The sequence below is a fragment of the Spermophilus citellus genome, assembly GCF_964194105.1.
Source record: "Spermophilus citellus genome assembly, chromosome: 5".
NCBI lineage: Eukaryota > Metazoa > Chordata > Mammalia > Rodentia > Sciuridae > Spermophilus > Spermophilus citellus.
In genome coordinates, this window is record NC_138186.1 from 52996276 (window position 1) to 53130753 (window position 134478).

The 134478-nt window shown below is 52.2% G+C and overlaps 2 protein-coding genes across 4 annotated transcripts; both read right to left on the bottom strand.

The window, feature by feature from the left end:
• Nucleotides 1-5889: 5889 nt before the first annotated feature.
• CPNE5 (copine 5) lies at nt 5890-94294 on the bottom strand. Of its 2 annotated transcripts, XM_081295424.1 has the most exons (22): nt 94162-94294; nt 79965-80005; nt 79141-79187; nt 56730-56833; nt 55765-55804; nt 55357-55433; nt 52285-52344; nt 50320-50370; nt 49980-50043; nt 38781-38884; nt 34141-34245; nt 26385-26426; nt 23884-23959; nt 18251-18304; nt 15724-15785; nt 11825-11871; nt 10862-11043; nt 9836-9963; nt 9508-9610; nt 8801-8858; nt 8278-8351; nt 5890-7202 (listed from the first exon to the last, which is right to left on the bottom strand). In XM_081295424.1, the coding sequence occupies exons 1-22, from the start codon at nt 94254-94256 to the stop codon at nt 6984-6986; spliced, it is 1833 nt and encodes a 610-aa protein (XP_081151550.1). In that variant the 5' UTR covers nt 94257-94294; the 3' UTR covers nt 5890-6983. The 2 variants fall into 2 exon arrangements, with proteins under 2 accessions (XP_081151550.1, XP_081151551.1); XM_081295425.1 differs by lacking the exon at nt 50320-50370.
• Nucleotides 94295-109208: 14914 nt separating this feature from the next.
• On the bottom strand, nt 109209-128035 carry PPIL1 (peptidylprolyl isomerase like 1). 2 transcript variants are annotated; one of them, XM_081294427.1, is made up of 4 exons: nt 127747-128035; nt 124500-124654; nt 110956-111024; nt 109209-110377 (listed from the first exon to the last, which is right to left on the bottom strand). In XM_081294427.1, the coding sequence occupies exons 1-4, from the start codon at nt 127800-127802 to the stop codon at nt 110157-110159; spliced, it is 501 nt and encodes a 166-aa protein (XP_081150553.1). In that variant the 5' UTR covers nt 127803-128035; the 3' UTR covers nt 109209-110156. The 2 variants fall into 2 exon arrangements, with proteins under 2 accessions (XP_081150553.1, XP_081150554.1); XM_081294428.1 differs by lacking the exon at nt 127747-128035 and adding an exon at nt 127431-127736.
• Nucleotides 128036-134478: the final 6443 nt, after the last annotated feature.

Genomic DNA, 134478 nt, shown 5'->3' on the forward strand with positions numbered 1-134478 from the left:
GTGTCAGAATTTACAGAGGCCCCTCCAGCCTCTCCTGAGCGGCCGGGAGGTGGGGGCTGTGCAGAACTCAGATGGGCTCTGTGGGGGCACTCCTTCAGGGGACCCCTCAAGCCTGGCTTAGAGCTGCCAAGGGAAGGGCCTCTCCAGTCCCTGGCCCCCAGTGTAGGTGGCAGGGGAGGGAAACTCCCAGGACCCCTCAGCCAGGGCAGAGGAAAGGCTGGGAAATGGCCATTGAGCTAACCGGCAGGATTCTTCCCAGAGAAAGCCGGGTCCTGGCCTGTCTCTGTGCTGGTGGCAGATGATAGTGATAGCCCCCAGATGACTCTAGGATGTGAGTCACAGCCATGTCCTCAGCTTGTGGGACACGGGGTGGGGGTTTGACAGCCTGTGGAACTCCCCCTGTCCCGTCAGGGATCCATCACACAACTTTGGGGCCATGGTCCTCATGCTAGTCTTAGAATCACCTGGGATCCATCAAAAATGCCAAAGCCTGGGGGGTGCTTGGTGGCACACCCCTGTAATCCCAGCTACTCTGGAGGCTGAGGCAGGAGGATCGCAAGTTCAACACCAGCCTCAGCAACTTACCAAGACCCTGTCTCTAAATAAAAAATAGAAAGGGCTGGGGATGGGGCACAGTGGTTAAAGATCCCTGGGTGTAATCCTCAGTTGCAGAAAAACAAAACAAAACAAAAAAAACACCCAAAGCCACCACATCTCTGGAGGTGGGACCCAGGCTTCAGTATTGCTGAAACTCCCAGGTGGGCCTCAATGTGCAGAAGAGCTCGGGGACCACTGGGGGGGCTATGGACCCTCTCACAGCCCTCTCATCAGAACTTCAAGTTAAGCATGCCTTTTCTGCAGGCAGGGCAGGATTTCGTTTTTATAAAAAAATAAAATGTGGGCTGGGGATGTGGCTCAAGCGGTGGCGCGCTCGCCTGGCATGCGTGCGGCCCGGGTTCGATCCTCAGCACCACATACAAACAAAGATGTTGTGTCCACCGAAAACTAAAAAATAAATATTAAAAAAAATTAAAAAAAACTATAAAAAAAATGTGTTTTATTATAAATAATATATTTTAAATATATGATATACAAACATAGTATTTATAAAAATATGTTGTTTAAAAGTAAATTATATATTTCATTATTTGTAATAAAAGATAAATATTATTATGAGACCATGTATACTCCCTGCAAAAATTTTAGGAAGAAATTATTAACAGCAAAATGAATATTACCTGAATCTCAGTCCTTGATGCAGCTATTGTTGGTGTCTGATTTATTTCCTTTTATTATTATTTTTTTGTACTTGTAGATGGACAGCATGGCTTTATTTTATTTATTTTTATGTGGTGCTGAGGGTTGAACCCAGGCCTCACACATGCTAGGGAAGTGCTCTGCCAGTGAGCTACAGCCCAGCCTTCCTTTTATTTTTTAATCAGTTTATTTTATGTGTGTAGTACCAGGGAGGGAACCCAGAGGCACTCAACCACTGAGCCACATCCCCAGCCCTATTTTTGCTTAGGGCCTCCCTAAATTGCTGAGGCTGGCTTTGAACTTGTGATCCTCCTGCCTCAGCCTCCCGAGCCCCTGATCACAGGCTGCGCCACAGCTCTGGGCTTGTTTCATTTCCTCTTTTCTGTACTGTTGAGGAATCCGAGGTAGAGAATCATCCAGGAACCTCCCCCGGGCCAGGGGGGTCAGGGTGTGGCCGGGCGTTGGCAGCTGGACCGTGGGGCAGTGGTGCCAGGGCAGCAGGGGCGGGTCTCTGCAGGGGCGGGCACGCATCTGGGTGCACTGCAGGCAGAGGCTGTGGGAGGAGGAGGCAGGGCAGGCGCAGGGAGGTGGCCCAGGGGTCTGATTTCTACCCTGTTCTTGTGTGCCTGACACAGAATGGAGCCCAACGCCACCTTCCCTGGGGGGCTCCCGGGGGGGCCCCCGCGCGCCTGCTCCGAGCGGCCTTGGCGGGGCTCTGCGGGCTGGTCCTGCTGGCGGGGCTGCCGGCCAACGGCCTCCTGCTGCTGGTGCTGGGCCGGGGCCCGGGCTCCCCGCGCCCGCTGCTGGCCCTGACCAACGGCCTCATGGTGAACGTCGCGCTCTCCGACCTGCTCTTCCTGGGCTGCGTGGTGCCCGTGCTGCTGCTGAGCTTCCTGCGCCACGACTGGTGGCTGGGCCCCACGGTCTGCACGGCCAGCCAGGCCATCAACACGGCCACCATGTTCTGCACCTTCTACAGCATGGTGGCCACGGCCCTTCTGCGCCACGTGGCTGTGGCCTGGCCCGGCGCCCCCCTCCCTGCCGGCCGGGGTGCCCGCCTGCTGCTCTGCGGGGCCATGTGGGTCCTGGGTCTCACCGCATCCCTGCCCAACTGGCTGTTCCAGCGGGTGACCGTGGAGCGACAGGCCTTAGGGGCGCCCGGGGCCCAGGCCTGCCTCCTGCTGCTCAGCCCGGCTCCGGCCTCGTGCTACTTCGCCCTGCTGGGGGCGCTGGCCTTCCTGCCCTGCGCGTGGGGCCTGGGCTGCGCCTTCGGCCACGTGGGCTGGCTCCTGCGGACCCGGCCGCGGGGTCCCCCAGGGGAGAGCGTCCGGGAGCACCGCGAGAACACAGGGCTCGTCCTCCTGGTGCTGCTGGTTTTCCTGCTGATGTGGGGGCCCTGCTCCGTGCTGGGCTATGTGGCGGCCACCGGCCGCCTGCCCGACACACCGGTGACCCTCCTGGCCTACTCCAACTGCGCCCTCCTCTGCTTGTGCCTCTCACGCCCCTTCCGAGCCGGGCTCAGGGATCTTTGCCGCAGGCGTCCCAGGGCCGTGGGAGGGGCTGCTGCAGGGAGGGACAGCACCCAGCCTGGGCGCTCAGAGCCCCGGGAAGCCCAGAGGGATCTCAGCCGAGAGGCTGCTGGGAGGGTTGAGGTTCAGGGGCAATGGGGGGAGCCCAGCTCTTCCATCCACCAGTAGGAAGACGGGTCCACGGGGGGTGGGCAGCCCGCAGCTGGAGCAGTGGCTGAGTTCCAGCTCACATGTGTAGGTGACTAGGGAGATAGGCTGGGACACCCAGACCCCTGACGCCGCTACTTTGGATGAGCTTAGGCGAGGCCTTTCACCCCTCCATGCCTCAGTTTTCTCATGTGTAAAATGTGGCCAGGAGACTGCCTCTTTCACAGTCATGAAGATGAATGAACCACCTTAGTGCATAAGAGTGTGGGTCAGGCCAGGCGCTGTGGGGCACCCTTGAAATCCCAGCAACAGGGGAGGCTGAGGCAGGAGGATCGTGAGTTCAAGGCCAGCCTCAGCAACTTAGTGAAGCCCTGAGCAACTCAGCGAGACCCTGTCTCTAAATAAAATATAAAAGGTGCTGAGGATGTGGCTCAGTGGTAGAGTCCCTGGGTTATATCCCTAGTACCAAAAAAAAAAAGTGTGGGTTATTATTACTATTATGATTTTCCTTCTTTTAACTCAGAGGCATTTGAGATGAATGAATCAGAGGGGTCAGAGGGGCTTCCAAAGGCAGAAAAGCAAAGGGGTGACCTGGGAACCCACAGCCTGGCAGAGTCGGGGCCTGGGGGGGGGTAAGTGGGAGCCAGGGGAGAGCTCAGAGTTGGGGCCCTTCTGTCCCCTCTCCCTTCTCTGCCCTACCCCCAGATCAGTCCCACACATCCCTCGGCTGTAATGGAATGAGAATGCAGTCTGCACGGAGTGGAGCTGGGCTTGTTCCGTGTGGTTCCTCCTCCCAAGGTGGCTTGGCAGGGCTCTTCCCAGGCCACACCTCCCCACCCCTCTGCTACCCCACGTTCCTGCTCTGCGGCCTCCCTCCAGCCTCCTTGGGGCAGGCCTCAGCCTCCTGTTGGCCTGGGAACCTGGAAAGTTGTCTCTACTGAAATTCCCAAGGCGCATGTTTTGCTTGGTAAGAGGGCTGTCAGCTCCACAAGCGCGTGTGTGTACACACACACCCCCACACACACACAACTGGCTTTGTGGTCAAAGGCTTGGGAAATATTGGGTTGAACCAAGTCAAACTTGTCCCTTGGCTGCAGAACTTGTCAGAGCCTTGAATACCCTCCCAGAGAGGCCCAGAGGAGAGGTTTCCCCAACTCCGTGCTGGGGAACCAGAGTTCTGTGGCACATACGTGGAAAGAACCCAGGAGAGGAGCTAGTGTCAGACACAACAGATGCTCCCCACGTCCTGTTTCAGGGCAGCAGCTCTGAACCCCCGTTTCTCTGCTGGGCGGCATCTCCTCTCGATACTTTCCCGTGGTGCCCAGGCTGAAGTACAATGGGCCACCGGTTATGGGAACTTCCTTTCTCCGACGCTGTGACCCCACCCCGTTCCCACTCAAAGCCTAACGCAAGTCACAGGGGCATCTAATTACAGAGACTGCCGTGAATCAGCTCTAATTTACTATAAAATCTTAAGAAGTAAACAAGTCCCAAACTTTTGGTATAATTAGTGCTGAATTCTTCTGATGTGCGGGTTTGGAATGACTGCCCAGAGGGCTGATCTGAGGGCAAACTTGCTGGGAGAAGACAAAAAGTCCCCCTTCCCTGGGACCCTGGTCCCTAATGTCTACTGGGACCAGGAGGAGGACAGCACTTACTGTGTACAGCAGGCCCTGGGCATGTGCACACACACTATGACGTGCCTACCTGTCACTCTGCTTGACCTGACAGTTCTTCAGGGAGGAGAGACAGGCCCCTGCACAGAGTAGCAGGAACTTGTCAGGGGCACGTGGCCTGTGAGTCATCTAGGTTGGGCTGGGAGCTCCCTTTTGGTGCCCCCAGGCCCTGGTCCCTCCCACTGGCCTGGCACCAATGCTCCATGGTGGCACTGATCCCCTCCTCATTTCCCTAGATCAGGGCTTCTTTTGGGGTTATGACTGCATGTGACTCAGTGTCTCTCTCACTGAGCAGGGCCTGGCTCAGTGTTCAGTAAATACCGGTTGAGAGATGAGAGGTCAATTGCAAGAGTCATCCATATGCTTTACAGAATTTGATCACGTACTCACCTCTCATCTCCTCAGTGGTTCTCGGACTCACCAGAATAAATGTCAAAAGCCTTATCATGGACTTCATGACCCTATGCATTCTGGTTTCTTCACCTCTTTGACCTCATCTCCTGCACGTTCCCTTCCTTAGCTCCAACCACATTGGCCTCCTTGTTCTCATTCAAACACACCAAACTCCTACCTCAGGGCCTTTGCACTCGCTATTCCTTTTGCTTGGAACCTTTTTGCCCTAGATATCAGCATGGCTCCCTGTCTCATGGCCTTAGAGCTCATGTCAACTGTCACCTCCTGGTCACCTCATCTAAAATGCTACTCTACCTGGGCATGGTGGTGCACATCTGTAATCCTGATGCTTAGGAGGCTAAGGCAGGAGGATGGAAAGTTTGAGGCCAGCCTCAGCAATTTTGCAAGACCCTGTCTAAAAAAATAAAAAAAGGACTAGGGGTATGGCTCAGTGTTAAAGTGCCCCTGGGATCAATCCCCAATATTGGAAAACTAAATTAATTAAATAAAATGCCACTGTACCACTGTCTATCCTGCCATTCTCTTACTTCTCTTCGTAACCCTTGTCACCGCCCAGAACTGCTCTGTTAACCTGTCTGCTTGTGTGCCATTGTGTTTTTCTTATCTGTGTTGTTGGAGGTCCCCATGGAGACGGCCTCTCTCTGTCCACTGTGGCAGCCCCTATGCCTAGGCCCAGGGCAGTGCTCAGTGAATCCTGGCTGAACTGAGGACAGAGAGAGAGAGGGGAGGTGGGCTGCGACAACCAGCGGCCCTGTGCCACAGAGAACGGCAAACAAGGTCCTACTAAAAGAACCAAATTTACTTCAGTTTAAGGCAAATTCCACACAGACGGCCTCAGAGACAGTACAGGACCAGACGGCAGAACACCACCACCACCACCATGCACGACGAGATGAGAGGGCGGGAGGCCCATGCGGCAGGACGGCATGCGAGACCTGCGCCCCAGGTGGGGGAGGCGGGCGGCGGGGCGGGGAGACCCCTCCCACCTTCCCACAGCAGGGGCAGGAGCCCAAGTCGGAAGGATGGGGTGTACCTGGGGTGACAGAATGGAACAAGGTGACCCTTGAGCCAAGACGGCCTGGGGTAAGGGTCGCGCCGGTGAGGAGTGGGATGGGGAGCTGGACATGGAAGCCACTACAGAGGGAAACCCCGGGACTATCTGGTCAACCCGCTCCCCATAAAGGTGCGGAAACCGGGGCCCTGAAGGCGAAGGGCCTCGGGGTTCCCCCGACAGGCAGGGGCGGCGTGGCTGGAACATAGCATTCCTGCCTCCTGTCCCCAGAGAGAGCAGGGCGAGGGCAGGGGGCCTCGAGTGGACACCCCGGAGGAGCAGGGACACCTGGGGCCGGGCGTCAGCTGTGAAAGTGCCTGCAGCCCGCACCAGGGAGAGGCCTGGGCATTAAGTCTGGACAGCGTCACACGACCTGAGGTCCCAGAAAGGGCTGTTAAAAAGCCTGACCCTGGGCCAGCACAGCCCCGCTCAGGGGGCTGCAGGGCTCCCCGGCACAGGGTGCTCCTGGGAGGGTCACAGGCTCAAGCATTCCTGCAGACCCATCACCTCGGGGTGCACCACAAATAGGGCGTTAATTGGAGGGGGATCCAGGATAGGAGTGGACAGCTCAGGAGGATGGGAGGGCCCTGGACCAGGCCCAGGCTGGGTTTCAGGTGCTAGATGAGCAGAGGGGACTACTGGCAGTGATGGGGGGCGATTACCCCCATTTATACCCTTCTGGCTGGACTACTGGGGAGTATCAGGAAGCAGAGGGCTTGAGCCCAGGACCCCGCGCACCCCTGCGTTGAGGCCAGGGAATTGGGGAGGAGCCTCCGGAGGCCCCTCCCCTGCCAGCCTCCCAGGCACTCCGATGTCCAAAAGGTTGGGTGGGCCAATAGCAAGGGATCTGGGGACTCAGCCTACTGGCCTGGCCCCCCACTCCCGGGGTACCTGCCTGCACAGCCAGGCTCAGATGTGCGTGTGCAGCGGGGAGGCAGGGGGCGTGCGGGCTGGGGACTGCGGCGGCGAGGGCTCGGGCGCTGCGGGCGGGGGGCGCGGGCGGATGCCCTGCGCCTTCATGTAGGACACCAGCTGGTCCGGGATCTCCGCCAGCACGTCGCGGGCCAGGCGGGCCATACTCAGCACGTGGTTGCCTGTGCGATCCACATAGTCCCTGAAGGGCACGAACTGGCAGGCGGGAAGGCAGGGTCAAGGGGTGGCTCCCTGGACCCTGGTCTCCCAAAAATGCAGGACTGGGGTCATGTCCCACCCCCTCCAAGACCCTGCCCACCTCACTCAACTCCCCTAGGTGAATTCCCCCAGGGACCGTCATAGTCACTGTTCTTTCATTCACTTAAAAAATACCCATGGTGTGTCTATCCCATGCCAGGCTCCACGGCTCAGGAACACTCCTCAATCTCTGACTCTGGGCACCGCTGTGAGCCCTTGGAAGGTGCTGACAAAGCACAATCCCCTTTTGGGCCCCAGCCTCCTTCCAACTCTCCAACAGAGCCCTGGCTCCCTGTCCCCCTCTCCTTCTATCTTTGAGGCTAATCTGGTCAACACCATAGTCAGGCTTCTCTCCCTTCCTCCCTGCAGTACCCCCAAGGGCTCACTCCCGCCCCAGGGCCTTTGCTCATGCTGGTCCCTCATCCCAGACCACCTTTACTCTGGGTTCCATCCCTTATCTTTGTTCTCCAGTTTGTAAACCAATGGGTTATGAGAATGTCCATTTTGAGGTTCTGCATTTTGGGGTTCTGCATTGCCTGTGTACTGGGGACATGGTATGCAGGGGATTCAAAGGGACACGTGCTTGCTGAGGATGGCTTCCACAGCCTGGCCAGATGGGAATTCCCTGGGGACAAGGCCATTGCTCTTTCCATTTGTGTCCTGCGTGGCGATGTGAAGACACCAGGTCACTGAACCACACAATGCCCACTCCTGCAGAGGGCTGTGGTGACACTAAGGATAGCACCTCCACCTTGGAGGGTTTGCATGTCACTGGGAGGCCACCAGGCAGGAAACAATAGAAAGTGCATGGCCAGGGAGGCCTGGGGTGCAGGGAGGGCTGGCAGAGCATCTGGGTTGCAGGGGGACATCAGCAATGTTAGGGGAGAGCCCAGCCTCGGGAGAAGTGTGACTGGAGGGACTGACTCTTCCCTTCTGTGATGGCCAGGCCCTTCCCCAGGAGGCCTGCGGAACCCCAGGGGCTCAGAGGGCTGGAGTCTGCATTTCTTTGCAGCAGGCAGGGTCTGGGCTTCACCTGGACAATGTCCCTCTCGGCCAGCTTCCCCCGGGAGGAGATCCGCACGTCATCGCCGTCCAGCTCTACCATGGCTGCGTGGGGAGGAGTGACACGGCGGGGAGGGGTTAGTGGTGGACCTGGGGGATGGGTCTGCAGACTTGTCCTCCAGTCCTGGGCTACACCAGGGCAGAGGCCATCTGCGGGGCCCTCATGTCAGATACGAGGAAGCCAAGGCTGGGAGTCAGGAGGAGGCCAGCCACCGAGCCCAGGGGGATCCCGCCCAGGGCTCCTGCTTCCCACCCTCCCCGGGTTCCAGGGTTGGAGGAGAAAGGAGCGGCTGGGGCCTCCTCCCTGCAGCCTAGGGGTGAGGGCGTGGGGTGCACACCTGGACACACCCCTCTCTGTGCAAACAGACACACCCAGACAGTCACACTCCCAGGCCTCAGCGCTCACTGTCTGGGGCTCACAGGGCACTGGGGCTCTGGGGAACATGGGCGGGGGGGGGGGAAATAGGGAGGACAGAGGGGACCTCGGGACTCACCATCGAACTCTGCCTGGCCCACGCCAATGATGATGATGGACATGGGAAGTTTGGCAGCCTGAGAGACAGCGTGGGGGCGGTCAGACCCAGGGGGCCAGGTGAAAGAAACAAGAGATCGTGGACGGGGCAGGAAGGGGGGGTCCACAGAAAAGAGGCGGGATGATGGACAGACAGGGAGAAGTACAGAGAAGGGGGAGAGAGAGAAGGGAACGGAGGCAGGGCCCAGGGAAGAGGGGTGGGAGGCAGGGGGCAGGGGGAAATGGGTCACGGCCTGCTTCTGTGCCCACTGTCCCCTCTTCTGCCGTGGGCTCCCACCATGTGGGCCCCTCTGTTCTGTGCTTTGGAGGAAGGACTAGGGCAGCTGTGGTGGAAGACCACCGAGCAGAAGGAGCCATGGCTCCCCCCAGGGCCCCCCCTCTACCTGGCCTGGCTGGCTGGGGCCTGGGCAGCAGTCCGAGAGACAGGTGAGGGAGGGAGCCACAGGCCTCGGGAGGGAGGGACCACTGGGTGTGACTAAGAGGTGGGCACAGAGCTCAGTGGCCCAGAGCCCCTTCCATCCACCACCCCCACACCCCACACCCCGGCCCTCCCCGGAGTCCCAGGAGACACGCAGCCAGCAGCCAGGACGCGACGAGGGCGGGGAGAGAACTGGGCCCCACCCAGTGTCCCCCGACTCCTCCCTCTGTGTCTCCACCCTTCTCACTCACGTTGACGATGGCCTCCTTGGTCTGCGCCATGTCCGAGATGACCCCGTCGGTGATGATGAGCAGCACCGAGTACTGGGAGCCGTCCTGCACGGCCGCCGCGCTCCTGGATGGGCGATCGAGGGCTGAGGTCCTGGGGGCCTCTGGCACGAGTCCCCCAACAAGGACCCTGAACTTTGATGGGGACAGATTTTTGGAGAGGAGGGGTCTCTTCAGAGTTGGGGTTCACTGAAAGAGGGTCCGCAGGAAGAGAGATGCGCCATCCAGGGATGGCAGGCCAAGCCAAAGGCCCTGTGGGCTGCGGGAGGGAGCCCAGCGGCCCTGTACTCACCTGGCCACGTGGGTGACCACAGGGGCGAAGTTGGTGGGGCCGTAGAGCTGCACGGTGCGCAGGCTGCGGTGGTAAGCCTCCAGGATGCCATCGATGCCGCAGCACGACGGGTTCTCCTGGTTGCCGTTCTGGGGCACAGGGGATGGAGAGGCTGAGCCCAGGGAGGAAGGAGGGGGCGGGGGGACAGCAGCCTGGGCCCCCAGAGCTGCCCTGAAGGGCCAAACCTGCTCCTTGCCCAGTGCCTGCTCAAAAAGGCCCTGGAGAGCTGGTGCGGTGATGGATCGCAAGTTCAAAGCCAGCCTCAGCCACTTAGCAGGCGCTAAGCAGCTCAGTGAGCCCCTGTCTCCAAATAAAATACAAAATAGGGCTGGGGACGTGGCTCAGTGGGTTAGCACCCGTGGGTTCAATCCCTGGTACCAAAAAAAAAAAAAAAAAAGCCCTGGAGAGCCGGATGCTTCCCTTAGGCACCCTCTGGCAAACCCTCCGAACCCTCATGAGTAACTCAGGAAGGGCCTGTGACTCCTCTGTCCTCAAGCGTCCTGTGCCCAGCATGGCACCTGGCACATCCAGGTGCAGGAGTAAGCTATGAAGACTGACTGTCCCTTGCTCATGGGAGGGAAGGACACAGGAAGGGAAGGTGGTCTGAGTGTCATCTACACAGGGCCAAGGAGCCCCACACGGTGCCAGGTTCTGTCACCAGGGGAACCCACCTCACCCTATCTCAGCACCCCCTTATCTTCTTTTGGGGGCCTGGGGTTAGGTCCCCTCCACCTGTACCTTCTCAGGAAGTGGGAGCCCAGAGCCAGCTGTGGGCAGCCCAGACTTGGAGGAGAGGGACTCATGTGCAGGGAGGGCGGGGGGTGTGTGGCCAGAGGCCTTGACACTGTCCCTAGGCAGAGCAGGTGCCAAGTCCCCCAGAGGCTGTGCCTTAAGTCCCCAGGCCTAGCAGAGCAGCTGACACCCACCTGGGCTTGTCACCACACCCCTGGCCTAGTCTGCACCCAGCCCACTCCTGGGACCTCCTACCAGTGGGAACTCGTGCGACACCCTGCCGTCAGGGGGCAGCTTGGCTCCGAAGCCCAGGGCGGGGAACATCTTGTCGCTGTCGTAGTGCTGGATGATCTCCCCGACCGCAGTCAGCGCCAGCGCGTAGGCGTTCAGCTGGTAGGGACTCATGTAGTGCAGGGACGTGGACTGGGAGGGGTTCCCTGCGACACAGGACACAGGGACATCTGCTGGCCTGGACCCCAGACTCAGCATGCAGAGGGGGTGTGGAAGGGCACCCTAACTTGTCTTCATCCATCCTTGACACCTGTTTCTCAGAATGTGTTCAATCCTTCAGTGTCCCCAGCTGCTGGGCCTTCAAAACGAACCTGGAATCCCACCTCTGCCCCCCACAGGAGCACTGCCCTCTGCAGCCTCCTGATGGGCCTCCCTGCTTCCGTCCACCTTGTGCCTACAACCCCACGCTCAGCTTCCCGGCGGAGTTCAGCGGTTCATTAAGAGGCAGGACAGATGACCAAGGTGCCACTGCTGTCTCTACCTCCTTGTTGTGTGACCTTGTGTAAGTTCCTTAACCTGTCAGCCTCAGTCTCCTCATCAGTAAAATGGGGATAATAGTTCCTACTTCCTAGGATGGCAGAGAATTAAGCAGGTGTTATTAATGTAAGTGTTGTCGCTGTTATTATTACTAAGCCCCCCCCAGTTCAGCTAGCACCCCATGATGCTGGGCCCTGCAACCCTAAGAAGGGTTTCTGACACACGAGAGGAGGGTAAGACCGGGGCATGATGCCCAGGAGCCCAGATGTGCAGTGTCAGTGTCTGGCCGAGGGAGACGGCCGCATCCTGGTTGTGTCTTGGTCCTGCAGGCCTCAGGGCCTCTTTTCTTGGTAAGGAAGTGGCCAGAGAGCGTGGAGGAAGTGGCTCGTGGTCAGGTCAGCCACGGGGGCCCTTGAGAGCTGCTCCTCCCTCTGCCCATCCCCCACTCACCATTGGAGGCTGTGAAGTCAATGGCCACCGTGAAGTTGATCTGGGTCCTACAAGAGGGAGAACAACCAGGGAGTCACCTGGAGAGAGGGAGGGCTGTGGGGAGGGTGGACCTTGCTGGGCAGGGAAGGAAGAAACTGGCTGCCACTCCTCCCAGTTCTGAGGCTGGGACAGTAACACCGGTCAGGCCTCCCCCAAGGGACTGCCGTAAGCAGGAGTCAGGCAGCGCAAAGGCTCTTCGTAGGTGATCTGTTCTGTGTGGGCACATGGCCACCTTCCTCCCTTCCTCCCTGAACCCTGCCCTCTGGGCCCACCTGAGTGGACCAGGTGAGGTCTGGCCTCAATGGGTTTCTAGTCCAAATTGGAGTCTGATTCAGGATTAAAATGAGTGACTAAAAGACAGACATGATACATCTCCTGAGGGAGGGGCGGGATCCCACCCGTGAAGCTGTCTTGCCAAGAAATCTGACTGAGCCAGGTGCAGTGGCACACACCTGTAATCCCAGCAATTTGGGAGGCTGAGGCAGAAGGATCCCAAGTTTGAAGCCAGCCTCAGAAATTTAGCCAGGCCCTAAGCAATTTAGTGAAACCCTGACTCAAAATAAAAAAAATAAAATGGGCTGGGGATGTGGCTCAGCGGTCAAGCACTCTGGGCTCAATCCCCAGTACCAAATAAATAAATAAATACAAGGGAACAGAGCACATGTTTAAATGACACCATGCAGGATGCAGCCAGCAGAATCCAGCCTGGGGAAACCACATGGAGCACAGTGGAGAGAGGTCCATACTGGACAAGATGTCCAGCCGCGTCGGCATCACCTGGGAACCTGGGGGCTCTTGGGTCCCCTCCGGACCTCCTGAGTCAGAATCTCCTGGGGAATGCAGGAATCTATTTTAGCCCTTCATGTGCTTGGGGGAAACAACAGATGAAAAGAGAATTAAGAGAGAAATCCACCAATCAATATATGGATTTGCCTAGATTCCTGACTCAAACAACTTTTTTTAGTACCGGAGATTGACCTCAGGGGCACTCCACCACTGAGCCGCATCCCCCAGCCCTGTTTTTTATTTTATTTAGAGACAGGGTCTCACTGAGTTGCTTAGGGCCTCACTTTTGCTGAGGCTGGCTTTGAACTCCTGCCGCAGCCTCCTGTGAGCCACTGAGATTACAGGCATGAGCCACTGCCCCCAGCTAAAACAAAACATTTTTTAAACACTTTAAGACAACTGGGGACATTTGAATACTGACTAGATATTTGGCACTAAGGAACTGCTTGATTTTTTTTAGTGATTATGGTATTATTACCAATTATGGACTATGGTTTACTTTAGTGATTCTGGTATTATGGCAATGTTTTACAAAGAGTCCTTATATTTTAGGGAGACATCCTGACACCTGAGACCGGCTGAGCTGGTAACTGCTAGAGCCTGATGGGGAGCCCTCGGGATTCACTCTGCCTTCTCTCCACTTTTTCACGTTTAAAATTTTCTATAATAAACTGTCAGTTTGGAGGGTTCAGATCCAGGTTGACACTCTCTGAGGGCTGTGTTCTAAGATTGTGTCTCCAGACACAGAGAGAACAAAGTAGATCAATACCTGGGCCCCTAATGAAGTCCAGTCTTGTGGTTCTCAGACTGTAGAGAGCGTAGAGAGAAGATTCTGGGCTCCAGTCCCGAGATATCAATTTAGCTGGTCAGGAGTAGGGCCCCAGAATCTACCTCCCTAACTAAGATCTAGAGATTCTGAGGAGGGGGTGGTGGGATCACATTTGGGGAAAGTGCTCTGGTGGCCCTGAGTTGGGGCTTCCGGGCATGCGAGGAGGCAGACCTCATCTTGCATTTAGCAAAAGGTCCCTATCAGAACCCACAGCTGACCCTACAGCTCAGCTGCCCTTCATGGGACCCTTGTCCCTGGGAAAGGTCAAGGACATGGTTAACAGGAGACTCAAGTCAGGGTCTGCTGGCCGGAGACAGATGTCCCCCCACAACACGCACTCTTCCCCCTCTTCTGTAGGCTGAGGGTGGAGCATTCCACGGACTCCTGTCTCTAGGGGACAAGGAACCACAAAAGCCTGGAGCCCTGGGTGACTGGTGGACCATCTCCCCACCCAACCCCGTCCCCGGATGAGAACCAAGCATGTATGAATTGAGCCTTGAGGTCTGGGGAACACAACAGAGAAGATGAATAGGGCAGCATTCCATCTGCCTTATTCATCTTCTCTGTTGTGTGTTGTCACCTCTCCGTGGTGCAGCCCCTTCTGTAAGGAATTGTGGCTCGTGGGGCTCAGGTGTCCAGAACTTCCTCCAGGACACGGGAGGATGCATGAGGTGGGCCAGAGACCAGGAGGAGAGGGTCCCCAGACAATGCCTCCAGCGCTTCCTGCCTGGACACGCAGGCCGGGCTCTCACTGCCGAGCCAGTTCTCTTACTCAGGTTCTCCAGGGAGTTTGGAGAGAGCGTGGGGAGGGAGGCTGGCTCTGGGCCAGGGCCAAGGTGTTAGCTTTGCCAGTGGCCTGGCCTGGGAGGGCTCCCTCTCACAAGACCTCACAGCATTCGGCCCTTTCACCCCAGCTCCATCCCACCCAAGTGAGGGGCCTGGCAGGGCCAAGATTAACCACTAAGGGACAAAGGCAGAAAGTTGTGACAGTGGGATCCCAGCCACCATCTAGGTGTGTAAAATGGAGACAAGGTATACACACACACACACACACACACACACACACACACACACCTGCGTTCTGTAAGTGGCAGGCGCTATGCAAATGAGAAGGATAAACAGGGTGGAAATGGTTTGAAAATTACCCGGATGCAGGGGCTGCCAGCTTAATGGGTCAGAGGAGGTAGCAGGTCTGATGGGGGAGGGAGCAAGGCCAGGGAGTGGAGCCGGCTAGGAAGGGCCAGAGGAGGCTTCTGGTGACCGCCGGGAGGGTGTGTCTGTGTGTGTGCTCAGTGGCTAGGACACTTGCAACCTTGAGACTGTGCAAGTTCAAAGCGCAGAGAGTCAAGTCATGGGAAAGTGTGTTTATCATCCAGGGCCCGACCTCTCCCTCTGCCCTGGAGGACCAGGCAGCCAAGTGCCTGCTCGGTGTCGGGGACCAGCCTCTCTGGTAGCTGCCCCGCCTGTCTCCTTTCCAGGCAGGTGCAATCGCTCACCTGCCTGCACCTGTGGGCTCTCAGCTGCCCACGCCCTGGCCTGGCAGGGATCACACCAGACAGGCCCTTTGCTTAGGGTCAGGCTCTTTCCATGAGCTGCTGGCCAGAACCTCCTGGCCTCGCTGTGTGTCTGGGCCTGGATGCCTGCCTCTCTGGTCCTATCTGCCCCTTAAGCTCGTATTTGACCACCTGCTGTCCCTGGGTCCTTCTCTTGCTCATCCCCTAATCCTGCTGCCCCTTACAGATGATCCCTGATAACAGCAAGCCACCGTTGCCCCCGCCCTGACAGATCAGGGGTATGGGATGCACAGAGCTGGAGGGGACCTTGACCTCACATACTCTATATAATCTCTTTGCAGAGGAGGACACTGCTGCCCAGGGAGGGAGAGGGACTTGACCCAAACAGTCCAGCAACTTTACGGCAAAGAGGGGCCTACAGTCGGGGTCTCCTGACTCCTGGTCCAGGGCTTTTCCACTTCCCCAAGCCCCTTGCTTCTTTCTGTCATGGTGTCCCCAATACCTCCAGGCTCCATCTCCACGTGGGGACACAACCCAGGCTGGTCTCCCTAGCTCAGGATCCAGGGGCAGACAGGGCTCTGGAGCGGCTGTGTCCGGTCAGACACTGGGGTGTGCTCAGAGCCCAGTGTCACAGGTTTGGTCCAGGATCTCAAAGAGGCCAGGGTGGGGCCAGAGCCCCAGATGGGTCGGTGTAGGGGCCCCTCCCCCTCCCCAAGGCCAGTTCTCCTCACCCTCCTTTGATGTAGTCTAGGAAGGTGCACTCGGACTCCACGGCAAAGGACAGCAGAGTGACCTTGAAAACAAAAGGGGGCTTGGTTAGTGGGAAGCACGGGGTGGGGAGAAGGTTCATGACACTATGTGACAGCTGACACGGTACAGCATTCAGCATGGGCCACTTTGGCCCACGTCACTGCAGGCCGTGCCCCTAGCAACCCCCTGAAGCCCTATTATTATCTCCATTTTACAACAAGGAAACTGAGGCCCCAAGAGGTGACACAGCACATTAGGAATACTGTCAGGATGTGGCAGGGTGGGATCTGATCCGGGGTCTAATTTCAGAGCCTGCGTTCTTTTTTTTATTTTGGGGTACTGGGGATTGAACCCAGGGGCTTAACCACCGAGCCACATCCCAGCCCTGTTATATTTTATTTAGAATCAGGGTCTCACTTAATTGCTTAGGGCCTTGCTAAGTTGCTGAGGCTGGCCTCAAACTTGCCACCTTCCTGCCTCAGCCTCCAGAGCCACTGGAATTACAGGCGTGAGCCTACACTCTCAATCTTGATGTCAAACTGCATCCCAAAGGGTCCCACCTGTCACTGGAGCCCAGGGGCCCAGGCCAAGGGCACAAGTGTCCTCTGAGTGGGCGCTGGCTCTCCTGCCCTAGGATCCCCAGGGTGGGGTGGGGAGGAGAGAGGCTCTTGCCTGGCACAGGACTAACCACTGCCAACACTAACAAGCTCCGTGCTTCTGTCCACCTCTAGGGACCCCGAGACGGGCCTCTTGATCTGTGCTTATCTTAGACCTCCCTGCTCCTCCTCAGCCCTCCATGTCTCTCAGCCCCCACCCTCAGGCCCAAGACCCTCGGAAGCAGCCAAGACAGGCCGCCACGGGGCAGCTCACGACAGCAGGGGCTTCGGGCCCGGGAGACCATGGAGCTGGGCCTCCTAAGGCAGGAAAGTGAGGCAGGGCCAAGCAGGGCCCTTCTCCCTCAGAAGAGAGCCGGCGTCTCTGGGAGCCTGGACACGACGCCAGCTCACAGGGTGCGCCAGGCCCAGGGCCACAAGACGTATGAGCCTTTACCTGAGCAAAGGGAGGGTCTGCGGGTGCTGAGCTGGGCCCCAGGTGCCCCCATTCACCGTGCTGGGCACCTGGAGGAACAGCTGAGTCTCCTGAGCATGGTGACTCTCAGGAATGGACAATAGCCATGGCTTCGCCCCTGACTGAGTGCCATCAGGCTCCCTGGGGAGCTCTGAGGACGTCCTGCAGCCCAGGTGGGGACCTCCAACCAACTATCAGAGTTTCTGGGACGACAGGGCAGTTCCGGAGACCTTAATTTACCTCTTCACAGGACTCTAACCTGCAGGCTCTGGGACTCTGTGTCTGGAGACACTCAAGAGTCTTTCTGCTCAAAGTGCGGGCGCTGGATAGAAATGCAGACGCTTGGCATTTTAGTGAGATCCCTGGGGGATTCTGCTCCCAGTAAGGAACAAGAAGCACTAAACAGAGCCCTGGCCTGAGCCTGGGCCTCCTAAACAGGACCCCAGGGAACTGGCCCAGGCATCTGTATTTTCACAAGCACCTTGGATCCTGGTGATTTTTTTTTTCTTTATGGTGCAGACTGGGAAATGCTGGGAGTTGGCCATCACAGGCGGTGTGCGCGTGTACATGTCCACGTGCATGTTTCTTCTCTCTGTCCCCCAGCAGAATAGAAGCACCAGGGACCTGGGTCTGTCCTGTGTCCAGCTGTATCTCCTGAGCCTACAGCAATGCCCAGTGGATGGCAGTGCCCAGAAATAGGTCTTAAAAAAATGCACAGATATTCTGAACACCACCCTTCAGAAGCCACTGGACCTGGGTGGCACCCCTGGATGGCCGTGGTCGAGCAGGGGTAGTGCTGCCAGCAGGCGCCAGGCCTAGGGTCCACAGTGGTGTTGGCCGGGCGCAGTGACACACGCTTGTAATCCCAGCGGCTCAGGAGGCAGAGGCAGGAGGATCGTGAGTTCAAAGCCAGCCTCAGCAACTTAATGAGGCCCCAAGCAACTCGGCAAGTCTACTAAAATATATATTTTTTGAAAGGGCTGGGGATGTGGCTCAGTGGTTAAGCACCCCTGGGTTCAATTCCTAGTACCAAGAAAAAAAAGAAAAACAGGTGGTGCTGATGCCATCTCTGTGGCCTTCTGGCTGTGTGACCCTGGCTGAGTCACTTCCCTCTGGCCGCCTTGTTTCCTCTTCATGGCAAGCGGGTGCTCACGTCTGTCTGCCTCGCAGGGAAGCAACCTGTGAAAAGCACCTCACTGGGGGATTCCCCACAAATGCAACTCTCCTCTTCCTGCAGGAAGTCCTGCATGCGGTCTCTCTGTGATCCAATGCCTCTCATCTGGTCTACACGTCCACCCCCAGGCTGCTGCCCTATCTGCCCAGTCTTCCTGGGTCAGATTCCCACACTCTGCAGGTAACCACAGGCACCAGAGCCTCTGTCCCCAGGCCAAGCTTGGGACTCAGAGCGCGGACACCCAGCGGTATCGAGCAGGTACTCACCGTGCCAGAATTCACGTATTTCTTTTTCTTCATTTTCTTTTTTGGGTTGATCACCTGGAGAAACAGACCAGTTATGGGTTCCCAGTGGTCAGGGAGGGGCCCTGAGGGCTCCCACAGACCCTGGGTGTGGCCCAGGCCCCTCCCCGGGCCGGTGTGGGGTGCAAAGACCACAGAGTCCAGGGAGTGGGGCCAAGGGAGGTCCTGCGGGAGACCGGCCTTCAGTGACACAACTGTGCTCCCCGCGAAGACCGGTGTCCACCTCGAACACAGCTGGACTGCTCATCTAACCTTCTCTCCCACCGCTCCCCAGACACGTCCTCCACGCAGGAGAGCCAGAGAGGGCTCCGTGTGGCAAGGCAGTCCTGTCTGTGCCTGCCCTTCGTATCGGCTCAGGTCGCTTCTCACACCCCAGGCCCCCTCCTTTCCCTTGGCCTCGTCCAATCCTCCCTGCTCCTCCGCAGGGCCCAGCCCAAGGGCTGCCGTGGGGGGCCTTTGAGGCTCCCCTCTGGGTCACCACCTCGACCCACAGAGGCTCCTTCACTATCATCATTGGGCTACATCCCCAGCTCTTTTTTACTTATTTATTTTGAGACAGGGTCTCACAAAGTTGCTGAGGCTGGCCTCGAACTGGCTATCCTCCTGCCTCAGCCTCCCAAGTCTCTGGGAGGCAATGTGGCATCCGGCTGTCACTGTAAGCTTTAACTTCCAAAGCCACACCTGTGGCCAGATGCTTTATCACAGGGTTAGGCACACAGTAGGTGCTCAATAAAGGCCCAGTGGGATAACTCAGAAATCCCACCAGGGACAGGTCTGCCCCCAGGAGTCATTTGGTAATGTCTGGAGATGGTTCTGGTGGTCACTGGGGAATGGGTGGGGGCCAGGGACAGCCAGAAGGGACAGCCGGGGACAACAGCCACCACAAAGAATGATCCAGTCCCAAACGTCAGAGTGTGGAGGCTGAGACCCGGGCCACCTTGTCCTGGGGCCTCCTGCCAGACCTGGCTCTTCCCCCCTCATCCTTGCCAGCTCTTTGTTCCTTTTTTTAACAGGGTAAGTCTGGGCACAGCCTTTCCCTGGCGACTTCCACACCTGCTTGGCCACCTGGTGAACCCCACCTTTCCTCTCCCACAGGCCTGTGCTGCCCCCAGGGCCTGCAGCTGCATCTCTGTGATCTTTCCTGTCCAAACGAGTACTGATAGCTACTTCTGGAGATAAGGAAAATGGGGCACAGAGATACCAAGTGATTTGAGTAAGGTCACACAGCCATTTGGATGATAAGGCTGGAAACCAGGCTTCCTGCCCCCAGGCCAAGGGTACAGGAGTGACACCCAGATGCAAAACACAAACATATCCTCTCAACACATGTTCATAGGGCGGGGCGACCACTTCCTCTCCCTTAGAACTGTCACTCTTGTCCGAGAAATAAGATACCTCTTCAAGGCAGTAAGTGACAAGGGACACCACAGAGGGGGAGGAAGAGGAGGAGTTGAGGGAGGAAAGACCATGGGGGGCAGGGGGCAGTGAAGGCTCCTGTGGCAGCAGGTGGCATTGAAGGCAGACCCTGAGGGACAGGAGGCTTTGGGTATGGAGAGGTCGATGTCAGAGGAGATGCTTTGGGAGGAGAAGCCCAGAACTGGGGTCGGGTTTGACTGCAGAGCCCCAGGGTGGAAGAGCCAGCTGGGTGGCTGGACAAGCCAGGAATGCCAGGGACAATGTCTGAATGTCACCCAGCTGCCAGCAGGAAACTCCAAGGACCTCTAGGCTAGTGGAGGACAAGATCACAGCAGGCTCTGGGGTGCTGGGGCCTGGTGGGGGTGAGAGCCAGGGAGGGGGAAGAGGGACATCCAGCGGATGTTTGCCTGGTTCTGCCACCGGATAGCTGTGTGACCTTAGGAGAGTTACTTAACCTCCGTGTGCTTCAGTTTTCCCAGCTGTAAAATGGGCACGGAGAGCACCTACCGCAGGGAAAGGAATGGGGATTAAGGGAGTCAGTGTACGTCAGTGCTCAGAACCAGGTGGACCGTCGTAGGTGCTGTACAGGTGTCAGCTGCTATTCCAATTCCTGCACCACAGGAATACAGGTGACGGGCAGTGAGGACCTTGGGGTGCTGGGACAGGTGTGGCAAGAACAGCACTGTTGAAAGTGGCCAATGGGGCTGGGGCTGTAGCTGGGTGGGGAGGGGCTTGCCTACACCTGTGAGGCCCGGGGCTGGATCCTCAGCACCACATGAAAATAAGTAATGGTAAAATAAAGGCATGCTGCCCACCTAAAACTACCAAAAAAAATTTTTTTAAGTGGCCACACATCTTGGGCCTTGGGGGTGGCTGCAGAGATGAGGGACAGTAGGGATGGGGTGATCCCATAGACAAGAGGAGCTGGATTGGGGCACAGGTAGGACATCAAGTGGGTGACTGGCAAGAAGTGCAATGGAACTGAGGGCCTGGAGAGGAGGCCAGAGTCGCCTTGGAGGGCCCTCTTCAGCCACAGGCACTCGCTGCCCAGGGCTGGGGCACTTCCAGACCCGCTCATGGGGTGGGGCTTAATGAGCAGGTTCTCGGGGAGCCAACGCCTTCCCCGAGGCGCTGGACTGTTAGAACCTAGTGTGTCCCCAGCTTCTGCTGAGTCCAGCCCCATCCTCCCAGCTGAGGGGAGTGGGCGGACTCCACCGGCCCTGGGTGTGTCCCCTTTCTTTGAAGGCTTGTGTGTGGCTGAATGAGCTGCCGTCCACTCTGTAATGCGACTCTTAGGACGTCAGAGCTGTGGTTCATCTCAGATCTTCTGTGAAGTGGGCACTTCTTCAGATCTGTTTACCCACAGGTTTCCTGGGCTCCCCACAGCACACCCTCCCCCAGGGAACCGCCTCTCCAGCCCTGTGGCTGCCACCAGCTCCAGCAGGGCACCAGCGCCCCTAGGGGCCACCCAGGGAACCTCCCCACTCCACTTGGCCTCCTCCTCCTTCCCAGAGGCCACCAGGCCTCCCAGCACAGGTCTGGGGTCTGCCCTCCCGTACACCAGGGTGCCGAATGGCTCTGGCATACAGAAGTGAGACACTGTCCCCCACCACGACTTCATGGCCTTCATGGGGGGGACAGTATGGTGAAGAGGTAATAGTCACAGGGTGCCCAGGAGCACTCTGGGGTGGGATGGGCGTGCCCGACCACAGAGCCACATTCCCAGCCCTTGTTAATATTTTATTTTGAGACAGGGCCCCACTAAGTCGCTCTCCTAGAACTTGTCCTCCTGCGTGTGCCACCCTACCTGCCCTAGACAGGAAGGGGAGTCTGCGGTCAGACTACCACTCACGTGCCCACTTCAAAGATCTGCTTCAACACTAAACAGTCACCTTTGAGTGGCAACGTGGAAGATGTGCTTGTGGTCAGGACTTCGGGCCACCCCCAGAGCTCTTTAGGTGCCTGTCATGAAGACCCACCCAGGGGATGATAAAGATGGTGCTGGAAGACTGAGACAGAGGATCCGATGTCAGGACGTTCAGGTGGCAGAGAGTAATGTTCAGTGGTGGATGAGATGTGGGATGGGGGGTGTTCTGGATGACTCCCAGCCTGTGCTAGGCAGTGGGAGATGCAGCCAGCTGGCCAGGGGCTGGGCAGAGCTGAGGGAGGCTTACCCATGAGTCAGTTCTGGAAGGCTGAGCGCAGGAAGGGGTCAGCAGACAGCGAGGCCCAGGAGCCTGACTCCCGGGGCAGCGCCAAGGACCCAGGGTGGGGTCTTAACTGGTGGGCAGCCTCCTCCTTCTTTGGGCAGTTCTGACTATAGCAAGGTCTTCCTGGGCCCACCCCGGCCTCCCAGTGACACCCCCACACAGCCGGCCCTTGGGGCTGCCAATGTGGAGTTCCTCTTCCACTTAGTTCTCACACGACCACGTCTCTTGCTGATTGTAAAGAAGCAGAAATCAACAACAGAGAAGCAAGGTCATTCCAAGGCTTCTGCTTTGGGCCCAAGAGAGCATGGCCTCTTTTGAGCACCTTTGGAAGCCAAACTCTAATAGGAGACCTGACCTCTCCACCTCCTCAAAGAAGGTCCCAGCTGGGCGCAGTGGTGCCCGCCTGTAATCCTAGCAGCTCCAGAGGCTGAGTCAGGAGGCTCGCGAGTTCAAAAGCCAGCCTCAGCAACTTAGTGAGGCTCTGAGCAGCTCAGTGAGACCCTGTCTCTAAATAAAATATAAAACGGGCTAAGGATGTGGCTTGGTGGTTAAATGCCCCTGGATTCAATCTCTGGTGCCCCCCCCCAAAAAAAGAAGGCTCCAAAAGGGTGGAGTCTGCCCCTCTGCTTGGGTAGGGGTTGGGGGACACAGACAGCCCCTCCCTTTGTCAATGCAGAAAGCAAAGCAGTTTCCAGTGTCAGCTCTTCAGAGAAACCCAGCCAGCCTCGCCTTCACAGTTAACAGCCTGTGAGCACGTGGCACGCACCTCATGGGTGCCCAGCAGTGCCAGGGGGCCGAGGGGCAGCAACAGAGAGGGCTGTCACCTCGCTGTTCTTGGGAAGTCTAGCTGGAACACAAGACCTGCCCGCTTGGAACAGGGACCCGGTGAGGGCATGAAAGGGACTGAAAATTTGGAGGGACTAAAGGATTCGGGTTCCGCCAAGGGATCCAAGCCAGCACATGAAGCTCACTAGCAGAATGCTGAGAGCCTGGGGAAGCGCCATGACAGTAGAATGGCTTGAAACGCCAAGCTCCCGGCACACAGGCGCCCAGCAAATGACATCGGAAGCCTGCGCAGGCAGACCTCTGGGCCGGGCGCTGTTCCATCAACTTATTTAATTCTCAGTTTGCATGGAACCACACCAGGGGCCTGGGAGCTCAGCCAAGGTCACGGGGCTAGAAAGTGGCAGAGTCAGGACACAGACCTCAGCAGTTATTGGGGTTGTAAGGACCTGTGTGGCTTGGCTTGAACTGTGACAGCTGTGGGGGTCCAGGACAGGGAGGAAGCACAGAGTGGCTGGAAGGAACTGGAGGGTCGCTCAGAGGAGTAGAGCCTGAGCCAGGTAGGAAGGAGGGGAGGGTGTCCCTGTGGGGACAGCACACAAGCAAAGGTTCAGCAGCAGAAATGTCCTGTGAGGGCAAATACCATCTTCTCCAGAGAGATCGGGGCCTTCTCCAAGCCCCCAGCTCCAGCCCCAAGGAAGGTCTCCTGACTCTTTCTGGAAAACGTAAGATGCCCCACAGGCTCCGAAGCTGTTACACCTTGAACTAAGATCTCGGGTCTCAGGTCCAGCACCTTTTTAAAAAAATATTTGTTCTGGAAGAACCCAAGACCTGCACATGCTAAGCATGGGCTCCGCCACTAAGCTCCACCCCCAGCCTGCCAGAAACTTCTGTGCTGCCCCCCACCGCCCTGCTCCTGTGGAAAGACCGTAGGGAGGCTCAGGAACTCAGGGATGTGGAGTCACAACAGTTGTTTGCCCTTTGAATCGGCTACTTCATGGAACCATGTGACTGGTAAGTGAGAACTCTCCTCTGTGACTCTGACTCCTCAACTATAGAATGAGACTCACCAACACCTCCCAGGAGAGCACACGAGGTCCCCAGCCAGCCCAGAGCTCACTGTGGCCCTCACCATGACAGCTGCAAGCCACCCATCCCCAGAACAACCCCAGGCCCCAGGCGCCTCACCTCATAGATGTTGAACTGGCTCTGCCCACGGGCCAGCTCGCGGTAGCTGGTGGTGAATTCCCCAATGAAGTCGTGGCTGCAAGGCAAGATGGCTGCTGAGACGGAGGCCCAGGCCGCAGGCAGCCTCCGCCCATCCCCAGCCTCTCAGGTATCCCTCCCCTGGCTCCCGACTCCCCTGGGCCTCCACTCCAGGGGCACATGCCACTAGGGAAGCTAGGTGCCTGGGGAGAGAGAGCCCAGTGTCACTCATGGAGCAAGAAAACCCAAGGGTCACCTAGCAAAGAACAGGATCCCCGAGGAATGAGACCCACTTCTACTTGGATTCTTGGTTGAATAAGCCAACAATAAAAGATATTTTGGCGGACAATTGTGGGACATTTGAATATGAAATGAATATTAGATGGCATTCAAAAATTATTGTTCAATGTGTCAGGTGTGACAATGGCATTTGAAGTTATGTGGGAAAATGTCCTTGCTTTTTTAGACATTCCCAATGAAATATTTAAAGGCAAAATGTCATGATACGATTTACTTTAAACTACATTAAAGCAGATATGGTGAAATTTAACCATTGTCAAATTCAAATGATGGGCTTAAAGGTGTTCATTAAAGTTTTCTCTCTGTTCTTCTGGGTAGTTGTAGTTGGACACAATACCTTTATTTTATTTATTTATTTTATATGGTGCTGAGGATCAAACCCAGGGCCTTGCACGTGCTAGGCGAGTGCTCTACCACTGAGCCACAACCCCAGCCCCTTTTCAATAACATTTTTATGCCTTTTTTTTTTTTTTTTTTTTTTTTTTGAGGCAGGGTCTCCTTCTGTTGCCCAGGTCCCTGAACTGCTGGGCTCTAGCGATCCTCCTGCCTCAGCCTCCTGAGCAGCTGGGATTAGAGGTGTGCACAACAAAACTCAGCTTTTCTGTTTGTTTCCTTCCCTTTTGATGCTGGGGGTGAAGCCCAGGGCTTCAAACATGCAGGCAAGTGCTCTACTACTGAGCTCCAGCTCCCACCATCTCTTCACAGTTTTTAAGTAGACAATTAAAGCCATATCCCGCCAGGCAGCTGGGAGAACTTTCTGTAGCGTCCACATCTTCTAGATGTGGATAGCAGAATGTAACAAAAGCTTGTACAAAACAGACCCCCACCTTGCTCCCAGGGGCTCCCTCTCATCTCATCTCACTGCCCCTGCTGGAAGGCACTGGTGAATGTGCCATGTGGGGGTGTCCTGGGGCCTTGCCCTGCCTGCAGCCCACATGGCAGTTGTGTGTGTGTATTTGTTCTCTTTAGACATCCACGGCAGCCGAGTGTACTCTGACACATTACACATGCGTGGAGTCTCACTGACTACGTGTGTACGGTCCTCAGCCTGCTGACCCAGTGCCACCTGGTGGCTGCTCCCCAGTTGACATGGAATATTCCAGGTCAAGGAGAAGCATGGGGAATGCCAGGGTAAGATGAGGCAAGTCACGGTCCCGGCATGGAGCTGGTCCGTCTGGCAGTGAGGCCGATGGAGGGGGACAGGAGGTGGGAGGAGAGGAGGGGACAGCACTGCAGTGGCTCATGGCAAGAGCCCAGGTCTCACCTGCAGCTGCATCTGCCTAGCTCTTAAACAAGACGAGGCACTGCCCTACGACCACGTCACAGACCCCGAAGGCCCCGACTGTGATCATGGGGCTGTGAAGGCTCAGGGACACCCCTGGGTATCACTACAGCAGGGACAGGTCAAAAAGTCAGGATGACATGTTTGGCTGTGACTCAAGGGACAAGCAGGAGCCAGTGAGGATTCTGGACTGGAGCTTCCCGGGGCCGTTCCTAAACTGTCTGCTGATTCCTAGCCACACTGGCTCCTGGGCACTGCCATCTAAGAGGGGAAGGCGCTGGCTGCCTCCAGACCCTGTGGGACCCGCCCTCCCACCCGCCAGCCACAGCCTCATGGCTCTGAGTCCGATGATGAGCATCCAGCTAGCTGCAGCCTGCCCCTCCGCCCTCCTCTCCACAAACAGCTCCTCAGATGAGCCTAGGGTCACACCTGCGTGACCAGCCTCCCCCAAGACTACAGGGAGCCCAAGGGCTAAGCGCATCTTCTGCACCTCGTTTACCCCACAACACCCAGTCCAGGGCCTCATGGGGAGAACATGTGCATGAACCCCGAGGGGGGCCACTGCTACTGCACCTAGAACATGCAGACTTCACAAAATCCAAAATTCTCTCCACCATGGGAATTGCAGGCACAGGCTGGCCACTGGCAGCTATTTTGGGGAAAAGGGGCCTCTCTGCTCCGGCACCATCTCTTACAGGACAGAGGTCCTCTAGTGCCTCAACAGAACACAGATGGAGACAAGTCAGCAATCCTCCCTACAGGTGACCTTCCCTCACCACCAGAGCTGCCTTGGGTGGGGCCTTGGGCACAGTCTCCCCATATGAGGGCAGGGCCAGTCCTCCTCCCCCATAGACTCCCCTCCCCACTCCCCTTCCCTCCTCCTGTCCTCCAGTGCACTTACCTGCCATCTCGATCCCAGTCATACACCTCCACCTTGATGGTCCTGAAAGACAAAAGAGCCCTTGGGGGGACGGGCCTGCGCCTGCACCCATGTGGTCCTGAGGGCGGGCCCTCCTCATCCCCAGGACCAGCAGGACCGAGGGCTCCCTGCAGGCTCCAGGGTGTTGGGTGGGGGGTAGCAGCCCCAGAGACAAGGAGTGATCTTGAGACCTTTCTGCAAAGATCTGGGGGACAGAGCCAGGTAGGGGACTTCCAGGATTTCGAGGAGGATGTGGACAAAACAGCCCAGGCTTCTGTTCACCCCACTTTCTTCCTGGCCCCCCAGATGGGAGCTGCAATATGAGGCCACACTGTGTGTTTTGCTGGTGGTGGAGCTGTGACAGCGGTGACGTGGCCTGAGCTCAGGCCTCTGGGGAGGGGTAGTGAGGCTCTTGGTGGGACCCTGGGCTGGAGGGGCTGCATGGTGAGGAGCCAGCCCCGGGATGGCCCAGGGGCCTGACTTGGAGGAGGCCTGCTGCGCTTTCCATCCCCAGACTGGCTGCTGGGTGAGGGTGTGATTATCTTCACATTTTAGCCTGGCTGCTTTAATTAGTTTGTTTTGACTCCTATGCATGGGGCTGGGCTTGGAGAGCCCATTTTATTTTTAGCCACGTTCCCATGGCAACAGGCTAGGACCACAGGCAGTTGGAGGGAGGTGGAGGGTTGCGGGTTAACCCTTGGTGCTGGTTGCTCTGTCCTCAGGATGCCCAGGGACCTGGGAGCAACCAGGGTCCCCAAACAGGGTCTGGCTTGAGAGACAGGAGCCACCATTATCTCAAAACAGGCAGGAGAGGAGCAGGAAGCCAGGGGCCTTCAGCCCTCAGCTTCAAATGGGGCGCCACTGGGAAGCTTTAATTAGCTCTTCTATTAACATCCCAAGGCCCATCCTTGGGTCTGCCAGGAGCCGGCCTTGGGATCCGTGGTCTCCAGAAGGAGGCGCTATGTCCCTTCGGATGAGCCTCCTGGGTGGGGAGGGGGGCAGGATACAGAGACTGTTCCAGGGTGAGCCAAGGCCTGTAAAGCAGGACCCTAGTAAAATGGGGCAGACACAGAGGTCACCATTTAAAGAAATCCTTTAAATTCATGTTTAAAAAAAAAAAAAAACCCTCTCTCTGGGGTGGATTACTGAGAAAAGGAAAAATAAAATAAAAGCTAAGCCCTGAGGGTGGGCTGGGAAGCCGGAAAGAGTGGGAGGAGGCTGGGATGTGCATTCAGAGGACCCCGGCTGTGGGACCTGGAGATGTCACTTTACCTCCCTGAGCCACAAAACCTCGTGTGCAGTAGGGATAAGGAAGGTCCTGCAGGGGAGCAGAGCGAGTCGGTGGAACCCTTCTGCCCCGGGAGGCCCTCCATGAAAGCACCTCTCTTCTCTCCCGTGGATCACGTAACCTCGCCTGGCTAGGTTTTCCACATGAAATTTACTTAAATCAGGGGACACTTGAGCCTGGGTACCTGGGCTCTGCCACTTTCAGTTCCTGGAACTGACTTCAGTGGCATCTGAGCCTGCTGAGCCCAGCCACTCGGCGGCACCCCCAGGGACAGGCGGCATCTCACAGCTGCTGCACTGAAGGGCCCCGGGAACGGGTTCTGAAGGCCTCCCTAGTGACAGAGCTGTCATGCTCTGGAGCAATGTCCTCTGCCCCCTCATTTCAGATGGCATAGCTGAACCCCTGAGAGCCCCAGGTTGATACCCAGAGTCACATAACCGGTGACAGTTGGAACCAGGACAAAACCAGTCTGGGGCTCTGGCCACTGCCCCATGAGGCTAACATGAGTCTCCCTGCCCTTGCCTCGGTGCCCCAAGTTCTCCCCTCCAGGTCCCCAGCAAGGGACGAGGTCAGTGACAGCAACATGCCCAGAGGCTAAAGGATATTGTCCCCAATCATGGCGACAAGCTCTGGATATCGACAAAAACTACTGGGCAGGTTGTTTGGAATCCCAGGACCAGAGGAGAGGGCCTGATTTAATCCATCTGTAGAGAACCAAGGCCTGAGTCGCTCATGCGTTTCGCAGGTTTTTTGTCTGGGTTTTGCCTTGAGTAGGATTGAACTCTGGGCAGGTGCCCTGGCCCTGAGCTCCGCCCCAGCCCAAGCAGTCCTGAAGAGTTCCCCAAGTGGTTCTGATGTGCAGCCGGAGCCACTGACCTTCTCCAGAGTACAGCTCCAGTTTTCAAACTTGGATGCGGTTTGGGTCCCTGAGGGACTTCAGAAATACTGATGTGGATGCTTCACCCCAGAGAGTCACTTAGCTCAGGGTGCAGCTTGGGCAAGGGGGTTGTTAAAAGTTCAACAAAGCAGGGGGCCGGGACATAGCTCAGTTGGTAGAGTGTTTGTCTCACATGCACAGGGTGCTGGGGATTGCCAGCACCACAAAAAGAAGAAAAAAAAAGTTCATAAAGGATCTGAACTTGCAGTCAAGGCTGAGACTAGAGCGAGAGATTCCTGAGCAAAAGCCCAGCGCAGGTCATGCAGACCCCGGGAGAGATACAGCCTGAGGGCCTGAGGTCTGGGGGCTCTGAGGCTGAGACCCCCTGAGGGGAAGGGGGTGAGAGAAATGGTGCCCAGAGACAGGGAAGGCCACAGGAAAAGCCAGACATGACTTTGGCGACTCTTAGTTCTCCCACTGTCCAGCTGTGGCTGAGCTGTCCCAGGTCACTGCAGGTGCCACTGGTGGCCGGCAGGCATTGGCTCCCAGCCCCTCAGCCCAGGCCTGTTATTTCTGAGGATAGCACCCATGAGATGTCCTCCTGCATGGGGGACAACACAATCGGCCTCTGCAGACCACATAATGAACATCCGTTTGGCATAAAGAGGCTCTGAACAGGGGGGCAGGGAGGTGGTCAGGGAGGAGCTGTCCTGGGGCCAGCGCCTGGGCAGCTCTAGCTCCTTTGGGGACTAGGGTGTGGCCCCGAGCAGCTAGCTAATCCCTGGGACACTCCATCTGGTCCTCTGTAAGAACGATCGTCTCACCATCACCGAGGAAAGAAATGATAGAAGTCACACGGTCAGCCTTTGACACGTTCCTCTGTTCCTGCTGGACATGCTCAGTGTCTCCAAACAACTCCTGTCGGCCATCAGAACATCCCCCCCCCCCCTAGCCAGAGACTGCTGTTTGATTTGCTTCTGGCAGCAGCCCCTGTTCTAGAATGGTACCCTGCATACACAAGGTGCTCCATAAACACTGACTGGCTGGCCTGAGGTTTCCACTCTGCAGTGGGCCACGCAGGTGACAATACCCGTGTTCTACAAAACACAGAAGGAGGTCCAGAGGACGCAGCTTCCCATAAGCTGGCCGGTGTCAAGGCCAGGAGCTGTGTCCCGGGCCTCTACGGTCCCAGTTCTGGGATGACAGAGCCAGGTGTCAGCCTCACAGACCAGCAGGGACGAGGGAAGCTGGCAGAGACGCCAGGTCCCCCCTGCACGTCAGTCAGCTCTAACTAGAGTTGCCTCTGAGCCCAGAGCTGCAAGGTCTTCTTCCTAATGAGCTTCTCCCAGGCAAGGAAAAGGACATTTCCTTGCTGCTTCCAAGTCCCTGGGGCTGACAGGCCCTGAGGGGTTTGTTCTGAACTGAGTCAGTCCATGCTCTGAGAGGCTTCGGCGAGGACAAGCGCCCGGCCTCCCCACCGCCCCCCCCCCCCGCTGGGGTGGGGGGCAGGCAGAGACAGTGGCATTGGGGGCTTCCAGCCCCCTAACCCTTCAGCTTCTGCACAGGCAGACGGGGAATGCTGCGACACCTATCATTGAGATCAACTGTGAAGTGCCTGGTACTGTGCCTGGTCCTTCCTGAGTGCTCAGCATGTGGCGGGAGGCCAAGGAGAAGCAACGGGTGCATCCAGGGAGCTGGAAGGCAGTGTTAGAGCCCCCACCACGCCTGTCTACCGAGGACCCCTCTCCCCACTTCAGAAGGACCCGGTACCCTCAGCACACTCTCTGAAAGTCCACTCATTCAACGTTACGCGATGACAGCAACCTGCTCAGACAAATCTGGGTTAACAGGGACAAATTCTCAAGTCACAGAATGTTTAAGAAGGGAGGAGGCCAAATTATGGGAAGATAGGGGAAGTGCTTCTTGTCATCACTCCATTTTATCCCACCAGAGAGGTGGGTGGGCTCTGAGCCTGACACATTTACTCTGATTCCAGCTCTGTTCAGCTGGCTTGTCAGGTTTGGCCTTGCATGGAACGGCAAGGCGGGGGATCCCAAACCAGCCCAGAGGTGCCCCCTGCAGAAAGGACAGGTACCTCTCGCTCTGGCATGTTACATAACCTCTCGTCCTCCATCTCCCCATCTGTAAAATGGGCACATCGCGAGTGAACACCTACCTCCTAAGATTACTCACACAGTAATGCATTCAAAACAATTAGGACACAGCCTGACCCACGTCCTTAACACCCAGCAACTTCAACCATGTAAACTGTCTCCTCCCCCATCATTCCCACGAAATTGCCCTTTCCGGTCCTCACCCTCCTGGACGCCTTTCTCACAAGGGTCCTTTGTCTTCTTCCTGCTGCCCATCCTGGGAACTCCCAGACCTCTGTCCCCTGCCCTCGTAGCTGTGCCTGGCTCACAGTGGCCCACGGTCCTCAGGACGGAAGCCAGGCTCCCCGTTCTTTCCCCCTCCACAGCAGCCTCTCATTTCTGAACAGCAAGCCCAGTCTTCATAATCTAGGAACGCTGATGCTTTGTGAACGGGTTGCACACAGGCCGTGAAAGGAAACCCCGTAACGCGTCCTGTGACAGTAAGGATCTGGCTCTGGTCACACTTCCCCTTTTTGTCTGGGACATTGCCAAGCTTTGTCTGTATCTCACTTGTTGCCGTTCCCTTCTCCTCTCCTCTCTGAATCACTTGGAGTTCGAGTCTAAAGGACCCTTAATGCTTTCAGGACTAAGACTACCTCCAAGCTGCTCCCTCACCTCCAGCCCCAAAGGTGACCTGTCCTTGACCTCTGAGCAAGGTGCTTCTAGAGCCTCTTCCAGAAGCACCCAGTCACGGCCCTGTCACACCACATCTTGGCCGTCTGGCAGCAAGGCACAGGAATTAAGAGCACAGATTCTAAGCCATGCGCAGTGGCACAGGCCTGTAATCCCGGCTGCTCAGGAGGCTGAGGCGGAGGATGGCGAGTTCAAAGCCAGCCTCAGCAACTTGGCGAGACCCTGTCTCTAAATAAAATACAAAAAGGGGCTGGAGATGTGGCTTAGTGGCTGAGCATCGTTGGATTCAATCCTTGGTACAAAAAAAAAAAAACCCACCACAGATCCAGAGCCAGCCTGGCCAGTCCTGCTCTCCCGTTGGCTGGCAGCGAGATGCTCGGCAAGCGACTTAACCTCTCTGGCCTCAGTCTCCTGGCCTGTGTGGACAGCACTGGCAGCTTCTCCCAGGGAGCTGCTCCCTGATGGGAAGATTAACTTAGTTCACAGGCGTAAGCGCTTAGAACAGGGCCTGCCCAAGGTTAAGTGCCACTGGAGCCTTTGCTATGACTGTGGCCGCTGTCTCCCCACCGGCCTGCCAACCTAAGAGGGAGCGTGGGCCCGAGAGCCCAGCGTGCCCCCAAAGCACGCTGCCAGCTTCTGGATCCTGGCTGGCTTGGGAAGCTGCTGCTGGGTTACACTGAGCGAGTTCTGTGAGGCTCCAGGGGGCCTCAGCAGGGGAGGGACAGTGGCTTCATTTTCCTGCACCAGGCCCTGTCTCCTGCCTGGGGGGGGCTCCCGACGCAGCCTCCTGAGTGGCTCCGAGTGTGTGGGCTACCCTAGGCTGGGGCTCACAGGGCTGGGGAGACATGCCTGGCCCTGGACATTAACACCGCTGTCAGTCATGTCACAGTCAATTTGTGCCCAGCCATAGAGAAGGGCATGAGCTCGGCTGTCCGGTGGGGGGTGAGGCTGGGCTAGGCTTGGGAGGGGAGGTGGGAACCTGCCTGGCCTTCCTCCCCAGGGTCCCCTGTCACCCACTCAGAAGCCTCAGGACCCAGCCAGAAGGCAATAGGCCTTGTTTGGCTGGAATGCCTGCTCACCAGAGCCCCCAGTGGTTAGACCAGAAGCTTCCAGAAGAGGGGAACACAGCTGAGTGTCCCCCAAAATTACACAGAGGCCAGTACTGGGCATCTAGTAGGTGCTCAGGATCTCCTGGGGAACAGATTGTCGCTTTTCTATTCCGGCCAAGACGCAGAGAAGGAGCCACCTCAGCCTTGGCTGGGCAGCCTGAGGTCTCCTGAGATGGAAATGGGGGTGTTGGAGGCCACCTACCCACTCACCAACCCCACCACACACACTTGGTGGCCATTGTGAGCAGGGTCTTGGGGCACACCAAGGTGTCTGTTCTGATGCACCATGTCCCCGTGGGGTGAGCTAGGGAAGGTCCAGTTCCTCAAGGCTGCTGGCCAGCCCTGCTGATGATCCCTGGCCAGCTTGCTCAGCTGAGCTGCAGCCATTGCCAGGGAACTGGAAGGTTCTCACAACTTAACCCAGGCCTACACAATCTCTGCGTGTGCACAGTGTTGGGGACTGAACCCAGGGCCTTGCATGGGCCAGGAAGCTCTCTACAGCTCAATACACTCCCAGCCCTCTTTATTTTAAGACAGGGTCTCACTAAATTACCCAGGCTGGCCTCAAACTTGGGGTCCTCCTGCCTCAGCCTCCTGAATAGGTGGGATTATAGGTGTGCATCACCGTGCCCGGGGAACGTATGCATCTTATAGCTTCCGTCTGACATGACCCCCACGCTCTCCAGCACTTACTGCAACGGCTAATGATATGTTTGTGTGATTATTGGATTAATGTCTGCCTCCCCCACTAGCAGTTAAACCCACGAGGCTGGGAGAGGGGTGGAGATCGTGCTTTGCCCCCGCTGATTTCCCAGTGTCTGGTAGGGCCACAATACATTTGTGAACAAAATGTTGGATTTGGTATTTCACGCACACAGGTCCTCCCTGAATAGGCTGTGCTACACGAACTTCAAAGCGGCCCAGGGAGTAGGCAGATGTTCTCACACCTACTTTGCAGAAAAGAAACTGAGGGTCAAAGATCACCCAGGTTGACAGAGCTTTTTACTCACAGAGTCAAGGCTGGAAAGGAGGTATCTGGTCTCTACCCTGGAGAATCACACTGAGTGATTAAGATGAGATGACAGCTGACATGTCATGTGAGTAGGCCACATGGAACCAAAATACCTAGCAAGCTCCCATCCCTGCTCCCTCGCCCCTCATTTATGGCAACTTGGCTGGCAGGGAGTGTCCCTAGATTCTGACTCCAGAGTCCCCCGGCCAGAGGCTAAGGCTGCTGGGGAGCAGCTGCCCCTGTCTTCTTCTACCTCCTCATCTCCATCCTGCCACCATAGGCCTTCCCTGCGGAACAATGAAGACGAGCCACCGAGTTCCAGACCAGGGTACCAGGGGCGCCCATCTGGTGCCACCCGTCTAGGTCTCCCTGGAGCCCCAGGCACTCCACTCCCATCCTCCCACACTTTGGAGCTTCCCACCAATACAGAGGCCAGACAAGGAGGAAGTGGGGGGCAGGAGCTGCGAGACCATGGGGAGGCCGACCTGCTGGGAACTGGCGGGAGGGGGAGGCCACCGAGCCCCACCCTGTGCGGACACGGAGGTGCAGCCCAGAGGCCCGTGCATATTGAGGAGGCCAACGGCGGCGCAGCTGCGGGTAGACCCCCCTCGTGTTGGAGAAGGCCCAGGGGTGGAGGAACAGGGAAGGGCTGCCTTCCCGTCTCACCGGTCATAGTCCCCGTTGCAGAGGGCCCTCACAGGGATGGAGAAGGTCTGCCACACGGGGTTGAGCGTGTTCTTCATGACCTCCGTCTTGTGGCAAATGGTGAACCTGGTGAAGAAGGGAGAGGAAGGTCGTCAGGCCTGAAGCCAAGAGCGGCAGGATCCAGGTTGGCAGGGGGTCAGCGGGCCATGTCTGCCGCTGCCAGACATGGAAACTGGGGCTCCTGGGTGAGCTGCCCATCACTGGCAGCGGCCTGGCTGGAACTGGACGGCCACTGGCTGAGATGCTGCAGACCTGCACCAGGTGGGGACCCAGCCTGGAAGGAGACAAGTCCTGTGGGGGCAGGAGACCTGGTCCTAACAGTCCCTGCTTGGGGCCAACTCACCGTGTGACCTTGACCAAACTTGCCCCTCTCCGGGCCTCCACTTCCTCGCCTGACTCGAAACCCTGCGAAGCTGGCCTCTATCTTCATCCTCTGAGACCCATGAAAGGATCAGTCTCAATGGACCTTCGTGGCCTGTGAGTCCCTAAAATTGTATCTAGAATTGGGTGTCGGGTCGCGGGTGTCTGCTCTTCTCCCACCCTGGGACGTTCCCCCCAACTTCCATCTTCCCTGCTCCCCGCCACACTATCTTAGGTCAGAGGTCATCTCCATGAAGTCCCCCCTGATGACCATGTCCAAAGTGTACAGCCTCCTGGCCTTTGATTCCGACATCCCCTGGCTCCTTCCATATTTCTTTTCCTATGTGTCACCATTTAACATTGTGATATTGCCTGTTTTCCCCTTATTTATTCTGTTTACCATCTGACACTAAGATTAACCTCCATCAGAATAAAGAGTTTTTCTCTTGATCCACTGATGTAACCCTAGTGCCTAGAACAAGGCCTGGCACTTAGTAGGTATTCAAGAACTTTTTTTTTTTTTTTAAGGAGCCAGAGGAACTTTCCAAAGCTTCCACCTGCATTTCAATTCAATGAAATCAAAGCCCCTGGGATGATCTGGATCGTCTCTAAGACCCCTTCTGCTTTTCCAGACCAAATTCAAAAAAACCTGCTTTGCAAACTGAAAGTTCAGAGCTGCTCACCCACACGGCCCCCTCCCATGCCACGCCTGGCTGGCCTGCCACCTGGATGGGCGGCCAGGAGCGACCTCCCAGGCATCCGCCCCAGCACCATCCCAGCTTAGAAAGGTCACCTGGGTAAGTGCCGGGCTCCGCCCAAGCCCACACAGCCTGTGCCATTTCTTCTGTGGCAATTTTCAAGTCAAAATGTCATCCCTGTCACTGTGGCTCTGAGTTTCTCTTCAGCTCGTCCTCGCCCACCCACTGGAGTGTGGAGATGCACGTGGGAGACCTCCCTGCACACCCAGAGCTGGGGGCGAGGACGGGGATGGGGATGGGCAGCCGGGGCGGGTGGGCAGGCAGGGGGGGCAGGGAGGAAGGGGGGCGGTGGAGGGAGGGAGGGAGGGAGGGGCAATCATGCCATACAGAAGCCACCCTGGCTCCCCTGACTGTCACAGGTGCCTTCTGTGGACCCTCCCCAGCACCCCCATCTCTTGAACCCCCGAGTAGTTCTCTCCTTTCCCTTAATAGCCAGCCTCCAGGAGCAGCCCTTCTATGAGCCCAGTCTCTTCCCCACTCATCCCTTCCTGGGCCCTGGGCCCTGTGGTGTCGCCTCTGACTCTTGCCTGAAGCTGTTTTCTTTCTGCCCTCCCTGGTCCCTCATCACCAAGCCACACCTTCCCCACCCCCAGCAGGCAGGCCCTCCAGTGAAGCGGTTCCTATGGCCCTCCCACCCCTTGACTCACTTTCATTTGGACACACACTGGGAGCATCAGTGGGAGAGTGCTACCCAACAGAGTAAGACAGATGGGAGTCCCAGTCCCAGACCCACCATCCGCCAGCTGTGCATCCCTGAGCATATGTCTTTCCCTCTCTGACTTTCCCCTCTCATTGCAAAGTGGGAATAAGAACATTCACTAACACTTCCAGGCCTTTTTCATTTCTTTGTGTGTGTGTATGTGTGCTCTACCGTGGAGCTACTTCGCCACCCCTTTTTAATTTTTATTTTGAGGGTTTTGCCAAGTGGCTGAGGCTGGCTTCAAATTTGTGATCCTCCTGCTTCAGCCTTCTGAGTTTCTGGGATTACAGACTGTGCACCACCACACCAGGCTTACCAGGCCTTCTTCTTTTCTTTTTTAAATACTTTTTAGATGTTTATGGACCTTTATTTTATTTATTTATTTATATGTAGTGCTAAGAATTGAACCAAATGCCTCACACATGCCAGGCAAGCGCTCTACCACTGAGCCACAACCCCACCGCAGCCCCTACCAGGCCTTTTTCTAATGATAATATACTAACTCATCCCATCCTCAAAGCACCCCTGAGAGGGAGGTGCCAGTTGTCCCCAGTGTACATACAACAGATTATGTAGGTACGTTGTACTGTCCAAAATGGCAGCCATGTGACTAAGTTAAATTAATTAAAATGAAATTAAGTGAAAAATGTATCAGTTGCACTAACCCCAATTTAGGTGCTCAGTAACTATATGTGGGTGGTGGTGACCATGCTAGACAACATTCCAGAAGGTTCTATTGGGTTAGTCTTGCCTACATCTACTCAGCTGGTAACTAACTGGTTGTGCCAGGCTGGGGCCACTGGCCCTTCCCTGACACCTGGAAGGCCGGTAGAGGAGTTACTAACATGGAACCAGATGAGGTGGGGGGATCTCGGGGAGGATGGCGGCCAGGTTGGCAGGACACTTCCCTCCCCTGATTTCCCTGGCTGACCTTCCTCCTGCCCTCCTCATGACTGGTATCTCCCCAAACTTCACATTCCTCTGTCCTCCCACCCCGGGAGATCACCCCATCCTTCCCTGCTCAGCCTCTGCCGGGCCTGGGGGCCTGCATTCTGGCCCAGCCCTCAGCAGCCCCTGGATGGTTTCTACAGGTCTGGGGGGGGTCCCCTGGGAGGGCAGCGACCCTCCTGGAGAGCTCCAGCCCCGACCTCCAGTGAAACTTGCCCGGAAATAAACTCTCGTGGTCTCCCCCATGGGACCAGCTTCTTTGCCATTTCCCACATTCGGGGACCTGGGGCTCCACGGCCAGGTAAGGGGCTACACCTTCGGTCCCCACTGCTCCACGGAGTCCTCTGGCCCCTTGCTCCCAGCCCGCTCCCGCTGCAGCCCGCACCCTGCACCCGCTCAGCCCCGCGCCTCGCCACCTCCCACCTGCTGTGGTGTCAGTCACGAGCCTCTCCTCTCCCCGCCCCTCCCCAGCAGCCCACGCACCGCTGCAGAATGTCACTCAGACACCTCGGCGGCCCCTCCCGCTCCACATCCCCCGCCAGGTCCTGGTCAGGAGCAGCTGGACAGGCCCAGGCCACCTGGGCTCTGCCTCTCCCCAGGGGACTGTGTGTGGACACCCAGGCCTCCTCCTCCCCCACCCGGAGCCAAGTCCAAGTCAACAAGAATTATTCAAAGAAACCCTGCTGGGAGTCCTTCCCGAGACAAAGGATCCTTTTGTCATGCAAATGATCACACCTAATCTCCCCGTTTTGTAGCTCAGGTTTAAAAATCAGTTTTCCCAGCAACTGAAACACACCTCCTCCCTGAGACTCCTGCCCCCCAACACACACACACACACACACACACACACACACACACTCATATACACACAAGCACTCAGACTCTCCCTCTCACGCACACACTCCCGCGCATTTCAGAATCAGGGGCTGAGGAGGCGGCTCTGCCCTCGGGCACTGTGGTTGCTCCCTGCCCCCCACCCCGTGCACCCACATTATTCCTCTCCTTCAAAGGCTGTTTCCAGCCCCTTCTTCAGCAGTGTCTCTAATTAACCTCCTGGGCCCGTCCTTCCTCCTCTGCAGAAGCCCAGCAGTAAGTGTCCCCCGGTCCCCCAGAACTGCACTGCTTAAAGAGACCATGGGGGCCACCTAATCCCATGTTTCATTTATGGATGAGAAATCAGGCCCAGAGAGGGGACACAGCTTGCCCCAGGGTCACTCAGCAGGTGTGGGTGTGGACCTAGGTCCCCAGATGCCGAAACCCAAAGTCCTTCCATGTATACTGCTGACCTACAGCTGCCCAAGCGTTAAATTTCCATTGCACCGAGGAGGGCCTCTACCTGTGGGAGAGGAGGAGGGAGCCCAGAGGCCCTGAATTCCGAGTGAAGCCCTTGGTAACTCTGGGGCCAGGTGGAGGAAGGGGGCCAGCTTTGCCATGCTGAGGGTTCAGAGGGAGGGGACCTGATGGGGGACATTCAGAGGGCTGTGGATAGAGGGGACCGGGCTTGGAGATGGGGACTGCTTTGTGTAGAACAAGGAAGAGACTATCAGAGGGGTGTCATGGAGGACTGGGGCCCCTTATTCTGGCCTCAACCCTGTTTTTGCCTGCCCCCAATACACTCAGCACCTGTCATTGTGGGGACCTTCAGCTTAGAGGCCATCCTCACTCCTCACTGACCCCATCTATATGTCAGGAACTCCTCTGCAGAGCCAGGCCCTGGGAGGGCCATGGAAGGAGCAGGACCCCAGCCCCTGACAGCCAGTTGCCACTTGTCCATCCCTGACCCGAGGCTGAGCCCAGTGGTGACAGCGCAGTACCTAGTGCTGCCCGAGACTCACGTGCCGTCCTCGTTGCTCCGGTAGAACACCAGGAAGGGGTCGGATTTCCCAAAGAAGTCCTTCTTGTCCAGCTTGTTGGCACAGAACTGCATGGTGGCCACATCCTGTGGAGGGAGGGCACAGAGTGCGTGAGGCAGAGGAGTGGGAAAACAGCTCAAGACCCTAACAAGCAAGAGGATCCAGCCCCAGCCCCAGCCGGGCTCCATGCCAGGCCCGGCTGGCACACCCGGGCTCACTCCACCTTGGCAGCAGCAGGTCTGGAGGCCCAGGTACAGAAGCAGGAGGATTCTGCATCGGCCCAGGTTTGAGTCTTAGCTCTGTCACCTTCTAGCTGTGTGACCTTGGGCAAGGTAGGTAACAGAGCCTCGGTGCAGAGCTTCAGTCTCCCCCTGAAACCTGGGGACCCCAGGAGATTGGGGACAAGGTGAGATGGGGTGTGAGGTGCTCAACAGGGCATAGGTTATCAGTCCCCCATGAGCGCGAGCCCCTGGGACTCCATTCCCATTTCCCTGAGCAGCTCAGAAAGGGGAACTGACCAACCCAAGGTGCCCCTGAGTGTAATCTGCGGGCCCAGAAGCCTCCACTCTGCTCTGTCTCTGATGCTTCTTTCCTGCCTGCATCTGCCTGGCTCCAGCGGAAGCTGCAGTGTGAGCATCCTGTCTATCCACACTCCCTAAGTCTCCAGAGGCCCACACAGTGCTCTAAAGTGGATGTGGCAGGGACAGTGGCCTGTGTAACAGCTAAGACGCCAAAGGCTCAGAGCAGGAAACTTCCCCGAGCTCGCCAAGCAGAGCCAGTTCACCTGAACCCACCGTGCTACAGAGGGGTTCCTGAGCACCTCAGGGACCTCCCTGAATGTGGCCCCCACTCACTTTGCCTGAGCAGCCCCCCTCCTTAGCAGTTCTGCATCCTAAGGGTCACGCCAGCTATCAGACTCTGTCCTGCAGACCCTGGGCCTGCCCTGCTCAGGCCAGCTCCTGGCACACCCCTTTCCTCTCTGCAGGGGGCATGTCTTGAGGTGAATGACCCACTGCCCAGAGAGGACCAAATGGTGGTCACAGAGATGAAGATGTAAACCAGGTGCAGTGGCACATGCCTGTAATCCCAGTGGCTCCAGAGGCGGAGACAGGAGGATCTCGAGTTCAAAGCCAGCCTCAGCATTTAGTGAGGCTCTAAGCAACTCAGTGTGACTCTGCCTCTAAACAAAATGCAAGAAACAGCTGGGGGTGTGGCTCAGTGGTTAAGTGCCCCGAGTTCAATCCCTGGTACCAAAAAAAAAAAAAAAAGGAAAGAAAGAAAGAAAAGAAAGAAAATGAAGATGTGCTATAACCTCCCTTGAGGTTGAAGGACACAGTCAAGAGGCTGAGCAGTGGGACTGGAAGTATAATGGTCAGGCCTATGATGGCTGCAGCCAGGCTATCTGCTTCAGCTCATTCCTCACTAGCTTTGGGACCTAAGGTAAATTAATCACCCTCTCTGTGCTCTGTGCTCCTGTAAAATAGGAGGAGTGGGCAGGGCCTACCTCACAGGCTCATGGGGATAAAATGAGTTAATTGTACAACGCTGAGCACTGCGGCTAGCACGCATTAAGGGCTGTGTGCGTGAGTGTTGTCGTCATCATCATTATTCTTAGAACACTTCTCCCCCCAGTGTGTGTGGCCGCTCCCTGCCCCCCCCCACATGCCTTCCCACAAGGACATCCATCCAGTGACAGCAAACTCAGCATCCCTCCACTGGCTCTCACTCAGGAGCATTCATTAGACATCCTCTGTGACATTCCTTAACATATTTAGTCTTCAAAACAGTCCTCTGTTCGCTTTTTATGAATGAGGAAGCCGGGTCGAAGAAGTGAGGTAACCGGCTGGTAACTAACTGGTAGAAGGGAAATTCAAACCTGTGTAAACTGATTGCAAAGTTCTGTTTCTCAGCACACCACTCCCCCCACCCCAGGGCAGGAAGTGCCTCTGAATACCCCTGAGGATGGGCGGCTTGTCTCGTGCCTCCCAGAGTCACGGGCCAGAGTAAGAGAACTTACTGAGCACTTACTAGATGCCAGGTGGCACCTTCACACTTGACACAAGTCCCAGTCATTTCTCTAGCTTCTGCCTTCTCCAGAGGAGGAAACAGGTTAAACCATACACCCCAAGTCCACGGTGAGTAACCCAGGCCGTTCGTCAGACTTGAGTTTTCACTGTTATCCATCCAGAACATTCTCTTTCTTTCTGTGGTGCTGGGGATTGAACCCAGGGCCCTGTGCATGCGAAACAAGCACTCTACCAACTGAGCTATATCCCCAGTCCCCCATCCAGAACATTCTCTAGGCTTCTAAGGCATACAGCAGACACGCTCTGGAGAGTTCCACTCCATTCCGAGCTGGTGGACAGAGCATTTTCCTCCCTCCCTCCCTTCCATGCTGGGGATTGAACCCAGGGTCTCCAGCATGTGAGGCGTCCACTCTACCAGCTGAGCTCTGTCCCCAGCCCTGGAGGGAGCATTTTAATGCCTTCCTGTGGAGCCACATCCTGTAGCCTGGAAAGGAAGAAGGCCTGGGACCTGGTGGCTCCTCCCAGAACCCCTGATATAAACTGTGGGGACCAGTGTAAAGGGAAATGTGGAGGCTTTGAGAAGAGTTCAGCGATTTCAAGGTGGTGACAGCAGAGATTAAGCCAAGCGCATGTCCCTGTGTGACCACACAAGGGGCCATGAAGTGGGCCTGGTCCTTCCCACAGAGGCAGCCTGCAGTGGCACCAGACAGTCAAGGCAGAGAACCTGGAGGGGAGCAAGGAAGTCAGAGGCCCGAGGTCCAGTCCTAGCCCTACAACTTCAGCAAGTCCCTCAAGCCCCCTAAGCCCTCAGTTTCCTCATCCGTGAAGTCACGTGCCGGGCAGGAAGACCACCCCAGTCCCTTTAAGCCTGGCAGATTAGAGTCAGTGTCGATGCCACATGAACACTGGAGTGGGCCAGCAGCTGGGGACACTCAGTAGCCAGTCCTGGGGGAGCACTGGCACTCAGGTGACAGTGTGGGAATCCAAGGTCCCTGCAGCCTCCCTGGATCACAGTTTGGTGGTTATGACAATGACTTTTCACATCTGGAATTCCCCCGAGTGATAGTCTCACCTGAATGAACACAGGTGAGCCCCACAGGACTGCCCGACCTACACAGGTGACTAAACCACCTGCACACCCTGGAAAGAGCCCCAATAGATGCCACAAAATCCAGACAAGCTAGAGGGGTTTTTGTTGTTGTTGTTTTGTTTTGCCTCAAAGGAGAACTCCTCAGGGCCCTGCAAGATCAGAAAGCTGGTAGAAATATCAGATAAAAAGCAAACGTAGGGCTGGGGCTGTGGCTCAGCGATAGAGCACTCACTTGCCTAGCACGGGCGGGACCTGAGTTCCATCCTCAGCACCACATAAAAATAAAGGCATTGTGCTGTGTCCATCTACACTTAAAAAATAAATGTTAAAAAAAAAAAAAAGAAAAGAAAAGGTAACTGGGTGGGGCCACACATGCCTGTAATTCCCAGGGACTCAGGAGGCTGAGGCAGGAGGATCACAGGTTCAAGGCCAGCCTCAGCACTTAGCAATACCCTGTCTCAAAAAAATAGAAAGGACTTGGGATGTAGCTCAGCACCTCTAGGTGTTCAAACCTAGTTAAAAAAAAAAAAAGACCTTGATAAACTGTAACCTCCAGGGTCAGTCAATGTCCCAACACAGCACCTGACAGACGGCTCCGAGGAGCCAAGGACCACCAGGTTGGAATCCCAGCTCTGCTACTGGTTGCTCAGGAGGCTGGGGGCACACAACTCCCCCTCTCTGCGGTTCGGTACAATGGAATGCTAATACCCCGGTGTGAGCCCGTCAGGAAGACCAGGGGCGTGACGTGTCAGTTCCCAGTCATGGTGGCCAACATGGGGCAGCTGTAAGAACAGGGGCTGCCACTCGCTGGGTGCCACCTGCTACAAGGCACCCAGAACTGCCAGTAGCCAACCGTTGGTTATGAAGATGACACTAGAAGAGGCTCTAGTACGTGCCAGCCACTATTTCTATGTATTTAATCCACTTCATCCTCTCAACAACCCTGTGAAGTAGGTGCTTTCATTTTAAAGACAAGGAAATTGAGGCACAGAAAGGTTAAGGCCCTTGCAGGAAGCCACACAGCCAGAAAGAGGAGCTGGGACTGGGACCAGACAGCCTGGCTCCCAAGACCAATAACTGAGATTCTAATGATGACTCCGCAGCATCCAGATAAGCTTAATTATGTTCCCCGACCTCAGTTGGAGAAGTCAGGGAGTGTGAAATCCATTTGGAAAGGCCTCCGTGAAACTAGTTAAAATTAAAAAAGAAAGACAGAAAAGGTTGGCTCTGAAATTCAGCTAACTGGAAAAATCCGCCTGTGGGCCCAGCGTCCTGCTGGTGGTAGATAGGTGGGTGCTGTGGGGGCAGGGGGCTGCCTCCTGGATCCTGAGCTGCCCTACGGGCATAAGCTCTGCCCAGGTACTTTTGCCTAAAGCCCAGTATGATTGTGGCACCCTTGAGGATCCGCTGGGAACAGACAGACCTTCAGAGAGGTTTCTGACACCAAGGCAAGCTTCCCTCCAGGTGAAGGCCCACCCCTGGGGAAGTCCTTGAGACAGGAATGTGTCATTGTCTGGGACCATTGTTTTTCTTTCTCTCTCTTTTTTTTTTTTTTTGCAGTGCAGGGAGTGAACCTCCCAGGGCCTTGTGCAAGAACACGCTGGGTGAGCGAGCACACTGCCCTGGCCACCCCAGGCCCTGCTTGTGCATGTGTGGGGGGTACTGGGGACTGAACTCCAGGGCGCTCTACCACAGAGCTCATTCCCAGCCCTTTTCCTTTCTGAGGCAGGGTCTCACTAAGTAGCCAGGCTGGTCTTGAACTTACCATCCTCCTGCCCAATTCCACCCCAGGGCCTGCCTCTGCCTATGCTTTTGAAGGTGGCCCCAGTCCTACAAACAAGGCTTCCCCAGCCTCCTGTCCCGTGTGGTCAGTGAATGGATGTCAAACCCTCCACAGATAAACGTGTGGACCCATGAGGAGGCCAAGGAGGGGCAGGGGAACCAGCCAGCCAGCCTGGGTATCCGCAGATTCTGGCGAGGGTCCGAGGTGGAGGGTGTCAGCCCCAGCCTGTGAGATGCTCTTCCCAAACCCGAAGCTTCCTGGGAGTCAGGCTGGGAGGATAGAGCCGCTCCTGCAGTATATAATTTCCTGCAATTTCTGCCTTTCACCCTATCTTTTTAAAAAACATATTAAGTTTTTCTAAAACAGCAGGATTGCCTCAATTTGCATCTCTCCGCATGTTAATTGAGCTGCTTGGAAGAATACAGCCAACAGCCTTTCTCTCACAGCGCCTGGCCTCCTCCAGCACCTTCGCCCTCTCTGCCTCAGAAGAGCTCTGCTATGGAGGTCAGAGGCCAGTCCCAGGGGTCAGCAGGTGGGCTGAAGGCCAGGCAGGAGTTAGCAACACTCAGGAGGGGAGAACAAAAGGCAAATCTGGCTTGGGTTTTGCTGGCAGCCCCCAGGGTCAGAACAAGCAAAAATCCATGATAAACAAAATATCAAAATTTTAAATGAAGACATTTTTACAAATGAAGTCATTGAGGCACAGAGAAGTCAAGGCACTTGCCCCAGACCACACAGCTAGTTAAGCAATGGCATTTTGTATGGATCCAGAACCTTCAAGTTTGTTATCATTTCGCCCCTATCACTCGCATGTTATACCCCAAGGCACACTTGTAAATAAACTGTGGGACCACAGTGACATTTATTGTCTTCTCTTTAAGGTCTGTTGGAATTTCCAAATCTCCTAGAATTGGCACATTGCCCTTTTTAGTGAGGAAAAAAAGAGATCAATTAAACAAAAGGAATCCTCAGCCACAATTTTGAAATTCAGTGTTCCAGAAGGGGGAAGGCAACCTAGAGCTGGGGACAGTTCTTGCAGTAGGGACTCAGAGGGGAGAAGCGAGAGCCCAGGGGGCCGGGGTAAGACTACAGAAGCTGGACACTTGGGGAGGCCGGAGAAGACCCCCCCACCAAGACCCAGAGGCTAAAGGCTGATGTTTATTCAAACACAGGCCCTGGGCAGAGAAGGTGATTTGGAAGACAGGGCCTTCTCAGTCTTTGATTCTAACAACCAAGTTGAGGTAAGCACCTCTTAATGACCCAGTTCCCAAACAATCTAATCAGCTGCCCCTCTTGATTTGGTCATTCAGAGGCTGAAAATCTCTGATGGACCATTTTCCCTCCCACTCAGTAAACCTGTGTGTCTAGGATACCAATTTAAACCAACTATCCATCAACTGGAGCTCAATTAGAACATGAGGATGTTCACTGTAGCGTTGCTTATTTTGTTTCTTGTAAGAGAATAGGTTCAGTAAATGACAGACCTTCCATACAGAAAGGAATAATACACAGTTTTTTTTTTGTCCTGGGGATAGAACCCAGGGGCACTTAACCACTGAGCCACATCCCCAGCCCTTTTTTGTATTTCATTTAGAGAAAAGGTCTCACTGACTTGCTTAGGGCCTTGCTAAGTTGCTGAAGCTGGCTTTGAACTCACGATCCTCCTGCCTCAGCCTCTGGAGCAGCTGGGATTACAGGCGTGTGCCACTGTGCCCAGTTTATATGCAGCTATTAAATACATGTCTTCTAAGACCATCGAATGACATAGGAAACTGAAGCCTATAAAGCTAGATACTGGGCTGGGGACACAGCTCAGTGGTAGAGTGCTTGTATATAGTCCCTAAATCAAAGAGGGGCAGTAAAACAACATTTCTGCTCCCCAAACCCAGCCAAGTTAAGAGAACAACTAGAGCAGGTCTGGGCTGCAATATCCAGATACTTATTATCAGGAGGACCCTGGCTTTCTCTTCGGCTCGCTGAAAACTAGGGCAAGTCAGAGTTATCTGGAGAAAACTGCGGCTTACAGAAGTGCAGCCAGGTTCCGTGCTCCTTGGGATGCTGGTTCTATAAGCAGGCCAAGCACACTGCTGCTGACCGGTCACTGCTTCTGCAGCCTCACATGTAAAACCCTCTCTGAGCAGGACAGAGCAGAACTGGGACACTGTGGAAAGGATACGTGTCACTCGTGCTGCTGGCCCCCACTGGACAAAACATTGTGAGGAAAGGAGGCGCTGCTTGGCTGCTTGGCAAAGCACTGGGAGGCACAGAGGTGCAGTCAGCCTGTCACCACTAAACTCCTCTTGGAACTGTCACTGATCTCCTGCAGGCTTTCCCCAAGAAACCACATGTGTCTAGGCTGTCTCTTGGGCACTTTCTTTGGCCTACACTACTGTGCTGGCCCAACTGGGCTGCGGAGGAGACAGCTTGCCTGGCTGGCCCTGGCTTCAATCTCCAGCACCACAAAATAATAATAATAAATTAATAGTAATTAATAATAAAATAAAAATCACAAACTAGATACCATAGTATGCCAATTAGAAGAAAAATATACGCAAACACTCAAGGAAAAACAGGCTTGGAAGAAACAAATCAGAATGTCCATAATAATTATTTCTGGGTGATTTTTCGATTCTTTAAAATTTTCTGTATTTTTCAACAGTTTTGCCACTGGGCATGATGAAATTGGGGCAATTTCTTTGTTTGTTGGGGGCACAGTACTAGGCATCAAACCCAGGGCTTGGTGCGCACCAGGCAAGCGCCCCCCCACACACACACAGAGCTGCATCCCCAGCCTGAAATGTGGGGGATTTCAAAGGCCCTTGAGGAGCTGCCCCATCTCCTGTCGACGCCAAGGACCACGGAACAGTGTTCGGAGCAAATGCCGTTTGTAGGAACTTTCTTGGCCTTTAAATCCCAGAAGAGCTAGGCTTTTTCTATGCCTATCAAAGTAAGCTGGTGCCAGGCTGGAGCCCACCCTAATCCCTGTCGGTCCCCGCCCGCCCACGCCATCCTGGTGGACGCAGGGAGGGAGGGTCCACTTGGGCTGCGGGGATGCTCGGGGCGGCCACCGGCTCCGACTCCGCCCTCTTCCTTTGATCCTCCCACTGAATGCTGAGCCAGGAACACCGAGCAAAGCGGCTCAGATGTAATTATTTTAATTCAGCCAGATGCTGGGAATTAGGCTCTTTTCCTTGCAAATATTCTAGGGAAAGACAGAACTCAGCCAAAGATGTGCCGGGAGAAAAGGGGCTGCAGCCTCCAGTGCAGGGGAGGCGCCCCCCAGACCCCCTGGCGCGGGAAGAGCTTGAGTGGGAGGAGCACAGCCGGGTGGTCCCTGGGTGCAGAAGGGAGGGAAGGGGAAAGAGGGGGGAGGGGGGAGGAGGGGCCCCGGTGCTAACAGAAGCCTGTTGACCAGCGCCGGCCCTGAGCCGGCGGCTGCAGCCTCCTCGTCTCCAGCTTTACAGTTTCCTAAGCGCTCTCCCGTCTATTACCTTATTTAATTATGAACCCGGGGGTAGCCACCAGCTGGGCCAGAAGCTTAGGGGAAAACTGAACCGAGGTTGCTAGAGGTTCAGAGTCCACCTCCCTAGGCACCTGCCAAGCAGCCACCTTCCCGATCTCCTTCACAGCAACCGGTCAGGCCCACCCGCTGGTGGCGGGTGGAAACCCGAGACTGCAGCCCGGCTCCTTGCACACGTCAACCGGCTGGAGCCCGTGTCGCCGCAGCCGGCTCCTCAGAGGACACAGGTGTAGGAGTTTTCCTCATTACCTGCTGCTAAACCCTCGGTCTCTGCTTCCTATTCATTCAGTCACGATTCATAATAGCTTCTCAATGAACACCAACTGCGCAGTCAGCCCTGTGCTGGGGACACAGTGGGTGAGGTTGATTCCCCCAGAGCCACCAGGTAAACAGAAGAGCAGCACCAGAATAAGCAGCTGCACTTGAGTGTCTTTGGTCATCTCTTTGCTGCCCTGTATCATCAGTTCTGTTTTCCTATGTCTTAGTCTCCAACTGAAAGCAGAGTTTGTGACCCAATAGCTAGTGGTTAAAGACCTTGGCTCTAGAACCAGATTGCCTAGGTTCAAATATCTTCAAATTCGGTGGCTGTGTAACCTGGGACAGGTCACCTAATCTCTCGGTGCTGCGGTTTCCTCACCTATAAATTGAGGATCATAAACATGAGATATTATAATATATCATACTACATATATCATAATACATCAGATAAATAAGACAACCACTTAGCACAGTGTGTGGTCCAGAATAATAATTGCTCAATTAATGTCAGCTAACACTATTATGCCCCTATTCTAGCAGTTCTCAAGATTTAGACCAGGAACTCTGGGAGAAGAGGGGTCCATGAGGTCAAAGCTATTGTTGTCATAATGCAAAGCAAAGAGTTTCCTAGAGGTTACATAACTGATATCACAACAGATTGACTGCAGACTGGATATGAGCATCCAGCTGTCTATTTTTGTGTGTGGTGCTGAGGATGGAAACTGGGGCCTCCGAGAGCTAAGGTTGTGCTCTACCACTGAGCTCCACCCTGCTTCCTTCATCTGTCTTCTAAGAAGCTGGACATTAAAGAAATTTGTAAAAAATGTAAAACAAGGGGGTGGAATGTAGCTCCATGGTAGATACCTGCCTAGCCAGCATCTAGGAGGCCCTGGGTTCAAATCCCCAGCACTGGAATAAGGGGAGGGATGTGGTAGGGTAAAACAAGGCCACTCTTTTCACCAAAGAATCTGTTTCAAAAAATACAGCTATTTTTTTAGAAGAATTTTTTTTTAACTTGGGATTGAACTAAGGTAATAAATCCAGTTTTAACTCTGAGCTACAGTTCTCAGTCCTTTTATTTATTTTTTTTATTTTGAAACAAGTTATCACTACATTGCCCAGGCTGGCCTCGAACTTGTGATCCTCTGCCTTGGGCCTCCAAGTTGCTAGGATTATGGGCATGTGCCACTGGGCTCAGTCAGAAAATGTGTTACTTTTAAATGAATTCATAATAAGTAAAACATTTTTTTCTGTTTTGCCTGGTGCAGTGGCCCACATCTATAATATTTGGGAGGCTGAAGCTGAAGGATCACAAGTTTAAGGCCAGCCTCAGCAGCTCAGTGAGACCCTGTCTCAAAATAAAAAGGGCTGGGGATGCAGCTCAGTGGTGGAACACCCCGGGTTCGATCCCCAGCACCAATAGGAGAGTCACACTGTCCAGAGGTCAGAAAGTCTGACTTATTCTCCTCAGCCCCCCCCAGCCCCAACGGAAGCCCTGACTCGGGATGTCCCAGGCTGTGCCTTGGAGTGACCGGGGCCCTCCAGCCCCTGTCCTCGCCTCCTCCTCTTCTCCCCACAACCCATCACTTCCCACCTGAGGTACCTCGTTAACTTATGTGGCCCTCTGGGTTTGGAGGACAAGCCCAGATTTTAGAATCAAGCTGACCTTGATCAGAACCCATGACACTGTTTCTTATGGTCCTTAAAAAGGTGACTTAGCCTCTCTGATAAAATGGGAATAATGTTTTAGTTATTTCCCTATCTATAAAACAGTAATGACGTTTTAGTACCTGCCTCTTAGGATTATTATCAGGAGTAGAGATATAAGTTATGTAAAAAACCCCACCACTTGACAAATATCTATCATCATTATGATATTTATGAGCATTATTAACCGTCAGATCCCTGAGCCTCTTCTTGGGGTGCTCAGCCACCCCTTCGATGTCCCCATCTCCTGCTTCTCTCTTGTTCTATAGGGGAAGCAAAACAAGGACTGCCTGGGACTGCAGACTGGCTTCTCAACACGCATGCGCGCATATACACACACACACATGCACACACACGCATGCACGCACACACACACACACACAGGCACGCGCACGTACACACACTCACTCCAACCCCACAGAGGGCTGTCACCCTATCCCGGAGATAAAATGAAAAGTGACAGGCAAATGTCAAGCGCCCATGACTGAAAAGTCCCCTCCATCACCAGGGCTGGTGCCAGGGCAGTCTTGGCTCAAGGACACATGACAAGGACTGGAAGTAGCCCTGGTGTGTGGGAGCCTGGGGACCAGGGCTCGGGGCTCAGTTCTTCCACTGACCAGTCCCCCCCCCCCCGCGGGGGCCTCACTCTGAGCTGGGGTAAAAGGGAATCACCTTCCGGCTCCAGTGGGTTCAGACTCAGGAGCTGGGACACCAGGTCACAAGGAAGCCGCCTACCCTCTGTCATTGCCCCACCGCCACCAGATCCCATTGGTTGCCGAGTCCCTCTGCCACTCACCCTGCAGTTGCTGAGCTCCTCAGCGGACAGGATGATGGTGCCACATTTCTTCCCTGGGACACCACTGGGAGAGAAGATGAAAGAATGGAAAGCCAGACAAAGACAGAGCTAAACCTGATCCCCCGAAATCAGGTCCACCCCCCCCCCCCCGTCTGGTGGATCTGCCCCAGAGCCCCTGAGAAGACAACGTCTCCTGAAATGCATGTGGCAGTGTGGCCTGATACATCCTCCTGGGGCCAGGCCCTCAGTTCCAGAGCTGCCCACCCCCTGCTCCCAGAGCCCGCCAGGGAGGCTGGTGTCTGCCACACGGTCCTAGGATCCCCAAAGCATCCAGACTCACCCAGAGGCTTCCAGACCAGTGGTTCTCAAACTTTCCATCCAAAGACCACTTCTGTGGGCAAAAGACCTGGTGGGCTAACCACCCCACCCTGCACCCGGCTGACCCCAGGGTCCCAGAATGTTCAAGCTCTGAGCCACTCTGATTTGTCATGGGAGGGAGAGCAGCAAGAGGGGGCAAGGCAGGAGAGCTGGGTCGTGTCAGTGGATCTCTCCCATGGCTGCGGACTCTGGAATTCTTGGCTGGGGTCTCCTGGGGTTGAGAGATTCCAGCCATCCATGCAGCTCCTCACTGAGCTGGGCAGCAGGGACAACATCCACAGTGGAGAGTCCCCTCCAGGAGGGCAAATCCCAGGGAGTGGCTCCACCCAGGGGGCCCCTTATCAGGTGGGCCCCCTTCCCCCAGGCACCAGCCCATCCCACTCTGATGCTTGGTACTGGGAGGAGGCATATCCTGGTGCAGTCAGGGGCCAATGGGAGGGAGAGGTGAAAAGGTCAGGCTGTGAGCAGTTGTGTGACTCCTTCCTCTTTCCTAGCCCACAAATAAGTGTAATTGTAGCATCTATTTTACAATATGCACACCCAGAGCCTGGCACCGAGCAGGACCTCCCTGGACATCATTTCCCTCCCTGCATCCTTTGCTTCATGATTGTGCAAAGCTGGTAAAATCCTGTCCTGCCCCCGCCTCAGCCCCAGGGCCACCAGCGCGCTGTCTGTGGAACACACTTTGAGAACCACTGATGGAGCTCTTTCCAGCACCAGCTTTTGGAGGGAGCAGCTCCTGAGAGAGGGGAGGCAGGGGAGGAAGGGAGCTGGCCCCAGAGGGTGGGGGCTGACCAGCCATCCGGGGTCTTCCCCACAGGGTGGACAGAGCAGGGCCACACCTGCTGCCTCCCCTGCTCCAGGCAGGTGCAGTGCTGCCGGCTTGTCCCCTAGACTTGAGCACCCGAGCTGACTGTCCAGGCCCTGCCCGCCTGTTGGTCGGTGCTCCACGGTAGTAAGACGTGGTTCGTGTGACCAGGCGGAGAGAGTCCTCCACACCAGCCTCCTCCGCCCTGTGCTTCTCCATCTGTTCCTCTCTTTGCCTCTGAGTCCTTCTTCTATTTCTGATCTCTCTTTCCCTCCTCTCCAGCCCCAACCTGCTCCCACAGGCCTGGCCTTCCTTCCTCTCCCCCTCCCTCCCTCTGGACTTTCTCCCTCCCCCTGTCTCTGCAGTTACTGTCACCTACTCTTCCTGGGCTGGGAGCAGCCCTGGCTCCCCTGGAGGTCCCTTCCCACATGCAGCAGCTTTGGTGGCCAACCCTGGAAGGCCAGGGGAGCCCTGCTCTCCCAGCCAAAGGCACTTCTGCCAGAGGCCCCTCCCAGCAAAGCTCCCACCCTCCCCCCACCAGTGTGAGGAGGAAGCCAGGCTGGGGTGGGGGCTCAGGGGCTCTGCCCTGCCCACATCTGCAGGCAGCCAGCCCAGAGTTATGGTCAGGGTGGGCAGGGAGTGGGGGCGAAGCTGGTCAACCTAGTGGCAGGTGTATGTGAAAGGGGATGGGCTGGGCCTGCTCTGGGGGTGGAGGAGGAAGCTGGCATCCAGCAGAGGAAACCAAACCCCGGGGAAGGGGAGAGGGTAAAGAGAAGGCAGGGGAAGGGCGGTGGGGGACACAGGCCAGGGAGAGGGGAAGGGATGCAGAGTGCCCAGGCCTGCTCATTCCTGGAGACAGCCCCCAACTCAGAGCTCCAACCTGCCCCTGAAGTCCCAAGAGCCACTGGGGTTCTGGATGCTCCAGCTCTGGCCTGGATGGGGGAGGGGCTGGCTACAGCACGGGGATCTCCATCTGGGACCCTGCAGAGGGACCCAGGACCCTCTGTCTCCTTCGCCAGGGCTGAGTTGTGGGATCCAGAACTGAGACCTGACTCAGGTGTCCTCTGCAGTGGGCTGAATGTCAGAAGACCCCAGGGCCAGAGATGTCTGGCGACCTACCCGTTCGACACAGCTGGCATGGGTTTGCCGGTCCGGGAGTTCAGGCTGAAGGCTCCTATCCTGTGGAGACAGGGAGAGAGCGCCGGCCATGAGCCCAGTGTCCTGCTCCAGAGAGGCCAGAACACTTGACATTGGGATGCTTAGAGACGAGTTCCTGTCCTGGAGGTTATTAAAACAGGACCAAAAGCCACAGACCAGGGAAGGAGAGGTCTTCTCAAACTCTGGTGTGAAGCCGGGACAAGTTAGTCTTCAAGTGGCCCCAGAAGGAGCAGCACCAGCATCCCCTGGATATAACCCACAGACGTAAATAACCCACCCAGACCTGCCGGTCAGAAACTCCAGGGGGACAGAGCCCACAACCTGTGCCCCAGGGGACCCTGACGCCTGCTGCAGCCTGGGAATTGCTGTTCTACATCATGAACCTCAGTGCCCAGCCTGTGAAATGGGGAGAAAGAATCACCCGAGATCATGTTGTTGAACTGTGTCCTCCACAAACTCATATACTAGTCTTTAGCCCGCAGCACCTCAGAATGTGACTGAGATGGGGCCCTTAAAGAGGCAATTAGGGTAAAATGAGGTCATATGGTGGGTCTTAAAAGACTGATGTCTTTTTAAGGAGAGAGGAGGCCACAGATATGGAGGGACCACGTGAAGACAAAGAGGAAGACACAACCATCCACAAGCCAAGGAACAGGGCTTCTTTTTTTTTTTTTTTTTTACAGCTCTAGCTCTTTTTTTTTTTTTTAAAGAGAGAGTGAGAGAGAGAGAGAGAGAGAGAGAGAATGTTTTAATATTTATTTTTTAATTTTCGGCGGGCACAACATCTTTGTTGGTATGTGGTGCTGAGGATCGAACCCGGGCCGCACGCATGCCAGGCGAGCGCGCTACCGCTTGAGCCACATCCCCAGCCCGGAACAGGGCTTCTGAAGAAACCAACTCTGTGCCATCTTGATCTTGGACTTCTAGCTTCAGAATTTTGAGAAACTAAGCTTCTGTTATTTAATTCACTCACTCTATAGCATTTACTGCAACAGGGCAGTAAACTAGGAGAGTCGCGGTCCCTCAGTGTCTGTAAGGAATCCTTCCAGGACCCCCCTGCATAACAACAGCCTTGGCTGCTCAAGTGCCTCACATAAAGTGGTGCAGTGTTTGCATTCACCTTGCACAAATCCACCCGTGCACTTTAAGTCATCTCTCGATTACTTGCAATACCTGCCACAATGTAAGTGCTACTATATAAATAGTTGTTATACTGATATTGCTTAGGGGAAAATGACAAGAAGTAGTCGGAGCCAGGCATGGTGGTGACACCTGTAATCCCAGCAACTGGGAAGGCAGGAGCATCTCGAGTTCAAGGTCAGCCTGGACAACTAAATGAGACTCTGTTCCAAAATTTAAAAAAATTAAAAGGGGCTTGGGACATGTCTGGGTTCGAGAAAGAAGAAAGAAATAAAGGAAGGAAGGAAGGAAGGAAGAAATTTGTACGTATTCAGTATAGACACAACCTTTTCTCCTGAATATTCAACCATCTGCAGTTGGTTGAATCCATAGATGTGAAATCCATGGATACTCAGCACCGACTCTACAGATTTCATAAGCAAAACACTGACCCCTGTGTCTGGCCCAGAATAGATGCCCAGTAAACAGGAGCTGGTAACAGGTTTAGTCATGGAGACAACTAAACTTAGACACAGAGCCTTCAGTGGGGTGAAAGGTCCCCTCCTCCACGGGCACCTCCATCAACCTCTGTTTTCTATCCTGTGTGTCCATTAGGGCTCAGCTCCCAAGCCATCTCCTGTAGAATTGTCCTCAGGCCCACCCCAGAAACTGTGGTCAGGGGGCAGCAGGCATCCACAGACCTGGATGACAAGTGGGCACAGAAACACTCATGCCTGGGCACTGGCACCAGGCCATGCCAGGAGAGTCATGGAGGGGGTGGGGTGCAGGCAGAAGGGGCTGCGGTAAAGGTCAAAGGCCCAGGGACGGGTAGACTGAGCACAAGGTCAACACCGAAACAGCCAATCTCCTTCTCAGGTAGAGAAAGACCAAAGAATCATAATCAAAAATGGTTAAGGATACGTTCAAGGCAGGGGGTAGCAAGGGTGAATTTTGTATCCTTTTTTTTTTTTTTTTTTTGAAAAGGTTCTCAAATACTTTAATTTTCAGAACTCCCCAAACTTGAGTTTTCCCCAGTCCTCAATATTATTTTCTGAGAACACAGAGATTTCTGGGGACCCTGAAGTTACCACATAGTTATCAGGGGTCACAGATAAGGAACTAGGAGAGAGATTCCAAACACACACACACACACACACACACACACACACACACACACGTCATGAACCACAGGGAGGGGACAGTGTCCAGTGGGAACTTGGCAGAAGCAAGTGGGCCCTGTGGCCTAGACACTTGTCCCAGTCCACAGGTGGCTGCTCTTGCCTGGGCCTTGTCTCTAGGGCTTCCTCAGAAATAGAGACAAGAGAGGTGACTGTCCTGCCTGGCTAGCCCCGGCAGGTCCCTGAAACCACTCTCAGGTTCTCTGGGGAAACCTGGGTCCTCATCCCAGACCCTGCTCAGGGCAATTGCTTTCCTCTAAAGCACCTTTAGTCCCATAATACACCGTGAGAGGCAGGGCAGGACGGGGAGGGCCTCACCGCCCTCGGCTCTAGCCTACAGTGAGTGGTGAACGATCCCAGGAAAACGCTCCGGGAGCAGAGTCACGAGTCCTGGGTTCAAATTTGAGAGCTCTTCCACTTCCTGTGGCCTGGGGCAAGCTACCTCCTGGTGCTGGGGTTCCTTTCCCCTCCCCCACCCATGCAATGATAGGAGTGGGACTGAAAATGGATAAGAAGTGTCTTCTGGGACTTTGGGACTTGAATAACCCCACTTGGTTTCTCTCCAGGATAACTGGCTTAGAAACCCTTTGAGAGCAGAGCCCATGGGTCTCCTTATTCCCTGCAAATGTCCCCTGTGGCTGAGTCACCACCCTCAGCCAGCCCTCAGCAGGGCGGCAGGAAGTTGGACGGTGGCTGGCTAAGCACCCCAGAAGGCTGTACCCCCTGCTGCACTTACGTGAGGGGCTTCTCTAGGCGGCTTCCAGAGGACCCCACGATCTCTCCAAGGGTGCAGAAGGCCTGGCCCAGGAAGTCCTATGTATCCAGGAGACAAAGGAGACCAGTATCACAGTCAGGCCACCACCCTCACCGGCTGGCCCAGGGAAGGGAGGGGGCTCTGAAGTAACCAGACACAGCATTAGACACACACCGTCACAGTAAAGGACAACCCAAGACACGGCATTTAAGAAACATGAGGGGCTGGGGTTGTGGCTCAGCAATAGAGTGCTCGCCTAGCATGCCTGAGGCCCCGGGTTCGATCCTCAGCACCACATAAAAATAAATACACAAAATAAAGGTATTGTGTCCAACTAAAAAATAAATAAAAAGAAATATGGACTCTCAGGGTCATTATGGCAGAACTCACGTGTTTGGACAAATCAGGGCTCTTGGAGTCAACGTCATATCTACAAGAAACACAGAGAGAGGGTGGAGCAGGTGGGGACATCCTACCCCCCCCTGCCTGAGCACTATCAGCACCTCCCCCAACCCAACAGCCTCCAACACTGTGGCTATATCTAGGAGCAAGGGCAGGAATGGGTGCCGGCTGTTGATCTGGGGGTAAAGTGTACCCTGGGGCTGACTATAGATTTGTGCACTCTGCTGTATGTTATACCCCGTTAAAAACTGCAAACATAAAATAGATGAGCTCTGCCACCTCCGCTGGCTCACAGGTGGCTGAACCACCACACCCATCACTCTCTGTTCCCCAGCTTCCCAGGCAAGGGAAGCTCCAGACCTGGCCTTTGACCTTGCCTTGACCTTCCCTATGGCTTCACCTTACCCAGGCCTGCCCAGCCTGCCCACTCACGAAGGAGCCTGGTCCCCCGTGAAGGAGGCAGGCATAACCATCCAGCCTGCACCCAGCCGGCCTTCCTAGCTTCTGGGCACGTTCCAAAATGTCACCAGGTGACTTATCTGCCATGGGCTGCAGAACATGCTCTGACAGAGCAAGAGGTGTGGGTACCTCTCAGCTTCCAGGAGAGAAAAGGGCACTCAGAGGAGGAGCCTAGAGGAATCCCCAAGATCTTTCCAGAGTGGACAGTCCCCCAGGAACCAGGCAGCTTCTTGTGCCTCCCACAGTCAACTGAGACACTTTGGGGGAGGGGTGTCTTGGTTCTTGCTGCTGCACCCCCTTTCTCAGTCCTGTTGAGGCTGGAGATGGACTTCAGCCAACTGTCACTTTTAACCTGCCAATCTTGGGCTTCCCCGGATATCACAGCTCCTCCCACCTCCCCAGGTAGAGGACTCCTGCTAGCCAGGTCCTGCAGCCCCATATCCTGGCCCTGAGTCCTCCTCCCAGCCGCAGCTCCAGCTCCCCTTTCCACTTACAGATCAAAACGGAGGTTCTGCTTCTCCTCAAAGAAGTAATCCACGATGAACTTGCGCACAAAGTCGGGGTTGAGCGTGTTGTCGATGACTTCGGTGCGCCCGAACTGTAAGACAAGATGCGTGTGGGCCTCAGGAGCCCGGCTGGTGGGTCAGGAGGGAGCCCTGGGCTGTGGTCCCGCAGTCCTGCCTCCGCAGGCTCCTGTCCCTGTCCCCTCCCAGTCAAAGTGTGCACTTCACTTGTCAACCAAAACCATCCGCATTGGGGCGCCAAGCTCAAGGGGGATTCATTCTCTTTCCACCCAGGCTCTGCTCAAGTTGGATGGCGGGGGACACCTCAGCAGGCCCTTCTCTGTCCTGCCTCCTGACTTCACCCAGGCCACGCCCTTTCCCTGGCCTCCCCTTCTCTGCCAGTGGCATGTCTCCCATTCCTCAAGGCCCATTGCTAATGCCACCTCCTCCAGGAAACCTTTCTGATTCCTCCAACCACAGAGTTTTACTTCTCTGAGTCTCCAATGAACCTGAACCCACCCTATGACCTCCGGACATCTCTGATGGATTTCACGCTTAGATGTGTATTTATGTAATGCCCTGATTGTAAGCACCAGGCCGAGACAGCAGCTGGCAGGAGGCCATATCCTAAAAGATGCCCGCCTTCGGTAACCCCCTCTTATATATGGAATGACCTGGTGACACACTTCTTCTTCTTTTTTTAAAAATAATTTTTAGTTGTTGACAGGCCTTTATTTTATTTACTTATTTCTATGTGGTGCTGAGCATCACAGGGCCTCACCCATGCTAGGTGAGGGCTCTACCTCTGAGCTGCAATTCCAGCCCAGTGGTAACACACTTCTATGAACGGACCATTGCACAAGTCATAGGATGTCACCTGTGAGTTTATATTATAAATGACTATGACTTCCATCCTGGGTGCCCTTGGTAGTTCTGTCACTTTGATGAGGCCAGCTGTCGTGATGTAAGCTGCCCTGCAGAGGGGGTGGCAAGGAAATGAGGGAGGCCTCGGGCCAACAGCCAGTAGGGAGCTGGGGTGTCCACTCACCAGCGAGAGCCTGCGCCAACCCCCTAGCTGGGAAGCAAAGCCTGTCTGGCTGCACCTTGATGTGACCACGTAGGTAGGTCCCAGTCAATACCTTGGCCAGAGCTTTGTGAGAAACCCCACACCAGAGGACCCAGCAAAGCGGCACCCAGATTCCCAACCCTGTTTAAACCACATGTTCTGGGGTCATTTGTTACTTGGCAATAGATTTTTACTATACAGAGATTGGATTTTCTTGATTTCCTTGAGTAGACACTCTAGAACTTTGCATACAGCAGACACTTAATAACTGAATCCCATTAAATTCCCCAAATGGCTTTGGGCAAGTCACACTCCATCTCTGGATATCAGAAACATCTAGAGGACTTGTTAAACACAGATCATGGACTTCGGTCCCACAGGTTCCCATTTAGCACGTCTGGAGCGGGGCCTGAGAGTCTGCATTTTACAAAGTCCCCAGGAGATGCTGCTGCTGCTGGTCTGTGGACCCACTTGGAGAACTGCTGGACTAGACTGTGGTCCACTGGATTCTCAGTTCCTCGGAGGCTTCCCATGCTATGAAACAGGGCAGTGGGCATGATTCTAGGCCCACAATTCCATCAAAGTAGCGCTCTGTTCAATACACTGGAGTTTTTTTGGTTTTTGATACCAGGGATTGAACCTAGAGGTGCTTATCCACTGAGCCACACCCCCAGCCTTTTTTTTATATTTGATTTAGAGGCAGGGTCTCACTGGATTGCTTAGGGCCTCACTAAGTTGCTGAGGCTGCTTTTGAACTTGCAATCCTCCTGCCTCAGCCTCCGGAGCCACTGGGATTACAGGCGTGCACTACCATCCCTGGCTTATGACACTCTGGACTTTTTAGGCAAGATTTGTTTTCAAAAACAAATATGAGTATGAGGTTAAAAGGTAAAGTATAAAACCACTGTACTTTCAATGGAGTATTAAACCTAAGAGGGAGAAAATCCTGTCACATACAACATGGATAAAACTTGAGGACATTATTCTTTTTTTATTTTAATTATTTTTAGATGTTGCTGGACCTTTATTTTATTCATTTATTTATATACCGTGTTGAGAATCAAATCCAATGCCTCACACATGCCAGGTGAGCGCTCTACCACTGAACCACAGCCCCAGACCCTTGAGGACATTATTCTAAGTGAAAGAAAACAGAGACAAAGGACAAATATGGTATGAGTCCACTTATACGAGGTCTCTTAAGTAGCCAAGTTCATAGAAAAAGAGTAGAATGGTGCTCCTAGGGGCTTGATGGGAGGTTAAGGACCTGTGTTTGATGGGTTTGGAGTTTCAGTCTTGCAGGATGAGAAAGGCCCAGAGACCCGACTTCACAACACTGAATATACTTACCACCACTGAACTGTACACATTAAAGGATTATGATGTCAAAGTTTACAGTATGTTTTTCTCACAATTGAAAAAACAACAAACACCACTGTACTTTATGCTCCAGGAAGGCAGGGGCCTTAGCCATTATAATATCCCCGGAGTCTCAAAATGAAGGCAACATGCAGGTACAAGATAAAATATTTTTAAAAGATTGTTAATCTTTCTAAATACATTGGCATGTGTTTTTTTGTTGTTGTTGTTGTTTTGGTTTTTTTCTTTTGGAACTGGGAAAGAATTGTCACAATAAACAAATAATCCTTTGAGTATCAATCTCCCTTCTTGGGGGCTTTCCAGTCCAGAAAAATGCCAGTACCCAGGATCCTTGCGTGCAGGGTGGCCATGGGCAGCTGGAACTTCCCCTGAGTGTCCCCTTCTGCCCTGGATTAAGTTAGATACCTGTAAAAGGAACCTCCCACTCAAGGCAGTGTGGGGTCAGCAGAGAAGCCTTCCTGTCCCTCAGTCCTCTCTGAATCCACCTCTCATTCCAGTCAATGCCATCTGAGGCACCTCTCTCCTGTCCTGGCCTCTCTGCCTCTTGGGTCCTCCACACAGGCCAGTTCCTGAAGCTCGGGCCCTGGCTCCCTGAAAGTCCTGCTCCCAGCCCCAAGCCGCCAGCGTTTCTCTGAGAATCTCTCACTCTGCACTCCACACTGCCTGGTGATGACCTGCGGAGGCTCTTTATACCCGGCCAGTCTGTGAGCTGCTCAGGCAGCAGTAGAATCCAAGTTCTCATCATCTTTGCAGCCCATGACCCAACACTGTATCTAATCCAGAGTCACCGCTTGCTTCTGGGTGATAAAAGCCAATGTTTACTGCGCACATACAATGCTCCGCTTCAGGTGGGAGGCTCCCCCATCTTTGTGATGAGCAAAGGTAAGACAGAAAAGTTAAGTGACTTGTCAGGGTCACAAGGCTAAGAATTGCTGACCTCAAGGCACAAGCCAGGCTCAGGTCTACACCCTCAAGGTCAGGTGGTACCAGATATATGGTGGGAAGGCAAGGGCTGGCTGTTACTTCTTTTTGTTGTTGTTGTTTGGTACCAGGGATTGAACTCAGGGGCATTCAACCACTGAGCCACATCCCTGCCCTATTTTGTATTTTATTTAGAGACAGGTCTCACTGAGTTGGTTAGCACCTTGCTTTTGCTGAGACTGGCTTTGAACTCGCGATTCTCCTGTCTCAGCCTCCTGACCCATTGGGATTATAGGCATGCGCCACCATGCCCAGCTGTGTTCTTTTTAAATATATATGAATTTTGACATATTATACAACATGGAGTATAATTTGTTCTAATTAGGATTCCATTCTTTTTTTTGTGTGTGTGGAGGCAGGAAGGTACCAGGGATTGAACTCAGGGGCACTCGACCACTGAGCCACATCCCCAGCCCTATTATTTTACTGAGAGACAAGGTCTCACCGAGTTGCTTAGCACCTTGCTTTTGCTGAGGCTGGCTTTGAATTTGTGATCCTCCTGCCTCAGCCTCCCAAGATGCTAGAATTACAGGCACGCACTACTGCACAGGGCTAGGATTCCATTCCTGTGGTTGTACATGATGTGGAGTCACACTGGTCGGTTATTCATATATGAACACAGGACAGTTCTGTCCGATTCATTCTACTGTCTTTCCTATTCCCTTTCCCCCTCCCTTCCCTTCATTCCCCTCTGTCTAATCCTGTGAACTTCTATTCTTCCCTCCCCTCCTCGATGTTACTTTTGCTCACGGCTCCAGGACTGGCCCTTGGCAGGCACACACGAACTAGGGAATGAATTAAGTTTGAATGGGGGAAATGGATGAATGGCTTCAAGACTCAACTTCACAATCTAATTGTATGAACTGATCAGAGCTTTTCAGAACCAGTTTCTTCATCAGAAAGTGGAGAATAATACAGCTTGTCCTACTTAGTTCCTAGTGATCAATTCAATTCAATTCAATTCAATTCTTGTATGACAGTTTTTAAGCACATATTGTAGGCCAGGTGGTGTGCTTGGTACTGAGCTACACAGTTAAGTGGAATGTGAACCCTGTACCTGAAGAATTCTCTATCCAGGTGGGACAACTCATAAACCAAATAGCTACAACATTAACCTGGACCTAGCATGATGACCATGATGAAAGAGCTACACAGGAAGGTATATGGCGGGGTCCTCACCCTTGACTGTATATTGGAGTTCCTGGGAAAGCGTGAAAGACACAGAAATGGACAAAAAAGCAGAGAGCAAGCGTCCTTCCTAACACACTGCTCCAGGAATCCAATTCCATCTTTGAGCTACTCTGCAAAGCTCTAACATGGACAAAGTGATTCTTGTCAAGTGAATACAAGTGCGTTTTGCACAGTGGAATGCTATTGGTTATCATCCTGTAGATACGGACAGATCTGATCTATCTATAAATTGATTTCAGAATTCCAGCTTGCCTATATATGTGTGTGTGGTTTATTTCAACGGGTTGTAAGATTTTACTGGTTTCCTCATTAATTAACAAGTTCAACAACTCTTTGTCATGTGCTCATTTTATGTTTGTATGGGAGTCAGATTTTACCTTTTTAAAAAAGACATCTTTTAACAGGTGCTTTTAAAAAATATCTATGCCCAGCCAGGTGTGGTGGTGCACATCTGTAATCCCAGCGGCTCAGGAGCTGAGGCAGGAAGATCGCGAGTTCAGAGCCTGTCACAGCAACTCAGTGAGGCCCTAGCAACTTAGCAAGACCCTGGCTCTAAATAAAATATAAAGAGGGTTGGGGATGTGGCTCAGTGGTTAAGAGCACCTGGGTTCAGTCCCTGGGACCAAAATAAATAAACAAACTAAACACAGGCTTGTTGGTCAAGCCTCAACACAGACCAATGAAATGTGAATCTCAACTGGAGGGGCTCAAACAACTGTGCTTCTGTAAAGTTCCCTAGGTGATTCCAGGGAGCAGATGTAGTTGTGAACCTCTAATGAGCGAGAATGCAGCAAGAGTCGGAAGGAAACTAGCATCTATGGAGCCCCTACTGAATGCTCACTACATCAGGTTATTTGATTCAATCCTTTCAAAAATCCCAACAGCTTTTACTTATTATACAAGTGAGGAAATGGAGAATTCATGAGGTTAAGTAACTTGCCCAAGTTCACCCAGTTAGACCCACCAAAGCCCATTATATTTTTACTTCATCCAACTACAAGGAGTCATCAAACATGATGAAAAGCAAATAAGGATGAGGTTTACTTCGCAAGCATTTATAGATGGGCTACAGTGTGCAAGGCATCGGGGAGGACATCTCACCCCTGTTATGGTCTGGATATGAGGTGTCTCTGGAAAAGCTCATGTGTTAGGCAATGAGGAATGTTCAGAGGTGAAATGATTATCAGAGTGCTGACCTAATCAGTGGATTAATCCATTTGATGGGTTAATAATCAGAACGGACTACTGGGTAGGCAAAAGGGGCGTAGCTGTGGGAGTAGGCTGCTAGGTTTTGTGCCCTTGGGAATTATATTTTGTCCCCAGCAACTCTTTCTTCTGCCCCTCCCTCTCCTCCTCTTCCTTCTTCTTTTCTCTCTTACTTGCTCTCCCTCTCCCCACTGCCCCCCTCCCAGCTCTCCTGAGCTCAGCAGCTCCCCCTCCAGGCCCTTCCTGGCATCGCGCAATGCTCTGCCTCATCCCAGGCCCAAAGCAATGGAGCGGACCAGCCATGAACTGAACCTCTGAAACCATGAGCCCCAAATAAATGTTTCCTCCTCTAAGTTGTTCCTGTCAGGTGTTTTTTTAATTTTTAATTTTTTTTTTGGTCACAGCTGACTAATATACCCCCCTAAATTCCACAGAAATCTTACAAAGTTGTAGCCTCTGTCCCCCTGATCCTTATTCTCCTCTGCTGCTCCCTCTCTTTTTTATTCCTTCCTTTTACAGGGGATTGAACCCAGAATCATTCTACCACTGAGCTATATCCCCAGCCCTTTTTATATTTTATTTTGAGGCAGGGTCTCTCGAAGTTGCCCAGGCTGGCCTTGAACTTGTGATCCTCCTGCCTCAATCTCCCAAATTGCTGGGATTACAGGCCACTGCGCCAGCCTCGGATTCTTCATACCTCCTTCCAACAGTCTTCAAACAAAAGGAAAAATCCTTCTAAGGGCTTTCCTGCGGAAAGTTCTAGGTAAATACTCAGGTTTCAGAGAATCTTCCCTTAAGGAACAGCCCTGCCCCCTCCTGAAGGCACTACCTCCTCCTCCTCCCCCAGCAGGAGACCTCCACCTGCTAGGATTGAGACCACAGGCCCTCTGCAGCCCCCAGCCCAGCCCAGCCCAGCCCAGCACAGACTTCAGGAAAACACCCATTAGGGAAGATGACAACGGACATTAGAGAAGATGACAACGGAGGGAAGTGGCTTTTTAAATGGCACTTGAAGCTTCAGCAGAGGGGAATTCCCTGGAGATTGATCTCTGCCTGAGAAGAAAATGGAGTTCCCCTGGAAACAGGAGGGGAGGGGTCGGGGAGGCCCCCCCCCAACAGCTCCTAGAGCAGGCAGTGGGGGAGCCAGGGTGGGCAGGGCTTGGACTCAGAGGTAATTAACTTATGCACATCACAAACAACTGCTCAGTCCACCACCCAGGGACCGGCTGAAGGTGTTTTATGGCCTTCATTACTTGGACTAATAACAAAGGGGAAAAAATGATAAAACTTGGATTTTAAAAATCCAAGAAGCCTCCAGGTCCCTATCAGGACCTATTAATGATGGCAAGAACACAACTGAACTGATGTTAAGACAGAAAAAAAAAATCAATTTGGCTGTATATCTTGTTCCACATAGAATTAGAGTTTTCAAGCCGAAAGGGACTTGGAGAGATGAGGTATTAGCACCCAGCGGTGGGACCCACAGGAAGACTTGCAATCTAACTGCTGGGTGCCAAATCCTGCTTGGGAAGAAGGCAGGGGGTCTGCTGCTCACCACCAGGAGCTGGAGCCCAGCCAGCCCTGCTCACCTCCCAGCTCCCTGAAGGCCTGCCCATCACTCTGGTCCTATTTTAGCTCCCGGATCTGAGGATGGGGTGTGGGGTTCACATGGCTCACAGTGGGGGGTGCAGGCTTCAGACACCAGGTAAGCCCAGGAGTTCTGATGGGCTGAGGCTGAGGGAAGCCGGAAGCTCTGCCTGCTCCCCTGGTGCTGACCCTAGGGAATGGTCAGGGAAGGTGGCAGCTGTGTGGCCCAGGTGGGCTGTGGTGTGGAAATGGGGGAGGGGGGGCTCCCTGACTCCAGCAAGGATACAACACAGTGAGAGGGAGGCCAGGAAAGGAGGGCGTTTACTCTCTCAAAGTCCTGCTTCTTGTCATCGGCAACAAAACCCAGCGGGAAAGCTTCTGATGGCTCCCAGGGGCTCCCTCGGCCTCTGACTAAGCCCCTGAATACCAGGGAAGCAGCCTTCATCACACATCAGCCCTTCCAGTGAGACCCTGCAAAAGGAGGCTGACTTTACACTTCCTTGGAGAATTGAATTAAGTGGCTCCCTGGGGCTCGGCTCCACCAAAGAGCTGGAATTTTTTTTTTTTTTGACTGTCCTAAATTGTTTATTAGGTATGAGCTTTACAAACATCATACTTATATTAGCGATAACGGTGGAGCTGGAGAGTATTGCGCCTTCTCCAAGCTGCACGGCGAGAACCACCAATAGTGTGGTGGAACTTGTGGCCCTTTCAAAGAGCTGGAATTTATAGGGGCAGGTGGGCGGCTGTCAGGGTGTGCTGCCCTTAGGACAGGGCTGACATGACAATCCAGGCCAGGCAGGCAAGGTCTGCCCCACACCCCCCTCCAAGTCCTGGAGGCCTCTGTCATGACCTAGGCCTCCACCAGGGAGGGGTCACAGGACTAGTGATCAGACCCCTCTGAGGTAGCGGCTGTGGCACCCCACCCGGCCTGGCCCCCGCTTTGCCCTGCTCCACACGGAGGGGTCTGGCCTCTCTTGAGCAGCACTGCCCTGCTGTGCCTGCTCAGTGACCTCTAGTGGGCTTGGCCACTGGGGGTACTGGCACATGGGAGTTGGGAGGAGACTGGGGGTGGCTCCCCACTCCTGCTGGCCCAGCACAGTGGTTCTGGGAGGGTCGGCTTCTAGGGGCATCCCCTCCCTCCCACCCATGAGAGCAGCACCACCTCCTCCGCTGTCCCTGCTAGCCATTGCTAGATCCCAGGTGCTGCACTGTCCTTGTTGTCCCCAACCTCACGCGTGCCTTTGAATGTGATCGCTTCCTTAAAGTCCCCCCAGTTAAGCCATCTGAGAACCCTCTTTCTTGCCGCAACTCTGACAGGTCTCCTCTCGCACGAACACAACCACACACACAGTTTCCAACTCACCTGAACATAAACCAGGGGCCGCCTCCCGCCCCTTCCGCTCAGATCTACCATATAACATTCATGTCACCAAGAAAGTGCAGGGTTCCCACTGACGCAGCCACGAAACCAAGGTCCCACGACAGGCCTCTGGGATGCAGGGTCTCAGCACTGCTGTCCCACCTAAGGGCCTGACTCTAAGGGCCTCAGAGGAGACGTTCAGGGACCGGGGCCCCAGGGGCCAACCAGCCTCCCTCACTGCATAGAGAATGGCCCTCCTGGCCCCATGCACACAGGGCCGGAGTGAGGACCAGGCAGGGAAGGACAACTGCAATGAGAGTCGGGGCTCAAGGCTCTAAACCTGGACTTTAGGCAGGTTTGTGGCACACTGAAACTGAATGCAGGGTCAGTGCATCCTTGCATTTTCTGGGAAGAGAAGTTTTTGATCAGTTTCTCAAAGAGAAAGCAAGACTTCAAAAAGCTTTAAAAAACACCGATTCTGGCTTTGAAGGCAGATCTGAGGGTCTCCCACAGGAAGGAGTAGAGTGAAATCGTTCACAGTGTGGGGACTTTCTCACGGGTTGTGTGACTTCAGCCAAGTCCCTTCACCTATCTGTGCCTCAGTTTCCCCTTCTGTTAGTGGGAATAAAAATTTATCCATGCATTGTAGGGTTGGTTGTTGAGGCTTAAATGATTTTATTTACATGCTATTCTCAGAAGATAGCATGTGGGACACCCATGTGCTCTGTGAATCAGTGATTCGACTCTGGTTTTATTTTGTTTGGTTTGGTTTTCAGTACTGGGAATGGGACCCAGGGCTTGTGCATGCCAGGCAAGCCCTCTACCACTGAGCTGATCCTGGCCCTTTTAAAATTTCTATTTATTTATTTATTTTGGTGCTGGGGCATGAACCCAGGGGTGCTTTACCACTGAGCCAGATCTGGAGCTGGAAGGGTCCAAATTCTCTCTTACCCAGTGAGAAATCAGAGGCAGGGAGGGCGGGTGGGGGGTTCCCCCGAAGGTCACATGGCTAATTGGGAAACAGGCGTGACAGAAGTGACAGAAGCCCAGGTCGGAGGGGCTCCCAGCCCAAGCAGCGCCAGAAGCCTGTCTCCGCCCCCTCCCTCGGGTTTCTTTCACCAAGCCCTCCCCCTCCTTGTATCGTGACTTCTTCTCATCTTCAAAATACTTCTACACATCCATGATCTCATGTAATCCCCTCAGTGACCCCATGGAGATGACAGTGCCGTCATCCCCACCTTACAGTTAAGGAACAGAGCTCCAGGAGGCCACCAGGGCCCTGCACCCAGCAGAAGGGGGAGGGAGGACCAAGGCTCCCAGGAGTGACAGGCATAGGGTCCTGTGGTGCTCGCCTGGGCCCCCTGCCTCACTAATGAGTAGGTGGCTCTGAGCCATCTTGATGGCCCCCGATTTAGGCAGCTCTTGCCTTTTTACAAATTACAGCTGGAGGGAACTGCTGAGCCATCCCCAGCTGCCAAGCCCCTGGTGGCTGTGCTGGCTGGGACGGAAGGAGGCCAGAGCTGACAGACGGCCCTCCCTCCCAGGCTGCTCACTCTTCCCCAGCCCAAGCTCCCCCATTAATTTCCACACATTATTGACGGCTCCTTCACTGGGATTCTAAAGCCTGGCTGCAGAGCCCAGCCCCGGCCCTCATGAGTCATGTTCACCGGGATTAAAATTAGAGGCCAGCATTATCTGTGACTCCAACGGAAACAGGAAGGGGATGTGCTTTCCAAGGTCGGCCTTGGGAACCTGGAGCAGGCATCGGCCTAGTAACTGGGGAGGAGACTGGCCTGAGATCTGGGGGGTGGGGGAGGGCTCAGGGTCTGGTTTCGTGCCAGGTCTGCCACCATCTTGGTCAAGAAAGGTTTCCAGTTTTTTTCACAGGAGTCCAGAATTCTGGGGCCACACCCTCCTCCAACAGCTGGGAAAACCAGGCCCATAGGAGGAAGAGGTCTGCCTCAGCCCCACAGTGAGAGGTGATATCCTGGGCTAATTGGGAAACTCTGTTTCCAAGGCCTGGTCACCTCCCAGGCCACTTTCTGCATAATTCATTCCTCTAGTGAGGAAGGATGCAGGGAGGGGTGCTGAGTGAATGAGAATACCCAGGTTCCAAAGGCCTACCGGGTTCTCAGACCTGGACAGAGAAGGCCAGTCTCTAGCCCCAAGTGCAGCCTATGCAACTTGACCAAGCTTATAATGAAAGACGTCCTGCCCCAAAGCTTTGTTCCTAATTAGCTATTGTTGCAGATAATCTGTTAAGCGGTCCCAGCTCCTAGGGAAACAGCCCTTTTGCCAATGAGCTTGGCTGCCAAGCTGCCAGCAAAACACTCTACCACAGCCAGGCGCAGTGGCCATGCCTGTTATCCCAGCTCTTCTGAGGCTGAGGCAGGAGGATCACGCATTCCAAGACAGCCTCAGAAACTTAGTGATGCCCTAAGCAACAACTCAGTGAGCCCCTGTGTCTAAATAAAATACAAAATAGGGCTGGGGATGGAGCTCAGTGGTTGAGTGCCCCTGAGTTCAATCCCTGGTACCCCCCCTGAAAAAAAACACTCCACCCTGCCCCTGCCCTGGCCCCCGACCATGAGGAGCGGGAGGGGCCTGAGCAAGTCCTACTCTGAAAGCAGCTGAGCCCCCTTTAAGGGCCTCAGGGACCACACAGCCTCCAGCTCACCCCAAGATATCTATGACTCCTACCGAATGACAACTGGAGGTCTAAACATCCAACACCGTCAGCTCTTCCTTCCTCCAGGTAAGCTCTGCTTCCTCACCAGGGGCTTCTGGTAGAGCCTTATGGAGCCTTTTCTGTGTGCCAGGCTCTTTAGGGGAAGTAGCTCATTGAATCCCAAGATCACTCCCCACCCCCAAGGGTGGCTCCTGTGCTGAACTTGACTTTGGAGCCAACTCTCAGCAGCCCCACCACTCTGCAACTGCACCTGGACACTGATACCAAAGGGTACAGAGACTCATCAGACAGCAAGGGACTGGCCTAGAACCTCGGGGCCCCAGAAAAGCAAACTTCCTTCTTCAAATGGAACCCTGGGCTCCCATCTCATGTGCTGCACAGAAATAATGGACAGCTCAGGTCCCGGTGGGAAGAGGAGGCAGGGGCCGCACGTAGGTTCTCAAGGGGACAGGAAAGCCCACTTTGGTAAGCAGTGGCCTGGGCGGGGCTCGGGACTCAAGACCACATTCGCTCCCTGGCTCTTTAGCTGATTTCCTAGGCGAAGCAAGGACCGCTGCACGCCACTTGCCCCTCATCTGCAGTGTGGTTAGGACCAGGGAAGAAAATGGGGGCGTGGCCCATGTGGATGCTGTAGAGCAGAGTCTGGTGTCAGTCATCCTTTCATCCTTTCACTTAAGGGCAGGAAAGGGGCCAGGGCCTCTTGGCAGCTCTGTCTGATGGCCCTGTACAGTGCTAACAATATTCCCAAGTATGGAGCCCAGTTGGGCCTGTGCTAAGGGAGTCTGTGGGTGAGCCAGCGTTATACCCAGGGAAGAAACTGAGGCTCCATAGAGGTTAAGGGAAGTGGCAGAGAGAGGATGTGAAGGGACATCTGTGACAGTGTCTCACTGTGCCAAAAAGACTTAACACCCTGACCCTAAGGCTGTGAGGTGTCCATCTAGTCCTCTAAGCAAAACCTTGGTCCTGGGCTGCCTGCTCCTGAAGACAAGGGGTCAAAGCTCTGAAAATCCAGTTGTGTGATGAGATCAGAGGCTTCCTAAGGGACCCACAGCTCACAAGGGATCTCTCTTTGCAGACACTGCAAAAAGGAGAGAGTCCAGAAAGCCAACCCCAAGCGTGCCTTGGAGTCCGACTCTCAGGCCTGTCCCCTGCTTTGTGCTTTGGCAATAACGATGGTCCGTTTATTCCTTTGAATCTTTCACTGAGGCTAAGGTAGCATGCCAGGTGTGGTGGTGCACACTGGGAGGCCGAGGCCGGAGGATCACAAGATCAAAGCCAACCTCAACAACTTAGCAAGGCCCTAAGCAACTCAGTGAGACCCTGTCTCAAAAGTAAAGATTTTTTTAAAAAGGAGGGGGAGGGCTGGGGATGTGGCTCAGTGGTTCAGCACCCCTGGGTTCAATCCCTGGAACAAAAATAAAGAAAACAAGATTATGTAGCATGATTGGGGCCAGGTCCTGTTTTGGTCACCAAGGATGCCCAATTAGAATGGTGGCCTGGCAGACAGAGGGTCATTTCATTTCAGCTTTACACTCTTGGTGTTGGACAAACCCAGAGCCCTATGTCCCTGCCCACCATGATCTCATTCTAGGACCTCCACAAAACTGCAAATGGTCTTCCTGCTTCTGCTGTTTCCTCTGTAGTCCACTCTGCTCAGAGAAACCAGAACGATCTTTATGAAATATAAACTAGGCGGCATCAATCCCATGTTCAAAACCCTTGAATAGCTTCCTATCACACTTAGGTCCGTGTTCAAACTCTTCCCATGGCTCCTATGCAACCCCACCCAGGATCTGTCCCTGTGAACTTCTGTGACCCACTGACTTCCTCATTCCCACCTCTCCACTACACTACTTTCTTTTTGTTCTTCAAATACAGTGAGTTTGTTCCTACCCCAGGGTCTTTGCACTTCCTGTTCCCTCACTTGGAACACCCTCCCCACCATAGAATTATGGTTGGCACTATGCAGGACTCCACTTGTGTCATCAGGGTTGTGTCACCAATAGCACATGGCAATTGACATTTCCAGGCATTTTCAAAAGTATCACCTTAGTTACTAACTCCCAAGAAGGTCTAACCCCATTTTAAACTGAACCTTGGAGAAGGTAAATACCTCACCCAGGTATTTACCCATTAGTAAACCCCAGAGCTGAGATGGGAACGCAGGGCTTTGGATGTCAAGTTTAGGGAATCTGACAAGGCATTTGGCTGTCGTTTCTGATGTTCTTAAGACATGTGGAGACATATGGGATGGATTATAGTAAAGTTATGTAGAACCCCGGTGCCAACCAGCCTACCGCAAAGGACAGCTTGATAACCGACACAAATCAGGGAAAAGCGGCTGGGATGCAGCCCCGGGGCACAGTGCTTGCCCGCACAGGTGAGGGATCCCCAGCTCTGCAAACAAACAGAAAAAACCCCTGCGGAAAGTCTCCATCCCGCTCACCTCCCAGTCTGGATGACCACAGCTGACCCAGGACCAGCGGGCAGAGCCCAGGTGCCCCCCGCCCAACTGTAACCCCACGTGATCTCCCTAAACGGTGACAAAAGACAGAATTCAACAAAGAACACAAGTTGGAGATCCAGGCAAAATCACACGTGGAGGTGCAGAGCCTCCCTCCTGGGCTGAGCTGGGGGACCCATGTGGACAGCAAGTCACAGGAGAAGGAAACCAGAGTCGCCAAAAAGGTCAGAGGAATACAAGATGGAGACACGGCCCCTGACTCAACCATTTTGAGGAAGAAGAAATAGAAGAGGAAGAAGACAGAAAAGGAGAAAGGCATTATAAGTGTGAACCTAAGCCGCCCACAGAGCACCTCACTCTGACTCCCCGGCCTGTTTTCCTCTACACGTAAATTCTTAAAAGACCAGGAATCTTAGAGTCTGGCTGATGTCTGCTGTGTCAGTAGCTTATGCAACTTCTTTTTTTTTCTTTCCAGGTGGACCAGGGATGAAACCCAGAGGTGCTCGACAGCCGAACCATATCGCCAGCCCTTTTTATTGTTTATTTTGAGACAGGATCTCCCTAAGTAGTCTTTGAAGGTCCCACCGAGTTGTCCAGGCTGGCCTCAAACCTGTGATCCCCCTGCCTCAGTCTCCCGACCTGCTGGAATTCCAGGCCTGCACTACCTCATCTGGCACTACATATTTTCTTCTTTTTTAAAAAAAATATTTATTTTTTAGTTGTAAGTGGGCACATATCTTTATTTAATTTTTTTGTGGTGCTGAGAATCGAACCTAGTGCCTCACGCATGCTAGGCAAGCGCGCTACCACTTGAGACACACCCCAGCCCCGACACATATTTTCTTTAGACTAGGTGAAGCCAAGGGACACATACTGTTAGAGGCTGATGACGTGGATACACTCAGAACATTACTGGGTGGGTGACGTCAGCCTAGACATCCTCAAGAGAACAGACCACCCTGAGCGCCCTGTGCTCCAGGGTTAGGTGAACTGAGCTCACAGGCTGCGGTCACCCATGGGCTTCTTATGTCCACTAGTTACAGTTTCCTTTAGAAGACCAAAGGCTGGGCTGTAGCTCGGAGGTGAGTACTTGCCTGGCACATGTAAGGAACTGGCACCACATAAAGATAAATAAAATTAAAGGTATTGTGTCCAGGGGGTAGGACCGTCGGTGGAATGAGATGGACATCATTACCTAAGTACCATGTATGAAGACATGAACGGTGTGACTCAACCAGAGACATGGAAAATTGTGCTCTTTATGTGTACTATGATTTGAAATGCATTCTGCTGTCATATATAACAAACTAAAATTAATTTTTTTAAGAAGAAGAAAACAATTCTTTATTAAAGCAGGGGAAAAAAAGGTATTGTGTCCATCTACAACTAAAAATATTGGGGAAAAAAAAAGGCCAAGACCCCCAATAGTGTCTCTTGTCAAGTCCAGCTCGCCTTCTCCCTGGAGTGTGTACGTCTGCTTTCCTGAATAAATTTCCTTGCTCAGGGCTGGGGATGTGGCTCAGTGGGCGTGTGCTTGCCTAGCACGTGCTTAGGCCCTGGGTTCCTTCCCTAGCATGACAACAACAACAACAAAAAGTAAATCTCATTGCTTCCTAAATAAATCTTGTGTCTCTTTTTTTTGGTGGGGGGGCGGGGGTACCAGGGATTGAACTCAGGGGCACTTGGCCACTGAGCCACACCCCCAGCCCTATTTTGTATTTTATTTAGAGACAGGGTCTCACTGAGTTGCTAGCACCTCGCTTTTGCTGAGGCTGGCTTTGAACTTGCCATCTTCCTGTTTCAGCCTCCCGAGTCGCTGGGATTATAGGAGTGCACCATCGCACTCGGCTCTTTGTGTCTCTTTTGACACATTCTGAAATTCCTTTCTGTGGTATAACTCAAGAACGAACTGCCAGGGCTGAGTTGCGGTCCCCTACTCCTTCATACACTTTTCGGGTGACAGTTTGTTTTACAATTTTCCTACTTTATGATGGTGCAGAAATGAGAGGCATTCAGGAGAAAACTACTTCACATTTTGGATTTCGATCTTTTCCTGAGCTAGTGCTACCTGGCAGAAGACTCTCCTAGGTAGGGGCAGAGGCAGCAGCCACAGCTCCCAGTCAGCCAGATGATTGACAGGATGAACAAAGGAGATGCCACATTGTACTGTGTTGCTAAGCCAGACGTTCCGTAGATAAGGCGTATTGAAAGCATTCCTACCCACCCCCTTGGTACCAAGGACAGAACCCAGGGGTGCTTAACCACTGAGCCACATCCCCAACCCTTTTTACTTTTTGAGACAGGGTCTCACTAAGTTGCTTAGGGCCTCACTAAATGGCTGAGGCTGGCTTTGAACTTGCAATCCTCTTACCTCAGCCTCCTGAGCTGCTGGGATTACAGGCATGTGCCACCGCGCCTGGCCAAAGCATTTTCATTTTACAATATTTTCTATGTACAATGGGGTGTGATCCTGTTGTAAGCTGAAGAGCACCTGTAATGCTTAGAAACAGACACACAGAATGAATGCACAGCCCCCAGAAGGGAGAATCACAACTGTGTAGCTCACTCTGGGTGAGGAGGGAGCCAGCCCAAGATGCTCTGGGCTAGAGAAGGGGACGGTGCAGGACACACACTCTGGAAAGAACACTGACAGACACATGCTCCAGGCAGAATGCCCAGGTTGGTAAAGAGACAGGAGACAATGATATAAAGAACCTCAGTTTCTGGCTGGGGAGTATAGCTCAGTTGGTAGAGTGCTTGCCTCACAAGCACAAGGCCCTGGGTTCAATCCCCAACATCACACACACAAAAAAACTAACAAACAAAAGCCCTCCGTTTCCTTCTCTGTGTAATGGGACCGATGAAAATAACATGGCGTGGGTGGCGCTCTAGTGAATGGGACTGGTGCTCTTACAAGAGGCCCAAGGGAGCCCACTGTCCTTTCTACCATGTGAGGAGCAGATCTCATCACTCACGCATCTACGGATGCCTTGACATTGGACTTCCCACCAAAGGCCTGTGTCAGGCTGACAGGAGGAAGTGCCTTTTGAGTGCTTAGAAGTGAAGCATCGCTCCCAGCTGAAGCTCAACTGTGTTTTATTTTTGTGGTGCTGGGGATTGAGCCCAGGGCTTGGTGCAGGGAGCGCTCAACCAACTGAGCTGTATCCTCAGCCCCGGGGTCAGCCAGGATTGCTCACAGGTACACGCACTGCTCTGGCAGGACAGTGGGTGTGTCAGTGGGCGCCACAGGCACTGCAGGCTGTGTGCAGCCATCAGCCGGACACCCAAGATTCCATGATTCCCACCCCCTCCTTCCCAAGGGGTCCTCAGCCAGGACAGCCACCTGGCGAAGGAGGGGCAGGAGTCACCACCCCACTGTCACATGGAGAACCTACAGGGGCTCCCTCTTCCTGCCCGGCCACCCTGCCTTCCCCAGGACACGCCTAAGGCCCTGGCAGGGGTTGATGCTTGATTTCCTGGACTAAAATTACATCTTGAGTCAATTCTCATAAAATGTGGTGACAGATTTAGGTGCTGGAAAGATGGAGCTTTCTCAGAAGGCATAAAAATGACCCAAATGGTTAAAATCAGCTGAAAGCCGGCAGCCAGGGGCCATAGAGCCGCGTCCACACCCCAGGGTCAGCTCCTCTGCAGCCTCCTGCAAATCTGGGGTCTGTTCCCAGCCCGGAGAACCGTGCCTGTACGTGACTCCGGGGTCACAGGAGGATTATCTTGGCCAAGATCAGAGAGCTGGTCTGCTGCTAAAGTGGAGTGGCGGGAACTGGCCCGTAGACTGGCAAGGGCAGCCTGTCCCAGGGGCCGATACACAGATGATTCTGGAGTTTTCTTTAAATTCTCCCTTCTTGACTCTTTCCTCCGCAGTTCCCACAGAGAACCCGACTAGGAAGAGCGCCCCTCCCACTCCAGGATGTTTCCCAGAAACCACTTGGTGCTTGTGCCCAAGGGGTGCCCCCGAGGCTCAGCACAGGTCCTGGCCACCTCCCCTCAGTGGGGTCAGCCTCCTTGAGCCCCGGGGACTCCCCCAGCTCTGACAGCTGACCTGTGACCCCAGCTGCCCTCAGCCTGACTGGAGGGCCATCTTATCTTCATGGGCTCCTCCCATCTCTTCTGGAGGCCTCGCCCACTGCAGGCCAGCTCTGCTCACCTGCCCAGGGCTCACCTGCAGGAGGGCTGTGCCCCCAGCCTTTCTCCACACTGCTGTGTTCAGTGAGGTTGGTCGAGTGGATCACAGTGGTGGCCAGAGGCCTTCTAGTGAGGTGCCACCAAGGTAGGGGGACACTGGCCAGAGATCAAAGGCTGGAAGAAAATGAGGTGGCCTGGGCTGTCCCCCCATGAGGACCCCTGCCCTGTCCAGAGGCCACTGCCCACTATTGCCACCCTGTGATCCACTACCCCTCTGTGGCTTCCTTGGACCCCACTCCTGTAGTTTAGATCTAGAATGATCCTGAGGGTCCATGGGCGGTGCTACTGGGGAGGTGTAGGCCAGAGGGAGATTCTTTGGTTACTAGAAGTATGTCCTTGAAGGGGAATGTGGGACTTCTTTTTCCTCTTTGTGTGCCATGTGGGTAGTTTTTCTCTGCCATGTGCTCTTATCACGGCTCAAGCAACAGTCAATTGACCACGGACAGAACCTCTAAAACTGGAGCCAAAATAAACCTGTTCTCTCTACAAATTCATTATCTCCGGTGTTTCGTTATAGTTTTGGAACGCTGACGAACACACCCACTCACTCCTTTATTACAACCCCAGTGACAAGGTACCTGGGCTGACTTGCGCATAATAGTCACTCTCTGTGTCTTTGCAGATGCCACTGTTTTGCTAAGTGCTTTTGTGCTCCGTGTCCTGGCCTTGCTGAAATCCAGGTGCTCTGCTGAAACCCAGGTGCTCGCTGTGACAGTCCTGGGGTCCAGCATCCTGACTCGGTACCCTGAAGCTAGTCCTGCCCTCAGGAGGACCAGGAGGCTGAGCTGTCCAGGGAGAAGTCCTTCCAACCCCATTGTTCTTGTGCTGCATCATTAGCTCCTGAACCAAACATTTGTGTTCAGATTCAAATGCCATTTAAAACATCCACCGAACTGTCAAAACGCTTTAGCATTCTGCCTCTCGCTCTGCCACCCCTAAACCCCCGTTTCTTTCCATCCATACATCCTCGGCTGTTCTGTTAGATTACTCACACTCGCATCTCCCCCGAGGGCCAGAAAACCTCCTGGTTCCCACTCCTGCTTCCAGTGAAGCTCTGCTCTTCCAACCCAGCTCCCTCTCTCCCCAGGTCCGGGCACCTGGTAGATGCTTTCTGTTGTAAATATTGACAGAGGAGAGAGGGACAAGGCTCCAGACCCTCTGGTTGATATTCTGCAGTGAATGGTGTTTATGGAGCGCAGATCACACACAGGGCACTACCACCAGCATCTGGTTCCCCCTTGCCACAGGTATACCCCATCTTACATGTGGAAACTGAGGCACAGAGAAGTTCCACAAATTGCTCCAGGTTCCACTTTCAGAAATGGATGAAGCCAGGAGCAAAGCACAGGTGTTTCTCACCCCCGGGGGCCACCCACCCTCCCTGTGGGTAGTAATGGGATTGGGACAATTGGGGACCCTGAACCAAAAGGAGACAAGTTTCAATTACAGAATGTAATTAACGGTCTGCCACACCGTGCCCGCTGAAGAGGCCCTTCCAGACTTTCCTGAATGAATCAGCAAGACATTAGCACATTCCTGTTTTTCAGAAGCTCGGCCAAAAGGCCTCAGAAGTAATTAGTTCACTTAAGAAGGCTAACCGTTTCCCCAGCAATCTGGTTTATGCTTCAATGGGCTCAGAGTCTTGGCCAGGGTGAAAAAGTAACTTCAGCCTGGCCCCTGTGGAAATATTTCCCACATTTTCTAGATAAAATTCACCCTGTCAGACACTTGCTCCTGCCAAGGCGGGGTGTGGGGTGGAGCAGGGCAGGTGATATTCCAGCCAGGCCACCAGCCAGGAGGGGAAGTTGGTAATAAAATCTGAGTTACCACAGCTTTGCTGGCTATTCTCATGTCATCTGGGAGGGCTCCCCACCCATGGCCCTGGGTGTGGGTCATTTTGTACCCTCCCTGTGAGGGAGGGTAGAAGAGATATAAAACAGGTGGAGCCCGGCACAGTGGCACACGCCTGTAATCCCAGCAGTTTGGGAGGCTGAGGCACAAGGATTACAAGTTCAAACCAGATTCAGAAATTTAGAGAGGCCCTAAGCAACTCAGTGAGACCCTGACGCTAAGTAAAATGTCAAAAAGGGCTGGGGATGTGGCTCAGTGGTTAAGTGCCCCTGGGTTCCATCCCAGTACCCAAAACAAAACACCCACAGGTAGAAAGGAGACCTAGAGGAAGGACAGGGAAACATAACCTGCATCTCCATGTACCCTCCAGGCACCAAGCCTGTCACTCTAAGTTTTTGGGAAATCTGTAAATCTTGAAGTTGACCACAAATTCACTTACTTATGACAATTACCTTCATCAGTGTGAATTAACCCCTCAGCAAACAGATTAAGCAAAGAGAGAGTTGATATTTTGAGAAACCTACAATTAGGGGACTTTCCAGTGTTATCTACTAATCAGAAAATGGAGGCCACATAGTCTAAGAATCCTGAGCATTGCCAGGCCACCATACATACACCACCTTGAGGTCACCAGACTGATGTCATCCCCGCACGCCTTCCCATACCCACCCCTCAGCAAGTTCCCTTTAAAAGAAGGGCCAGGAACCCCAAATGCACGGCTCTCGCTCCCCACGGCCCACCTTGTTCTCCTTGCTTTCCTAAGTAAGTCTCTGCCTTTACTCACCAGGGCTGAAATTCTTCCCTGCCACATACATCAGGAACCCCACTTGTCCTGGGTGAGTTCCCCCCTCACTGGGGAGTCCTCAGGACATTCCCCTGCAGCTCTCAGGAGCCCTCCTGAGCCTGGGGACTGAGCCACACCTGCTCTTCACAGCCTCCTGAGGCCCTGGGGCGCCTTCCCTCTCTCAGTAGAGGCCAAAGTAGCCTCTCCACCCGAGCCCAGGGGCCTCCCTCCTGGTGTGGGGTCTCCCTCCTGGTGTGCGTGAGGAGGTGGGGCTTGCCTCTGCAAAGCCCTTCTTGTTCCTGTGCCTGTTCTGATCACCAAAAGGAGCAAGCTCAGTCTCCAGTCACTGGGAAGGCCACCAAAGCCAGCTGACCTCCCAGGCTGGACCTGAGCTTGCTGGCCAGAGCCTCTCCTCTGAGAGAAAGGAGGGGCAGTACTTTTCATTAGTCAAAAAGGAGCCCCGGGCTTCCAGGACCCCTCATCTCAACCCCCATCCTTGTCGCTTGTGGGTGGCAAATGAGGCGGAGGTGGGGAGGAGAGGACAGCCGCCATGTCTTGGGCGCTGGGAACACCCACTCCCTCCCCCAACCCACTCATTTCCTTAACAGCCATCTACAAAGCACCTGCCGTGTGCCGGGCACTGTCCTAGGTGCTCAAAATGAAGCTGCAGATGAAGCCAATGAAAGTCTCTGCCCTTGTGGGGCCAACACATGGGGACAAGAACAGTGACAGGAGAGGAAAAAGCAGAAGGGGAAGCAAGTGTGGGAGCTTGCGGTGTTAGACTGGGGGCCAGAGAAGGCCTCCAGAGGGCAACAGGGAGTCCAGACCTCAGGGAAGCTGGAGGGGCCATAGGGACCTGTGGGAAAAGGCCATTCAGAAAAGACAACGGCAAGTGAAAAGGCCCTGGGGCAGGAGGCAGCCTGGCTGGCTGGCACAGAGTGGAGGCTGGAGGGCTGGGCCCTGAGGCAGGTCAGCCAGGGAGAGGAAGTCAGGCAGCCTCTGAGCCAGCAGAGGGCCTGTAGCTTTGTCAGACAGGAGCCATGCACAGCCCTAGGCAGAGAGGGACAGAATTTAACTCTGTTTTAGCAGCACCCTCAGCACCTAGGAGGCCCTGTTCCCTCCCGGGTGGCTCTCCAAGTCTGCCCTCTGTTCATAGCCCTGTGAGGAGGAGCAAGGCACGGGGAGCCATGGGTCTGGGCGAGGGAAATGAGCAAAGGCTGCAAAAATGTGTCCTGTGAGCGCTTGGAAGCCAAACTGAGGAGGGGGACTCCTCCGAGCAGGAGTTGCAGAGGGTTCTGGGCCTGGATGCACTCGCTGAAGCCAGCTCCTGTTAGTCAGAAGCACAGGGAGGGAAGCTGCTGGGCACAAGATCCAGGGCTATGTTCCCCGGGCCACCAACGAGATCACAATGTGCTGGGACTCCCTCTGTCCCCCTCAGACTGGGGCACACAGGACAAGAGCTGCCTGGGCCACCATCAGCCTCACTCTCTAACAGCAGGGACAAGAACAGCCCAGCTGGTGTGGCTGGCCTGCACGGGGCTTTGGTGCTGCAGGGTGATCTCTCCAGAGTCACAGAGCACAGAGAGGGCAGCCGGGGCCCCGCTGGAGCTTCCAGGCTGGGAAAGGTCTGCACCTACCTCTCGCCACTGCTTGTTCTCCATCCCTTGGGTATACATGACGCACACTGCGGGAGAAGAGAAGGACAGCGGGTTAACACCCAGGCCAAGGGGGACCCAGATGGGGAGGGTCCTGGCTGGACGGGGTGCTCAGAGGCTCCAGCAGGACTGCTCGGGTGGGCCTGGGCCGGGGAGGGATGTCTTGGTGAGTGGTCTGCATGCCTGGCCTCCAAGCCTGGACCACAGCTGTGTCTGGAGGGGCACTGTTTGGGAGGGGGTCAGGAGCCATTCCTTTCCAGGCCATAGCAAGGGTCGGAGGTGAGCAGGACGGAGGCCTGGGTGGCAGAGGCCTGGTGGAGATAACCCACTTGCACCGTCAGTCCCACAAGGCCGGTGATCATCCTCAGCCCCTCTTTAATGATGGGGAACACTGAGTCTCAGAGGTGCCCGAAGACCTGATCCAAGGTCACATCCACGGGCAGCAGTGCTCAGCACCAGAACCTGCTCTCCAAAATCAGTGCTTGTCCCACCAGATCCCAGCAAACTGGATCCCCAAAATGCACGGGTTCCCCTGGGATGGGGACCTTCTGGCTCCAGACACCCTAAGGCCAGCCAATTGCCACCCCTCCCAATTGCTCGGTTACACTGAGACTTCATAAGCATGGGGACTGAGCAGGGTCCCCAGTTCTCTGGACACTGTCAAGGAAGCACTGACTAGCCCTGTCACACTGGGAGCAGTGCCTGGCACATACTTAATGCTCCATAAGGGCCAGCGCTGGCTGCTGTCATTAGGCATAGGTGGCCGCTGTCATTGTTACCCTTATTACTGTCAGAGCAGGACTTACGTGGGTCAGACTTGGAAAACATGTCTTTGTCCAAGAGGTTCCTGAAAGAGGGGGAGAGAGGAGCAGTTAGCAGGTTGGAGGGAAGGAGGCCGCCCTCTGGCCTCGTCTTAGACAAAGCGGACGAGATGGCTCCTTCAGCCAACCTTGATCAACCTTCACTCAGACCAGGCGCTGGGCGGCCCCACCTTCCTGGGGTGAGCAGATCTCTTAAGGGCCACGACCCAAAGAGCACCATGCACAAGCCCTTTCTAGAAACTCTCCTTTCATCACTTCTCTGTCTCTCTAAATAAATAAATCAATAAATCCAAGCAATCAGAACACAGCTGCCCAGCCCCCCACCCCCAGGCCTCCACCCCCAGCCAGTTCATTGTATCCTCGTAGGTACTGATGAATTCATCAATGACACCTCCCAGGAGACACAGGCTCATTGGGACAGGGTCCTAGCACATGGCCCCAGCGATCAGACTGGAAGTCCTTGCAGTAAGATGACAGATAGGGACAGAAAGGTCTCTGAAGGTGCTGAGCCTGCCTGCCCTGCCTTCTGAGATAGCAGCCCCTACTCCCAGATCCCCAGGGATGGGTTAGGATAAGAGTTTTTAAATATTAGCTCCTCATTCTCAGGCTGCCCTGCGAGGTGGGTACTGGGTGGGGACTGTCCCATCTTCCAGATGTGGAACCACAGGCTGCGGAGATGGAGCAGGCTATGTCCTAGACACCTGGTGTCCCTCATTCCGCAGTGATCTGGTACCCTCAGGGAGGGACACAGCCAGTGAAACTCGGTCTCTGACTGGGAACCATCCAATCTCTCGGAGCCTGTCCCTCAGTCTGGAGGACCATGGATGCCCGGCTCGTGTCCCCGGCTCAGCTCACACCAGGGCTCCCTGCACCTGCTCCTCTCCAGAGGCCTCCCCCGGCAGGCCAGACTGCAAGGGCCAGAAGGATGCTCCCTGGGGCAGCACTCAGCCAGATGGACAGGAGCCAGGGGATCAATACGCAGCTTCCTCAGGCTCCGGGGACAGTGCTGAGGGTGTCCCCAGTCTCCTAGGGGCCCTGTGGGAAGGAGCCGCAGGGGCCAAGAGTCCTGCTCAGCCCACATCCAGCAGCTGTGCTGCGCGTCTTCCCTTCCCTGCTCCTGGGAGTGACCCGGGAGCCCTCCTGTGTGGCAGCCACCGACTCCCTGAGGACCCTGCTCCAGTCCCTGTTCTCATCCCCACCGCATCAACCCTGCCCCACCTCCTTCCCCGATGTCCCAAGAAGCCTTTCCCCTCCACTCCCACAAACCCCCGTGGGTCCTGTGCCCCTTGACTCCTTTTTCCCAGAGAAGAGAAACAATCGGCCCTGGTCTATGCGGCATGGCTCCCTGACAGCCAGCTCCCAGTGTCAGAGCTGACGAGGCCCCGGGCCACCTCCACCTTCCCACTGACAAGGGCAGACTGAGCCCAGGGACGGGCCCACAACAATGGCAGAGCAGCAAGTCTACAAGAAGGCCTTGCCCTGCGTCACCACCCCCAAAGCCACCTAGTGACTGTCAGGCAACTTGACCCCTAGTCAACCCCTCCACCCTGTCCCCAACCCTGAGGCACGAGAGTCACACACGCAGCAGCAGCCTGGAGCCTTGACATGGCAAACCCTGATGCCAGGGGAGGTCCCAGGCTGTGCTCACCAGTCACTCCTCAGTCCTGGAGCAGATTCTTAGCGATGTCCCCAAGAGAGATGTCCCCAGATGCCTGTGAGAAACCAGCTCCTGGAGAACTCGGCCACCATGCCTGCTCCACACTGTCCCTTCAGGGGCCTCTCCCCAAGGGCAGGCCCCCCAGCTCACTCTGCAGGACCTGAGGCCCCCCAGTCCCTCCTCCAGGCCAGACCTGCTGCCTGCCAGTTGTCACTTAGAAACCATCTGATAAACTCCCAGCCCCTGCAGGAGCCTCGGATGAGACGCTACAGGAGGCAGCTCTGACGTGAGCAGGAGTGAGTGGCCAAGCGGCCGCAGAGGCTGAAGAAGACATTTACACCAGGTCATTTCCAGCTTACGACCCAGCTCCAGTGTGCAGCCTGGGGGAGGGGCGTCTGTCTTCATTCAGATGAGAGACAAAGTGCCTGAGCACCGAGCGACTCTACTGCGGGGAACCTCTACGGTGAGGAGGTGATGACGAGTTGGGGGGGGGGGGCCTACTAAAGCCAGTGCTGGGCTGCACTCCCAGCCTTTTTGTTCAGAGAGGGCTTCACAAGTGGCTCAGGCTGGCCCCCAACTTGTTATTCCCTTGCCTCAGCCTCCTGAGCATCTGGGATTACAGGCCTGCACCGCTGTGTGCTGCTGTCTTTGAATTCTACAACGAAATTCTATAACTACCTAAGACCCTAGAGTGCTCAAGCTGGAAAGGACCTCCAAAGTCACCTTTCTCAACTCTTTCACAAATCAGGAACGTGAGCTAGGCATGGTGGCACACACCTGGGATCCCAGAGACTCAGAAGGCTGAGGCTTTGCCAGCTTTGACAACTCAGTGAGTCCCTAAGCAATTTAGTGAGACCCTGTCTCAAAAAAATAAAAAAAGCTGGGAATGTAGCTCAGTGGTAAAGTGCCCCTGGGTTTAATCCCCAGTGCAAAAAAAAAAAAAAAAATTCAAGAATGTGAGCCTAGCCAGGTGTGGTGGCGCACGTCTGTAATCCCAGCAGCATGGGAGGCTGAGACAGGAGGATGGTGAGTTCAAAGCCAGTGTTAGCAAGAATAAGTGAGACCCTGTCTCTAAATAGGGCTGGGGATGTGGCTCCGTGGTCGAGTGTCCCCTGAGTTCAATCCCTGGTACAAAAAAAAAAATAAAAAAATGCGAGTCTTAGAGAGGAAGCAACAGACTCCTCCAAGATCTGCGTCTCCTCCACGGTTGGGTGTGGAACGCAGGTTGCGTCGTGTCCTGCTAGTGAGCAAGAGTGATGAGACGCTGCAGAGCGGGCTGGGCGGCGAGAGGTGTGGAGTTTTACCTCCAAAGACAAATAGGGGCTTGTCTTGGTCCTGCCCACTTCTCAGCTGGGCCAGAGGCTCACAGCTAGACTAAGAAACCGTCCAGTCACCTGGCGCCCTGTCCAGTGACTCAGGACTCTCAGTGGTCCTGGGACCTGGGTCACCCCAGTGACCAGCACCTGGGATGACGCACACCCTCCCCTGCACTCTGCAGGATCATTCCTCTCCTCCTTGCAGTCCGCCCCACCCACCCTGGCCGTGTGGCCCTGCCTTGCTGGACTCTGACCCACAGTCACTCCTCAGCTCTCCCTCGGCCCTCCCTGACGGGTGCCACCCCTGGACTCCCAGGCCCTTCACAGTGCTCGGCACACCCTGGGCTGTGGGTTCACAGGGGTCTGTCTCCTGCCTTACTTGGGCTCCTCTAGAGCAGGTCCCCTCTCTGCCACAGGCTGGCCTAGCACCAGCACAGGAGTGGCCAGGAACACTGGAAGGAAGACCCCGGAATGGCCCAGGGGGTGAGGTCCCCTCCTGGACAGTGCAGGGCCGTGCTCAAGGACGGCTCCTTTGACTGTGCCCAGGCTGTGGCGCGTAACGGCTAAGTGCCTAGACTCGGCAGCAGACAGGCCGGGTCACACCCCAGCTCTGGATAGGTGACTTGTCCCCTTTGTGCCTTGGCTTCCCCATCTGCAATATGGGGTGGGCACAGGTCAGGGCTGTGTGGAGGCTAGCCATGAGCAGCGCCTGGGGCCTAGCAGGACTTGCAGGTCATCATCGGCCTGGTGCTAAGCAGCATGCAGGCTTCTGGTGGATGCTCACGCTCACTTGGTGACAAGTGTGACACAAGCCACCCTGCTGGTCCAGAGAAGCCCAATCCCAACTCCCACTCCCAGCACTCACCTGAGGTGTGTGCTGAACCTGACCCACTGTCTGAGAGCAGCACCCAGTCTCAGGTCCTTGGCCTCCATCCCATCCTCATCTCTCCTGGAGGCCCCTCTGCCCTCCCCAGGGTCTCTGCACCCTACAGCCTCTGCCCCTTTGCCCCCCCCACTTGCCCCCACCCACCCGTCACCCCAATTGCCTGTCCTCTCAGGAACAGGGCCTCGAGACTGGGGCTTCACCCGCAGTCAAGGGGCTTCACTCTTCCTGGGGTTCACCTCTGCCCCCAGATTCTTGGGCCCCATTCCCACAGTCTGGTTTTGCAGATCTGGAACAGTGGGTGGAGGTCCTGTTTAAAAAGGTGCCCCTGTCAGCTGGCCCTGGTGCTTGATGTTAGCAACCCAAATGCCACATGTTGAGACACTGTGTCTTAGGGCCTCTGCTAAGTCAAGGACCACAACACACAGCCCAGCAGCTCTGGAGGACCCTCAAGATAAAGATCATTGGTCAGTGACCCTCACCTGATCCGCTCAGAGACAGGCAGTGACTTGCTCACCAACACACATCCAGAAAGAGCCCGGGGGAGGAGGGGAAAGCAGGCCTCTGCCCCAGGTATGGCCTGAGCCCCAGTCACGAGGGCACAGACGACACCAGACCACAAGTGCTTTTTCTCTGCTTTCTGTTTTTGGAGAGCTCAAAGAGGATTTTTTTTTCCAACAGGCAATATGTATTTTTTCCCCAAAAGCACATAAAACCCTTCAGCCGTCCACTCAGCAGCCGGGAGTTTGGCTTCTTTTGTTCCCTGAATCGAGGCCGGGAAAGCAGAGCCTCCCCTTGCTCCACATTCACCCCCAAGGAACCATTCCCAACTCCGAGGCAGTGGGAGACGGCCCTCCGCCAGGCTTGAGGTCCAAGTCCCTGAGGCCCAGCACAGGGAGAAAGCACTGGAAAGGCGAAGCCAGAGCCCTGGAGAGGCTTGGGAGTGCTGGCTGCTCCAGATGGAGGGGAGACACATTGCCCTTAACCTGGGCCATCACCCGTCCGGTCATCCCCAAGCAAAGCTGGGTGGACGCACGGAGCCAAGACTGAGCTGCAGGACTGAAAGCAGCACATCGAGGCTACAGTCTCGGCTTTGCCTGGACCAGGGCATTAATGGGGGTCCTGGAGCCCCTGAAGCTGTAGGCATGAGGCACATTGGCACACCCACAGACACATCTTGGGGGGAGTTTTCAGCAGATTCCCAAAGTGATTCAAGAGATTGCAAAGGTCAAAAAAAAACAACCCACAGCAACCCGCCCTAAATACCCCCCAACTCTGGGGAAGGGTCATAGACTTGGAGCCTCATGGTGGGGTTGACTCCAGTTCTGCCCCTCTCGAGTTGTATACCTCAAGCCAGTCCTTAACCTCTCTGCACTTCAGCATTCCCATCTGCAAAGAAAGGGTCATCATGATCCTGGCCTCCTGGGGTTTTCTGAGATCAACAGTCTTCTCCTAGCATACAGTAAGTGCTCAGTGAAGGCCTATGGAAGAGAAATGCGGCAGCTAGGGAAGTCCCATGATTCCCCCCTTGGTGCTCCCTAGTGCCCAGCTGGGGCAGGAACTGAGCCTCCTGTGCCCTTGCCCACCACTGCCCACCGGGAGGCACGGCCTTTCTTTCGGATAGCAGACTGGGGACAGGTCAGGCAGAAACAGGAATTATGACACACTCTACAGAGACCCCCAGGCCTGAGGGGCCCACCAGCATTACTCAACTTCTCTATGGAGCAACTTAACGGCAAACGGGGTGGACAGAGGACCAGTGAATCCCACACACCGTTGGTGCCAAGTCCTCGGTGACCCCCTGTTTCCCCTACAAATCAATGCCAGGAAGCAGGTGCCACTCCTGTTCCCCAGGCAGGACAGATCTGAACTCTGAAGCTCGAGCCTCTTGGAGATGCCCCAGGAGACACGCATGGCCAAAAACCTGGGGGCAGCAGCGCTCCTGGCCTCTTGGCCCTGTGTCCTGCCCCCCATCAGGAGCTGCTGCCCAGGGCCCCTGCTCCCCAACAGGCAGGAGTAATCCCAGGGGCCAGGAAGGGGGCCCCCGTCTCCCCGCACGGCCTGAGCCCCTTCCAGATCCTCCAGGTGGCTCCTCACCCACTTGCATGGTGGCCAAGCCACCTGCCAAGTGGGGGAGGGCAGTTCCCACGGCCCGGGCCAAGGGAGCCCCCTTTCTGGGGTTATTTGCTTTTCATTAACTACCGCAGTGATCGTCCCTCCCAGGCTGGGGCCCAGGCTCTCCCAGGGAAGAGCGCCCTCCGGCCCCAGAGGCGCCCAAGTTGGAATCACCACTTGGGCGGGAACTGCCACCCTGGACAAGCTGCTCCGCCCCCGTGAGCTCCTCCGTCCAGGGGGCCTTGGGGAGTGAACGGACGCGAGTGGCTCAAAACAGAAATGCAGGAAGCTCCTCTCCCCTCTGCCCCTTCACAGCCTCCGGTCCCACTCTTCAAGTCTTGTGACCCCCACCGCCCCCCCCATCCCCCGAGCTGCCTAGTGACATGCCACTCCCCTCCTCACCCGTCCATTCTCTTCATAGCAACCAGAGCAGTTTCTTTAAAGGCTAATCAGAACCCCTAATGCTGTTGGAATAATAAATGAAATGCCTGATAAATGAAAGGTCATGATCTGCATCCCCTGTTCCTTTCCGACCTCATTCTCCTCTGTCCCCCACTGCTCACACTGTTCCAGTCACAATAGGCTCCCTGTAATTTTGCAAGCATATTAAGGTTTTTTCTGCCCCAGGGCCTTTGCACTTGATGTTCTCCCTACCCAAATCACCTTTTCTCTAGATCTTCCCTTTGGTTCTAAGCTCAAATGGCACCTGTCTGTCCTGTCTAAAGCATCACCAACAGCAATGAACTTAGGAACCCTTCCCCATCAAACATTATTTAATTATTAAGATTTTTTCCCTTTATGGTACCAGGGATTGAAGCCAGGGGTGCTTTACCACTGGGCTAAATCCCCAGCCTTTCTCACTTTTTATTTTGAGACAAGATCTCATTAAATTGCCAAGGTTGGCCTCAAACTCGCAATCCTCCTGTCTCAGCCTCCCCACTTGCTGGGATTACAGGTGTGCACCACCATGCCTGGCTGCTTAATAAGAAATGTGTATTTACGTTCCACCTCCGTGTGAGTTCTGTGGGGGGGAAAGAGTCTGTCTTCTTGTTCATGACTACATTCCCAGCACTTGGAACTGTGTCTGGTACTGAAGGACGCTGGATGGCAGACGCAGATTGGCATCCATCATCAGGTGAACCAGCGAGTCTGCAGTGTGCAGTTACTGATCCCTGCTGCCACTAGGAAGCTTATTTGGCATTGTCTAGTTTATGTGAAACTCCACAAACTTAATCTCTTTGTATCTTTGCAAGGATCCTAGAGGGTGTGGGCAGGACCAGGATTCTCTGCCATTTTGCAGAGACTGAGGTGGGAGGAAAATGACCTAACCGAGGTCTCAGAGAAGGGATGCCGGGAACTGCAGGGTCCTTCAGTACCCAAAGGCATGACGCCTTCAGGGTGCTGGGCTGGGCCAGCAGAGGGGATGGCAGGGAGAGAGGCGCCTGAGGTGATCCGCAGCACACAGCCTGCTGGTCTTGCCTGAATAGAAAGGAAGAGGGTTTCAGCCCAACTACCCTTGAAGAATCAGTGCTGTCACCTGAGGCCAACTTCGGAAACTGAGGAGCCAGTCCCCCAGGACGCCAGTCCCAGGCTCCTGTTAGCTCCAGGGAGCTCAGGCAGCCTGCGGAGCCATTTGGAAAGCCTCTCTGTGCTGGAAGCCAAGGCTGCCCATCCAGCAAGCACTCCCTACCTGCTCCTGCTAACAGAAATGACACTGGTTCACAGCTGATGGAGACGGTGGTAGCCAGGGAAGGCAGACCCTTGTCTTCAGTCTAGGGTAGTCATGGACTCTGCTTTGGGCACTGAAATAGAAAGCCTAATAAGAGATTTTGGGAGGAACTGCGCTTTTCAGATAAAAACAACTTTTCAGAGAAACCTTCAGCACCATGTCTTGCTTCCTATCTCTGGATATGACTGCAATGCCTAGCGCAGGGGCAGTCATTGTGTAAAAGTGAGGCCCACTATTCGGTCGATAGCACAGCAGAATGATAGTTGACTCCTCCGTGGCCAAGTGACAAACCAGCCCTCAGATACCTTACCTCTGAAATCATTGTCATCTACGAAAAACAAATATATCTCAGGTCCAAACCTATCAGTCAGATTGCGTTATCCACAGCGAAAGCTTCTCTAATTGAACCCGACTCCTTTCTGAGCTTTCCAGCTCATATCCCCGCTTCCTCCGACCATCCATTCCCACTGGTGGGTCCTGTCCATCAGTGACCTTTGACCTGAGCAGGGAGGGGAGACATGGCAAGCTACCATCACAGGTCTGGATGCCCCAGGGGCGGGCTCTGTCCTGTGGCTTTCTCTGGTCTCTGCTCCGTGAGGATTTCTAGGTTCTGGGTTTGCCTCACAGAGCCAGAGGCACCCCTGAGCAAGGAGGGCCTCTCCTATCTCCTATCCCTGGGGAGAAACTGCCTCCTCTTGATCACGCCTACATTGCTGGCACTCAGGCCCCTAATCCCCCAACCCCGGAAGCCCTCAGGGCTTTGAAATCTGAGAACTGGATTTGGATTCCCTTCTCCAAACCTTAACTTCTCTGAGCCTTGATTCCCTAATCGGCAAAAAGAGAACTGCAGCTGTCTCTCCTAGGACTGTTGTGAGGTTAAAAAGACACAGTAGCTGTGGTGGGCAATGAATGTGTCCCCCAAAATTCCTGCTCCCCATGAACATGACTGCATAATCCTCTCCTCTCCAGTGTGGGCAGGACTTGGGACAGTCGCTCAGGTGACTGGGTTATGACATAGGAAAGGTGATCTGATGCTTGCCCTGTGGCCGACTGCAGAGTCCCCCCTGGCTGGGAGGAAGTAAGCTGTCACATTGTACAACAGGTACTTGGTGCCAGGTGCCGTGAGGCATGCCGTGGTCCCAGAGACTCCAAAGCCTGAGGCAGGAGGACTGCAAGTTGGAGGCCAGCCTCAGTGACTCAGTTTGACCATATCTCAAAATAAAAAATAAAAAGGGCTATTAAAAAAAAGGGGCTAGGGATGAAACTCAATGGTAAAGCAACCTGGGTTCCATCCCCAGGACCCCCCCAAAAAGGTGGGGGTACTTGGCAGTATCTAAGGGCAGCCCCGAGAGTCGCTCTGGTCCAATAACCAGCAAGGGAACAGGACTTCAACCTCACAATTGCAAGGAGGTGAATTCTGCTAACTGGTGAGCTTGGAAAAGGACCCCATATCCTGGATGAGACCATAGCCATGCCGCAGCCTCCCATCAGCCATGAAGCCCAGAGCTGGACTGAACCCGCATTTGGGACCCACAGAACCCAGGAGGTAAGAAGTCCCTGTTGTTTTAAGCCACTGGGTTTATGGTCATTTGTTCTGCAGCAAATGAAAACTAATACAATGATCTTAGTTTGCACCATATGAAATGGCCACTTGAGACGGGCACAGGCAACTGCACACAGTTCAGCCCCATAAGGCCGTGCGGTGCCTCACTGGTAGTGAGCACTCCATAAGCTGCTGTCACTTTTCCCCGGGCCCCACCACACCAGAGCCTTGGCGTATTTAGTGGTTCAATGGACCTTTTTCTTCCAGCTGGCTTTGACAGCTGCTGCAATGTCCCCAGGCCCCCCATCCAATGCCCCCTCCCCTTGCCTGCCAGAAGAAAACACAGTAGGTTCCCGCTGATGCAGCCCCCAAGCTTGGCCGCCTCTTGGGCCCCAAGGCAGCCAAACTCCAACCTGCCAGACAGCAAATGTATCTCTGAGGCAGAGACAGCAGCTGCCTATCAGCTCATACCAGCGGTGGGGACAGAGCAGCTGTGTGAGAGACACCAGCTGAGCTGTGTGACCAGGCTGCCTCTGGCCTGCCCCCTCTTCCTTTCCCTGGGGCTCAGGAGCCCACCATGTGGCACTGGGCATTGCTTCTCTGGAAGGACCCAGTCCAGGTGCAAAAGTTTCCTGTTACATTAAAAAAATGCAAATTGGCCAGGCAGGGTGGCACATGCCTGTAATTCCAGCTACCCAGAAACTAAGGCAGGAGGATGGCAAGTTCAAGGCCATCCCGGGCAACTTAGTAAGACCCTGACTAAAAAAGAGGGACTGGGCGGGGGATACAGCTCAGCTGGTAGAGTGCTTGCCTCGAATGCACAAGGCCCTGGGTTCGATCCCCAGCACAACAACAATAAAAAAGAGGGGTTGGAGGCCAGGGCTGAAGCTCAGTGGTAGAATACCTGGGTTTAATGATCAATATGGGGGAGGGAGCAAATCATTCTTTTTTTGGGGGGCGTACCAGAGTTTGAACTTTGGGGCACTCGACCACTGAGCCACATCCCCAGCCCTATTTTGTATTTTTTTGTTTAGAGACAGGGTCTCCCTGAGTTGCTTAGTGTCTTGCTGCTGCTGAGGCTGGCTTTGAACTCATGACCCTCCTGCCTCAGCCTCCCAAGCCACTAGGATTACAGGTGTGTGCCACCACACCCTGGGCAAATCGTTCTTTTTAAATAACATATCAATATGCTGGTTCAGGATGCACAGAGACTTCAAAGATAATGCAGCCTTTGGGGAATGGACAAGGGACAGTAAGTTTCAATTGGGTCTGAGAGTGGCTGACAAAATCAGAAAAGGCCTCGGATCTATCAGGAGAAGTAAAAGCTTTGGGCTCAAGAAGGATCTTTAGAGTCACATTTCCCACAACGTCTGCTGATATCTAGTTCCATAACCCTCTGCCGAACCCACTCCCAAAACCACCTCTAAACATCTCTAGATCAATGTCCAGAATCCACGCAAGTCTTGGGACCCACCTATTGAGGTGTCAAATAGATGGACATAAATCACTATTCATGGATAAACCCTTGAGTCCCCACAACTGATATTTATGCTTCCTTTACTAAGGAGGCACAGGCAGGCTAAGTAGCTCACCCAGGACCACAGGAACAAAGCCAGGAGGAATCCAGATGCGTCCACATTCTTTTTTTTTTTTTTTTGTACTAGAGATTGAACCCAGAAGTACTTAACCACTGAGCCATCCCCAGCCCTTTTTATTTTTTATCTTGAGACAGGGTTTCACTAAGTTGCTCAGGATCTTGCTAAATTACTGAGGCTGGCCTCAAACTTGTGATCCTCCTACCTTAGTCTCCAGAGCCGCTAGGATTATAGGTGTGAACCACCACTCCCAGCCTGGACCCATATTTTTAATCACTGTGTCAAACAACCAAAGGTTTTCTAATCTTCAACCCAGAGTAAACCAAAGTTGAAAAAAAATCACTATTTGGGGGTGAATGAGAAGCTGAATCCAGGAGGTACTCTGCCTGAAGCAAAGGCCCAAACCAGTCTATCCCGCAGTGTCATCTGCCTTCTGCAAAGACTTGGCCTGCCTCACAGTGGTGGCTCCGTGCTAGGGCTCAGAATGAGTCTCCATACCAGGTAGCATTGCTTAGCTGGGGCGCCCTGGGACAGGCACTGCCAGTGCCTCCTCCTGGCACTGAACAGAAAGCTCCTGGGGCCAGGGTGGGGGTGGGCAGGAATTTATATGGAGCAGAGAGAAGGGAACACAGGAGATCCCTGGGCACCAGAGATGGCAACTCATACCATCCCTGAAACACCGTCTCTCCAGAAGCCCATTCTGAACCCCTGGAGTTCTCACCCACCAGCCCCTCTGCCTCCCATACTGCTCCCTGCCTACCAGCATGTGTCACCTAGATGCTCACACAGGGGTATCCCGTAGCCTCCTCTCCTGGGTCCCATTATGCTGAACACAGGGCGCAGAGAAGTGGGACCAGACCCTTTAACTGGTGGCCACAGAGTAAAGAATATGCTAGAGAAGTCCACCCATGCATCTCTCCCTCCCCCCACCCTCCTTTTCCTCTTCCTATGTCTGTCTGTCTTGTCTCTCTTCATTCTGGAACCTGGAGATTTGGTCCCTGGTAAAGCAAAGAGATGATCTACAATTTCAAAGTCCACCAAGATTGATTTTTTTTTTTTTTTTTGCCTATCCTCTGTTCCAAATGACTCCTCTCTCCTCCTCTCTCCTCGTCAAAATCCACGTCCCCACTCTCTTTTTGGAGAGCAGGGGTAGGGCCCAGGTCAGGCCCTCCTCAGGCTGACAGATCATGTCCCCTGAGAGGGAATGGACACTGGATGAACCCTAGAACCACAACCTGCAGGGACTCAGATGCATCTCCAGGTATTTCTTATGCAAGAGACTGGCATCCTCTGGACACCTCCACTTGCAGAGAGCAAGCAGGGGGGACCAAATGTCATCACCTTGAGTAATCTTTGTAGCTACTCACTGACACCGCGGTGCGCCATGCTGGGTGCATCTTGATCCTCCATTCCTGCCAGTTAATCCCACCAACAGTACTTGGGCTTACTATGTGCCAGGCACTGTCCTAAGCTTGAGCTGCCTTTGTGAGCAAGGTTTCTCTATGAACATACAGACGGGACAAATGGGGAAACGGAGGCTTGAAGTTTGTCCCTAGCAGGGAATCAGACATTCCATTACAAGATGTGACTCTGTGAGCACATTATCACCTGCCTCCTTTCCTCTCTGCTAGGGTGGCGGGTTTTAGGGGACTGATGCAGCCTGGGAATCCCTGCCTTCCAAAGCTCAGGATAAATCTGCACACTTGAGATGCCCACTACGTATGAGTGACCCTGGGCCAGGGCTGTATACCAGGGCCCAGGTAACACAGAAGGCAGTTATTTGAGCTGGGTGTCTCACGGGTGAGAGCACAAGGCCGGGCTCTTCAGAGTCGGGAACACCAATGAGGAGTGAAGTCTGTTCTAAGGCCCGGAGACAGGAAGGATCTCAAGAGGACTCTGAGACAGGGGCTGATTGAAGGCCGAGGGGTGCAGCAGGGGCAGGAGTCAGAGGGCCTGTTTATGGTTGAGGAGGTGAGACTGGAGCTCATGGGCCATTTGGAATCTCCCAGCACAGCAATGGCAAGAGGCAAATGGCCCTGGGAGATGATTCCGACAGCCCTGTGGCAGGCGGTGGGGGCATCTGGAAGCTATCACAGCAGCCCCCGGAGGGTCTGGCTGTGGGGGTGCTGCCGTTCTACCCCACCAGCCTTCACTCGCCCTCACCTTCTAGCCTTCAAGAGAAAGTCCCCCGAGCCCTTCCCTCTTTCAAGACCCAGACCAGTGTCTCTGGCTCTACCTACAATGCCCCAATCGATGTCTCAACTTTGTACTACAGGGCCGGGGAGGGGGGGTCACAGGGAGGGTGAGGGACACTCTGGCCAAAAAGTGACCTAGGAGAAGATGGGATGGGTGATTTGGCACAAGGGCTCCACATGCCATTGGTTACTGGGGGTGGGGATGCCTCACTGGAGGAACCTCAAGAAGGGCTGTGCCTGAGCCACAGTACCCCTCAGTCCCAGCAAGGCAGAGTCATCTAGGCCAATCACAAAAGGGCTGCGTCAGGGAAAAATCTCCCCTTCTCCACCTCTACCCTCTTACTGCCTGGGGCAGCCACCGCCACAACTATAAGAAGCCAGCTCTTAAGGAAGTTACCACAAATCCTGTGTGACATGACTTGAGGATTTGGAGGTGGCAGTCCACAAAAATACTCCTTTTCTCCTGCTCATTCTAAAATTTCACCAGCGTGTTCCAAGCCTTTGGCTTAAGGTTTCTGACCCAGGTTATTATTTTGTTTTGCTTTTTTTTTTTTTTTTAATTATGTCACTTCAAGTTGCTATGGATTATCCACACCTCAGTATAAATGAGTCAATCTGATCCTTTTTCCTGTTGTTGGAGGTGAAGGAAGGCTTTGGAATTCTAAGTTCTAGGACCGTGAGGAGGTGGGGAGAGAAGATAAGGATGCTGAGCAGCACCGGAGGAGAGGAGAGAAGAGGGCAAAGAATGGGGAAGGTTGGCATGCCTGCGAGGGATGGGGCAAGTCTCTCCCTTCTCCATTTATGGAGGTGTTGATCAGAGACAGCAAGCGGGGACCCTGCTGCATCTCCCCTCCCCTGCTCTGGTGCCTAGACCCCTGTTCCTGTCTCTTCCCGCAGTCCTCGAAGCAACAGCCTGGAGTGCAAACTTTCCCGGGCTATGACCCCAGCCGGGCTTCCCATTCTGCTGTCGCCACCCGCAGCTAGGCAGGGGCTCTTGACAGACTGTGGGATGGGGTGGGGTGGGGGGCGTCCTGGAGGCGAGGACACCCTGGGAAAGGGGCTCTAGTACATAAGAGGGTCCGAGCGGCAGGGGCCGCGGGGCTCTGGTCCAGGGGCGGGGCAGGGGGACCCGGCCAGCGGGCGGCTCACCTGCAGGACACGGTGATCTCCACCTTGGTGGCCGGGATGCTGCCCGCCAAGGAGTCGAACTCGCTCAGCGACGCCATGTCCTCAGGCTGCTCCATCACCCACCGCACCCCCACCCCAAATTAGTCAATTCCTGCGCGATTCACGCCTCCTCCGGAGCGACTGGAGCCCTGGGCTCTCCCCCAACTCCGGAGCCGGGGCTGGGCGGCCAGGGGCGGAGAGGAGCGCGAAGAGGGGGCGTGGGAAGTGAGAGAGGGAGGGGGCGGAGGGAGCGGGGGCCGCGCGGAGAAGAGGGGGCGCGGGTGACGCTGCGACGAGGCTGGGGGCCCAGCGGAGAGGGGCCAGGAGCCTGGGGAGCTGGGGCGCAGCGGGGAGAGACGGAGAGGGGCTCCGGGGAGAGGGCACCGGGAGGGACGCGCGGAGTCGTAGACAGGGGCGCGGGCAGTGGGGCGTGCGGCTGTGGGCGGGGGTAGAAGGGGTGCAGGAGCCCGGGAGAGGGTTGTGGGGGACCGAGGCGCGGGAGGGGGTGCGGGCGGCGGGGGTGGCAGGGCGCGGGCAGCGCGGAGCCCCGAGCGCCCGGACTGCGCTGCCTCTCCCTGGGTCTCGGCGCGGGCGGCGGCGGGGCTGGGACGCGGCGGTGAGCGCCACCGTCCTCGGCTGGGGCTCCGGCTCCGGGGCGCCCGGACTGCGGGAAAATCAAATCTGCCCGAAGCCGCCGCCTCCCGCCACCCAGGGCGGGCTGCGTGCCGGGGCCGCGAGCGCCGGAGGGGCCGCCCGCAGGGGCCGGGGCGGGGCCGCGGGCGGGGTCTGCGCGCGGTGTTGAGTGCGTGTGAGCGGGTGAGTCTGTGTGTGTATGTGTGCGTGGTGGGCGTGGGGACGCGGCTCCCGATCCTGGGACACGGGTAGCAACAGCCAGAGATGGTTCCAGGTGCGCGCGCCTTCCTCTGCGCCCGTCCTCCATCCTGGTCAAGGGTCTCCGCACTGGGGGAGGGAGAGGGGCTTGTGAACCAAGGGGCACCTATTTGAAAAAGGTCTAGGCAGGACAGGTGGCAGGACAGGTGGCGGGGTGAGGGGAATGTGTGCATAGAGGGGGTCGGGTTACAGGGTCTCTCCCAGAAGCGGACTTACTTTCTACTGGGCAGGGAGGGTGGCGACCCCAGTGCCGGGAGAGGGCACCTCGATTTCCCAGTTAGGGTCTTTTGGCCCTGGGTCGGTTCGTAGGTGCTTCCCCATCCCTCCTCGGGCCAGGGCCTCGCGGAGTCAGCCACCTAAACCGCGCGCCAGCGCCCTCCTCCTCCCCCGCCCGTCGTGACCACACGGCCGTGCCAGCCCCCGGGTCTAGAAGCTTCTGCCACCAGACTAGGAGGATGGCCTGAGCTCCACGGGCTTCAATGCAACCAGCACCGAGTAAGGGCCTGCACCGAGTAAGACGGGGGTGGGGGGTGGGGGGAGGCTCCAGGACCTGCCCTGGGGAACGACAGAGTTGGAGCACCTTTCAGCAGCCCCCTGCCCAGCATAGCCTCTAGCAGTCCCCAGCCCGCCCTCCTGGGTTTGGGGTTGTAGCGCTGAGGCGTCTCTTGGAGACTGCGCACGTAGTCTTGCCTCACAAAATCCACCCGCGGCCCCTCCTCACCCTGTCTAAGCTCTGCTAACATGGAGCTCCACTTCCGCACCCGCCGCCCCACGTTGTCCAAACCTGATACACAGGAGACCAAGAGTCTGAGCCAGGACCGCGAAGCGTGGAGCCTCTGGACCTGCGTTTGGCGGCCAGAGAGTGCGGGACGCGCCCATATCCTGTTTGAAGTCAACACATCAGATAGAGCTAGAATAGAAGATGAGCAGAATACATCTAGACAGCCAGGGTATAAGATAAGAACGCGTTCTTGGGGCTGGGACAAGTGTTTTTTGTTTACTCAACTCTGCTGTTCTGCCACCGGGGACAGAGAGGGACAAAGGCGATGGGAATTCCCAGGGCAGGAGGGAGAAGGTGGGTCAGGAGACTTCACTTTTGGATTTGGGCCTGCGACTCTTCCTCCACAAAGAATATTCAAGTTCCTTTGCTTCCTTTTTAGATCTTTTTTTTTTTTGAAATTTTTATTTATTTTAAATTTAAAACAAAATCCAGAGTAAACTACAAAATTCAGTTTGAACCACCAGTAGGAATACAGTGTAGTGGTGGAGTTGGTCTTTTGCTTGTTTTTCTTTTCTTTTGTTAATAGTGGGGACTGAACCCAGGGGTGCTCTACCTCTGAGCTACATCCCTAGACATGTTTATTATTTTTTAGACAGGGTGTGGCTAAATTGCTCAAGCTGGCCCCCAACTTGAGATCCTCCTGCCTCAACCTCCTGAGTGCCTGGGATTAAAGCCATGTGCCACACCATCAGGCTAGGTACACAATGTTATCTATATATATATATATATTTTTTTTTTTTTTTAAAGAGAGAGTGAGAGAGGAGAGAGAGAGAGAGAGAGAATTTTTTTAATATTTATTTTTTAGTTCTCGGCGGACACAACATCCCTGTTGGTATGTGGCGCTGAGGATCGAACCCGGGCCGCCCGCATGCCAGGCGAGCGCGCTACCACTTGAGCCACATCCCCAGCCCCTATTTTTTTTTCTTTAATATTTATTTTTTAGTTCTTGGGGGACACAACATCTTTGTTGGTATGTGGTGCTGAGGATGGAACCCGGATCGCACGCATGCCAGGCGAGCGCGCTACCGCTTGAGCCACATCCCCAGCCCCTATCTATATATTTTTAAAAATTATTATTCTACATAATAATAGACCAGAATTTACAGCATAGCATAATGTGAAGTTTTCATTCCAGTGCATTCTATTTTCTTAGAATAATTAATTTTTTATTTGACATCGTTAATAGAGTTATACAAAAACAGAAAAATATTTTTAAGCAATTTGCCAAAACTTGTTATGAACATATTTTAAAACACCATTCTTCACTGACGGTGGTGGCTGCATTCGCCTGTAATCCCAGTGACTCAGGAGGCTGAGGCAGGAGGATCCCAAGTTTGAGGCCAGCTTCAAATTTAGCCCGGCCCCAAGCAATTTAGTGAGACTCTGTCTCAAAATAAAAAATTAAAAAGGGCTGGGGCTCAGCACTCAATGGTAAAGTGTCCCTGGATTCAATCCTCAGCGCACGCACACACACAATCATACAACCCTGCAAATGATTGGTTGAAGAAGAAACACCAGGTGCCTTTAGGTAGCCATGCCTTCTCTCTGCATGTTGTCAGCCCCAGAGCTACTTCCGTCCCTGTCCAGGGCAGTGTTAACCTCCTCTCCTTTTTTTTTTTTTTTTTTTTTTTTTTTAAAGAGAGAGTGAGAGAGGAGAGAGAAGGGGAGAGAGAGAGAGAGAGAGAGAGAGAGAGAGAATTTTTTTTTAATATTTATTTTTTAGTTCTCGGAGGACACAACATCTTTGTTGGTATGTGGTGCTGAGGATCGAACCCGGGCCACACGCATGCCAGGCACGCGCGCTACCGCTTGAGCCACATCCCTAGCCCCTCCTCTCCTTATTTAAAACACCACACTTCTTTTCTTCCGGATGAAATAACGCCAGATCTGAATCTCTGTGTTCTCACCCCCCACATACCTAACATAGACAAATGCTCAGAATGTACTTGTGGAATTTGCTCTCCATTTATTCCATGAGTATTTACTGAGCACCTGCAGTGGACCTGGCTTGCTGCAAGGCCACTTGGGAAGTATTGTTAGCAGTGATTACCACCATTTAATTTTTAAAGAACTGGACCAGACATCATGCTTAATTTTTTTTTAAAGATATTATTCACATTCCATAAATCACCATCTGAAAGTGTATAGTTCAGTGGTTGGTAGATTATTCATAAGGACCATGTGTGATTTTTAAATTCTCAAAATTACTATCATTACGCACACTTTATAAATAAGGAAACTAGTGTACAGAGAGGCTAAGTCACTTGCCATGATCACTTAGCTGGGAACTGGCTGAACCCAGGCAGTGAGACCAAAGCCTGACACTGGATAAGAGGCATTTTAGGATGGGCTGGATGATGGAAGGTCTTAAAGTCACACATGTAATGAAGTCCTTGGGGGGTAGGGGGATAACAGGGAGCCATTGCAAGTTGTTGAGCAGGTGAGAGGTGAGACTAAAGTTCTACCAAGCAACCTTGTAAAGTGATAGCATTTGAAGTAGCAACCCAAGGGTTTCTTTCTAGAAGAGTAGGAATGTATCTGTCACTCCACTCCTCTTACTTTTGCTGGCTCTTTGGCAAAACAAGAAAACTATATTGGGCATCTGCTTTGTGCTAGGTTCTAGATCCAGAGAATAAAAAAGCAGAAAGAACAAAGTATCTGGCCTTAAGAGGTCCCAGGTTTGTGGGGGCCTAGGACATGCAGACAGATAAACCACAGTGTGGCCTGAGGAGTGCTGCTGAGGTTGGCATAAAGGGTCCTGGGAACAGAGAAGAGTGACTGACAGCCCTCCAGGCGCCAGAACAAGGGCAGGCACAGAGAAACTGCAAAGACAGGAGGTATTGAGATGGCCACTGAGGATGCTGTCTTAATTTGCCCCAGAAGTAGCCCCTGAGACCAAGGATGACAGGGAGGAGTTTACTGGAGAGGCTAAGGAGACGCTACGTGCGGAGTGTGGTAGGGAGATGGGGAGGACAGCAGCCAGAAGAAGCTGCCCTCATTCCCACTGAGGAGACCGTGGGACATGCCTCAAACTACCCACCGAGGGGTGGGGGAACAGCCATTGGCTCAGAGGCTGAGGGTTGCTTCTGGAGGGCATCAATTTCCCGGCCCTTTTGGCCTGACCAGCACTGAATGGCAACTCAGGCTCCAGAAGCCAGAGAAAACCTCAGGCAAAGAAACAAAGGTGCTGGCAGGTGCTGGGGCTGGAGCCCAAAGCGGTGGTAAAGGTGAAAGCTGAAGGGATGGGCCAGGCCCTGACCATGAACTTCTGCCCACAGGATGCCGCTGAGCAGGCATTCCTGTGGGACACCAGCATGATTAAGGGCCAGAGAGCTATGCTTGGGGATCTCGATGTAGCTGAAGAAGAAGGTTGAGGGTTGGTGGAGGTAGAATAGGAGGCAAGTGGCCATGCCACAGGGTCACAGCCTGATTCAGCCTTTTCAGAAGGGACCCTGAAGGAGAAGGATCTAAAAGGCACCCCCTGGTTCATACCCAATGAGTGAGCCCCAGAAGTAAAACTTGCTGACCAGGCCCAGGGACCGATGCTCCCAGAACTTGCTCAAATGGATTGTAATGGGCGTTGCCATTGGATGGGCTATCTCTCCTCTGAGAGATGATAGTGCCAAGTAACTGTGGTCACCTGTGACGTCCGAGCTAGCAGGCAGGCAGGCCAGCAGGTGCTGCAGACATGCTGTCTGGGCCTGGCAGCCAGACTTGGCCCCTGGTCCACCCCCCACGTAACTGAGGCTCGTTCCTCTGATTAAGAACTGCAAGCACGGAATGGGCCATGCCCAGAAGATCTGGAATAATCAGCATCAGCGGTTTGCCTTTGCCGTCCAAGACTGCAGACACGCTCTCATCTGACCTAATCTTTGGTGTTAATGACGGCAGAGCAATTTTGAGAGGCAACTCACAGCATCGATAAGGAGAGGAAAAGCACGGCGGGCTTTGGGGGCAGAGCTCCTCTCAGAAGAGGCAGCTGCTGCCCCCTCCACCCAGGCCCTCCCATCTGCCCTGCTGGAGGAGACAATAGACGTGCAAGAGTGGAAGTGGGAGCATGCAAGGGGCAGGGAAGTGGTGCCACCTCTACCGCACCTTAGAGCAAACTAGAAAAAGGCTCTGGCTAAATAAGCACATGACTTACTGGGCAGAGTGTGGACAGAGTGTGGACTGGACTTGAGGCCCCACTGGCCCCTTCACTGGGTGCACTTATTCGGTAAACATCCTGCACCACTGTACATGGCAGCCGCAGGGAAAGAAGTAAAGCAGAGGACATGACAGAAATTGAAACCACCAGGGCACTAAAGGGGGAGGGGAGATGCAGTGTCTGATTCCATCCATTAATAGAAATCCTAGAAGGGGCTCGGTGGGAGACCATCCAGGTTAAACCCCTTCTTTTGCTAAAAAGCTGAGTGAAGGGGAGAGATGGATTCAAGGTCACTGATTGTTCGATTAGAAATTCCACTAATAACAGCAAGGTCAAGTACACTAGACAGTGAAGGCCTGCTTCAAAGAAGCCACATTCTGTTGGGTAGAGGCCAGAAGGAGCCTTGGGGTTCTCCACGCCCCCCACCTTCGCTCCTCCTGGAGGGGCGGCAGCCTCCCTGATGCCCACCATCCCCACGGCCCTCCCCGGGTCAGTCCAGCTAGCTCAGTCCGTCTGGGCAAAGGGAAGCCAGGCTCTCCTGCTGCAGGCCTAGTGGCCCTTCTCCCTAGGACCCACCGGCCCTCCCCTGCCCCAGGGTCCCCGGGCCCTGCTCTTCCCTGTCCTGTGCTTCTCTTCCTTCCAGGCTTGGGTGCTTTTCCAGCAGAGCGAGGCCTACCTGCCGCTGCAGTCTAGAGAGGGGAACCTTCACAACAAGAAGGGGGCACTTAAGCTAAAGTCAGGATGTGTCTCTTCTCAGCCCGAGATCCTCCCCTGGCTCTCATCTCCCTCTGTGGTAAAAGGACTGGGCCACAGGCCCTTCCCCTCCCGCTCCCACCTCCTCTTTTCCCCTCAGCGACTCCATTCCAGCCACATGGCCTCTTCACCGTGCCTGCAGGCTCCTGTCTCAGGGCCTTTGTACCTGCTGTTCCCCTAGGCTGGAAGTCTCCCCTGGGACCCTTGGGCCTCTCCCCAAATGCCCCCTCCTCACGGAGGCTTCCCTGGCACCCCGCCTAACGTCTCGTACCTGGCCACCCCATCCCCTGGGCCTCCTGCGCTTTTCTCACAGGAGTCTTCTCCTGGAGGCAGACGGACTTCATCTGTCACTGCTGTGCCCGCAGCCCCTGGGACAGCACACAGATAACACATAGCAGGGGACTGACTTATTGAATGGCTTAATGAGGAGTCCACTCTTGCCCCTGGAAACATAGGCCTTCACGCGGCCCCTCAGCCTCTGCCCGCCAGTGGGGACAGGGCCTGGGTCTCTGTCACCACACGCATCTCATTGACCCTCCACCCAGCAGACATTTATTTGGCATTGATTATGAATTAAGCTATTGAATCCTTGTTTGGCAACTATCAATTTCCCTGGGCCTCCTGGCCAATACCTCAGGGGCCCAGGGATTCTGATGTATTTATCGTATTTATAGGGGACCTGCCATGCGATAAGCTCTGCAGTAAGAATTTAACAGCCATTGGACACTGAATCCCCATAGAACCCTGCGATGCTGCTGTTGTCCTTTTAACAAACCTTACGGCACCCCACCCCCACCCCCACCCCTGCCCCGGCCCCATCTGTGCCTCCCCTCCGCCCAGATGTGTGCCTCCCGCTGTGCCAGCTCATTACTAGGGTAGAGGGGTGAGGAAGGCCCAGCCTTTTTAGGAGCTCAGTCCAGTTAGGAATTAGGGACCCCATTTTGAGTTAACGTTCTGGGAAAGCCATAGAAGAATGAGTGGTATTTGCTGCATTTTTTCATATGAGGGAACTAAGGTCCAAAATGGTTCAGTAACTTAACTTGCCCTGCGGACAACTAACTTGCCCAAACTCACACAGTTAAGTGGAGACAGGATGCAAACCTCAGACCATGTGGGCCCCAAGCCCGTCTTCAGATGCCACCCAGGCTCCTCCGCGGCTCTCAGGGATGCATGCCTCTGCTCCAAGCCCCAGGCCGGGCCCTCACCAGGAGCCTCCAGTCTCTGCCTCACAAGTCTGAGGGGCATATTCAGTGCCAGGGGGTCTGTGCTCTGGGCCTTGATCTTCCACTTTTCATCTGAGCATAGACATCACAGCCTGCCATCCCCCCAAGCCTTACAATTTAATCCAGTTTTTAGCTTGGTATTTATTATTAGTCATGAATTACAGATCTCAGTGATGCAAAGGACTTTAAAAGAAGTCCAGCTCCCCTCAATCTGGAAACGGAGGCCAAGAGAGGGACAGCAATTCACCAGGGTTGTTTGGATGATACGCGGGGCTTGGCAACAAAAGTTTGTAAGTGCTGGAGTTGGAATTAGAGTATAAAGGAGGCTTCTTCTTTCACTTCAAGTCCTTCAAGGAGAGATGGTCACCTTGACTTTTCATTGATTGACATGAATGTGCCTTTGCCGGGCCTCTGGCAATCAAAGCCAAAGTGACCCTCCATTTTCCCACTCCTGCCATCATCAGGCTTTAGATCAACTAGCTTGGTTGCCCTGGGCCTATCCTCTCTGCTTGGTCCAAATTCTACCCATCTTTTAGGTGCCATCTCTTCCAAGAATCTAGCCTGGATTCCTCCAATCTGAACGAGTTTCTCATCTGGACATCCAAAAGGCTTCTCTCCTTTTCCCCTCAGCAGGGGTGTAACCTGCAGGCAAGGTCTGGGACTTCTTACCTGGTCCTTCAGCCCCCATCTTTCCTAGCCTCAGTCTCCCTATTTTGTTGCTGGATTTAGTTTTCCTTCCTTCCTTCCTTTCCTCCTGTGGTGCTGGGGATTGACCCCAGGGCCTTGTGCATGCTGGGAAAGTGCTTGACCATGGAGTTACATCCCCAGCCCTTAATTTGATGTGAATATATCACCCCCCTCTCAGCCAGTGGGCTCTTGGGCCTCCTGCACTCTCCAGTCCATGTAAGTCCATTTCCCCTTGTTTGAGCATCTAAGGAAATGGGAAAAGAGTCCTCACATTTCTTCAGAAGCTTAAAAGCAAACGAGGCCCCTCCCTAACTGCCAGCCTCGCAATCCCTCCTGATTGGCATGCTCAGGCCCAGGTGAGGTGTGGGCCTCTCAACCAATTGCGTTCCTGAAACTCATCCATCTCTCCCCTGAGCCAGGTGCCTGCCTGAGGTTCTGCCTGGGCCGAAGGACTCTGCACTCCCTCCCTCAGGTGATGGGTGTGTACGCGTGGGCGACTGTCATTTCACTCCAGCTCTAATTCTCTGTCACCACTGCTCCTCAGCATCTCCTGTGGCCACCAAGGATGAAAGGCTCATTTTTTTAAGCTCTAAATTCATTTTCATGCCAAGCTGCCTGTATTTGCTTGCCTGACTGCCGAAGGTAACTGAAACGTGCAAGAAATGCCACGAGGCTGGCTTTGTGTGGAAGCTGAGGTCCCCATGGCCCTGCCCTGGAGCGTGCCTGCTCTCATCTCCAGCCGCCTGTGTGATTTCCCTGGGTTTATTAGCTCTGGCCTTGCACCAGAGAGGAGCTCATCAGACACACTTCACAGCCTGCCTCCTCCACCTCTGGCTAAGAACAGTTGCCCCGATTACGGGAAGTATTTGTTCCCCAGTTCTCTGATAATTCTATCAGAGCTGGAAGAGGCTCAGGTGTCAGGCTCCAGGAGCTGCTGCTGACAACCCCTCCGAGGTGTTGGCCTGCCTGGGGGCGGAATGCAGGGCTCTCGCCAGGCTGTCTCACTGCATCTGTTCTGAGGTTCCCCAGCTTAAAAAGTGGGCTATTAGGGCCAGGCATTGTAGCTCAGTGGTAGAGTACTGGCTTAGCATGTGCCAAGGTCCTGGGTTCAATCCCAGGTGCCATACACACACACAGTGGGGATAATAAACTCATTGTACCAACCTACCAAGAGTTGGAATGAGATTCTAGGTAGACAGGATGTGCCTGCAGCTCCTTGGAAGACAAATACCATCATAACTCATAGAAGTTTCGACCAGAGGGGGTTAGAATGAGTCTGGCCCTCTCATTCTATAGATGGAATAACAAAGGCTGGGGAGAGTCAGGCAGTGACTAGATCTGACTTGAAAATTGGTTTCTGTAAGCTTTGAGCTACAAGGAGGAGGGGGCAAGAAACAGTAAGGAAACTATCCCAGTGGGAGTTTAGAGTGGCAGGGGGACAAAGCAGACCCCATGACTGTAGCTCAGCCTGCCAAGGCCCAGCCAAGGGACAAGGAGCCTTCCTCTGTGAAATGGGCATTGCGCTGCCTTCTTCATGGCCCTCTGGGGGGGCGGTGTTAAATGGAATAATGCAGTGCTGGCCCTCCTAAGTCCTCAGACCCAAGTCCCTTCCCTGCTCTTGCTGGCTCATACACAGCATCACACACGCTGTTAAAGAGGAATATGCAGCCTTCAGATGGTGCAGGCCTGTAATCCCAGCAACTCTCAAGAGAATGAGGCAGGAGGATTGCCAGCCTCTACAACTTAGTGAGAAAATAAAAATAACAAAGGGCCAGTAGTTGAGTGCTTGCCTAGCATACATGAGGCACTGGGTTCGATCCCCAGCACCACACAAAAACAAATAAAATAAAGGTATTCTGTCCATTTACTACTAAAAAAATTAAAGGGCCAGGCACTGTGGCAGGCGCCTATAATCCCAGCAGCTTGGGACCCTGAGGTAGAAGGATTCTAAGTTCAAAGCCACCCTCAGCAACTTAGTGAGGCCCTAAGCAACTCAGGGAGACCCTGTCTCTAAATAAAAATATTTTTTAAAGGGCTGGGGGTGTGGCTCAGTGGTTAAGCGCCCGTGGATTCATCCCAGGTACAAAAAAATAAATAATATAAAATAAAATAGAGCCTGGGATTTACCTCAGTGGTAAAGTATCCCTGGGTTCAATCCCCAGTATTGCAGAAAGAAAAACAATCAAGGAAGGGAGGCACAGAGGGAACATTTTCTCTCAGAACTAAATATTGCCAAAAAGACAATTGCAAACTTTGGATATCCTTTCCCTTGGGGGATTTTTCTATACAGTGAATATGATATGGTCATTTTCCTTGTCAGGATAATAAGGAAGTAGAAATATTAGTCCTCTCTCCTCCCCTGCCACTCCTGCTGTTCGAGGTCTGTGGGGCGGCAGCTCTTAATGGAGTCGTGGCCAGATTCTCAGAGAGAAAAGTGATTTTTGTGAGAAGAGCTGAGTGCCGAGGTTAATAGTTATGACCCAATAAACACACTGATTAGGGTCCTGTGGGCCCCTTCCTCCCCTGGTTGGGCTCTGCTGGGAACACTCTTCCAGACAGCTGAGGCTGGGGCCTCCTGGCCAGCCAGGCCTGAGAATGCTCCAGGGGAGTAGTCAGGTTGGACAACTCAGATGGTGACCTTGCCCTGCTACAAGATTCTTTTTCATTTCCTCATCTTTCTCTTATGCCAAAGGTGGAGATAACAAAGAGCTAAACTTGTAATCAGAAGTCCCCAAGTTCAAGTTCTAGTCCTGCCTTTTATTAGCCATGCAGACCCTGGGCCCACTGCTCCATCCATTCATTCATTTTTTGTGGTCTTGGTCCTCAGTTTGCTCATCCAGAAATAAGCATAATAGGGCTGGGGATGTGGCTCAAGAGGTAGCGCGCTCGCCTGGCATGTGTGCGGCCCGGGTTCAATCCTCAGCACCACATACCAACAAAGATGTTGTGTCCACCAAGAACTAAAAATAAATATTAAAATTCTCTCTCTCTCTCTCTCCCTCTCTCTTTAAAAAAAAAAAAAAAGAAATAAGCGTAATAATGTTAGTAGTTGGTTTGGGGGAATAAGAGAAAAATACGAAAATCTGCAAACCATGAGACACTTTCTCTTTTCCTTTAGGGTTCCTGCTCTTTATAAGGCTGGCTACAGGACCAGGCCCTGGTCTCAGGGATCTTCAACCTTACCACACTTGGAAGGAGGGCTTCTCCTCTACCTAGTCCAATAGACAGGACAGAGGGCTGGTGGATCTGTGCCAACAGTGTTTCCATAGGTTTCGGTGCCAGGCTCACATCTCCATTCTAGTCTCTCACAATCTGAGCAGTTGCTGGATTTCCACACCCAAGGGGCGGCAGGCCTGGCTTAGGAAAATCATGAAAAACCTTGGCAGGCTTCTGCCTTTTGAAGAAGCTGTGAGGCTAAATATATTCATAGTGGCCTCTAGTGGCCCATTTCCCAAATAGCATGCTAAATGGAGACAGCAGCTGAAGGAAACTTAGGATTGACCTGGATTCAGACCTGGGGCCAAAGAGGCCTAATTCAAATCTTGGCTTGATGAATGAGGACACCAAATTTCAGAGGTATTGTGATTTCCCGAGGGTGTACAAAGGCCTCATATTTGCCACAGACCTTGCTACAACTGGCTGGCTGTGGTTTTGAATGATCAGTTTGGAAGTACAAATGGGATCCAATTTCTCAATCGGATCAAGTCAACCTGGAGACCCTATCATGTTTTCTTCCCCTGCACTTTTGCTTCTGTCTAGAGTATTATTAGAACATCCGCTGCCCCAGCATTTTCCTGGAGTGAGAACCCATTCTACAGGCAACCAGGCTCCCAAAAGTGCTTGATGGCAACAAATTCCAACTTTAACAAATGTGCTTTTCAATGCTTCCTCCTCCACATGCTCTAAGAATGTGGTGCCAAAAGGGGCCACAGTGGTGCCTCAGAGTGGTTTGAAGATCTGGGGGTAGGAATCATTCGCTTTGTGCAGGAAAAGCTATTTTGACTTATTCTAGAGATATAATCCAAAAATAAATCAAGCGAGGACTTCCAGAGGGCTGAGAGGAAAGGCTGGGCTGCCCATGCCAGCAGAGGCCTGGGTCTGTGACTCAGGGTACAGTGATTTCTGCCAATGGATTTCTTTTTCTGATGGAGAACATTTTATTTGATTCATTCAGCAGTAACCTCAAAGCACTGCACAAGGTGCTGAGAAGACTGAGAGAAGGAAAAGGCAAGTCTTTGCTTTCAGAGATCAGCAAAGTGGAGAGATTGTGCCAAGGTCAGGCTGCTAACAGGTTGGGATAAGGAGGTAGGAGAGGCTGGGGGTGTGACTCAGTGGTAGAGTGGTTGCCTAGCATGCATGACCTTGGGCTCCATCTGCAGCAGGGAGGGGGTATGTGATGGCTTCAAGGGCCACTGGTAACAACAGCTGGCACTTTTTTTTTTTTTTGGTCGGATCCTGTTCTAACTATCCGTTCTTGCTCATCGAATTCAAAAGTCCTATGAGGTTAAGATCATTATCTCCATTTTATAGTTGAGGAAACTAAAGCACAGAGAAATTGAGACACTTTTCAAATTCACCTGCTGATATATGGTGGGGCTGGATCTGAACCTGAGCATTCTGATTCCAGAGCCCCTTTCCATCATCATAATGGCTGATGCCAATTGCCCTGCATTTTTTTTTCTTCTAGTAGTTGGCACAATACCTTTATTTATTTATGTGGTGCTGAGGATCGAATCCAGGGCCTCACACATGCTAGACAGGTGCTCTACCACTGAGCCACAACTCCAGCCCCTGCCCTGCATTTTTTGTCTACTAAGTGTGCCATCTTACCCACTGTGGCACCCACACAGGGAGTCTCATGCCACACACCAGTCAGATTTCCATAGCGTGTACTGGAGTGAAGATGAAGGGCACTGTTCTTTAAGGCTTAATCTTAACAGCCAAAGCAAAAGCTGTCACTCAACCTGTGCTTTGAATCTCTTCACTCTTCCAGGGTTACCTGGATGAGGCAGAGGGCCTTGGTCTAGGAGGCAGAAGACTGATATTTTCATTATCTGATATTTTTTACTAATGGTCTTGACTGCTCCATGCTGAGAAAAAAACCCTCCCCAGGTTCATGTTGGAAGTGCTCGGGGAGCGTGGCCTCTCAGAGTTTGCTGCTCTAGGTGCGGGGTCTGGGCCAGCTGTCACCATCTCCTGGGAGCTGGTCAGTATAGAATCTGGCTAAATGCTGAACGAGACGCTGCTTCCTGACAGGTTCCTTCTGTGATTCCTGTGTAAAGGGTGAGAAAACCTGGGCCAGGGCCCAAGGGTCATCATATATATCCTACTGCCAAACTTCTCCTACCCATCCCAGGGGCACTTTCAGGAAGGCCTCTTTCACTGCTTATTTCCAGTTTAAAGCCTCTCCTCGAAAGTCTACAATCTCCTCCCCAGCGAAGTTGTCTTTCTCCTGTCCTAGATGAGCCCAGCTGCCCCACACCCACCTTCATTCATCTCCAAGTTATAAATGGATCCTCGCCTTCTCGTCAGCCACCCTCACCTTGGCCTCTGAGACATGGCTAAAGTGACTGATCTGTGCACTTGCACACCCACTGATTTGTGCTTATGATTCTTACTCTCAGAGAGTAATTAAGTAGGATCCCTTTTAAATAAGCTCCCCTCACACAGAAACAGGAATGTTTACATCTCTGGCTAACTGGCAGAGTGGCTAAGGATTGTCCAATTCCAGTCTCTCTTTGAGGTCATATCCATTACCAAAATTGGTCCATGTCCCGGTGTGGCTGCCTTGGCATTACCTGGTGTACCTTTCCAGAAACAGGGAACTGTTCCTGTACACAGAACCTTCTTTACTTCAAAGGAACATGGATGTTTCCACCACACCTGTGCCCTGAATGGAAGTGGCAATTCTCAGGATTAGAATTCTGGGAGGTTAATGGAGAGGTGTCTCATTCCTTGCTCTGAGTCAGCTCCAATTATGTCCACCCAGTCCAGTCCAAAGAAATGTTATTTCTATTATCCCAGCATACATTACTTTGTAAACTAAAACCATCTCTGAGACCTTAGGAAGTCATTTACATACTTTGTTGCTAGGCTTTTTTTGTTTGTTTTTGGTGAGGGAAGACAGAAAGAGAAAGACCCTGAAGGTCAAAAAGCCGAGGGTATATATAGCACCTTGGCCATTACAAAAAGTAAATCACTATCTTTAAAATTTATTGTGATAAGGAATATTAAAGTTACCATCCCTTCTCCCAGGAGAAGTACATCTGCCTGTGGCCCCCTGTAAACTGGAGGGTTTCCCTGGTCTCTGGGCCTGCCCACCTGGTTCACCTACAGCTCACCTCTTCCTCAGAAATGCTAACTGATATCATTTAATTCTTTTTTTGGTTCTGCCTTTTGTCAGAACTGCTCCTGAAAAAAGCCCAATGAAGACCCACAAGCCTAAAATGATGTGTAGTCTTGGAAGATTAGAGCTCTGCAAATCTACCTGAGATGAAAATGGCTGTTAGATCCTCAAACAGCATTTACAGTCAGACCATACCCACGATTAACCACCAATAGCATTTTATTTGGAAATTTCTATGTATTACATAGGTATTTACTTCCTCTCATCCCTACTCCTACCCCAAAACTCATAAAAGATTTAAAAAAAAAAAAAAGTACAAAAATCTCTCATCCGATTTCTCTAAAGTCTTAGGTTAAAAACATAAGCGGTGCTTTTCCTGGAGGGTGCTGCTCTGAGGAAAATGCGGTCCATCCTACAGACTTCACTACAGACTTCTTCTCCTTCTGGGGAAAAAATGGTCAATGCCTCAGCTTCCTTCTAATAAATTCTTTTCTCAATTATTAAACATTATCATTCCTCACTTGGCACCTTCTTAGAAACTTGATTGTTGGATGCATTTTTCATTTGGCAAAAATTCAATGTGGCTTTGCGTGGGATGTTTAAGCATAAGAAACAGCAGTGTTGATGTTCTGGTTCTGAGAGGGAAAACAGAGAGACGCATACGTTCCCTGGAAGAACAAATGTAGGAGACGAAGATGGGGTGTGCAGGGTTAACAGGGCTGACAGACACTACTCGGTTTGAATTCTGTGGCTGTCAGCTACCAGAGACTGCAGTGTAGGCCAGAATATAAATCTCTTCAAGAACAAGTTTGTTTAGGCTCTGTGAGATGACACAGCCTGCTTCATTTTGTTCCAAGTGTATCAGAGCAGACATGCACAGCAAGGAGAAGTATGGGTCATCCACAGGGGGCAGAAACCTGTAAATAAACATATGGAGGCATTTCTCCGAATGCCCCGTCAGTCCAGGCACTAGGTGAAGAAAGAGAAGCATTCTATTAAAGTACACTTCGATCCTAACTCACCCAAGGCCCCAGGCTTCCTTAGAGCCAATATATTCAAGGCCAAAATTAAGCTGAGTTACATGTCACCTGGAAGCTGGTTTGATGGGGCCACAGCAGAAGACTTGGCTTTGCCTGCGAGGCAGTGAGTCTACCCAGAAGGGTATGCCTTGATAATCTTCACGTCGTCCACAGGGCGGTCCTGGGAGTTTGTTTCCACCATTCCCACTCGATTTACCATTCCTATGCCCTGGCACACTCGGCCAAAAATGGTGTGTTTGCCATCAAGCCACTGGGTAGGGGCAAGAGTCACAAAGAACTGGCTGCCATTGGTGTCTGGCCCTGCATTGGCCATTGCAAGAATTCCAGCCCCTGGAGGGAAAAAGGAAGAGAGGAAAGAGTATGAATAAGTCTCATGGCTCCAGCTGCTACACCATTCTAGGGATGCAAAGAAGCATCCCTAGAATGTTCTGGTTGTCATCACTTACTGTCCAGCCCTAGATGACCTGTCTCTCTCAAAGCTGGTGCTCTGCCCTGCACAAAGCTGGTCACTGCACTCTACTCTGATGACCTTGTCTCCCTGTCCCCATCTACATCCTAGCCTGGACCCTTGATGACCCCCGCTAACCCCTGGCCCATGTTACTGATTGCCTTCAGAAACCCAGCAAGGTCTTGTGTTTCTCTGAGGAAACCTTCAGTTTAGATGTCCTTTAGTCTACAACAGTGGTCTAGTAGTTAAGAGTCTAGAACACTTAAACCAAGACTCTGAACCACTGAGGACTCTGTGAGACGCCGTTTTATCTGTCAGAACTCTTTATGGCGCCATGCCTGGACAGCAGCCTGGCACCACGCCACAGTGTCAGGCATTTACCTTGAATCACAGCCAAGAACCAAGCTTTCAAACTCTGCCCCCCCCCTTTCTAACCAGTTCAGCCAGATGATGCACTTACCAGTGAACTTCAAGTCTGGATGAAGTTCATCTTCAAACTGTTTGCCATAGATAGATGCACCACCTCGACCTGACAATTAGAAGATCAGAAATGAACCAGTCCCACAGCCCCCCTTACAGCAAGAAGGACAGCCAGAGTCCAGGGATTTGTCCAAGTACAGGGAAGAAAAGGAGCAGTTCTAGCCCCATGCTAGATATATTGCAACTACCGAATCAAGTACTAACACAGCACATTCAAATCACTGTTTTCATTCAGGTGAGACATTTCTTTTCAAAATAATAGTGTTTCCCCCTGCTTACTAAATTAATACATGTTCACCGTCAAAAATGCAGAAAACACAACCTTATCAAAAGAAAATAGAAGTCCCCTAGAATATAATCATTTACAGATTACTCTCATTCATAATCTGACATAGTAAGAGGTTTCCTGACATTCAACATTTTTATTAGCATTTTTGTGGAAACGCCCCAAGCTCTAACCCTGTGCCCAGCACTGACGCTGCCATCAATCAGCACTCTTCCCTGCCGAGCTTAGATTTGCCTATAAATCCTTATCAATCCACAACTCCAGTTAGCCATTATTGGAGGATCAGAAAAGATAGCAAGGAGTTAAAATCTGTTTGCCACTCTTAACCTAGATTATGGAAAATAAAATTCACCTAAGTTGCCAGGTGCAGTGGCACATGCCTGTAATCCAAGCTCCTCAGAAAGCTGAGGCAAGAGGGTCACAAGTTTGAGGCCAGCCTCAGCAACTTATCGAGACCCTGCCTCAAAATAAGAGAATCAAAAATTCATCTTATTCAAACTTATCCAGCTTAAGGAGAAATGGGGACAATGGTAAGTGGTCATGTGGGAGAAAGGAATATTAAAATGGCAGAGTTCACTGAGGGGACAAGTAGTGTACAGTCAAGGGAAAATGAAAAAACAAAGGCCTGGGAACGATCTGCAGCAAAGCCACCATCAAATGCTATTTATACTATATTCACAAGAGCACGGTACAGCGGACGCTCTAAGCTCAGTAGGTTCTTAGAGCAAAAGGATATAAATTAAATATGTTTTTCTTTTCTCTTTTCTTCTCACCCCCGCCCCCATATGGGGAACTGAACCTAGGGGCACTCGTCCACCAAGCTACAGCCTTAGCTCTTCCTCCTCTTTTTTTTTTTTTTTTTTAATTTTATTTTGAGACAGGGTCTTGCTATCTCTGGCCTCAAACTTATGCTCCTCCTGCTTCAGCCTCCAGAGTAAACAGGATTACAGGTGTGCACCACTGTATACAGCAATATGGTTTTCTCAAAGGAAAACAGCCACAATAGGGGGGCAGCTTTCCCAGCCAATGTTGGTCAATTACATAGTCAACCTTATTGTACCACTAGTTCATCCAAGTTGGCCAAGCAGAACAAAATAGCCTGGAACAAAGCAAACACTGGATTTATTAGTTTTCTCTGCTTGCCTGGAAGCCAGCTCCCCTCCTTTTACAGCCAGCTATAAAAGGAGCAAGATTCTATACCAAGTTCACCCCAGGCTCCTGGTCATGGCTGCTGCCTTTCCACAGCAAGTAAAAGACAAAAATTCTCTGCTTCACCTTTCAGGTTGTTCCACCACGGGGAGCCTGTCAAGGTCCCTGTTGGGAACAAAACACTGTTCTCATGCAAAGAAGAATGGGGTGAATCCTAACCCTCTAGGGGAAACCTCCCACCTAGCCCAAGCTTTTTCCTGGCCCTGGCCCTGGCAAATTACTGAACTATACCAAACTATGTAAAAATTCATCCCCAAAATTGTATCCTGCCAGTATACTTCCAAACAGCACTTATGTAACCTATGTGTTCTGGCTCATCCCCCCTTTGCTCTGCCCTAGGGCAGTCACAAAGAGTAAGGCTCTAGCCTTGAAAGTGTGAACTCTGCAAACTGAGAGCTGCCAGATGAAACCTCCAGGCCTCTGCCCTCTAGGAACTGAAAACCATCACCAAAAGCACCACAAACAAGAGCTGGAAGAACAGGCCAGAGAAAGTCAGAGGTGGGGATGGGGCCTTGAAGCCCTCAGGAGACAAGAATAGAGAGAATGGAGGCCCCTTCTGAATCACTAGGCCTGGTAGGACCAACTGGGACTAGCTTGGCCCCACAGCATCACTTACTCATAATCTGTTATCTTTTCATAACCCGATTCAACTCAGTAGGGTTGCAGCAAAATGTCAGAAAGACAAACAAATCCAATCCAAACATTCATCTGGGCATGCAGAGCAGGGGAGAGGCGGCAGGAGCAGGGAGCGATGAGGGAGTTCTCTGGTGTAGGAAACACTCCACAGACACCAATGACCAGTTAGAAAGCCAACACTCTGGACGCTCTGCAGCTGTGTGCTGCTCTAATACACAGACAACTGAGGTCGGCACACACCTGCCTCCTAAACCTGTACTTCAAGGTTCAATTTTTCTCTTCTGCCTGCCCTGTTAAACACAGCTACCCAAAGTATACAATTCAGACACACCAAAGACACAAAGAATAATATGACAATGAGGTCCCCACCTGCCCCAAGAAATAAAGTGTAACAAATCAGATCCCAGCACACACCCTGCTGCATCCCTCCCACCCCCTCACTCTCCTAAAAGCTAACAACTGCTTCCAAAAAATCACTTTCCATGCATTTTCTTTTTCACTAAAAAGATACTACTGTTTTGTGTGATTTTAACTTTCTTGTATGATAGTATACTCTGTGGATCTTTCTACAATTAGCTATTTTATTCCTCACTGTGGGGCTCATCTACTCTTCTTCTTGCAGTTCCCACTGCATGATTGTGACACCGCCTCACGGCTTCTTGTGTTGATTAACACGAAGGCTCTTTGCAGTGTTTTCGCTATTGTCAACTGTGCTGTAATCATCGTCCCCATACTGTCTCCCAAACACAAGTGTAAGAGCTCTCCAGGACGTGACCTCCTGGGGATATGCAGGGTCACGGCTGAGGGTTTCATCATTACTCGATTTTTCTGTCTGGTCCATGGGGATGAACCAGTGTGCACCCGGCCACAGTGCTCTCTCGCTCACTCCACTGCCACAGGTCCTTCAGCCAACTTTCCAAAATATTTGTCAGTCTGAAGGGATGTTTTATCTTCATTTTCCTTAAGTTGTGCATACTTTCAAGTCTTCTGTGAACAGCCTCATTGACATTTTAAAATTTATATATCAATCTATCTTATGGATACCAACACTTTGTCAGTTAATGCTTTGCAAATACCTTCTCCAGGTTGACTTTTTCCCACTCTTTTTTTTTAAAAAGAGAGAGAGAGAGAATTTTTAATATTTATTTTTAGTTCTTGGCGGACACAACATCTTTGTTGGTATGTGGTGCTGAGAATTGAACCCGGGCCGCACGCATGCCAGGTGAGCGCGCTACTGCTTGAGCCACATCCCCAGCCCCTTTTTCCCACTCTTTTAAGGGGATCTTCTGATGCACAGAAATCTTTGCAATTGATATATATATATATATATATATATTTTTTTTTTTAAATCAAAAATGCTTTTTCTTATTCCCAAGACTCCTCCATTGCTCTTCTTCCTCACTGACTGGAAACCTCCCAAGAAGAACTAGAGAGACATCTAAGACAAGGGATGTGCAGAGTGGTCTTACACAAAGATTACCGTACTTGGTGCTACTTGTCCCCATTCCTCCCATGCCCTGATAACTGGACCACAGATTGATATACAGGCCCAAAGTCGCCATGGACAGGCAGTGACCCATAAGGAGGATCATGTGAAAGTTCTGCTTGGAGGGAACTCAACACTAGATGGCAAATGACCCAAGGCCTCTCTTCTGGCAAGAGAATCTAGTCACTTCAGGTCACTTGTCCCCTGTACATCCCGACCTCCTCCACAGACTACTTCAATCTCCGACAAGGAAGGCAGGTACTGACCCGTTCCTTCTGCAGCCAGAGGTGACCAGAAGACCCAGCTCTGACTTATTGAAGGAAACAGAAGTGTGCCGAGTGGAAGTTCTGAGAAAGACACAGTTTCTCTGATAAAAAACAGACATACATATTCCTTTGTGCTTTAGCCACAGCTCCTTCCCCATCTTCCTTCTTTGAAAGCAGGGTGACATCAGGAGCAGCAGCTGCCATCTTGCAACACCAAGACAACAGTCTGGGACCCAAGCCTAACACGTAAAAATGTCAAAGTGGAAAGCTGTGGCAAGCTCGTGCCCAACAACTCTGCTTGGGTAGGTGAAATCAATGATAAATGCTCACCTCTGGATGTTCTGTTACATGAGAAATATAAAACAGCCATTGTGGTTGAGTCTTCTGCTACCTGTAGCCCAAAGCACTGCTAACCGACACATCACTTTGTTAGTAACAAAGCAGGAAGAGGAACAGACTTCTGGATCATCCCTGCAAATGCCAGGTACCTCATCTATCATGAGAAAGATGCCAGGGCTCTGCAGGAGGCTTTGAAGCTCTTACTTGCCTTTGGGGTCACACATTCCAATTCCAGTTGTGACTATACCACTCACTATTTAACCTTAAGTAAGGTAGTTAACTTCTATAAAAAAATGAGACAAGCACGGGAGTTGTGTAACGTATAACATGAAGTATACACAGGGTAGCATCAGTGATGACGACCCCATCTAACCAAGGGAACCTGAGTATTTTTCACAAAAGGCAGCTGCAGTCATGATTAGTAGGACACCTTGGACAGCAGTCTGGTGGGTGATTCCACCACTTTTGTCCTCAAAACTCTACCATTCTTTGCTGCTTGTTAAAGACAGCCTTGCTTCCTATTTTGCTGAGCAAAAGCAAGTATTCAGAAGGGAACTTTCAAGGCTCTCACCACCAAATGACTCCCTCCCCTGGCCTCCACCTTCTCTCCTTTCCTGCACCACTGAGTCACGGCATGAACCAACTGTTCCCAGCACCATCCCACCACCTACCTGCTCAGCCCCATTCACTTTGAAAGAACTGGAGAACTACAATGTCCCCTCTCCTGTTATCAAATTTTCTTCTTTTAACACATCATTCCTGTCAGCACAAAACCATGGTATTGATATTTCCTATCTTAAAAACAAAACTCCCCCTCCACTTTCCCATTTCCCTGGACCCGTCAGACACACTGCTGGAAAATCTGCCGACACCTGGTGTTTCCACGTCCTCTCCTCCAGCTCTCTTCTGACCAGGCTTCATGCAGACTTGCCCCCTTCACTCCACTGAAGCTTCCCTCGCCAAAGTCACTAGTGACTTCCTGCTATGAATGCAGGAAGGGCTCCCTTGACTTGCTTCTCAGGCATCATCTGACAGCTGATGGCCCCCTTCTTGAGGTTTCCAAAACTCCTGTCCTCCTGGGGTTCCTCCTTCCCCCTTTTCTCCTATGGGTCCCTTCTCTTCCCTGCTCCCTCCACCAGCAGCTGTCTCTGTGCAGACTCACCCTTCCAACTCCGGATCCCTCTCCCTTTGACTTTCCCCAGTGAGCTAATCCAATGGATGTCTCAACTGTCCCCCTCTGCCCGGTGTCTGATTCCCTGAGGACACACTAACAGCTGCTATCGCCATGGTCCAAACCTCAACCACCTCTAGCTCTGATAACAAGAGCTCCCCTCAGTTCTCCTTGCTCCCCTCTTTCCTCAGAGGTCTCTTCTTCACACAGCTGGGGGATCCTTTTACTGTGAGTCCAGGGCTGGGGCTGGGGCTCAGTGGTACAGCGCCTGCCTAGCATGCGTCAGGCACTGGGTTTGATCCACAGCACTACGTTAAAAAAATAAACAACAAAACAACTAAATAAAAGCACTGTGACCATCTACAACTAAAAATATTAAAAATAAAAATAAATAAAACGAGTCCAATCCTGGCACTCCCTTGTTTGAAATCCTCCATCAACTCTTCTTCACACAGAGAACAAGATCACTGTCCCCAGCTCAGCCTACAGACTCTCCATCCTCTCCACAGTCATCTCCTGCTACCACCACTGCCCTCTCTGCTACACCCACACTGGCCCTTAGCAGTTCCTGCCAAGCACAAGAAGCGAGGCCTCAGGCTGCTGCTCCCTTTGGAGTGTCCTTGTCCCTGGCACTTAAGTCTCATGGCTCACTACTTCACATATTCAGAGCTCTGCCACCTTATCAGAGAGGGCTTGCCTAATCACATTATCTCAAACAGCACCTCATCACCCTCTAGGCAAGGGGGGTTACCCTTTGGGACACTGTGTAATCTCTGGAGGTATTTTTGGTTGTCATAACTGAAAGGTACTGTTGTCATCTATCCAGCAGGCAGAGGCCAGGCATGTTGCTCAACACTCTTCAGTGCTTAGGACAGACCACCACAGAGAATTATCCAGCTCAGATCAACAATGCCAAGGCGGAGAAACCCTGCTCCACCACTTGTACTTTAAAAAAAAAAAAATTGTGGTGCTGGGGATTAAACCCGTGGCCCTGTGCATGCAAGGGAAGCACCCCACAAACTGAGCTGTAGCCCCAGCCCTCTATCCCTTGAAGTAATTATGTTTTCCACATCATCTGTCACAACCTGAAAGTATGGCATGTACCTATTCATTCATATTCTGTCTTTCCCACTAGACGGGAGTTCCACAAGTTGTTGTATCCCCAGCAATGCCAGGCCTATGGAAAAATCCAAGACATTTGTTAAATGAATTAACAAAAATAAGTACCACACTTTTTTTGAGCTCCTATTTTCTATTAAGCCTGTGCTAACCATTTTACAAACACCAGATCATTTGTTACTCACAATAACCTCAGGAGATAAGCACAACCACACTCCCCATCTATAGATAAGAAGGCAGCAAGGTTATAGGACTTGTTTATGTCTTATGAGTGTTCACGTAAAGCCAGGATTTAAGTCCAGGTCTACCCATCCCTGCCCTTCATCTTGATACTACACTACCACATACCACATACCACAGTTGGGTTAAACGTTTCACATATTTTTTTTCTTATTTATCCCAGATTCAAGACTCTCAAATGATCCAGGCACAGTGGCACACACCTCTGGGGAGGCTGAGGCAGGAGGATTGCAAGTTCAAGGTTAGTCTGGGCCATTTGGTGAGGTCCTGTTTCAAAATGAAAAATAATTAAAAAGGGGCTAGGGATGGAGCTCAGTGGTAAGGTTCCCCTAGATCCAATCCCGAGTACTGCAAACAAACAAACAAACAAAAAAACAAAACAAACAAACAAAAAACCCAAAGGCCCCTGAGTCATGCTAGATCATCTTCTCTCCATTTCTCAGGGTTACAATTCCACACTTCCTTCAAGACCCCTCTTCAGTCCGTTCCCTTGCCCTACTAATCCCACTCCACTGCACTGGTTCCCTTATGAATTATTCCTACCTGCTGCGTACACATAATCCATACCAGGCCACCCTAACATTTGCATATTAATTATATCGCTACCTTCTAGTTATTTCTTACAATGCATAGCTTATTTCCTGGCAGGCCTGGAAGCTCTGCAAGGGAAAAAAAAGCCGTGGTTTCTAATGTTTAAGCACTCCTCATAGGCCCTGGAATAGCACAGGACACCCCGCACACTCAGCAAATATTCATCAAATGAATAAAACTAACAGTGAGCTCATTGTTCAATGGGATAAATTTCAGGTGTTCCTGGGGCTACTCAGAAGAGAGATGAAATCAGTGCAAGGGTGATGCACAGGATAATCAGCATATAATTAATCATCAAATCACAGCAGCTGGCGAGTACCGTGGGGCTAAGTGCTAAACATCAGGACCTCAAGGAAGAACTCGACAGGATGTTAAGCCTAAAGGGGAGAACAGGAAGAGGTTAGTAGAAAGAGGTAAAAGGCACACAGAGGGCTAAGAAAGTGCTAACACTGAGGTATCTTAATATGAGCATCTAAAGGCAGAAAAAGGAAATGAAGCAGGAAGTCAAAGGGTATTTGAGAAAGCATATGGGAAAGATGTATCAGAAGAAGACTGTGGAAAAAATGGTTCCAGGGTAGCCAAACAGGACAGCTGAAATGGCACACCAAATTACTGAAGATCTCAGGATGCCACACGCCACCCGAGATGTTTAGCAAAAAATGTGTCACCTACTCAGCAAGCAGGTATGATCCAGTGACCCAGGAAGGCCTACCTTCTGTTTGTTTTTTATCACAGACCTTCTGGCAGCTGCTCAAACACTCATTATACTTGAGGCTGGATGCAGTTATTTGGAAATCTTCTTGTGATTCAATTTCATTAAAACTGTATCATGGAAATGTGACATTAGGAAGGATCGCAAACCAAGTACAAAAATACAGGGGAGCTCTGGCATGAGCAACTCGTGTCTGAGTCATTTCCGATTCTTATACACTAACCACAGACTTCTCAGTTCATTGGTGTTATGAGTTAAAATTCATTTCATTATCGCAATGCGAGGAAGAGAGGAAGAAGACAGGAAGAGGTCACTGAGGTACTGGCAGAACGTTTTCAGATAAAGTGGACTGAGAGAGGATTAGACCCTGCCTCCACTCAATAGCCAGAGAAGGGAACAGAGAATGATGAAAATTTAAAAATCCAAAAGTTCACCAGCATCAGCCAAATAAAGAAAACAAACATTCTAAAAATTCTGAAAAGAGTCAGCCAAGAAAAGAAATAGAAGACTCTCCTGCCTGCACTACCTAAGGTCATAACAGGAAAGGAGTGTCCTGCTGAGAATTCCCACAGATACCCTCCAACTCTGAGAAGCCAGCAAAGGGAATGAGCCAGCGACCCTGACACAGTGCAGCACAGCCCTGGAGGGCAGTCGCCCACATACATCCCAGGGACTCAGACGTGGCGGGCAACCAGGGCCGGCCACCTTCTAGGGCACTTGAGGGATGGATGAGTCAGAGTCAGAGTGGAGGCAGAAGGTCACCACTGGCTGGTAGAGAAAGCCCTGGGATAGGGTTGGGGGAGTCTGAAAGGCAAAACAGAGGCAAGCCCTTCCACAAGAGGCTCCCCAACGCTCTTCAGGCTAGGAGAAGATGGAGACGAGCACCCTAGCATTTGGAGTGGGGGAAACACCTGGCCCACATATATGGGGAGAATGACAGGAAACTCCACTTACATTGTCCCTGAGCAGAGGAAGGCAGGCCCAACACAGGTGTGAAAATTAACCTGGAAAGAACCGGCACAGAAACTGCAAACAAACCACAACAAAAGGGGGGACAGAAAGAGGGAAGGGAGGAAGGACAAAATACCTCAGGAACTCAGCGTAGAGAAGTGGCTTCTCTACGGCTGTCTCAAGATACAATGATTCAGTAGGAATGAGAGTCAAATAAAACGAAAGCTCAAAGAGAAGACAACAAATCATAGAGTAAGGTGAAAGACGGCAGCGCTAAGGACACAAATTGAGATCCAAATGGTACCAATAAAGAGGTAATAAATAAATGAGAGCAGCAAAGAACAGACATGACTGAAAACTGAGTGAGGCAGAGTGAGGGTTTGGGACTCTTTTAGTAAAGGCAGCGCAGAAAGGGAAAAAAAAAAAAAGCCATCTTTTTCCCACAAAAGAAATGTGAGGGCTGGGGCTCAGCAGTAGAGCGCTCGCCTAATACATGGGAGGCCCTGGGTTCCAACCTCTGCACCACCTAAAAATAAACAAATAAAATAAAGGTATTGTGTCCATCTTAAACTAAAAAAAAATATATTAAAAAGAAAAAAGAAATTTCCCTTTGAATCAAAGGAAGGAGTAAATCTGGCCTCAGAATTTTCCAAAACTGTGCTCAAACCCAGAAGGCAATGGATCAGAATTGTCTGAAAAGATCTAAGGCAATGAATGTGGCCCAAGAATAATACTATTCCTAGTCATGGTCTTTTTCAAGTATAAAGGGAATAGGCAGAAATTCACAAACTGGGTGAAGTAAGGCCTGAAATCCCAGTGACTCTGGGAGGTTGAGAGAGGCTGAGGTAGGATGGAAAGTTTACGTCCAGCCTTAGCAACTTAGTGAGATGTCTCAAAATAAAAATTTAAAAAGGTTGGGATATACCTCAGTGGTAAACCACCCCTGGGTTCAATCCCTGTACCGAAAATAAATACAGAAAATTCTCAAACAGAAGCCAATTAAAAAAATATAATACCCTCCAGCTCTTGCAATAAAAACCAATAGATAAGAAATCTTGCTGGGTGGGTGCCATAAAGCCCACAATCCCAGGAGTTTAGGAGGCTGAGGCAGGAGAATCACAAGTTCAGAGCCACCCTTAGCAATTTAGCGAGACCCAGTCTCAAAATTTAAAAAAGAAAAGAAAAAAAGACACAAAATCCTTTCCTCTAGCACATGTGAAGATATCAAAGTGGTGGGCACAGAACCACTGAAATAGAATGCACATTGTAGCTGAGTTACAGTGTAGAAAACAAAATAAAACTACCAATAAAAATTAGGAATAAGAAACTTTTAATTTCTAATTGCCTCATCCTTCATAGAGGGAGTCAGTTTTTTTTAGTTAAAAAAATATAGTTAAATATATATAAAATTAAAAGAAACAAAATCAAATATACACAAAATTACATATACCACTATTTGTTTTAAAAATAGCATACAGATGTTCACACATGAAGGCTGAGTAGGAATGATGTCAGAATGATGAGTAGGGACATCAGATATCGCCTTGGTTCACGTGCAACAGGATGCAGGATACACTCCCCAGCTGCACCCAGCTGCATGCCGCATGCCCAAGAGGGAGGCAGTACTGCACTCCACAATCTCCCAACTGCCACAGCATGGCCATAAGCTCAGGTATGATCCCAGAGGAAGGGCCAGGGACATTACATGTGTGGCCCTGAACTAAGAGGGGCTTAAACCATTACACTGTCATGCTTAAAAAAAAAAAAAAAAGAAAAAAAGAAAAAGAAAGAAAGAAATATCCCATTCTCTTGAAATTATTTCCATTTAGCTACTTATCTATGCTAAATGGTTATCCATTCGTCCTTTTTTTTTTTTTTTTTTGGTGCAGGGGACTAAACCTAGGGCCTTGAGCAAGTGCTCCAACACTAAGCTACAGTGCCAGCCTTCCCTGCGTACTCCTAACTAGATATCTGAAAAGAAAGACATCTAGAATGGCACCTCCAGAAGCCAACAGTGTACATTTCTCAGCAGAAGGATATTAGGAGATAAGCTAATAGTGGTTATAAAGCTTTAGGAGCTTTGCTTTTGAGCAATTTTTCTTTTTTTCCTGTGTATTTTGTATTTTTTAAAATATTTATTGTTTAGTTGTAGTTGGACACAATATCTTTATATTATTTATGTATTTATTTATATGCAGGGCTGAGGATTGAACCAGGGCCTTGCGCATGCTAGGCAAGCGTTCTACCGCTGAGCCACAACCCCAGCCCCATGTATTTTGTATTTTGTTTTTTTTAAAGAGAGAGTGAGAGAGGGAGAGAAAGAGAGAGAGAGAGAGAGAATTTTAATATTTATTTTTTAGTTATTGGCGGACACAACATCTTTGTTTGTATGTGGTACTGAGAATCGAACCCGGGCCGCACACATGCCAGGCGAGCGCGCTACCGCTTGAGCCACATCCCCAGCCCGTATTTTGTATTTTTGAAATGTGTCCACGTACATTGAAAAAAGGGTTAGTTCTGACCATAAAGGACCATTGAGAATGGCAAAGAATAATAAGAGTGAGACAAGATTCTGCACAGAGAAAACCAAGACTGTTTAAAGGCAAAAGAACAGGAATTAGCAGACAACAAGCAAATTGAGAAGCAAGGGTTTTGAAATGAGTAAGCATTCCACCCGTTTCGCTAATAAAGCCCACTTAAAATCCAGAAGTTCCAAATTCAAATCTTTATGGCAGCTCTTTCCTTGGACTCCAAATTCATATCCAACTACTTATTCAACATTCCCAAAGATTATTGAGTATTTCAAATAGAATGTGTCCAAAACTAAATTCTCGATCTTTCTCCTCCAAATCTGCTTCTCCACCAGCCGGCTCCATTTCACTATTCAGGTTAAAATCTTTGAAGTCATCCTTGACCATTTCCTTCTCTCACACCACTTGTCCAATCTGTCAACAAATCCCATCAGCTCTATCTAAAACTAACCTGAATCCGGCTAGGCACGGTGGCACACTCCTGTAGTCGAAGAGACTTAGAAGACTGAGACAGGAGGATTGCAAGTTTGAGGCCAGCCTCAGCAACTAAGGGAGGCCCTAAGCAACTTAGCGAGATCCTGTTTCAAAATAAAAATTTAAAAAATTAAAAATAAATAAGTAATAAAAAGGATTGGGGTCAGTGGTAAAGTACCCCTAGGTTCAATCTCTAGTATCAACCTCCCCACAAAAACAAACAAAAAGAAGCCTGAATCCAATGACTTTTCACCACCTAATCTATTAACAGCCTACTTCAACCATGAATTTGTAGACAGCAAACTCCTAACTGATCTTGGCTCCAATTCTTTTCCCTTCATCTGTTCTCCAGAGTGGTCCTTTTAAAACGTAGGTCAGATCATGTCATTACTTTACTCAACTCTAAAACGGTTCCTATCTTACTCAAAATAAAACCCAAAGTCTCTACCAGGCTCTACAAGGTCTACATAGACTCCTGCCTCAGGGGCCCTGCACCTGCTCTTCAATTCTCCCAGAATTTTCTCTCCTATCCCAAGGTTCATTCTCTTTCTTCCTTCAGATCTCTGCTCCAATAACATCTCAAATCTTTGACTGTTTCTCTAAAATTGTATGCCCATACTTCTTTCCCAGTTCATTGAGAGTGGGAACTCTTCTCTTTATTCACAGCTATCTCACCACAGCTAGAAAAGCATCTGACACAAAGCAGGAGCTCAATATCTGTTCAATGAAAGAGCCAATGAAGGAACCCAATATTTCACTCTTTTCAACACACTGTATATCTTTTTTAAAATTTTAACTTTTGATTGATCAGACTGCTCTAGGCTGTGGGGAGCCATTCTGACACGTGATTGGGTGACTCCCGTTAAGGGCCTGAGGCACTCTGGCGGGAGCTTTCCCGACCCTTTCCTGATGAGAGAGCCCATCCGTGTGGGGGTGTGCGTGACCACTGACCCTGGAGACCCAATCACTGACCCTGACCTTGGAGTACAGCCCCCCCTCAACCTTCATTGGATGGAATTCTCCCCTGAATCTCTTGTTCCCCCAAATAAAAGGCTACTCCCCGGCGTGTTCGCTCTCTCTCTCTCCTGCTAGCCCAGAGTAATCCTCGCTGCCCTGCTGGGCGGCTAGAGGCGGGAATCAGGGAGGCGAGCCGTCTCGGACCTAGCAATATAAAATAAGGTACTGTCTGTGTGTTTTATTTTGATCTCTTCTAACTAACTGAATGCCAGAACCTCATTAATGAAACCACTGCGCACTGCGTGGTAGACTAGGCGTCACTACAGTCTAGGCAAATATTATCTGCTCTTGCTGAAAGACACACAGAAGGTATGAAAACTATCATGCCCAGGAGTCAAAACTAGTTTCTAGTCAATTCCACATTCGTTTGGGGAGGGCAGGAATTGTCACCAAAATCAATCAACCCAGACCCATGTAAATGGGAAAGAAAACTCTGGCTGCCTTAGCACTCAGTTATGAAAGAAAGACCCAGAAACTAACGTTAGCTTCACTGTACCTGTCCCCGTTGGGTCACCGCCCTGGATCATGAAATCTTTGATGATTCTGTGGAATTTGGTGCCATTGTAGTAACCCCGACGAGCCAACTCAGCGAAGTTCTTACAGGTCTTCGGAGCATGCTTCCAGTACAGCTCCAGGACAATGATACCCATGCTGCAGGGAAAAGGACAACACAACGCCAGTCCAGCACAAGCCAGGTGTGGCGGCACCCAACTGGAATCCCCGCGATTGGGAGGCCGAGGCAGAAGGACTGCAAGTTCAAGGCCAGCCTCAACAACTTAGCAAGGCCTGTCTCAAAATAAAAAATAAAAAGGTCTAGAGATGTGACTTACTGCTTGAGCACCCCAGGTCCAATCCTTGGAATGAAAATAATAATAATAATAACAACAACAACAGGAAGGGGCTGGGGTTGTAGCTCAGTGGTAGAGCGCTTGCCTCACATTGTGAGACTGTGGGTTCAATCCCCAGCACCACATAAACAAATAAAAATAAAGATATTGTGTCCATCTATAACCAAAAAAGTATTAAAAAAAAAAAAAGGAAGAGGAGGAGGAGGAGGAAGAGGAGGAGGAGGAAGAAGGAAAAAACCCAAGATCATGGCCAACAGAATATCATGGAGCTGCTCTAGGATTCTTTTATTTTGGGAACGTGGGATTGAACTCAGGGGCACTGGGGCACTTGGCCACTGGGCCACATCCCCAGCCCTTTATATATTTTATTAGAGACACGGTCTCACTGAGTTGCTTAGCATCTCACTTTTTTTTTTGGTACTGGGGGTTGAACTTGGGGTACTCAACCACTGAGCCACATCCCCAGGGTCTCACTGAGGCTGGCTTTGAACTTTCGATTCTCCTGTCTCAGCCTTGCTGGGATTACAGGCATGCACCGCTGTGCCTGGCAAGGATTCTTGATTTTCAATCTTGTAAATCATGAAAATTGTGATAACCACAAGATTTCATACTCAAACACAAAAACACAAATGCAAATAACACAAACATAGATGATCTCCTTTTAATAAAATATGCTGGGATTTCTGGTACTTCTTTTAGGAAAAAAAATCTTGTACTTAATTTGTAAATTCTGTTAAAATGACATTAAATTATGGTGAGTTCAGATTTATTTATATTTGCCTAAGTTTCTGGAGGAAGACACCATGTTTAGGCCACCATGCCCAGCCTAAATTTTCCTATTTTTGATCCACATGAATAGATTACCTACCTTAACTTCTTTTAGTAGAAAAATAAAACTGGCATGGTGGTGCACACCTGTAATCCCTGCTACTCCAGAGGCTAAGGCAGGAGGATCCAAGTACAAGGCCAGCCTTGCCAACTTAGCAAGACCCTGCTCAAAAAAATAAAAAGGTTTGGAGTGGTAGAGGGCTTGCCTACTATGTGCAAGGCCCTAGGTTCAATCTCAGCAACATACACACACACACACACACACACACACACAAAGGTATAGTCTGTGTGTTTGGGAGGGCATAAAGTGAACACAAAACCTGATGACTTCAAACCTTTGCACCTACCCAATGTGATAAATGCTTTTTTTCCTCCCCAGTATTCCTAAGAATAAGGAAGGTAGGAAAGGAGTCTTCTCCTACACATCATTACCCACCCAAACTTTTCTCCAAGAAAACTTATAAAAGCTTCTAAGGTTATAATATGTTCAAAGATGTTCATTTTAATATTTGTCCTAGCAAACAAACAGAAGCAACTTAAATGTCCCTGAAAAAGAAAATTACTAAAATATGGAACTATCCATACAATGGAAAACTACATGTTGTCACTGAGAAAAAAAAATTACTGAAAAAAATATATGACCTATGGCCCCAATTTTGTTAAGAGGATAAAACACAGAGATGATTATACATACATTAAAAAAGATCTGGAGCCAGGTGGGTGGCAGCAGACCCCTGTAATCCCAGGGACTGGGCAGGCTGAGACAGGAGAATCACAAGTTCAAGACCAGCCTCAGCAACTTAATGAGGCCACAGCAACTTTGTGAGACCCTGTCTCAAAATAAAAAATAAAAAGTGCTGGGGATGTGACTGAGCAGTAAAGTGCCCCCTGGGTTCAATCCCCAGGGCCCCTCCCCCCAAAATCTGGACAGTTATTTAACAGTTAATAGGAGGTGGGGAGGATGACTTTTTTTTTTTTGGGGGGGGAGGATGACTTTTACTCCTTTTTATACCCCTACTTTGCTTAGACTGAATTTTCAACATATTCTGCAATTTAAAAAAATACTGACGAGAGACTTAAATTACAAGTTGGGGCCTGCATAAAGTAAAATTTTGGCATATAAGATGAAGAAAAAGATGGTCAGTGCAAAAACACTACCAGCAAATACAGAGGGGGGCCGAAAGAACTCTGCTCTGGTTGAAAGTAGCGGAGACAGTATCAGGCAGGGACCTTGGTTGGCTCCTAGCGGCTGATGGGGGAACAGCAGGTAAGCAAGGGCCAGAAGAGAAAAAAAGCCAGACTAGAAAGTTTTTATGCTCTCTCAGCAGCAAGGCGTTATTTAGAGTTTTTGAGAAGAAGGATCCCTCGTCCTACTTTGGAAAGATCACTGAGTTTCTTCCAAAGAGGCAAAGGAACGAATGGGGCTAAAGAACCTAGCATGTGAGGCAAGAGGACCAGGATCCAAATGAGGTACCCTCCACTTAATAGCTGTGTAGCTTGGATCCAATCTAAACTGTAGGAGAATTAAACTAAAATGTGATGGCACACATCAGAGGCACAGCACAAGCGGGTTGGTGCTTAATCATACTGTTACCACCTCACTCTCTGATAGTGGGAAAAACGTGCTTCTTGTGCTTTCATAGTAATTTGTTCACACCACCGTGCAACGTGTCAAGTAAGGTCTTAGTGTAACTTCCTAAAGGCAGGGATGCGTTTTATCCACCTCTGTATTCCCAGATTCCAGATCCTACCTGCCTGGCCTGAGGGCTCAATCCACTTTGTTGAGTGAATGAATGAATGAATGAATGAGGTGGAAGGAGGACGACAACCAGCAGCTGTCTCCGAAGTACTGGAGATCATACCCACAGCGTGAGCCCGTGCAGCGCTGGGCGCAGGCGTGGCGGTCCCCAGTCGGCCCTCAGGGGTCTTCACCGCCGCCGCTTCCCGCTCTTTGACGTGAAGCCTGGCCTCTTGGGGCCGAGCGCGGGAAACCGAGCTCAAGAAGAGGCCCGGACTCCGCGTCGCCTCCGCCAGTCCAGCGCCAGTGACCGACCCCCTCCCTCTCACCTGGTCTCCAAGTAAACGTTGGGAGGCTGCCAGGAGTCTGGGGGAATGGCCGCCATAACGAAGCCGGCGGACTCCTCCTCTAGCAATTGCTACTTCCGGCGATTTGCTGGGGACCCGCTGCTGCTGCGCACACTTCCGGTCCCCACTGCGCAACCCTTTGGATTCCAGGATTTAGGCGAATGGGACAAGGAAGAGGAAGAACTCTTCATCCAAGTTTGGGGTACCAGGCGAAAAGTGGCTGGGCGGAAGCAGGAAGAAAAGTGCAGGTTCCATTAGAGGCGACCCCCAAACGAGAGACCGCGCCACTCTCAGCACGACCTCATTGGTCCTTTTAGGCAAGGAAGGCGGGGCCTTCGAGTCTTCACTCCGATTGGAAGGATATCCTAACACTCAACCTGAAGATTTCTTTGTTTTGTTCCAGGGTTTGAACCCAGGGTCGTTTAACCACTGAGCCACATTCCCAGAACTTTTGTTTTGAGACAATTGCACATTGCAAATGCAAGTGCATCCCCAAGTTGCTAAAGCCGGCTTTGAACTTGTGATCGTATTGCCTCAGCCTCCCAAGCCGCTGGGATAAGAGACGTGCGCCACCGCACCGGGCCTCAATTTGAAGAATTTCTTAGTCCCATAATTGGCCAGGGAAGAACAGGAAATGAAAAACGAAAGGAAATAGAATTGAGAGATCCTAGTGACAAACTTTTACAAGGAGCTGTGCGATTTCCCCAGTTTTTACACTTTGTTGTCTCATCTCCACAAAGGAATCCTGTAGCTAGTATTATTTCCATTTTTCAGATGTGAAAGCTTACAGCAGTTAGATGACTTGTTTTTCCACAGCCATACAACAAATCTGAGTCTCCAGACTCCAAAGGCAAGGTGTCTGGAGGGAGAAAAGGAAAGATGTGAAAGAAAATGAGAGGTAAGGAAGGGGAAAGTCAAGAAAATGTAGGTCAGAAAGATCAGAGCAAGGGAGAGGTTTAAAATGGTTGCCCTTGGATAGATGGTGCTCTAAAGTTAACGTTTCTCTTTTGGGTGGGTTGGTGCAAACTTGCAATCCCTCCTTCTTGAGAGATGGAGGCAAGAGGATTGAAGTTTTGAGGCCAGCCTTCATCTACAAATAAAAACTAAAAAGGACTGGGATGTAGTTAAGTGGTTGAGTGTCCCTGGGTTCAATCCCCAGCACACTGCCCGCCCCACCACCACCACCAAAAAAAAAAAAAAAAAAAAAAAAAAAATGCTCAGGGCAAGAGAAGGAGAAACAAAGAGAAACTGAGAAAAGATTCAGAGGGTCCACAAAAATGAAATGGAGATGGAGGGGGTGCAGTGGCTCAGCGGCAGAGCGCTTGCCTTGCACATGTGACGCATTGGGTTCCATCCTTAGCACCACATAAAAATAAATAAAATAAAGGCATTCTGTCCATCTACAAATACAAAAAATTGTTTTAAATAAAAAAAAAATCGGGTAAATAAAATTATAAATGCTTTGTCACTACTTAATAAAGACTAAATAAATGCCTACCATGTGCAAGGCATTAAGCCAAGCACTTTATCATGTATTTACAGGCTTGACCTTCAAATTTCCTAACATAAGTGTTATTATTCTTTCAGAAAACTGAGCCTTACAGAGATGAAATAACTTGCTTGTACCACACCTGGTGAGCTTGTGTTCACAACCCTAGTTTAACCCTAATGTCCTTAATTGTTAAGCCAGAATAAAAGTGTATAAGATTGTCAAAATAAACTAGACTAGCTCCTTCAGAGAGGGACTGGGCTTCCTCTATCTTTGTGCCCTCCTTGTTCAGTACTGAGCACTGTTGCTCAGGTTTTATTAAATGATTAATGGATGTGAAACTACATTTAATTAATTAATTAATTAATTTGGGTACCTGGATTGAACTCACTTAACCACTGAGTCACATCCCCAGCCCTTTTTGTATTTTGTTTAGAGACAGGGTCTCACTGCATTGCTTAGTGCCTCGATAAGTTGCTGAGGCTGGCTTTGAACTTGTGATCCTCCTGCCTCAGCCTCTTGAGCCGCTGGAATTACAGGCATGTGCCATTGAGCTCAGCATGAAACGACATTTTAAACTGATGAGTGCTGTGCTAATGTAAAGTATGATTAATTTCACCCCCTGAAAATGTGTTTATGTTCATCTTGTGATCCTTGAGCTGGATGGGAAAGTCTTAATTATGTGTAATTCCTTACTTTGTGTCTTGGGAAGCTTCAGGAACAATGAGGATGCATTGGGATTTTACACAGGAATAAAACAGTGTTTTGCTTTTATTGTTAATGGCCTTTTTGTCCCCAAAAAAACATTAGTGCCTATAGGAGTTGACAGAGACACCTAGATTCTTTTCCTGAATTATATATGATAGTTAACATTAAAGTCAGAATAGCTTGTATTTACTCCATTTATCCTGTATCGTCTAAATAAATGTTTTCCATTGAAAGTAAAATTAATTATGTAGAGCTGGAGCTGTAACTCTGTGCTAGCATGCTTGCTTTGCCTGCTACAGGCCCTGGATTTGATCCTCAGCACCACAGACACACACAAAATTATAAACTTTACAGAAACATCACTTTTCAGGCTAGAAACCATCCAGTCTCCCTCTGTTCCTTATAAGTGACTTATCATCAAGTCCTGTCAATTCTTTTTTCCAAAGATCCCCAATTTATAAGCCTTCCTTCCTAGTCTCAATTTCATTTCAGACTTTTAACACTAACATTATTCTGAAGCCCCCTTGCTGGGTTCCCTGCCTTTGGGCTTTCTCCCACTGATCCACCCTACACACATTAGCAGTCAAAACTTCCTCCTGAAATATCTTGTAGTGTGTCACTTTGCTCTAAAACATTGAATTGGTTTCTTTGCCTAGTGAAGTCCTAAACCACTTGACTTGGGCTTGAAGACCCTCTATCATTGGCCCCTCACTGACCTCTCCAGAATCACCCCTGTGATTTTTTTCATGCCTGTATGTGTCACCAACATTCCCTCCTCTAGGCCTTTGTCCAGGCTGTTCTCTTTCCTTGCAGGTCTTCCCAGATCTTGCCTTTGTCCCAGTTCCTACAGAAAGCCTCAACCACTGAACCACACCCCCAGCCCTATTTTGTATTTTATTTAGAGACAGGGTTTCACCAAATTGCTTAGTGCCTCGCCATTGTTGAGGCTGGCTTTGAACTCCTCCTGCCTCAAAAAGTGACAGATTTTTTTGTATACTAATGATTGCTGGTGGCCAGCAACACCTAGGTAGCTTCAGGATGAGGGATAGTCATGGGAAAGATCTAGGTGGGATAGACATTGGGACTTTCAGCTCCACCACAATCTCAGGGGAGGGGAGAGGGACTGAATGTTAAGTCGATCACCAATAGTTACTGATTTGATGAATCATGCCTACGTAATGAAGCCTCCATAAGAAACCTGAAGGGAAGGGGCGCAGCTGGGGGTGTGGCTCTGTGGAAGAGCACTTGCCTATAGGTGTGAGGCTCTGAGTTTGGCCCCCAGCACTGGAGGGAAATAAGATAAGGACAGGGTTCTGGATAGCTGAACACATGGAGGTTCTGGAAAGGCATGGAATCTCCATGCCTCTTCCCCCATACCTTGCTCTATGCATATCATCATTTGTGTCCTTTATAATAAACCAGTAAATAGAAATGTTTCCCTGAGTTCTGTGAGCCACTGGAGTGAATTAGTCAAATCCGAGGTGTGGGAACACTGATTTATACCAGTAATTGATGGCTTGCTTAGTGTGTGTGGGAAAACCTTACCTGTCTGGTGTTAGAAGTGATCTGTGCTGGGAGAATGTAGTAAGAGAAACTGAATTTGAGTTTTGTTTTTCCTGTATATCTTCAGACTCCTCTTGGCCCTTCATTCCGTGCTGCCTTCTTTTGGTGTCTAACTGCTTGTGTCAGATTCTAATCTCTCCAAGCAGCTTATCAAGAACCCACTTTAGGGACCATGTCCTTTCACGTTAATATTGATAAGGAGCCCGAGCAGTGGGAGCCCCAGTGGCTGCTCCAAATTAAGGCATCAATTCACAAACCAGCAGTTTCTGTTCCACACTGTGAGGTTATCAGGGAACTTTGTCAAGGACTTTTCTAAATCTCAACAGAGAGAGGCCATTACTGAAGAAAGAATAGATGCCAGGCATGATGGCACATGATTGTCATCCCACCTATTCTGGAAGCTGAGGCAGGAGGATCACAAACTCACAACTTATGGAGACCCTGTATCAAAATAAAAAATAAAAAGAGCTGGGAATGTAGCTCAGTGGTAGAGAGTCCCTGGTTTTAATCCCCAATATTGGGGGGGGGGGGAATAAAAAGGGAAGGAAGGAATAGATTTATCATTTTGCTCCCCAGCCTCTTCCCCAAACCAGTCCTCCTCTGCGCCCTAATCCTATTGCCTTAGTCACCAGCCATATCTTGATTTCTCATGTTCTCTCAGCTACTCTATCCCTTCCCTCCCACTTTACAGTTTACTGAAGACTTTCACACCCAGGATCTTTTCTCTGTCTTCCAACCGCCAGGTTTACAGCGGAAGAGAACATACAGGAGGATGTGATCAGTGCCAGGACCCACCAAGAGTGAATGTGAGCTGGCACCCGTGCCTTTCCCCTGCCTTCCCCTTCTGGCAGCCTTCCTGGTCTGTTATACCTTGGAAATATTTTTTTGAGTGGTTTCTTTTTCTTCCACTTCCCTTGCCTAGACCATGAAAATTGTTTTCTCTTGAGCACTATACAGAGTTTGGAAAGTCAGAGAGTGTTTCCCAGGCTGTCCTGGGCCTGAGTGTAACAGAAGAGAAGTGGGGTCATGAAGGGTCAAGGGACTCGATTCTGAGGGTGATCTGGAACTGTGAAGTGGCAGAATCAGATTTTGTATGTTGGCAACGGTACTCTGGCTGCGGTATGGACACTGAAAGAAAAGGCAGGTCTGGACTCTCAAGGGCCTCTGGGCTCCACAGAGCATTTATTTATTCAGGTACTGGGAATTGAACCCAAAGGTGCTTTGCCAGTGAGCTACATCCTCAGCCCTTTTTATTTTTTTATTTCAAGACAGGGTCTCTCATTAAATTGCTTAGGGCCTTGCTAAGTTGCTGCCGCTGGCCTTGAACTTGCAGTCCTCCTGCCTTAGCCTCACAAGTCACTAGGATTACAGGCATATATCACTGTGCTGGGCTGTCCAGAGCACTTTTTTTTTTTCTAAACATTCTTTTTTTTTTTTTTTTAGTTGTAGATGGACACAATGCCTTTGTTTTATTTGTTTATTTTTATGTAGTGCCAGGGATCGAAACCAATGCCTCACACATGCTAGGCAAGAGCTCTATCACTGAGCCACAACCCCAGCCCCAGCGTACTTTTTTAAAGTAAAAATTTTTGTTGAAGTATAACATACATTCAGAAAACTGGACAGACCCTAATTGTGATAGGTTAATTAATTATTACAAAGTAGAGAGCTGGGGATATGGCTCAATAGTGGAGCATTTATGGTGTGTATAAGGCCCTGGGTTAGATCCCCAGCACCATAAAAAAGAAAGAGAAAAAGAAAAAAGAAAGAAAGAAAGAAAAAAAAAACTACATAATAAACCCACATGTGTAACCACCATCGAATTAAAAAAAAAAAAGTTTACAGCTCCTCAGAGGCCACCCCCTAATTATTACCTCTTCCTTCTTCCCCAAAGGAAAGCGCTTTCTGCCTTCTAATATCAACGATTGAATTTTGTATAAATAGTAATAAAATATATATTTTTCTATCTGCCTTCTTTTGCTTAATCTTATGCTGGGGAGATGTATCCATGCAATTGTATGCAATGACCATTTTTCATTTTTTTGTGCAGTGTAATATTCTGTTGTATGCTTCCGGATTGTACCTCTAACAAATAATACTGCTACTACGAATATTCTTATATGTGTCTTGGGATACTTGTATATGATTTTTTTTGGGGGGGTAGATACCTTGTAGAATTGCTGGGTGGTAGGTGAAGTGGGCATCCCCTTTCTCCACAGAAAAGCCCTCTTCACCATGGCTGATTTGGGGACTGTCAGCAAAAGAGTCTCTGCAAAAGAGTCCAATGTAGATAAACTTCCTATTTACATGTCACCCTGTTTACTTGGCCACTGGCGGAGAAGATTCCAGCATTCCAGGTGCTAGACACCCCCTTACTAGTTTTTTACAAACATATCAAGTATAGTACTTTGAAGAAATGTGCAAACAAGGCCTCTGGCCTTGAGCTGGGCTTCACAGAGATGTCTACATTTTTAAGATAAGTTACAACTGGGCTCCATGGTAACAGCTGGCAGGGGGAGGAAAGATAGGGGAGAAGAAGCTCTCCCTTTCTCAGGTGTTGTCCTTGAAGAGTTAACTTGCCCAGAACAGTGAAAGAAAAAGCTGCTTTTATGTGAACTTCTGCAGACTGTGAACTTCTGAGCCCCTCCCCTTACATGCTGGGTATAAAACTCTGAAACTCCCTGAAACTTCAGGGGATTAATTGATTACAGCAAAGGCTGTACCCTCTGAACCTGGCTGCAGCCAAATAAAACTATTTCCTGTTGTCTTTGGTGCCTTGCCTCCTTTGTCCCTACAACAGTAGGTAATGTGTATAATTTACATGTGAGGCTCTATTTTGGGGTCTGTATTGGTTCATTGGTTTCCCTACCCCTGCATCACATCACACACTGCCTTTGTAGCTGTAGCATTTAGTCTGAATCCAGTAGAATCTTGTTTGCAGATCTCATGTAGAA

Bases quoted from the DNA above. Each gene is read 5' to 3' on its own strand.
- PPIL1 (XM_081294427.1), bottom strand. From the start codon at position 127,802: ATGGCGGCCATTCCCCCAGACTCCTGGCAGCCTCCCAACGTTTACTTG. The intron at 124,655-127,746 runs GTGAGAGGGAGG...TTTTCCCTGCAG, and splicing joins AACGTTTACTTGGAGACCAG to CATGGGTATCATTGTCCTGG. The intron at 110,378-110,955 runs GTAAGTGCATCA...TTTTCCCTCCAG, and splicing joins TCCAGACTTGAAGTTCACTG to GGGCTGGAATTCTTGCAATG.
- CPNE5 (XM_081295424.1), bottom strand. From the start codon at position 94,256: ATGGAGCAGCCTGAGGACATGGCGTCGCTGAGCGAGTTCGACTCCTTG. The intron at 55,434-55,764 runs GTGAGTTCTGCC...CTGGATACATAG, and splicing joins GCCCTGATTTGTCCAAACAC to GACTTCCTGGGCCAGGCCTT. The intron at 26,427-34,140 runs GTGAGACGGGAA...TTTGTCTTTCAG, and splicing joins TGCAACGGGGACTATGACCG to GACCATCAAGGTGGAGGTGT.